Source organism: Melopsittacus undulatus, chromosome 9 (genome assembly GCF_012275295.1).
Source record: "Melopsittacus undulatus isolate bMelUnd1 chromosome 9, bMelUnd1.mat.Z, whole genome shotgun sequence".
Taxonomy (NCBI): domain Eukaryota; kingdom Metazoa; phylum Chordata; class Aves; order Psittaciformes; family Psittaculidae; genus Melopsittacus; species Melopsittacus undulatus.
The window spans coordinates 15,617,946-15,762,124 of record NC_047535.1 but is presented as its reverse complement, the minus strand read 5'-3'; the positions used below and the strand labels follow the sequence as shown (position 1 = coordinate 15,762,124).

Below are 144,179 nucleotides of genomic sequence, written 5' to 3'. Positions count from 1 at the left end.
CTATTCTACTAACAGATACATAGCATACAGCATTTCCACACAATCTGGGAGGAGTTACAGAAACATACTTCAGGGAAGAATCACCAGTCTTGTTTGCCACTTGTCTTCTGCCCTTTAACTCCCCTATTCTACCACAAATAAAGAAATCTAAAAATCAGCTGACCTTCTCTATGTCTGAAATTAAATTTCTGTCTTTTTCTCTACTCATCTAATATTGTTTTGTTCAACATTTCTTTACGCTTCCAAACTGAACCTTCACATCTTTATTATTCTCTACTGCATTTAGTAGTTCACTGCTTTGAAAATGTGCATTTTTTAATTAGCTTTGATGGCTGAAGCACAACACAACAGATCCTATGCGTGACACAGCAAAAGGCAAAAAACTTCCTAAGATTCACCTGTATCTTAGAGCTTTCAAGCAAAACATTGCAATTCTTATTGCAACCAGGGTTCCAGTGAAATTAACACAGTTTATTTCTATAAGGCACAGAATAAGAGTAGCCTTAAATTCATTTTGATTAATAGCATTGCTTCTTGCCAGCATCACAAAACTGCTCTGTCCAACTTACAATTAGCTACATTTCTGTCCTCCTGGAAAGTCAATTTTCAATAGTTGCTTTGCCTTCCTCATGTTTTGCACTGAAATTGATTTGCACATGGTGGAAGGATGCAAGAGGAATTCTTGCAGCAGAGACGCTACCATAAGACAACTGCACCTAGTCCAAAGACCCATGTCACACAACATCCTCCTATTAACAGTAACCAAAAGCAAGTACCTAGAGCAAAGTGTGGAACTGGAATATATGCTGCTTCTTTGGAGTACTCTTACTGCAGCTGAGTTCCCAGCTATCTGCAGGTTGGGTAGCTAGAGTAATTTCTGTAGTTTTAGCATCCTTCTCAGGATTTCTGTTCCACAAACTGGAAGCCGCCTCTATAACAGCTCTGCTGGGCTTGTGGATAAGTGTTTCACAAATGGATACAAAACAATTTTCAAGCCAGAAATCTATGGAAAGAGGGGAGGCATGGCCTCAAGAGTAAACGAGAAAGCTACAGCCTCATCAAGGAACTTGGAGGGAGAAAAGGAATGTTTTTCCTGCTGAAACATCTGAGTGATCAACAGTGACTCTTGAGCAGCCAAGCGGTGAGAGCCCAGTCTTTGGGGTCTGCCAGCCATAAAACCAAAATTGAAAATTATAAGGATGTGTGTAGGGATCACCCTTGGCTATATAGGTTCTCATATGAGATCACAAAGACTGTAGTATCTTATGGTAATAGCACCATTGGGCTACATATTGTTCTAGAAGACATGTATCAATGTGATGTCTAAATTAATCTGCACTTTATGCCAAACTCCTACTGACATTGAAGAGTTCTGCATACACAGGAAGAGTAGATAGAATACAGTACAAAAATAAAGTGGCAGCATCAACTGAAGTTCCTTGTTCTCCTGAGTTTGTCAAGGCTTTGTTACTTGGCACCTTTTCATACAATATTTATTATGGCTGCAATTTTTCCCCATTAACATGTTTTAATCAGGGAAAAATGTCACATTCTTCTCTTTAAAATATACAAAGTTTGACATTTTCTGTGAGCTCATTTTTAGTAGATTGCTTTTTGTTCTAACCTCGGAGGAGTGGAGGAAAGATGCTTCTCCTGTCTTCTTACTTCTTTTTCTTTTGAAGTCTATAGATGTGCTGTGTTTTGGGTTTACACAGAATACAGATTCTCACAATAGAGTGGAAGTCATAGGTAATGTTCAGGCCTTTAAGTTATTAGTGCTCAAACCACAAGTGGATAGAAAACTTCTTTGCTAATATCAAAGCTAGAACAAGTCATATATCAAAGAAATGGGTCAGAGCTGACTCCTTGGGCAGCCTAGATTCTCTCTGGTGCATCAGCATTTCAAATTAGCAGGTGTACATGTGCAGTGTACACAACAAATTGGGCAATCTACTGCTTGATAGCCCAAAAACATTAGCATTCAGTCAGATGGTACTTTATCACTTACTCCACTGTAGATGATGCATGTTGCAAGCAGCATGGGAAAAAACGTAGACATGTCATAAGAATTCTTTTAGAACTCCCTGAAAGGCAGTTTCTCCAAGCTGGGATTTCTTTCATTTTTTTTCCTTAAAATAGACAACTCCTACAATGTCAAATTTGTATCTGCTCATCTAGAGTTTGCGCCATGCAGCAGAAGTGAAAGCGTAATTTCCAACCTTCTACATGAACTGAATTGTTGTTATCCAGTTTTACAGATGTGAAAATCTGTCACCTCTGTCAATGGCTGTGTAACTAAATTTGTATTTCAGCAGTCTGGCTTACAGGCCTGAAATCATGCTGTGCAACTAAAAGGAAAAAGGTAATTTCTTTCCCTCCTACAAGGAATGTCCCATTGTTCCATTCCAATTTTCCTTTGAGAATTTGTCACTATTATTTTTTAATTAGGCATGTAATGCATCCAATATCCTTCTAAGACTTGAATTCCTTATTTAATCTGCATTCTTAAGGTTCAGAAATACCAGTTGTCCATTTAAATAGCTGGGAGATCATTCCTGAGATATTTTTTCTCTATGTAGACAGGCTTGTTTCCCAAATCCCTAAGAGTATTTTAAAGGTAACATTTACATTCACATCAAACATTCCATGTGAGAATCCTGTTATGAATAAATAGCTAATATTGCAATATAAATATGACAAGTTCTGTTTCCAGTGTCTTTAGCATGAAAGATTTTTTTACCTACATTTAATGCCTTGATGAACCTGTAAGACAGGTCTTTTACCATTAGTAGATTGAATTCAACAGTACGTGTGCTGTTTTCAGCATCTTTTCCCCTCCAAATATTGTTTAATCACAGTGAAAATTCATCCACTGAGCTGCTTACCCATGGTATTTACAAAGCAAATTCAACTTGCTATGCATTTTTGAAGCTATATAACTATCTCCATGGCTTAACTAGAGATATGAATAGAAGTGATGCTTTGCTGTCTCATGGAAAGCAGAAGACATCCCTGACAGATTATAGAGTGCCTCACTGGAGAACGCCAGATTACTGCAAAGCATATATCCATAATCTACCCCTAGATCCTGATTATGTTAGAATAAACCAAGCCACTTCCATGCAGCGCATCTTTTCTTGTTAGTGCCCATGGCCTTTTCCAAAGCAGTGTGTCAGCAGCTGCATGAGAAATGGCTGAGAGACTTAATTAAAAATACATTGAAATCTCTGCTGACGCATGGCGAGAATTAGTCAACAATGCTCCTAGTACAAGCTCTGTCTCCTGGTCAGCTGTCAAGCAGAGGTTGAGAAACAAATTTATTCCAGTTCCTGGTAAGAGCCTACACTTCAAAACTGAATGTTGATTTTGAGCATTATGTCTCTTTCGCAAGAAGGATGAGAATTGGCAGAAATTATCACTACTGGGAGTTTATATCTGGAGAATTTACCAGCTACCCATGAATCTCTGCTGAAGTATTTTTAACTGAAGAAATGTTAAACTTAAAACTATACAAAACCTCAGTTATCCACATTCTGGCACATACAGAGCTCTCAGACCATTCACTGCTATCTCTTCAGAAAAATCTGCATATGGTGCTACCTAAAACTGTACTAGATGATATCTGATCATGTACCCAAGCCCTCTTCCCTCATTCAGTGGCTATCATATCACTAAGATCTACATGGTGATGAAAATGAAGTATCAAGATGTATGCAAAATCAAACCCGACACTGCACAAGGAATTCATAGAATCACAGAATCATAGAATAGTTAGGATTGGAAAGGACCTCAAGATCATCTAGTTCCAACCCCCCTGCCATGGGCAGGGACACCTCACACTAAACCATATCACCCAAGGCTTCATCCAACCTGGTCTTGAACACTGCCAGGGATGGAGCATTCACAACCTCCCTGGGCAACCCATTCCAGTGCCTCACTACCCTAACAGTAAAGAATTTCTTCCTTATATCCAATCTAAACTTGCCCTGTTTAAGTTTCAACCCATTACCCCTTGTCCTATCACTACAGTCCCTAATGAAGAGTCCCTCCCCAGCATCCCTGTAGGCCCCCTTCAGATACTGGAAGGCTGCTATGAGGTCTCCACGCAGCCTTCTCTTCTCCAGGCTGAACAGCCCCACCTTTCTCAGCCTGTCTTCATATGGGAGGTGCTCCAGTCCCCTGATCATCCTCGTGGCCTTGTCTTCTGCACTAGATCACCAGACTGCAAATCAGAGCTATTGGACAATTACTGGAGCTGGCAGCTGTGGGAACTGCAGTTCCACTTGACACACAATTTTCATCCAATACGTTATAAATGTTATACATATTCTTACTATATAGGCAACATGAGCCAGCACTACTGGCACTACTTCGCTTTTGCAAGGCTTCTTAGGTCAAGTGTGGGCAGGAATCATACAGATAGTTCTGCAAGCAAAGATGGATCAGGACTTTTTTCATCACAAATAACTGGAGATAGGGGCATACATGTGGACCTGTGCTGAAGGGAAAAGGTGGTCCACAGTGTTCATGATATGAAGAAAAGGCAATTGCAAGGCAACAGCTTTACTGCTCTGCAAACACCAAGTTGTCTTCTTTTTTTGTAGAGACTTGCTCAGTGTCACTAATTTATCTAATTCTTCTCTGGAAGAAGAGGAGACAGAAGATAAGGGGTCACTTGAGACAATAACTCTGTTTATACCTTACCAACTCTTCACATGGCTGGAAAATAAAGAATATTACATTTATTTGGCACTAAATGCAGCCTGTGGATTTGAACAGCACAAAAATAAGGACTCATGGTGTCACAGCTGAAGGACGATGCATTATATAACACTATGCATTCTTCTCCACCCCGGATATTAGATAATCTCAACCCTATTCCAGTGCACTCTTACAGTAGATAGAGTCACACCATCAGATGCTTCACACATACATTTTTAAATAAATGCACGAACAGATGAAATCTGACTGTAACAAGCTACATACATTCAGATATCACATAAATATCAGCTGTTATTTTCTTATAAATGCAATTGCCAACGTGTAATAAATAAAAGAACAAACCAACACTCTACCCTGCCAGGCGAGAAACAGCCAAGACCAGAACTCATCACTACAGTTGTATCCTGCTGCCACTGCTGAGCTTCACTTCAAATTTGCCAGGCAAAAGCTTCAGGTTTAAAACAACAGTGACTGCAAGCTAGAGAAGTTCTTGCAAAGCCAAGAACCTTTCACTCTTGCAAAGTAACTGCACCAAGTTTAAAGTACTCACATAGGGCAAAGATGTGAAAGAGATTTTCAGTTTTCAGCCTAGAAATAAAAGATGAACTTTGGCTTGTTTGGTTTTGTTGTTGTTTTCCTTGGCTACAATCTTTTTCAGCTTTCCTGCTCCTTATGGTTATGTGTACACAACAAACAATTCTCTTAGTGTCCCTTGACGGGAAAAAATATTCCTTACAGTCAAGTACCTAGCTGAGAACCCCAATCCAGGCTCCAAATGGTAGATGCAAATTCCCTAGAAAGGATTCCAGCAGTCAAGGTAACTTGGCTGCTAGTTGGAGGATTAATAGAGGATGGATTCTCTCTTCTGTAAAGCAGAAAGAAGGGGTGGGCTGGGCAAAAGTCTATAAAAAACAGTTGCTGGGTTGTTGTTTTCTAAAAGATCTATCAGAATTCTTAAGCCATTAGTGGCTGATCACTTGAAGAAAGTGTGCAGCTGGTTTGATTAATGATTAAATTTTAAATATTTATGATGGATGAAGTATGTTCCTGGAAATGATTGGGGGTACTGCTGTTTGTCATATGCTTCTCAGCAGGACTCTACTGAAAATGAAATAATGTCACAAGAGATTTTAATGCCAAAGTAAAAGAGTGTAAGAAATTGTAGAGACAGAAATAGTGGGGGGAGGCAGAGGGGAATCTAAGTAGTTAAAAGCTGATTCACAGTTTTCAGAATCTTTGGAAATGAGGCTTGGGTATTTTTCCTGTAAAACAAGTTTTCTGATGATGGTATTTAAAGTACTCTTGAAACACAACCTTTCAAATGCATTTTATCATTCAGGAGGAATTTTCATCCCCTGTGTTTCACCTGAACTATTTCAAGCAAGGATAAACAAAACCTGGGTGATATTCTTCACCACTACAGTATGTGCAAAGAAATGATGGCAAGGTCAGTTGTTAAAGCTGGCCATGGTCTATCCAGACTGATACCACGTATGGACCTTGCTAAAAAGCACAGCTTGGGGAGTTGGAAATTTTAGTCTTCCTTCTACAGCAAGGAGGACAGAGGAGAAGAAGGTCCCAAGCAGACCAACTCCACATTTTCATGTCCATTCCCCTTCCTCCTAAGGAGGGATGGTAGCAGAAGTAAAAATAGTCTTCATCTTCCCACCTTTTGAGCTGCCAAAAGCAAGAACGTGCACTGAAATTCTCCCTTCTGTCCAGTATTTTGGAGAAATTGGTGGAAAACACTGCTGCAACGTTTTTGTATTAGGGCAGTGGATGGCTCAAAGAAGGACCCTTTGGAAGATCCTGTCACCTGGTAGATTTAGGCATGGGAAGAGATCAGAACTTCCCTTGCTGTACAAGGAGACAGGCCCTCATAGTTAACGCATTCAGAGCTCAGTTCAGGCCTCCTGCTAACAGAGAGGTAAGAAGTGTCAGTCTCTGGTTCTAAACATTAACACTAGACAAATGGGAAAACCAAACCAAACCACACCAAACCAAACCCAACAGAAAAAGCCAATGGCTCCCCAAGACCTAGAGCTTCAAACCTGGAAGTGAGAATTAACAGTGATACATCAGCAGTGGGGAACACAGCTGGGTGCTGTGGGATTGTATCCCTGCTTGTTAAAGCACTTCAAATATGCTGCATTTTTTTACATTAAATGATACTGTTGTATCCATAATTATTAGAAGTCTGATTATGCTGATTCATAGCTGAAAGTAAAAAATACAATTAATCAAAAGCTGGCTATGAATGAGATACAATTCATAAAGGATGTAAAAAACCTGTTTTGTTGTATTTGTCCTGGAAAAATCCTACAAATGCACAAGAATGTCACAGAAGATTTGTTGGGTGTTGGTTGATGAGAAAATGAGCATGAGCCAGCAGTGTGTGCTCGCAGCCCAGAAAGCCAACCATATCCAGGGCTGAATCAAAAGAAACGTGACCAGCAGGTAGAAGGAGGTGATCCTGCCCCTCTGCTCTGCTCTCGTGAGACCTCACTTGGAGTATTGTGTGCAGTTCTGGTGTCCTCAACATAAAAAGGACATGGAACTGTTAGAACAAGTCCAGAGGAGGGCCACAAGGATGATCAGGGGACTGGAGCACCTCCCCTATGAAGACAGGCTGAGAAAGGTGGGGCTGTTCAGCCTGGAGAAGAGAAGGCTGCGTGGAGACCTCATAGCAGCCTTCCAGTATCTGAAGGGGGCCTACAGGGATGCTGGGGAGGGACTCTTCATTAGGGACTGTAGTGATAGGACAAGGGGTAATGGGTTGAAACTTAAACAGGGCAAGTTTAGATTGGATATAAGGAAGAAATTCTTTACTGTTAGGGTAGTGAGGCACTGGAATGGGTTACCCAAGGAAGTTGTGAATGCTCCATCTCTGGCAGTGTTCAAGGCCAAGTTGGGCAAAGCTTTGGGTGACATGGCTTAGTGTGAGGTGTCACTGCCCATGGCAGGGGGGTTGGAACTAGATGATCTTAAGGTCCTTTCCAACCCTAACTACTCTATGATTCTAAGATGCTATATGTAACCTACAGGCATTTAACTCTAGCATAATGTGATGAGATCTTAATGACAAAATATAGAAGGCCTAAATAATTATGAAATAACCTAAAGAACTAGTTTTGCTTTCTGCAGTGATATTCACATATAAAATGAGCACATTTTGATTCAGTCTCTAAAGACACACCTCTTGTTGCACTGGTGGGCAAGTCTATTGCTGATTACAGAAACATACATTATTGATCTGTAGCAAAAACTTTGTGAGTGGAATTTCAATTCCAAGAGGGTTTGATCAGCTTTTTTTTAGTTCAGACATCTTCAACACCCTGAAATTGTTTATCATATGCTTCTGCCTAAGGCAAAATTTAGACCTGAGTTAGGATCCATTAAAATACATGCTCACAAGACAGGTCTGGATACAACAAGGAATAATATGCCACCGCAACCGGAGCATTTCTCTATGCACTATGATAACTGCTATAATCCTGCAGATATTTATCAGCTCCTGGTGCTTACATTTTGAAAAGTCTCAATAATTACTGCCTGTACTTGGCAATATTCAGAAATTATTTTCTGCTGCCATAAGAAATATTTAGGATGAAAATATTCTCCCATTGGCACCTTTCTGTGTGGTATGAAGACTGGGAATGTATTTATATTTAGGTTTCACCCAAGAGAAAAAGATTCGTGTATAATTCAGTACTACACTTCGAGAGGAAAAAACCTCTAGGCCACAATATGTAGTTAATATTCAGAATTAAGTCAGTTTATTATGCATCAACTGGTAGGTCAAACTCAGCTTTGTGTGCTGTAATTTACAATACAGCTTTATGCCCAAAGCAATATGGAAGCCCTGAAGCAACACTGTGAATTATTACAACTGAATCTGAACACTACCTACCAAAATGTATAGAATTTCCTATATTGCTATTGCATACAGGCTATAAACATGATGTCAGACACATATATGCTGCAAGGACATCTAAATAAAATATCAGTTTCATGACCTGTCAGCATTTGGCAGTTGTCTTTCTGCAGTTTTAATAAGTGGTAGTCCAGCTGCTTCAGCTGATTAAATTAACTTAGTAAAGTAATATAAGGAGCTAATTTTCTAAGAACTAACACATTTTTCTCTCTTAATGGCACAGCAGATAAAATTGTACAGCAATTTGGTAACATTACAGTTTCGCCCAGGCTCAGTCTTTATATTTACATTCTATATATAGGGATCTACATGGGCAAGGCACAGCAATATGCTCATAGAAATCCTCAGGAGCTCGAACTGAACTACCCTACTGCTTTCAGCTTCCACACCTGTGCTCCTTCCTGCTCCAAAGGGAGCAGCATCCCATTGGTCAGGGCTTCTCGCTCACTGTGTCTACTTTACTGACAGAGCTCTACTCACAAGAGATGCATTAGCAGTCAGTTTGCCAGCTCAGGCTTGGTAGGTACTTTTGTACACTCCTGCTAATACTCTTCCAGTGATGTGTGGTCCTGTGAAGAAATACATTTACAAAAACCCCAAAACACTACAAGCAGAGCGCATTGACACTGGGTAATTAGTTCTGAGTATTTGGATGTTGCTCCTCACCATAGCATAGCAGATCTCTCTGAACTCACAAACAGCCTCATTTATACATTCCTTGGAGCAGTTTTTCACTGGTGCATTCCTGTGACTGTATTATCATGGATTTATACATCCTCCTGACTTACACCTCTTTGAGAGATCAGAACTAGTCCCAAGAGGATTAAACCTCACCTAAATTAGTTCCCAACGTGAAAGAATCTGCAAATAAACTAATTAGAGATTAATTGGCTAATACATATAGATAAGTTAATTAGAGATTAATTAGTGTTTATATAGTATGGTCCTTAGAAGATGCAAATTGCTCTTAAAGTGCTAAATGTTATATGTCAATTCCTATGGCTGGCTGACAGTTCTAGTTGCTGTATGTATATACACAGTATTTGCTGAGGTATCTACCAGCTTACACATCTCCATACAACTCACCTGCAGTTTGTCATTATGTAATTGATCTTCTCATCTTGCAGAAGAAGTAACTATATTGTGAACTTCTTGTATCAAAGTTTTCAGTCTCGAGCATATATATTCCTAGATATTTTCCCCAGTTCTGAACTGGTTATTAGTTCTAAGGTCATCAGGGAATGGGGAGCTATAACTGAGTATTGAGTCAGCCTTAGAGAAAAAGAAATTTGTATTGCAAGTTTTTAATGGTGAAGTTCTCAAGTCCCATATACTAGTTTGTACTCTAAACCTGGTACTTGTTTTATATATCTTAACAATCTATGCTTAACACAGTGCTAGTGAAAACTAACCAACCAATGCAAAAGTCCAAACACAATCGGTATTTAGGATAACTGTTCAATTTTACATATCACTCTGCTGATATGCATACAGGTAGAGCCTCAGTGACAGAACAAAGCCAGAAGTTACAGATCACTAAAACTGAGCAGACTACATACACAAACCCTACAGACACATTCATCAGTGCTGACACTTGAAAAACACAGGGGGCTGAAGCACCTGCCATATGAAAACAGGCTAAGAAAACTGGGGCTCTTCAGCCTGGAGAAGAGAAGGCTGCGTGAAGACCTCAGAGCAGCCTTCCAGTATCTGAAGGGGGCCTATAATGATTCTGGAGAGGGGCTCTTTATCACGGTCTGCAGCAACAGAACAAGGGGTGATGGGTTTAAACAAAACCAAGGGAAATTTAGGTTAGATACAAGGAAGAAGTTCTTTACTGTGAGAGTGGTGAGGCACTGGCACAGGAAGTTGTGAATGCTCCATCCCTGGCAGTGTTCTAGGCCAGGCTGGACAGAGCCTTGAGCAACCTGTGAGGTGTCCCTGCCCATGGCAGGGGGTTGGAAATATATAAGCTTAGGGTCCTTTCCAACCCAAACCATACTATGATTCTGTGACACAATCAGGACTAACCTATGGAGAAAAAAAAAAAAGAAACGTGGTAAATTTGTGTCCTGGGAAGAAAATACTTTAGCATCTTAGTTCGATCAGTACTGGCATAGTCAGGAACCCAAAAAATGAACAGGTCTTCAAAGTGATTATTTGAGCAAAAGGACAATTATTGCAAGACTAAACATTAACCAGGAAAGCTTTCCTGGGACAAGAATCGACATAGCACCAGCTAAATGAGATGTGCACGAAATCCCCTGATGTTTCCAGCATCCCACATGCTAGCAAAGGAATTAGAAAAACCCTCTCATATAACTCACGTAAATTGAGCTCCTCAGTCACGCTTCTATACCTTCTTCTGGCTGTTACAGAGAGCTTCTGCCACAGCGTGCTGCCTGTAAGCACCTCTGGGAATGAGAAATTGGACCAACAATTCTTCTCAGGTAGTTTCAGTTTAGCAGATTTAAATGGAATGTTATTCTCTTGGCAAATAACGGGACTTGTTATGATACTACTCACAAGACAGTTTGAACATCAACAACAATGCAGTTTTCTTTTTCCTTAAGGTTTGACTGCTCAGTCCAAACACTCACATTAGCAGGCAAACCCACAGACTGTGAAGAGGTTTTTCAGTGCAATACACAAAATTCTCAATTTATCTCTGCCTCTGGTCCTTATAAGAAGAGTTCTATCTTGTATTGCCATACCAGGACAGACAACAGACACCTGAACACAAAAATTCTGTAATAACAACATTTAAAGGCCTAGGTTTGCTAGAAAAATTTCTGTTCAGCTGACAAACTGTAAATGTGCACAATAAAGTCAGTTAGCTAAAGAAGTCTGAGTAATCTCCAAAGATGTACTAACAAAAATAAGAGACTTGAGAACAGTCCTGCATTATTTTGGATATTGAGAGTTAACAACCCACACACCATTTAAACCACAGGGGATTACACATACAGAAAGCAACATGAATGAATACTAAGACACTAACACCACCTCTAATGCCACTCACATACATACAGCGTCTACCAGCTGTTTAAGCCTCAAACGTTCTTCAATGATACACAGAATATATAATTCACAAGTTTTAAATTAGTTTAAATTCACCTCCAAGAATTACTTACAAACATCTGAGCTGCTTAAATGTGAAACTCATGTGGCAGAAAATTGGACATAACGTTGAAACACCACTCCACTTACAAATGGCTCGCTAGGTAATATGCAAGCTTCATACTGTCTCCACCGTATTTTTTCTGCCACATTTAAAAAGGAGTTGACATATATTTCAGACCTTCAGCAGTGGTTCAACTATCTATAAAGCCTCAACTCATCATGTCATTCATCACCCATAAGGCTTTTTCTTCTTTTTCTACTTATGCTACTGCCCCTACACTTTGCTGACAAGGGGTATCAGCAATCAGGGGCTGCCTGGCTACAGAACACAATTAGCTTCAAACATAGGTAATGACAAATCATGCTCAGCACTATTTCTGCAACTGGCATTAGTCTTCAGCCCTGTAAACAAGATAACTGCAAGTTCAGGGCAATCTGCATTTGCCTATAAGCATGAAAGAGAATGATGATTATGAACTAGGAACAGTCTAGGTGATGAGAGGTGTGCAGGGTGGTGGACTATGTGTGGAACAGACAGGGTCAGAGTTTACTGGTGGGGTTGACCTTTACTACCTGTGTACATTCAGAGTGGGTCTAATGTCAGGCAGAAGGCGGCACATTGTCAGAAACACTGCCTGGGCACTGAGACTGAAACATTTTGCAAAGGGCAGCAATAACTGAATACAGTATTTTCTCACTACACACTTTGAAGAGCTTGATCTCCTCCTAGCCTGCCTTTGCACCATTCCCTCTTTCTTTCCACACAGAAAACACTGTAGATACACACCGTAAAAAGTCTGGGATATTTCTAGTCAAGGTCAGTAAAATCACTTTTGTATTTCTGTCCCTAAAGGAAAATAATCATTACCACCATAACTCAGATGGTCTTTCTCAACACAAAGCCATCATTCTCAAGTATCTTCCTGTTCAGAGGTGCAACTCTGGCAGCTGAGACAAAAAACGTCTTCCCTATAAAGAATGTATTTCCCTGGTGAGGCTGAGGTTGGTGCATATGCATTAGTGTCACCTTGGCACATGGGAAAATTATTCCTGGATCATCCTGATTCCCCACCCCCCCCCCCCCCCCCCATTATTTCATTTAATTGTAAAATTCTTCAAACCATGTTCCCCATCTGGAGTCTTCCAGGCTTTTTCAGGACGTTTGGAACTGCTTACATTTCCCTTCAGTGAGTACAGTCATCTTTTCAAGTGTAGCCTTTTCCCTGCAAGCAGGCACCACTTGCACAGCTTTCATAGCCAGAGAATGTAGCATGCAGGAGGAAATGTGCAAAGCTAGTGTGAGAGGAGTAAAAGCTCTTAAGTGTGTGTTGCTCATTAATTAGTCAGCAGAGGCTCCAGCTGCCTCTCCCATTCAAGGCTCTTTTGCTTTGCTTTTCTCACCCCTACCCCACCCCCGGGGAAACCAGCTCCAGACATGCAGCTTGCTTCAAAGAGATTTCTCTTGTGTCTCTGACAGCACCTATGTTAAGCGTTCCATATAAAACCAAGGAGCACGTTTAGTAACATTATGCTGACTCCTTTTCCTTGGAATAATTTATAATGGTTTTAGTACTTACACACATACATACTGTTAAATTTACTGGTATCGCACAGGGGTTTACTATAAAATGGACAAAACATTATAAATCCCCTAACAACTGCCTGTGTAAGAAACTGTTATGCACAAAAGCAGAAAATAGAACCAAAGCAGTATATATAATAAAATCATGCTATCTACCTAAAACATGGGGAATGGGTATCTTTGTTTTACAAAAGAGTTCAAAGGCACCAGTGCCCTAGAAGTTCTAGAAACTACGCTAAAAATAGTAATACCTTATGATCCCCAAAACTCCCCATAGGCGCAACCATAGACAAAGTGCGTAAGTGTTGAGAGTGAGCTTGCTGAGCCAGGAAAATACTTGTGATGCAGCTTGGAAAAGGACCTTACATCCCTTGGAATACAGGCTAGGGCTCTTTCTCAGAGCATCAAGGCTTGTATGTTGACATGCACTTGTCCAGATGTATAAATACATACTGCACAGGAAAAGGTTTCCTCCTTGTTTTAAATAAAACTGGGGTTACTTTTACGGTAGCTGGAGGTTGAAACATCTATGGATGATTCCATTTACCTTGTTTCTCAGTTTTAACAATATGTGAGATAGATAGAAAATAATTTAGAAGTTCACAGGGAATGTTTTGCTGGGATATCAGATGTTACAATGTGCGGGATGTTTAATTGCTCTGCTTTTAAACCTAGCTCTAATGAAGGCCTAGCCAGCCTATGAGTGTTCCATTCAGAAATGCTTTTGGATTGTTTATGTCTTCTTTCACCAAATTTGTATGAAGGACAATCTTGAGCCATCTGGTGCCTATTTAATTTTTAACCACCTCTCACTTGGAATATTTCTTTCTTTATACTTATTTTGTCTTGGCCATAAGCTAAACTGCACCATCTGTGACTTCCAGTAAATACAACTGTTGCTAATGAAATTACCCAGCTTCATCATTTTGATTTAAATGCATTGCCTGCTTTTTCTATGACCTTTCATTGCTTGCCATCAAATCACAGCTTTCACACATTTAGATACACACTCATGTAGGTCAGACTTCAGGAATAAATCTTATCTGTGAATCTCAAGAAGCCTGGCCAAGCTTGCTCAGCAGGCTGGCATCAGCTACCCCAGCCAGGGCCATGCTAGGAAATCATTATGGCATTTGTGACCATCCAGCTTAGGGGCTGAACTCAGTGTGTTTCATGCTCCAGGGCAGATCCCCTGCCTTGTAACCAATTGGTCACTGTTTCTTGTTCTCTTACCTCCCATTTGTTTGACTGACTGAATTAATGATTCTGGATGCACTAGCCCAGTCTTTTGGCTACCCTGTATCTTATTCAATCACAGGACAAATATGACCAGATGAACTGGAGGAAGAGTCTGGGACCTTTACCTTAAATTAAAAATAGCGGAAATCTAAGGGAATTGATGAAAGATTAGTGGTACATCCCACCAATTGTTTATGTATCATTTTATGTATAAAATTAACCCAGTGTGATTAACTTGAACCTAAAGGAATCTATTCCCTTGCCCTCATGTTAAACTGGTAGGAGTTAAACTTCAATTTATAGCAGAAGATAGAGGTAAAATTTCCTTAGTCAGAATGTGATTTACTCAAATGGGTATCTTTATATGTTAAGCATCCATTTCACAGGTACAAGCATCTCTCTCAGAGGTCCCTTAGATGCTCTGCTAAATTTTTGCTTCAATACGAATTCCAAAGTACCATCCTGAGATTGTTGTCCTGATGAGACATGGCTAAAGACAGACTTTCCAACCTCCCATCCAGAGATAACAATAGTATTGTTGTATCAGTTACTGTAAACACCAGCTGGCTAAGTATAACAACAGATCTGACTATAGCATACAACTATTGAACCCTTCTCCCTACCTTCTACTCATAGGACCACTAACATATATCTTACAAATAATGTTCCATTGTTTAAAAGTGGGCAAGACCATGAAAGTAAAACATGAGTGCTGGAAGGAGTCAGGAATGAGCAGGCTGTTTCCTAGGTCACATAACCCAGCTTGCTATTCCCACCAGTTTATGGTCCCTCTATCATGAATGAAGAACTTATAACCTGGGTACATTCTGCATTCTAACATGAACCCTTCTCTCCAGTTACCTAGAATTGTGGTGAAGAATAAAGCAAATAGATTTAACAAATCAAAATATGTAATTGAATAGCTCAGATAAACTTTCTTGAAGTAAGAAAGGAAAAGGGAATGCACACTTGCAAAGCTCAAAACAGAGGTCATATTTAATCCTTTCTCAGAAAGCTAATGACTGACCAACATCAGAAACATGATGTGATAAAGACACCAATCTCTCCTGTACATTTATGTTCCTTATAGCAGATGCTACTCAAGATTATCACAATGGACCAACACAGGCATGGGGACAGCTTTGGATATGCAAACCCCTTCCCCCAAACCATCCGCTGCACCCTTTCTAAATGGACATAATTATGTTTGACTGCCACTTAATGCCTACTCAACATGCCCTTCTAGCTGGAGTCATTCATATAGCAAGGTCACAATCCACTCTTGATCAAGCTAATGACAGTTACATCCTAGTGGAAGTGCTGCAATTTAAGAGGCAGGCTAGAGGACAGATGAGTTAGTAGGTGGGTTATGTTTATACAGAGATTTGTTGGTATCCAGATGGAAAAGGCAAACAGAATAAGAGCAGATGGCAATTACACTGGCATTTCGGATAACATTTCAAAAGTTGGTACATTTTGTTAAAAAAAGACAGGCTCTTGTAAATATGTTTGATACTTTCTTCCTGTCAAGGAAGGGGAATCACCTTTGGAAATAAGCTTACTGGCTTTATTTAACCTTCCAAGAAGCCTGGCAGTGTCAGCCAGTCTTTGCTGCTCCTTTTTCCTGTTTTCAGCACAAAATACGTAGTTCTATTGCTCCCAGAACAGCTGTCTGTGCAAACTACAGGTGAACACTGTTTATTTGCTTACTCCACTAGCACAGTCCCAATAAATGCTCATGAAAAGTTAGAAAGCTCAATAATTCATTAACCAAGATTGGTGTGGGTTTGATACAGTACATTAAGGAAACTAGCAAAGGCAAGGCGTTCATACTTTTGTAATTTGTGCCTTATATAACTAGCAGAAGCACTGGAAAGAAAGGGTTATTTTTACTATGCTTTGAAGGAAGTCTATGTCTGGAATTAGGTGTTTTGGCAGTGCAATAATCTTCGTGATGTCTGGCAACATGAAAGTTTCTGCAGTATCAAGCTGATACACAGGAACAAGACTACAAGGAAGCAATATGAATGGCATTGTTCACTGGGGAAGAGTTCCAGAAGCTGGCAGAAACTTTAGTGTACAGCTCACATAGACTGTTAAAATGTCCAAAACACAAGATGCTATACAGCTACCAGTAGATAAGCTTCCTTCCTATAGAAAAGTGTAAACTCCAGCCAAAACCCCACACAAAAGCTTAGTACACTAAGAAAAATAGTTCCTCCCTCAAGCTTCCTTCTGCATCTCTCTCCTGCATGTGGGTGCAGTACACAAGAGATAATCACCAAAAGTAAAGCCAGGATTAGAAAACAAGACTTTACAAAGGGACATGGTACATTTTAGATGGGAATAAATACAGTGAAAGCAATGTAGTGCCTCAGTTGACATGCTATGAACAGACACAAGGGAAACTTAAACCTTTAACAGTGTGGCTTACACATATTGTAATGTCTGTCAGCACATCAACCACTGAAGACAGACAATCACAATGTAATTCAGTATTTATTTTATGGGACTGGGCTTAATGTAAGAGACAAGGTTCTGCAATCCCCAGGCCAAAGTCAAAGCATACTTGCAGTTAAACGTGCCTGAAACTAATTTTCCTGCACTCAGGTATGTTTCACAATGGGGTCACAATATAGCTAGAAATGGTTGACATTTAAACTCACACAGCTCATGCCTATTACATCTGCATGGATTTCTTCAGTAATTCCTTAAGAGAAAGTCATCTGGTCCTGCAGCCACAACAGTGATATGCATCCAGCTGAACAAGAAAATACTGTATATTGTGTATTGTCCTTTATCTGCACATTTAAATTTCAAACCATTTGTTGTCATGCCCAAAGGGGGGGGGGGGGGGAGGAGTGGGAAAGCTCTCCGAAAATCTCATTCAAATAACTAGAATGATCCAAGAAGAATCAGACACTGAAATAGCCCCAAAGCAATAATGAACAGCTATTTTTACGTTCAAAGTTATTTGATGAAATTCATTATTCAACTGTTATCACAGTTTATCAGCCTCTGATGTTGTGTGCCTTTTTATGTTCAGACAAGGAAAGACAACAGCCAGGCTCATTGGAGAAAGTCAGATCCAGAAATGTTTTGTGTGTTCTGTTACCCACACTTCTCTGCTGTCAACAGCATCATTTCATGCACACCAGGGTAACAGGGTAACCAGGCTATCCACCAGCCGGCACAGCTTCTTGGAGAACAGTAACTCATTCTACAGATGCAGTCAAGATAGAGCTGTGAACATGTTTTATTGCAAGCAGGAGTATCATAGAATGACAATCAGGGGACCTTAAAGCTCATCAAGATCCAATCCCCTGCCATGAGCAGGGACACCTTTCACTAGAGCAGCTTGCTCCAAGCCCCATCCAACCTGGCCTTGAACACTGCCAGGGATAGGGCAGCCACAGCTTCTCTGTGCCAGCGCCTCACCACACTCAGGGAAGAAGTTCTGCCTAATCTCTAATCCAAGTCTTCCCTCTGTCAGTTTAAAGCCATTCCCCTTTGTCCTGTCACTATGAGCCCTTCAAAGAAGTCCCTCTCCAGATTTCTTCTAGGTCTCTTCAGTATCTGAAGTATATCATAAAGGATATACACATACATGCATACACTTTGCCACCAAACACACTGATCGTACACATGAGCCTTAAAAATACCTAAGAGGTGATACCAAATTGTACTGAATAAATAGCCCTATCATCTACTAAAACACTTCAGAAACATTAAGGTTACTTCTTTTCCTTACACAGTTACTTTTCAAAGTTTAGGGGTATTTTTTATTATTACTTTTATACCTCATTTTATGGTCATGATTTACAACTCCTGCATTTATGACTCTGCAGTGTAACAGTACAGAGAAAATTAACTTTGTCTTCCTAGAAAAAATAGCAGAGCCCAAATAACATAAAAGATGTTCTCTCATGTCCATAGGTCTACAACAGATGCCTTCCACTTCTAAGTACTCTTTGTAAGAGTTAACAGGTACTTGCACATGTAAGATGGGCACATCAGTATCCAGGACATTAAACCCAGGTCTTTACAGGAAACATAAGAAACTTATATTTCTGACAACAGAGCTTCAAGAAGACAGAAGGAATATACAACATTGCCTAACAGAATCACTAACATACGTCTACCATCCTTGTGTAACATCTTTAACTTTGCAATTTAACATGTTCACTGAAATCAAGCAATTTTTTTCCTACTAACTTTCATGTATATGTATCATTAATCACCTTCTTCACTATACGTCTTCCAGAGATTCACAAATATTGAATAATTTCCAGATCTGTTACTTAGAACTTAAATTAAAATTAATAATTTCTTATCCAGTTCTCTGCAAAAGATTTTGTTTGGGGTTTTTTCTCCATCAAAATTAATCACAAATTGCAGTTATATCACAATTAAATTTGCATCAACCCCTTCAGTTTCACAACTGTTCCACTTTCTGGTGAATATTTCTGCCTTCAAGGAAAAGGAGGCCTGGAGACAAAATATACCTGTAGCTATCTATTTATTAAAGTGGCTGATCTTTAGAGTCTTCTTCAGAAACAGCTTTTCCTTCTCTGAAGCCAGTGTCTTTTAGATCTTCAAATTGCTGTACAATATTATTATTTGGGGAAAATGTATTTTTACTTGTGATAGAGAATTAGATTTAGCAGAACACTATTTCTACTTTTAAAAATCACAGAACAATCAGAAATGTGTATGGTGATGCTTTTTTGGAGCCTCATTTACTCATTATCTTGTGTAGAACATGCTGGGAGACAGTTTCATGTCTAAGTGGGACTTGACTCAGCTTTCAGAAAAATAAGCTTGCAGCACTTCATCAAGTCCTTTTATGGATTAGCTTGTATCAAATATACCCTTATTTGCATTTCTAGTTTCCTAAAAGGAACTGCCTTTCAAAGTGGATAAAGCCAGACATTTGGTTCTGAATCGAGGCATTTGATTGAGGGGAATAAAATATCCATGTAATAAAGGAAAGACAGTCACAACAACAGAAATTTTCTGTACTACAAGTCATTATCTTACACCACAGCAAGATTCTTCTTACCTACTGAGGGAGATGGTAACAGAGAAGCCTCCATGGGACTGAAATGTAAAAAATGAAATCAAAAGAGCATCAGGTCAACAAAATAAAGTGTTTGAAGTGAACAAATGCTAAAAATTGGAATGTCTGTGCAACTTCAGCATTTTTGCTTTGTGAGTGTGCATCACCTGGCAGTCATTTTGTCACAGGGGCCCTGTCTCACTTCAGGGAGTGAAAGTACACTGCCCAGGAAATATAGTGAAGAACAGGAAGAAGAAAGCTGGTGCCTGCAGTGTTCCTTTGGCCTGTCTTCCTTTCTGAAAGAATCCGGAAAGCTTGAGGAAAAAGAGATCATAAGCAAAAGGACAGACTTCATGTCATGCATTCTACTGTGGATTCTGCTCCTGGCTCTGTCCCCAGGAATTCACAATGTTGTGCAAATTACATAAGGCAGAAGCTCTGTAGTTTGTTTATTCTTCATTTTATGGGGATCCAGCTTGAGCATTTTGATTTGCAGAACCTGAGCATTGTTAATCACTGCTGGAGTTGTCCCCATGGTTAAAAAATGTGTGAACAACAGCTACTGGAAATGTCATTGTTCAGTAGATTCTATTCAGACTTTCATCTGCCCCAGCAGTCCAGTAAACTGGAAGGAATGCTTCTTCCTTGTCTACAAGTGGCATTCTGAAAATAAATTCTTAAATGAGAATGATGAGTGTCCTCATGGAAATCTGTATTTCCATATTCAGCACAGTGTGAGAATTGCACAGTAAATAGGCCACAAGCCGTAACGTGTGCAATAAGGGCAAAAAGAAACACTGGAAAACTGCTCATTTGTTGAGTACTCATATGTTGGGTACCCTGCATAGTGAATGAAATGAGGTCCTGCAGAAAATTACCTCATAAGTGCATTTGCACATCAGGAGGCCAAATTGAAGTTGCATTGGAACATCTTAACTTTGACACTTCACAACTGGAACATTTGCCTTTGGAAGACTAGAGATGAATTTAACTTTCTGGTTAACATGAAGTGCTTTGCACAGCCAAAAACCTGCAAGTTGCAGAATATGGGCCCACTCTCTGGTTAACACCAACAGCCTGACACCACTCAATCATTGGGCTGAGTCCACCAAAACAGAGCAAGCTGCCTAAATCCACACCCACCAAGCACTCAAGAAGTGAGCAGCTAAGAAGTGAATGGACCATTTCTATCTATCCAGCACTGCTGCAAAAAACCCACAAAAGTTTAGTTTGGAAAGTATTTATCTAAAAAAAGGGAAGTGGATCTGGCAAGAGCTTGACATTGCTTAAGGCATGCACAGGTGGATAGAACTGCAGGCCAGGTCAAAGGAAAGAGAAGATTTATGTTATGTGCAGAGAAAAGGGCAGAAGAAAAATAGCCACTCGGGCTGGGCTGCACTGAAGTGAATGAAACAGCTGTTCATACAGGGAAGGAATGGTCAGGTAAGACAGGTTGGAAATAATAATCATAGGGCCATCTGCTGCCCTGGGACTTTGCACCCTCCGGGTATGAAACAAATTTTGTCTTCTAGGAGCTCAAGCAGTGTAGCTGTTGCAAGCCTGTCAGTAAACCATGCCTGAACAGGGCATGAAAGTTATAGGAGTTTAATGCTAAAGTTGTTCAACAAGTTTAAATCGCAATAGTAAGTCAAGAGAAAACAGAGAGCTTTTAACTAGATTTTCTATTTTAAACAAATGCTCTGTGAACACCAAAGAAATGCACTGAGTGCAGTGCCACTACCACTTCCAGCTGACGTGGAAGAATTAACAGCCATTTATTTGGTCATTTCCTGAGACAGATCAGCTCTCATACTGATGCTAACTTCCCATTTTCACCAGGACTTGTTTTTCTATAATTTCAACAAAAAGTCTGAAATAGCAGGAATGCCTGGCACATGTATTTCCTTTACCTCCATCACTTGGCTTCAGAATGAAGTACAGAAGCTATGCAACAAAATAAAAACATCTTCTGGATGAATTATTGCTTCCATCCAAATTTTACCGTATTTGCTACAGCCTTGAGAAGAATAAGAATGCATCCTTCCAACTTCAGAAAGCCAGGTTGAGACCACTGTTTCCTAGTCACTTCACTGGGAAGCCTGTAGTCCACTCCAAGAAACAGAGGAGACTCCAGACCTGTCTTGGTATCTCAGATAGGTCACAACCTGGCCAAGTGGTACTCGGCAATAAAGTGTCTCCTAAGTTGAATGCCACAGAAGCCTGTTTGAGTCCCCTCTCTTACTTAAGTGAGAAGCATCAGGAGGCTGAATAGCAGTCGACAGCCCAAATGTCACAGTTCCTATTTTTATCTTTCTCATACTCTAATCAACTGGAGAAGTGAAGAGCATAAAGAATCATAGAATCATTTAGGTTGGAAAAAGCCTCTAAGAGTCCAACTACTAACCCAGCACTGCAAGTCCACCACTGAACCATGTCCTGAGTTCCACATTTTAATACCTTTTAAATACCTCTTTTAAATACCTCCAGGCATGGTGTCTTTGCCACTTCCCTGGGCAGCCTGTTGCAGTGTCTACAATCCTTTTGGTGAAGAAATGTTTCCTAATATCCAGTCTTAACCTCCCCTGGTGCTACTTAAGGCCATTTCCTCTTGTCCTGTTGCTTGTTACTTGGGAGAAGAGACCAGGTACCTCACTACAACCTTTCAGGTAGAGAGCACATGTGGCCTCACCAGGCCCAACTACAAAGGGACAATGACTTCTCTGGTCCTGCTGGCCACACTGTTCCAGATACAAGCTAGGATGCCTCTGGCCTTCTTGGCTACCTGGGCACACTGCTGGATCTTATTCAGCCAGCTGTCAACCAACATCCCCCAGTCCTTTTCCACTGGGCAGGTTTCCAGCCACTCTTCCCCAAGCCTGTAGCATTACATGGTGTTATTGTGACCCAAGTGTAGGACCCAGCACTTTGCCTTGTTGAATCTCATGCAATTGGCCACAGCTCATCAATCTAGCCTGTCCGGATCCCTCTGCAGAGCCTTGCTACCTTCCAGCAGATCAACATTCCCACCCAAACTGGTGTAATCTGCAAGCTGAATGAGGGTGCCCTTGAACCTCTCATCCCACCACTAGGCTTTGGGTCAGTGGGCAGTGGGTCAGTATGCAGTCTACCTTCCAAGGATCAAATCCTGTAGCACACAGTACGCTCCAGCTCCAAAACCTGCCTGCAAGGATGCCACACATCCTAGCCCAGTTGGATGGTACTGAAGGACAAATCATCCTTGAGGAACAGCTGTTTTCCTTCTATGCATCACTATCAGCTGGATCTCTTCATCAGCTATAAAAGAAACTTAAGGAGACAGCGTCTCAAACCTAAAGAGTGAATACCTCCATAAATATCTTTGATTTAGTTCAATGGAAACCATATCTGTTAGTCTGAAACACACACCCATTCTCCAGCTTCACTGGGAAGGAGCCTTTGGCTGTATGCTCCAAAAGAACAGACTCCAAGATAGGGGCTTTCAGAAGGCATGTAGACAGAGATGCCTTTGCATTTGGATTCCCTACCCTTTGCAGCCATCACTTAGAAATGGCACTTAAAAAATGATGTAGCCTCATAGCACATTAAGTGTAGCTGAAAGTGAAATTTAGCTTATTTATTTAAGTTGACCTGCTGTGGAATGCAGTGGGACAGGGAGAAACGAAATAAGGAAATGGCAATGCCCTTGTGTTAATGAAGATGACATTCTACTGGAAAAGCAGCCAACATTAGTAGGGACTGCTGTAGGAAACCTGCAGCTGCTCAGTCTCACCAATACTAATGACTATCATTATGTCCATTTGTGAAAATAAGCCAACTTTTATCCCAATGAAAGTAGTTGGGTCAGAGAGATTTTTGATGAAATCATAATATGCCAAAGATAAGATGAAATGTCACCTCAGTACCTGAGGTAGCAACTACCACTAACATTGTGTGAAACAGTTCAGAGAAGTTCCTCAATTATTGTGATTAACAGGCAGGTATCAGGTGACAGAGCACAGCAGAATTCAACACAATGGCTCAGGTTAGGAAATCAGAGTTGGGTTGGGGAGGGGTAGGTGAGTTTGGGCTTTTTTTTGGTCAACACCACTGGACAGTACCTGCTAATCGAGCTTTCCAGACAGGAAACTCCCACTCGGATGATCTATGCCAGTCAACTGACACAGAGGTAGATAAAACATCCTAAGAGTCAGAAATAACTATGCAAATGACACCAGCCAGGCTGTGCATCACTTAAAGTAGGTGCACAGCCTCATTCCTAAGGAAATCTATTTCGGCATTACTAGGAAAATTCACTGTTTCTGATAGTCACAAACAATTCAAGTTTATAATAAGCCCAAATACAGTGTATATAATAATATTTTCACATTAATATGGCAAAACCCTTGGAAACCATGCTCCTAGAGTTACATCCAATCTGGGACAGTCTTCGGGCTAGAGGCTAAGCCAAAGGCAAATAATTTTGCTGTGGGCATTTAATACAGATTTACAGCTTTTCTTGAAACCAGAATATAGCAGATGTTTAATTTATTGGATCTGAAAAGTCAGAATCTATCATCTGTGGAATAATGATTACAAAATAGTGCCTGAAATCACCAGGACTATTTTTAACTTAGACTCTCAATCATGAAGGCTTGGGTAAGCTGTTTCCCTTTCTCATGTTGCTTAATCTACTGCCATCATACAGCAGAGAAAAGTTTTCTGAGCATTCTATAGGAAGAGAGAACTGTCGAGATAAGAAAACTTTTAAAACTCCTCATATATCCTGTATATTTCCACTTGTTAACAGTATTCCTGGCGACAAATCAATGCTAACTGTTTCTCACAACGTTAAGTTACTGCAAGTCAGAAATTCAAAGCCACAAAGACAATTACACTTTTTGGTTTTGACTCTGTTTTTACAGCACCGATTCCTCGTACTAAAGATAAGCGATTCATATCTAAGATATGAATCCACTTTGAATCCAAGCTAAATCAATGTTTTTAAGAGCTGTGATTATTAGAATTATAAAAAATAATTGTTCAAGTAAGAACTGCAGCTTCTTCAGGTTTGATATGTAATAAGGTTTTCATTCACTTTTAAAATATAAACATAGATTTATACAGAGAACTGTTGGTTTAACAAACACCCCAGAATTCCAAGAAATACATTGCTAGATGGTAACAATATTCATCTTGTAAACCGGCTTTTACATCTCAGTCTGAGAGCTCTTCACAATAAACCATCCTACAGATAGTTTGCCCCTAAAGAGCTTCCTGTAAGGCTAATAGTAGTTCAGGCACCTTGCAATTTCATGTATGTAACCAATATGCCATTTGCACCTTTTAACTACAAGCAGAGATGCATTTTAAGTCACTGTTGAACTTTTAAAGCAGAAAGTCTGTGTGACACTGCTACTCTTATGGATTTTATGATTCACATCAGCTCTGAAATAGTATTCTGGACTAGAGGCTATCCCCAAAAGTGATGTTCAAGGACTTCTAAAAACTACTTTCTTGGTTAATTCACATCTTTTGCAAATACAATCGTGGCAACATTTGACATATCTTACAAATCCTTCTGAGCTCTCAGGCACAGACCACCTCCTAATTTGTTACTCCATTGTACCAAACATTCCCCCCCATCAGTGTGCTTGCAAGTACACAGGAACCTCTCCCTGGGACAGTGTTTCTGTCAGCAGGACAACAGGGCTTCTAGGAACATCTCCTCTGTCAGTTGTATTACTGCAGAGAATGCATCCTTGCAGCTGTCTGCCATAAGACAGAAATAGTAAAGAACAACTCTGACAGTTCAGAAAATACATGTCTCAATTTCGAGCAGCAAAGGGTAAGAATTTCAGATGACAGTCTATTGCTGCCATGCGATTTTGCAGTGCAGGTTAATTCTAATAGACAGCAAGCAGGATCGCCTGGTACTTCAGCTTTTAGTTTAATTGAGAACCACTGCTTCATCTGTGTGCGAATGGTAACATCCCTCATGGACAGCCAAACCCACTGCAATATCCTTAACAGACCAGCACAGTTCCTCAGAAACTTTGCTTCTTTGCTTCTGACAACACTAAACTGGGAGGAGTGGCTGACACACCAGAAGCCTGGACAGGCTGGAGAGTTGGGCAGGGAGAAACTTGATGAAATTCAACAAGAGCAAGTGTAGAGTCTTGCATCTGGGGAAGAACAACCCCATGTACCAGTACAGGTTGGGGGTTGACCTGCTGGAAAGGAGTGAAGGGGAAAGGGACCTGGGGGTCCTGGTGGATAGGAGGATGACCATGAGCCAGCAATGTGCCCTTGTGGCCAAGAAGGCAAATGGCATCCTACAGTGCATTAGAAAGGGTGTGGTTAGTAGGGTAAGAGAAGTTCTCCTCCCCCTCTACTCTGCCTTGGTGAGGCCGCATCTGGAATATTGCATCCAGTTCTGGGCCCCTCAGTTCAAGAAGGACAGGGAATTGCTTGAAAGAGTCCAGCGCAGAGCCACAAAGATGATTAAAGGAGTGGAACACCTCCCTTATGAGGAGAGGCTGAGGGAGCTGGGTCTCTTTAGCTTGGAGGAGACTGAGGGGTGACCTCATCAGTGTTTACAAATATGTAAAGGGTGGGTGTCAGGATGATGGAGCTAGGCTTTTTTCAGTGATATCCAGTGGCAGGACAAGGGGCAATGGGTGTAAACTGGAGCATAGGAGGTTCCACGTTAACATCAGGAAGAACTTCTTTACTGTAAGAGTGACAGAGCACTGGAACAGGTTGCCCAGGGAGGTTGTGGAGTCTCCTGCGTTGGAGATATTCAAGGCCTGCCTGGACAAGTTCCTGTGTGATGTACTCTAGGTTACCCTGCTCTTGCAGGGGGGTTGGACTAGATGATCTTTCAAGGTCCCTTTCAACCCTTGGGATTCTGTGATTCTGAGATGGCACAACCATAAGGAAATTCAGGCTCTAGGAAACAGCTCTCTTTCCTCATCCTCTTCTAGAAGCAATTTTTCCCTCTGGTTTTGCAAAGTAGGAGATGCCTTGCAAGTAGTGTTTGAAAGAAACCTGTAATAACAATCACTACTAAATACTTTATTTACAGCATCTTACTGTCTTCAAACATAGTCTGGTCATCACATTGAGCATATTTTCATGTAAAGAAAATTGTTTGTACCTAACCCTTACTGAACTGGTTTCCTTTGCTCAAGGAAGGAGGATCATCTGCATGAGTTGTAAACAAGTAAGGCCATATCAAAGAAATGCCTGACAGCATTGCTCATTTGTCTTGTTCATCAGAAACATAAAGAGAGATTCTGCACTTTGCTTAAATCCCCATCTGGGGAGAGAAAGAAGGGAAAGCCTCAGAACGCATTCTTCAGAACTGCTCAAAGCAGCCTTCCCCTGTGTTCTATGCCCCTGTTTCTTTTCAGAAAATGGAACATTTTGAAAAGCTACATGGAGTGTGAATGCAAGGACGTGTCTATTCCTGACACTGACCTCTCTATATATGCAAGCCTGCTTCCTTCATATACTTTCAGAGACACAGAATTGAGTTTAGGCTCCGAACTAGATTTAAAAGATTAGCTTGTGTGTGAGCACAGGCACAAGGACACCTATTTTGTCCAGCCTTCCTTGATTTTTCATGTAACTCCTATTAGCAGTAATTGAGAGTGCATGCAGACACGTGGACAAGATGCTAAACCACTGTGTGGCTAGTTAAAGTTTAACCTTGGAGTTGTCTGGTGAATAAAATGGTATCACTTATTTGCAGTAAGACAATAAACAGATCACCAGCTCTGTGCCACAGTAGTGTATTTGGTCTCACATTTTTAATGCCCATTTTCTTTTATTTTCTCATAGGTGTCCTCTTCATGGAGCTCTGCATAAGGCTTTGCATGCCCTAATGTACAGGATATTAGCTGTGAAACAAGTCAATCCCTTCTGGTAAGGGTTGTTCTTTGTTCTTGTGTGTAACTGTCTGTAGTCATCATGACAAATTCATAGCATTCAATATCCCTATGGGTAACAACTTCCACTGGGGGTGGACTGAGGTAGAGTGACTGAAAGAGTAGCTCAGCCACAGGTTCCTGTCTCCGTAACAGGAACAAAATCAATTCTCATTGAACAAGTAGTGCTTACCACATCTTCCCACTAGTACAGGAAAACAAGTTGTGTCAGTTTGCTTGCTTTCCCAATAGCATCTAAACTACAGGCACCATGAGGACAGCTGAGAATAGCTCTTGTCAGCTTAACAGATAATTAGCATCTGATGTATTACTATAAAGCTTTACTAATGAAATAGCTTTTAAACAGAGAAGGTAGAAGAGTGGTTACACATCTTCAGTAGCCTTTTTGGGTACATGTTGTAACCAGCAAAAAAGGGACAGAGAGGATGACTGATGACAATAACTGCTAAAGCCACCTCAGTTTGGTTTGCTGCTGAACCTTGACTTTCCAGACATTTTTTGGCTCATTTCTCTGTCTTCTTGCTTTAATTGATTTTGGGGGTGTTGCAGTCTGCTCCCTCTAGGACAGAATGAGGACAAATCTGGTATTTCTCCGATATATGAAATCACTTACAAAGAATATCTACAGTTTCTGTGTTGCTAATCATGGCTGGTTAGGGAACACATACCAGAGAACACCTTTGCTCAAGTCCCAAAATACTTAACCCATCTTGCTTAGGATATGCTTCTAAATACCACCTTCATCACCACACTAGCTGAAGGGATTCCAGCTGGATGTTTGCTCTTGCCTTCAGGTTGCCTATTTGGTTGAGCTGATACAACTGCCTACAAGGCCAGGCTGTGACTTGGATAAAAAAAAATGATCCAAGTTAAAAAGTACTTTTTTATTTTTAACACTTATTTGCTTTGCTTACCATTCTAGCTGCATAAACAGTGGTGCTGCCACAACCAGATGAATAATGTGGGAAAGTGTTCAGCTAGCATCAGCAGCAGGATGATTACTTACTGAAGCAATCACAGTGTTTACTCACATGACATAGTAGTGACTGGCACATTTGGTAATTGCCAGGTATCTGCTATCAATTCAAACTTCACTGCAGTGTTGCTGGGTGTTTTTAGTATATCACTGCCTCTGACAACTAGCAAATTAGCTAGAAGATACAGGTGAAGCTGAGAATGAAGCAATGTTCAAGGAGAAGAATACAAAGCAGAGAAGCAGTAGTTTTTTTAAGCTATCAGTATATCTCCATCACCAGAAACAGAGCAATTATTCCTGAAAAAAGGTGTTTTTAAAGTTCACCTCCATTTAAAGCACTGAAATATCTAAACCAGTGCAGTGCTCCTCCTATACAAAATTAAGTTGCCACCAATATAACAAATACTGGTTTACAAGCTATTCTCTTGGACTAGGAAAATTCTCTCTGGGTTTTCAAAAGCTCGTATTCCTACAAGCCCAGTGAGTATGTAGTCCTGCTTTCACAGGTCAGGTATAAATTAACTATTTATCTTGCTGAAGTCAAACTGTTACAGTTTACTAATTGGGATTCATGAAGTAAAAATGAACATTCAAAAATACCCCAACCAAACCCACCAAATCAACCCAGAACTTCATTCCTTAATTCCTGGAAATGGCACCTTATTGCTAACTTCCTCCTGAAGATTCAGAATGGACAATATCTGCTACAAACAGAACATTCCATGTAGAACATTGTCTCCCTAAGACAGCTTGCACTCTCACTACTTATGTGCAACCCAAATACAGACCTTTACAAATAGCCCTACATTTCACACCACTTCACATACAATGACCACAAGATATTTCTTAAATGAGCTATGCAGTGCTTTGCCTAAATGCAAAGTATCATGCACCTGCACCATACTCACAGAATAATAGAGGACAGGGGATTTGGCTGTACCAAACTCAGTATAAACCATTCTACTCAACATATCTGTGTTGTGCACAGACCTCAACATTTTCACCCAATGAACTTCCACGAAAGCTCTTGCTTCTGCTAGAGCAGAAGGATGAATTAAGAATTCTGTGATGTAAGAGGCTCTATTTTTCCTAGAGAACTTTGCTATAAATTCATGAATGGATAAAGAAAGTGAGGAAGAAAAAAAAGCAGCACTCAACTTAAAAAAAAAAAGTCTCTTCAATAAAGCTAAATTTCTATAAGAAGCTCAGTTGTGTTGCTCATCTTGAAAGCTACTGGGCATCCCTCCCTCTGACATTACTACTGGACACCAAACTGCAGAAGTTATTTACTGGGCTAATAAGGAATAATAAAATCAACTTCAGAGTCAAAAAGAGAGACATTTAAATACGCTTTACCCTATATTTGCCAAGCCAAGAAATGCATTCACTATGCCACTGCATTTACTGTTAACTCTTTGAGACCATGCAGACTCAACTGTTTTTGCACACACCGTATTACTAACAGGTCTGTACATTACACAAACGTGTGTTGTGTCCTTTGAAACTGCAGCACGCAACCTCTCCCTTCCTGAGACTCTGACTTCCTTTGCACTCAAACTGGTCATTGGGTTTAGCCCCTATGTTAAACACCTAATATAAATCCCTTGTGGAGGAAAATTATCTTAACTCTTCAAAATATTCATTTTGTCAGGCCAAAACTATAAAATCACCCAACTGTGTGCTAATACCCCTAATAATCACAGAAACTGTAGGATTCAACTAGATGTTTAGGGAATAGCGCAGGAAGTAACAGCTTATAACAGTAAGACAGGGCTGTTACCAAAGTCTGTAGATATTGTCATAGCAAGACCAATAGAAGATCCACTTCATCCTTTTCCACTATCAGAGAGTTTATTTAATGACAGATAAATGAGGGGAAGCAAAGAAAAGCAGCTAAGATGGGGCTACTGCAAACAACCTTAAAGAACAGTCTCCATTTTTCATTAGAATCTGTAACCAATGTTTTCTGTGAAAAGCAACAGCTGCATGTTAAATATATTCCTTATCCATCTCTTCCTACTTCAGGCTAGGCAGTGGGGGGTTTTTGTTGGGGGGCAGGGGAGTATGCTTTGTATTCCTTTTTTTTCTTTCTGAAAAACCACATCATATGGGTTCCAAGGATCTTGATCTAATTATTGGCAAGAAAAAAAGTGAGCAAAACTCAAAATGAGAAGGCCAAACCCACATATAATTAAAGGAGACAGATAAATTAAGGGTTTATGAAATAAGTAGTGAACATTCTTTTCAGATGAGAAACGGAAACTTCCAGGTATTGGCACAGGCCTCTTATTCAGTTCTATAGACTTAGAAACCTGGTGTTTAGAAACCTTAGATAACATTTGATCTCAAACAGTGATGTGAAACAACCAGTGTTTGTAGATCTACTTACATGTTTGTTCCTCTGCTTTGTTGCTTCCTTCAACTATACAGAGTTTTCATTCTGAAAGAGCATATTTTCTCATCAGAATCACTATGGCAAAAATAACCCCTCTGTAGTTGCTCCTCTATGGGACTTAAATTTGAAATAAAGATAGACCAGAAGGAAATACAAATGTGCGCTTGCTCAGGGTTTCTGGAATTCCTTAAATGAGCCACTGACAAGACATTGCGGTCTAGCATAGAATACTGTCGTGGTTTAAACCAAGTCCACACACAGCTCGTTCACTCACTCCCCCCCTCGCTCCCCCAACTCCCAGAGAGTTAGGAAGGAGAATCCAAAGAATGTAGCCCCCATGGGTTGAGATAAGCACAGTTTAATAGCTAAGGTATAACACAAATCACTCATGCTATTACTACTACTAACAAAAATTATAAAGCCAATAACAAGTGAAGAGAATACAAGACGTCACCAGCCACCGACCCATAACTTACCCCACCCAGCCCGACCGAGCACCGACCGATACCTCCTCCACCCCCCAGAGCTCCAGTCCTTCTGGGTCTCTCCCGGTTACATCCTGGGTATGACGTGCTATGGTATGGAATACCTCATTGGCTAGCCTGCGTCAGGTGTCCTGTCTCTCCTTCCTCCCGGCTTCCCCTCCTCCCTGGCAGAGCATGAGCTCAGAAAAAGGCCTTGAACAAACCAAACACCCGAGCAGTAACTCAAAACATACTTGCTATCAGTAACTGTTCCCAGCCCAAAAGTCAAAACACAGCACTGCACCAGCTACCAAGAAGGAGAAAAATGACTGCTACTGCTGAACCCAGGACAAATACAAATAGAATGCAAGGATCCTGTGTGTAGGAATTTACCACCAAACCAAGGAGAACTTGTTTGTAAAGTAATTCTATCACCAGGTATCATTAACAGTATCAGCCCCTGCATAGGGGGGTTTAATTTCTTGCAAGGTAGTTACAACTTTAAATCACAACTTTCTCCTTTGAACTGCCAGTGTTGATACTTCCTAGATTCTAAACCACTGAAAAACACCTTCCTGTGTAGTCGACCAAACCCCAAACACTGTGTACAAAATTAACTTCAGCCGGAAGGACAATTAAACCCAGGACCAATTGTTCAGACTTCCCTGCCCATAACAACCTGCTTGCAGAAACAAACAATGGCAACTGTCAGCTATCATTGATCATTTACTTTATGTTTAGAGTGAATCTTAAATCATTGTCTCTTAGGAAAGAAATAAAATTGAGATAGGTATTGAACTGTCAAAAGCAGAAAGCTCTGTAATTGAAGTTCTTTCATGAAAACTTTAGAGCTGAGCCCAACCAGTGGCTATGCAAGCTATTGAGCTTCTAAACATCACAATGACTCACTAGTGTGTGCAATCTGTAGAAACCCTACCCCAGACAAATGCTGTAAGCTTCATCAGGAACTAGAAATGGGAGTCTTGGGAAGTATATGGATAATCAGGGCAAAAGCCAATTCTCTTATAGCATATATGAAAAATGCCTTAGTGAATTTCAGCAAGTAGAATCAGTTTAGAAGTATTGTAAACAGTGCTTACTGGTTCAGCACTGATAATAGTGAAGACAGAAGCAAGTAAAAGACACAAGGCAACTAATTTTTGGTTTTCAAATTTTAAGGCTTTTTTAAACTCTGTGGAAAATCTTTTAAGGATTTTACTTACTGTAGAGCTATGATTTTTAACTAACTCAATGTAGGCTTCAGAACACACAAAGTAAATAATTCTGAATTTAAAAATAACCTAGAAATGTTCACTGCTTTTATTTCCAATCCTTCTAAAGTTCTTAGAAAATCTCTCCAGATAATCACATCTTTTTGTAAAGAGGAATGGATAGCCATCTGAATTCCCTCTGTAGATTAGAACTCTGGTTTAACTCTCACACTGTTAGAGAAATAGCTCACAAAGAAGGATCCAAAGTCTGAGCAGTTTGCTATCCCTAGAGATGGCCAATTCAAATGCTCAAAACACCGACACAGGAGAACCATAGCACCAACCTCTCTAGAATACTGATACCTTGATGAGAATTCAGCATTGTCTTGTACTCTCCATCCCACAGTATCTTGAGAAGACTGATGTACTCAGCAGACGACTTTTTTTCTGCGTAACAGGAATTCAAGTTGAATTTCAAATCCAGCTTTGATTCACAGCTATAAGAAAATCTGATTTCCTGTTCCACTAAGACCTTTTTCACCTTTTTTTTTCATCACTTCATTAAGGAAAGCTGCTAGGTTTTGAAGGTTTCATGATGCAATCAAAGAAATAAGAGTTTCATTCGCATACGGTTACCTGGAACATGGAAGACTGGTGCTCTACACATCATGCAGAGGGAAGAAGTCGCTTGTTTTGATTTCAGTTTTTAACTGAAAGCCAACTTGTGTCAACATGCTTATGTTTTTAAGAAATCTGCTTTCCTTCCCATGAACAAAAGGTTCTATTTATGGAATCATAAATGATTCCATAATGATAACTCCCATTCTCAAACTTATCCCCATAACATTATCTGGAAGGCTAACAAGCCGGTCTGTAATTTGTGTGCTCTCTCAGATAGTTTGGGCTCAATGCATTCATTCAGCTTTGCAAAAAAATTCTCAAGTTTTAAACATTTGTTTTCACTAGGATTGAAAATGTGCACATTGCAAAAAAAAGCATTTCCAAGATTGGAATGCTGCCGTAATAGGGAACTGGATTTCATCAAGCAGTAAGTAGGAAGTCTGGATAGCAAAGGACCGGTCTGTCATCAAACCCATTTCTTGTAAAACAGAAAAATCACTCTTTTGACAGAACCCAACAATTTTTTTAGATTTCAGTGAATGCACAGATTTGGATTAAAGTATTTTACAGCAATTACTATTATATTTTCTGGTGCCCCACAGGAATACCCAAGTAATTGTTAGAGAAGTGAAAGGCAAGGTATGCAAAGAGATAGACAAAATTTGTTTGGCATGCTTTAGTTTACAAGTGTTAGCCTAAATGGATGTATGCAAAGGGACTGATATTTTCTGAAGTTCATAAAACGAAGGACCACCAAACATTTATCATACTTTGTTACTGACATACTTGCACTGGCAATGGATACGGTCACCTGAACAGAGATTTAACTTCAGTTAACAGCATTTACATGATTATATTTGATTAACTTGACAATTTTAAACATCAAATATCAGTCAGTTACAAAAGTTCTGCAATCCTATTTGCCAGATGAGAAACTGGAGTGTTTAAGGATGAGGCTTTAAAAAGCATCTAAGAACTCTGCTGCAAGAAGTCTGGGCAGTGTTAGTAACTGCACAACAATCCCAAACTAGCATTGCAATTCCCAGCTCATCAATTCACAGTGAAAAGCAAACACCTCAGTGAACCAGCTGCGAAAGAAAAATAATTTTCTGATCAGTAGCTATAGTATTGCTTATCGGGAGGCTAAGATACCTTTAAATGACTATTACTTCCATATGTTTTGTTGTAGAAGTCTGCTACTCTCACAGCATTCTCATGTTCCAAGCTGAAAGTGGTTTTTATGCTCCATAATAGACTATTCTTGTCAGCACTTCCTTGGAGATCTCAGCTACCTCATCTGGTATGTTGCTTAGCTTGTACAAGCTGATAGGATTGTGAAAGACATAATTAATTTCATATTCTAACACTATCACTATATTCTAATACAGACGAGACAACAGAGTAGTTGCTAGCATACAGCACCATCACCACTCACAAACTACCTTCTAACATTCACAAGTTTCAACATAAAACTGACTTCCCCCATGATCCACCCTTACATAATTTACTGTAACTGGAACTGAAGAAATGCAACACTATAGTGGGCCTTTTTTCCCCCTCCCACCTGAGTTTTAGTTGTAGTCCAGAGTGAATGATAAAAGCAGGGTTTTAACTGTCTTAGTTACAGAAGTTTTTCCAAAATGGAAATGCATTCCCCACAAGACTTAATTTCCTAGCCTTTATCACCTGTAATAGATCAGACCTGGTGGAACATCTGAATAACATAATATGCATGCATTCACTTATGCTATGATCTCCACCTGGATGCTTAAAAAGCAGCAAGTTTTCTTAGGAAAAATTGATAGTAGGAACATTCACCTGTTGAAAGGGCAATGCTGCTATTCTTCCCTGTATTAACTTGTATCTCACAAACTGAATCTACTTCAGGTTCCACTGAAAATGCACAGTAAGTCTCTTCAGTGAACTGCTATATATTCAGATGGCCCCAGCTGAGACACATGTGCTCTCACACTGTTTGCCTTATAAGTTTATAAACTTAAAATACTAAAGAGGTGTTTTTTCCTAAACCTCCTTGGAAAGCACTATAAGCTTACAGCAAGTGCATAGGTGCCCTGATGTCAAATGTATAGGTATGCTCACATCTTTGATGGACTTGAGCCTGCTAAGCTTTTATTTACCTTCACTAGGTATGCTGGTTGCTGGGTCCTAAATCAGGCCCTATTTATTGCACACTGACATCTGCCTGACTGATGTCATTGGAAGGATTTGGAGGTTTAACTGCCTACTTTTTGTTCATCTGGCGTAGGCATTTGGAAATGTCACACACTTGTGCATCTGTTCGATTCATCAACTGCCCCTGGTTTTGGGGTGTTTGGGGGCATTTTTGGCTTCAGTCTGCCAGTGCAAACATTACTCACCTGCTCCAGAACCAACCAGTCACAGACCTCAGCAAATGGAAATGAACAGAGGCAATGAAGCCATTCGCACAGGAACACCTTGTATCTGACACTGTAACAGTTCAAAACCAGAGTATTTCAGCTTCCATGCAATTTTTATTTTCTAATTTTATTTTACAGTAGTCAATTCTTCAGCGACAACAAGAATGGAAACACTGCAGAAAGCTGTCAGTTTCCAATGAAAAGCTAAGTTTAAATGAAACAACACATCTTTAGCGTTCAGCTTCAGCCCTGCTAACTTCTGGCATGAAACTGAGCCAGCCTAAAAGCTTGCCATCATCCAAAGGGAATGTTGACTCCCTTTTCTTCCCCCCTCTAGGTACTCAGCTGACTCTTAACTGGGCAGACAATTAATCCAGCAAAGGAAAAGCGAAATAATAAACTAATCTGCTACAGATAAATTTGTTTAGGTGTTGGTATCACAGTACTCAATGTATAGGCAGGGAATAATATTTAACACTTACAGTTCCCACCCTTCCATTGATTCTTTGATCTCAAAGGTAAGGCAGCTGGTATCGCTGTCTTATATCTCTCTGAATTGACCAGATACAGAGCAGAAAAACAGGATGTACTTTACAGAACACTGTCTGTTACACAGCCAGCCTCAGATCAATTCTGCAATTCAACAGTAGCATTAGCAAAATGAACACTTAAGTACAGACCATACAGAAAGGCTTTTACTCCTTATCTCTTTTACTAAACAAATTTGCACACATGGAAATCTGTACCAAATCCTCGAACACCATGTACAAGTAAAGAATAACATGTGAACGATCACTGTAGCATTTTTTTTAACACTTCTAAAACTCCAGGCTTGGATCTACAGTTTGTAAACCTTCTGACAGCTCTGATTTATAGCTCTGTGCTCTGCCTTGACCACATGAACTAGATGTTTTTAACAGTATGGCATCCAGGCAGTAGGAGGGCGTGCAGGAAAGCTGTAAGACAACAGCAGTAAAATGCAGAAGATTCATTCCCCCACCTTGTGGGTAACTACTGAAACAACAATTTATAGTAGCATCTCATCATGTGCAACTTAAGAGACAGATTCATCTATTCAATTTCATACAGATTTTTGATATACCACTGGGAATCAAACTTAAAAAAAAAATCTTTGCAATTAACTCAAATTTCTGTATTATGCTCCCTTATATTTTTTTAATTCCACAAAAACTTAAGAGAATGGCCACTCTTTTCATACTTACCAGAGCAGTAATCAAGTGCTCAAGACCGGTGCACTCCGTTAAAGTGCAGAGATTGTCTTAACAGCGTGCAGAAGTGCTAGCTAACCAGGGTTTACATTTAAAAGTTTCTCCAGTACTGTCCCTGGGACAAGACTACTGATACTGTTCTCATTTCAAAATAATTGTACAATTGCTCCCCAATATGTTTGTCAGAATATATATAAACTCCCATTTTCTCTTGAATTTGATTATACACATTTGAAGCCAGGATGAGATACAATGCTGGATTACTTAAGTATAAGTTACTGACTTTGAGATACTTTCTGTACTGCTTTTACTGACAATCTGCAAAAATCCTATGGGATCAGCTGCAGAAGTCCTTTTACACTCCTTCAGAACATCTTAGTCCAAGCTCTTTAAAAGTCAATGGCAAATTTCTTTCCTGCAGGGGAAAGAAAATACAGCCAGAGGTGAAGACAACAATAAACACAAGAGGAAGCTTTAGAAGCACAATACAGTCCTCATACATCAACTAAGTCAAGGGCAGGCAGATTCAGGGCCAGACTCATCAGAGCAGAGACTAGTACCTGCACAGCTCAGTGATTTACCTATAAAAGCTTTGACTACCTATGAGAGAATTTACGTCTTACGTGATGGGGAAAGCTTTTAAACCCCAGAAGTAACTACACTGTACAGCATACAAGCAGCTTCCCTATTTTTCATCTTGGACAAGCATTTTTCAGAATTATGCATCTTTGCTGTGCTTACCTTTGAGAAACAGCAGAGTCCAAAAACAATGTGGACATGCACACAAGATGAACCCTGGAATTTGGGTACTGTCATATCAGCAATACAAAGAATTGTTAGTGTTGGACAAATTCATTGTTTTCACATGGCACAGTCTGTCTTCATAACTAGATAAGGTGTTTTTCCATTTACTGGTATAAAAGGAATTTGTAGCAAGATTTCAATGCATCAGATTAGCTTTTTAGCAATTTTTAACCTCTAAAGAGTTTGCCATTTTACAGATTTCTCACTATCCTCCTTCCACTTGCCTTCATTCCCAACCCACCAAACTTCTGGGGTTTCTCCTGCCTCCCTCGCCCCCCTCTGCCAATGCAATCTGAAGACTAGATCAGGAGAGACAATGCACATTCTCATTCTAAAATAAATAAAAGAATATAAAATAATTTCAAAGTAGGCGCTTACTTGTTGACCCATAGGAAAGGCATGGATACAATTAACCAAGTTTTAAATTCATACCTTCTTCTTTAATAGGTCACCTCTTTCCTTTCTAGAGTTATTTCTCTTTTTATACTTGGAACTTTTCTCCTTCAGACAAGTCAGGTGACTAGGTTTAGCTACACCATCTTAGTTCCTGATAAACACCTTGAAAACTCCAAACCAGGAGCAAATTACAGCAGAGAGATAATAATACTCAAGTCAGATGATCTGTGTATTTGCATCACTGTTATTCAGTGACTGCAAATGAGATCCATAATCCAAGCAAGGGAATCACATCAGGATCAGTAAACTGAACAATATTCATATGCTTGGAACAAATTTTATTTTACAGCTAGATGTCTAATAACCTTTTTTTCCATTCAATCTGTCCTTCATGTGCTCTGTGGCATCATACATTTAACTGGTAACTGCCCTCCTCCTCAAAAGCATACCTCTGTCCAGGAACTTTTAATGAAGACACTAAAGCTTTGACCTCTCCAGTGGAACCTGAAGTTGTTGATGCTCAAAATCCCTCCACTTGTTTCTTATATTAAGATTTCTCCTGAAGTGCTCAGTCCACTGATGTCTATTCCAAATTAAGTCTTCACACTCAGGCTTGACTAAATGTGACTTTATAAGCTGTTGAAAGAATTATTTTGTCAAACAGAGGGTAGCTGACTTCAAAAGGTTACACAAGTCAGTTTTCACATTTGAAATTAAATCATTTTCAATGGATTTTTCAATACGCTGAATGACCCAAGATCCCGTTATATAAATACCAAAAACTGAGATTAGGATATACCAAGTGTAATGAGTATGTTACTCTACTACAACAGAGGTATATTTACTGCAAGGAAATAAAAGTATTGGTACCTTAACTGTAAGACTATACTACTTAATTTGACCCAGCCTTCAACTTCACAATTACTTCCCTCTAACACTAATCTCTCACTACTAAAACATTATTATGGTAACAAACCAAACATTCTTCCAGGTTCTGCAAGTGGTGAGGAAATAGTTAAACATAATGGTGAAAGGCATGAAGTTGTTTTGATGATGGATTTTGTTTCTTTTTAAAGTCTACTTCAACAGTTTTAAGTGGTTGTCTTATTGTAATTCTGCAGAGAATGACTGGTAGTAGTAACCTTAAGAGGCAACAGTGAATATCAAATTCCCATTGAAAGAGATCCTACAAATCCCTCTGAAGAGTTAACAGCAAAATGGACCAAGCTCATGTAATAAATTAAAGAGGCTGATGGCATTTTCAAAATATAATGTTTCAGCATGTGAAGATTTACCAGTCTCCAGATAGGACAGAAATTCCATGAAAAATATCCAAGTAAGATACTCCATAAAGTAAGTCCACAGTTAAGTGCAATCGATAGCACCACCCTTTGAGAACCACAAATAATATCCATTATCTAGCCCGTGTCTTTCTCTTCTATTTTTCTTTTTTAAGCACTATACAGTTATAATAATATAAGCAAAAGCATATTAAAATATTTTTACATTGAACAGTTTGATTATACCATCATTTTCTGCCTCTGTCCTTTAAATTGGTTATTAGGTTAAGGAAGATCTACACCGAGGAAGGAGACACTGTTCTCTACCTAGCAAGCAACTGAGCTTGCTGTCAAGGAAGTGCATGGAAAAGGGCTGAGAAGGTTTCAGAAAGGAGGCCACAGCTCAAGCAGGAGACTGAGAAAATAGTTGCAAGGACCAAACACCCATCCAGACCTTGGAAAAGAAAACAAAAAGTAATTCTTAAAAGCTGGAGGAACATATGATGAGGTGGACAGCAATTGCGTAACTGAAGCCAGTCAAGGACCTAGATCCAATCTAACTGCTTGAAGTTCTAATTAACAAGTATTCCATGTCTTAGATTCAGTAAAATTTGGCTTTTAAGACAGCAAAAACTTACAGGAGCTCACTGTAAGGAAAGGTCTAGAAAGATCTCAATAGTCTGGCCAACTTGTGCTCTGAATTAATGTTACTAATACTGAAACCCTAGAGCTTCATTGAAACATGTAAAAGGTATGGGAAGTTACTCTATTGCCAGATAGTAAAAAGAAACAAAACCAAACAAATCCAAACCACAAAAAAAGCCCCAAACTTGAGAAAATCTCTTTCACTTCACATTGCAGCACCTAGCTGAAATTCATCACTACAGGTCATCAACATCTCATTCCTACTGATGATCTGAACAAGATCTAATTCTGCAGTTGTTCTTGTGCTGGATATATACTTAGGGACTAGACAAGAGACCCTCCTTGTCCCTAAACAGCCTGATCACTTCAAGAAGATGCACTTAGTTAAGGAAAAGAGCAGAAAGGGAAGAGGAAAAGCATGTTGCCAAAATCAAGAGAGCAAAGCTCAGGAATAGCCAGCAGCACAGGAAGTTGGAGAGAAAACAGCAATGAAAAAGCCTGGATGAAAAACAAGAGTAAAGAAAGAAGGATGCATGGTAAAATGGAATGGAACACTTGAGGAAAGCACAGGAAAAGCAGTGGAAACTTCTTGGTCTCAACATTCATCTTCATTTAACCAAGAATGGGAATTCCTTATCAAACAATCTTTCTTGTGTCTTCTTGAGTGCTTGATCCAAGTGGTAAAGAAAGTTGTTCTTTATCTCAGCTGGAATTTGTAGTGCCATCCATGAGTTCAAATTCAGCTAGCAACCCAAACCACAAAGACATGCATTTCCAAACACAAAATCGTTCTATAGAATCCTACTGCTTCTTCAGACTATTTTAAATAGCAATCCACTTCATTGTACCTAATCACATATAAAGTGAGAAAGTAAAGTAGTTACTGTTCACAGTTCAAGCTGGAAGTTTATAAATAACAATGAGGAAGTACAGAACCGAATCAAGCAGAAGACTGGAGCCAGAAACGTCATCAGAATGAGCTCCAATTCTCCAATGTCTCCAAATAGGCACATGATACCATCTAAACACACACTGAGAGTAGACTAACAGGGAATCTCATTTCAACTATGACTTAAGAGGCAAGACACATACAACTATCCCTTACATGCCAGAAACCAAGCTGGAAAAACGATCTTCTGTAGTACTCCAATACTTCCATAGTTTTTTTCACACAGTGCCAGTGACACATGGCAAACCAACAACATATGAAGTATTTTAGAAGCAACAACATTTAAAATCAGAGCACAAATAACTGCATATAAAAATTTATTTTCTTTTTTAAAAAAAAACACGGGCTTGAAATACATACATCCCAGGCAGCTAATTTAGTTAATGTCTGAGCAGAGCTTTCTAGAAAATAGATAATATCACAGAGTTAAAGCTTGTACCACATTTGTTCCACCACAGCAGACCAGATTAACAGCCATGTGCATACAACAGCAATAAAATCATATCGCAGATGCTCTCTGAAGATTCTCTGTTCTGCAGCCTACTTTTAAACATCTTAAGCTTTCTAGTTTTGACGAGCTCATAGGTACAGGTTAAGGGTACATTTATAGAATTCACCAGCCTTTCAGCAGAAAGAGTTTCAAAATCAAGGCCTGGTTCTCATGATTGCTCCACTTACTGAGTAGATCTATGCAAGAATATTGCCACTTTTAGTCTTCAAGTTTGTATTTATAGCTCTTCTCTAGTACAAAATTAAGTAAAGAAAACCACCAAAATCCCAGAACAGAAACCATTCTTTCCAAGTAAAATTGGAAAGAGCAAGTTTTCATGAGTATTTTTAAAGACACTTCATATCTTACTTGAGAGCCATAGACTGTCAGCAAGAGCTCTCAGTTCACTCATCAATGAGCTCAAATGTGTTTGCTCATAAAATCTTTGAGCCAGACAGTTACTGATGTATGTGTCTACTGTTAAGAATGGAACCTTTCTCAATGAAGTTCATGGCATTATTCCTACCATTAAGAACTAGGCACGTACTTTAAGTGTGCATAAATGTCTTGCTAAACTGAATACTAATAGTCTTCAGGAAGAGAAACTGCAGCAAAAGTATTATACCAGAAGTGACTTTGAACTTAATGAGATGGCACTTTTCCAGTGGTGTAACTATACATTGAAATATGGAAAGTTAATTACTTTGATTTAAGCTTTTCATACACAATTCTGTCTAAAACCCCCGTGCTGCTCCTCCTGAAGAAGTCTGTAAGCTACAGTGATACAACCAAAGCCATACAGATGCATGTGACAGGTGAATAATATTTTCCATTTTTTAAGTGCAGATTTTCATTTATAGTCTAAGTGACAACATTATAAATTCCAAGCATTTCCTGACAACAAATACCCTATTCTTTCCTACATACTCATTCTTAGGTTGCTCTAGTGCAATATTTTACAATAGTAAACGGACAGGGAAGAAATTATAGTAGCTAAATTATGTACATGTGTGTCTCAATTTTAAGAGAAAGCTGCCTAAAATAAAGGGGTTTTAATTAGTTTCAATCAGTAACCTAAGTATTTTATTTTGCAAAATACTAGAACCACAATTATTACAACCTCTCTGTAAACCATAAATTTACAGTGCAAATCAGATAACCACTTTATTTTAGAATCCATTTACAAGAATGTCTGACATGAAAGAAGGCAGAAAATAAAATTCAGAGTGTGATTTTTAAATTTAAATGTGTATTTTAGGATAATGAAATCCATAGTTTTAGAAAGAGGCATAGCTTCTTAAAATAAAGTGTTTATGGCTATTACCTTCCAAGGAAGACTCCAAATATTTTATCTTTACTTTCTACACTATGCTTCCATGTTGTTTCTAATTAACTTTAGGTATAAAACTGCATACCAAAGGTCAAACCCAACAAATCCTCTCATTATTAAGATAGCATTTGTGGTTTCTTCAATCGCAACGATGCCTGCTTCACCAACTTCTGTTGCTTTCTTGTTGCCTGGGCTTCCTGAATGGCACAACAAATCCTCTGTAAAGCAACATATTGACAGAAAGGAAATTAAACCACACAGTTTTCTTCCATAGGATATGACTAAGAGAAGCTAATTCAACAAACGTTAAAACCTACATACTCACTGTCTAGTTTAAGTTAGATACACAGCTTCTGATTCACATGCATAATATTCAACCCAGAAAAAGTTTCAGTGTTACTGTCAATACTTCAGCTATTTGAATTATTTTCCTTTAATAAGCTTTACTATACAAAACTTAAGACACTGCAATTTCAACCTTAAATTATTATTGCATATAGTCTCTGGAATGCTCTAAACTATCTTATCTCATTATTTTCCTTGTTAACTCATTCTTCAACATGAAAGCAGTGAATGGTCCTCAGGGAGAGCAGCCTATTCTATAACGGGTCTCTGAACATTACCATCTCTTTCACATACTGAATTGCAAGAACTGTTAACAATATCAAAAGGAAAGAAGATAAAAAAAGAAAGATACCCTTGCTGTAGTTTCATCCTGAAGCTGAACTGCCTTTACACATTCCTGACCTGTACCGTCCTTCCTCTGGAACATCTTTTGATCCTGTTGCAGAGGGGAACAAAAATGTACTTCAGGTGACTCACAAAACAAGAATGCAGAATATGATACCTAAATGGCTTGAATGTCAACTTCAGGTTACATTTCCATGTGGCCTCTGTCCAACCCAACATACACTTTCAAGAAAACTTAGTAAATCCTGTCTCATAGTCCCACAGTTAGCAGTTAGAACCATAAAATAAGTCAAGAGCATGTTTAGACCTTGTCCTGGTTTTGGCTGGGATAGAGTTAATTTTCTTCCTAGCAGTTAGTACAGAGCTGTGTTTTGGCTTTAGTCTGAGAACAATGCTGATAAACACACCCGTGTTATAGCTGTTCCTCAATAGCACTTACTCTGATCAACACTTTTCAGTCTCTCATGCTCTGCCAGTGAGGAAGGGCTTGTGAAGCTGGCAGCAGGCAGAGACAGGACACCTGATCCACACTAGGCAAAGAGGTATTCCATACCACAGCACATCATGCCCAGTATATAAACTGGGGGGAGTCACCCAGAAGGGATCAATCACTGCCCAGGGCTGGGTATCAGTTGGCAAGTGGTGAGCAGCTGTATTGGGCATCACTTGTGTTTTCTGAATTTGAATTTCTCTTTTCATTGTTGATCCCTATTATTAGCAGTAGTATTGTTGGTATTATTTCTATTATCACTGTATTTTACTTTACTTCAATTATTAAACTGTTCTTAACTCAATATATGGGGTTTATATTCTTACCATTCTCCTCCCCATCCCACCTGGGAGATCCATAACAGATCTCTAAATAATGTTAAATTAAAAATGTTTATATGTTTTTCTTACCAGAACAGTTATTTTTAAAACATTTGCTTCATAACAGGGACAGCGTGTGAAGTCTTCAAATAAGTAATCCCACTCTGTTGTTAAATGGCCTAAGATTTCAATTTCTTTTACATATATCAATCTCCTGTTTGGAAGAAAGCAGTTAATATTCAATTTCTCCCTGGGTTTAGAACTTTGCCAGAAAAAATAAAACAAAATTAAGAAATTTCTTTGAGAAGGTATTTTCTATCTGGACTAAAAGTACCCACTCAGTCACTGCAGAACTGTATTTCCTTAATATATGTTCTGAGATAATAACTTTGTTCTTAAGACTCACAGATGATCTATGGTATTGCAAAGTATGTGCAGCCAACTTAATCAAAATGCACCCAGCCCTCCAAATCCAAACATTTTGCTAAAATTGAATACTAAGCATTCATCAGTTAATTCAAACCAGTACCTCAAACTCAGCCTCTACCAGATGAAAGTAGTCAAACAGCTACATGCTAGCTCCACAGTGACACAACTACTACTAGATTGACAGAAGATCAGTTGCTACAGCGTACAGTTGCTAGCTCCATGCCTTTCAATTACTCCGAAGCAACAACGTCAGCCTGTGCACTAAGACAAAAATAGGTGGCAGTTTTGATGAGTTTAATATTAATTTTCAGACGTGTACAAAAACGTAAGTCTCAGTTTACAGTATCCTTTTAATTAATAAGATTGTGAACACGCATTATAAAAATGTTGGTTTGACTGTAAAAACTTCCTACAAGCTAATGTGAAAAGCTAGAAACAATGATATCCATGATATGATAAAGGGTCAATGATATCCATGATATGATAAAGGGTCATTGACCTCAGAGTAAACTGTCTTCCTGAATTAATATCTAATATTGACAACATTACCGTATTACATTTTCCATACAGGAAACAAAATAAACTTTAAAAAAGAAAAAAACAAGAGAAAATAGATAAGGAAAGTAAATATACAGAGAATAGCAATCGGTTTAGACCTGGCAGATGTCTAATCCCCAAGCTGAAACGCAGACAAGCCCTTACGAGAAAGCCTTCAAGACTTAATACCTATTGGTAACAATAAGGCTTGCTCTTCTGCCTCTTGGAAGTGCACAGTGGTATTGATAGCTCTCATTTTCCAGCTTTCTGATGTGCAATTTCTGAAACAGAAATAGAAATTAATTTTTGGCCTGGAAAAAGAAAACTCAAAGCAGGGTTTTCAATTCAAAAACCTTTTTGAAAAGTTACCTCACTGAAAAGCTTCTCTGAATGCAGTCTCTCAAAGTGTTCTCACTCATGAAGCTGAGTCACTGAAAGGTCTGATCTGCCCTACTCAAAAGGTGGAACATGGACACTGCAGGATCAGACCATTTTTTCAGCTTTAATTTCCTTTCTGTGCTAATAGTTTAGTAATGTTCATTCTGTTACACCCCATGCTGCGAACTTGCCTCAAGAGTGAAAATCCTACAACAGCACCTTTAAAAGGAGGCAGCACATGATCCAGATCCTTAGAAATAGTCTATCAAGTTACCAATACTCAATTTACCTCCAGATCAGGCTTCTGAAGCACTGTATGGACAAGTCTATTCAACATGCAAAATAAGAAGGCATATGAAAGTATAGATCAAATTACCCAGCACGTTTCTGTTAGACAATGACAACTCAAGTGACGAACTATGAATACAGACCACTGGAAAGAAGATGTGCACACCAGGACTTTGCCTCATCCAGCCAGTAAAAGCATCTGGATTCCATGTATATTCAAGACGTTTTGAACAAACACGGGGCTCCAGCACAGTAGTCGCAAAAGCCACGTCAGGGTCACTAACGTAGTTGCATTCTTTGACCACCATGAGCAAAACAAAACTTACCATCTAGTGCTAAAATAAAGAGCTTTCAGCTTTCACCACAGAGCAATCAACTGAGATGCTGAACTTTAACCTATGGTCCATGCATCTCAGACACATGATCTACCATCTACCAATAAATTTCTCATGTTGTTTCTGATAAACGAGTGAGTACCAACTGAGGAGGAAGGGCTGAAAATTCAGTATCTTTTTAGTTATTCCTTATAAAGATGCATTTGCTTCTGTATTTCAGAGCTAGATCAATAAAACTGTCAAGAAGCACAACTTGACTCCAGTTATCTATGACCAACCTATCATATAGAGTGTAAGAACTGTACACAGTTTAAGTAACCCAAATTATGAGACCTTTTATCAACTCAGCTTACAACAGAATTAAAAGATGCTCCAACATCTATTTATGTTTGCATTTTATTTTCATATATTTAAAAGTTCAACAGCTGTCTCAAAGCATCACCATACATTGCAACCAACCCCAAAAGTCCTTTAAGCTCAAAAGTGGAGTTATATTCACGAGTTTTAATCAACAGCATACTGCTTTCCTGGGTTTGTTCCTTAGTGATGCAGTGATTGAGAAACATTTTAATTCAGCATTGTACAGCAACCAAAAATAGAAGGTCCACATCTTCTATAAAAAATATCACTTTGACCATCTTAAAAATTCCGAAACTGTTAAATGTATGTGAAAGGGAAAAAAAAACCCCAAACACCAGAAAGACTGCTTATCTTAAATTCTCTTCTAAACATCAGAAGAAAGATGGCAGCACGCGACTAAAATCAAAGTATGAATTCATGCTTTATACCTGAACATTAGCTGGTTTAAAATCAAGTACAAATTAAAGAAATACAAAACCCACCAACATGTAAGACTGGAATTCAAAGGCTGCAATCCATGTTCTGAATCCTTTTGTTGGCTATGCAGTAATGAGATGTGCCTCATATTAAAACAGATTTATTCATAAGCATGATCCTCTATTTCAACTCAAAGCTTGGTTAGAAAGCCTGTTTCTCATAACTCAGTAACAATCCTGATCATATTTTTAGACTTTACATACAATATGTTGCTGGAGTAAGAGTTCCCACAGAGCTCTGTGCCTGAGACGCAATACTTCTCAGTGTTATTCTCAATACACCTCACAGACATCAGCACAATAACACTATGTAAAAAGGGGATTGCTCTTGATGCAAATTACTCCATGATCTGCACACTCTTAAAATTCAAGCATCTTTATCAAAAGCTTTTATTTTTATATGAATACTAGAGCACTTGAGAGAAGTTCAGCTCACTCTTATTTTACGTGGAAGTGAAAGAACCAGTGCTAATTTACACAGCAGAAAGCTACCCAACCAGAAACAGAATCTGCAGTTTCTAGCATAGTATTCTGTTCTGCCACATCACACTGTCTCACCACCACGTCTCAATTATTCATGAAGTGTTCTGCATTCTTTATAAAGCTCCATGCTTTAACTGGGAAATGAAGCAAAGCAATGCCATAGACATTGAATAATGTATGAACTGCATCATGTCAGACTCTAAGTGCTGGGCTTAGAAGACAGTCTCCTCACCAGAGCAGGCATCAATACCTGTGTATTAAAAGGCAAAGACTAACAAAGCCAAAGGTGTTCATTACAGTTCCAGCAAATCTCATCACTCCTCATATAAAGATTAAGACTTATGAGAACATACTCCCTGAAAAACTGTTCTCCTCGAGGTGCCCTTGTATGTTCTTTGTTTCTCCAGCTATACGTACTGTGCATTTATGTATCACAAACTACATTCTGTACTACAAAGCCTCATTGCATGAGCTAGAGACAGGGCCTGAAAGACCTGACTTTCCAGATGTTGAATTGACTGAACAGACCCCTGTGTATAATCCCATATATATTAGATCCAGCACTTATGGGAAAATGCGCTGCATAAACAAGCTTACAAGACCTACTCCATCTGGCTACTGTCCTCATCCTGCACACAAAACACCTTCTGAGTGGAAAGAAGCAAGTTGGGTTTGAAAACCTGTGCATATGCTCCTCCTAAGATGAGCTGTAATGTCTGTCAATGTCTGCACTGCACATACAAGTGAGTATTTAAGTGAAACTTTTGTTTAGCCACCCATTCCTTAAGGAAACCTTACAAGGTTTTACCCTTGTAAGCATGTATCTTATAGGGACATATGTGTTAAAGTTGGTTAAGAAAGAGATGAGATGGTGGAGATTCTGGTTAAGCTACTCCTAACATTAGGTCAAAACTGGATCAAAAAAATCAACACCACTAGAACCTATAAGCTGACTTGTCTTCCTTTTTAAATATACTATTTCCTGTAAAGACACTGTGCCTCTCTTGCTGTAATTTACTTCAGAAAACAAAACCTTTCCAACACTAACCTCTTGCATAATAATCAAAATTAGTTTGTTTAAAAAAAAACCACCACCCAAACAAACCTGTATTCAATTAACTGACTTTTGAAAAGAAACTGTATGTAGTGAAATATAAAGAGGGTTCATTATTGGTTAGTATACAATTCCAATCTATACCATTCAGATCTAAGAAAAATACAAGTATTAAACATGCAGGTAATGACATAATATCTATTTCTGAGTGTTACTTGGGATAACTGTTCCTTTTTGACAGATGCAAAAAATACAGTGCAAAGAACAAAAGTATCTCATTACAAGAAGAACTTTGGTCAGCTCAGTATGTCACAATGACTTCATTTCATCTAGTCAACTGAAATACAAATTCACTAAATGATTTATTTTCTTAAACAATTTTAAATTATATAAGCTGAGTATTCATATTAGGCATTAGCAGAGAGATGTCTCTGCTCAACTACTTTTTTGTGTATCACAGGCAACCAATTTGCTGAGAACAGCCTGTTAATTTATAAGATGGGGTATTAGAAACCATATTTATGTCAGCACTTAATTTAGAAACAGATATTTATATATCTGTTATATATAACAGCTGAAAATTTACATTTCAGTATATTGAACAAGAAAGCTTCAGAAGACTCAGTGAATGAAGCCAGAGTCAACTGAGCTGGCTGCATCTTTTAATTGACAAAATTTCATAACAAAGTAGTAATAGTAGCTTGAAGTCTTGAAGTGATAGTGGATCATCACACATATAAATGGCAGGCCTATGGCGTATTACAGAAAATACAAATCCAAATTTTCTTAGCATTTAGATGGAAACAGTATTTCTATATCATGAAATTATAAGCATTTTCACAGACAAGAATGCTATTCAATATCACTATTTGAAGCTTTACCCAAGTATCAAAATGTTGCTTCCTCCCTTCATCCACAGCCCTAGCTGTAGGAGAACACTAACAAATGAATGAACAGCATCTACCCTACCATGGTTTGTTTTTTTTTCCCAAGTGCTTTTTGCTGCTGCCATTCATAAGGAGCTACAAGTCCTTAGAAAAACAAATATCTAGTCTTAATTGAAGATGGTTAGTTCAAGTTTATTTGTTTTTCTTAGGCTGGAGAACATGAAACTCTGTTTTATTCAACTGCTACACAGAAAAGATAGGAATGAACTAGCGAGGACATGATAAATGCAATCTAAATACTTAAGGCAGAGAAAAGCCCATGACAAAAATAAAGAAGAAATATGGTAAAGGTTTACGCCATTATTCCAGTTCTTGCTGCGTATGCCAGGAAAGAAAGAAAGAAGAGTAACATTAGAAACAGAATAGGAAACAAGGATTAAAAACATCTAGAAAGAAGTAGCAAATATGCACGTTTTGGTCTTCAATTGTTGGTGTAGACAGTTCTTTCACTTTTTAGCAACAAAACAAGCATTTTAAGATAAGTTTTGAGAATATGATAGCTGAAATATAGATTAACTGGATTACCATTAAGACTTGGAAAGAACTATTATTCATCCTCTAAATGTTAGCTAGATCCAGATGTAAAAGCAAGTGCAACATCCACACAATGCATATAGCTATGACATGTTGCTATTAAGAACGTAAGGCAACACAAAAGGTGGTATTTTGAGAATACATGTAGTTTTTTTCAACTGCTGATACCACCAAAAAAAACAACCAAAAGCCAAAACCAAAAACAACCAAGCCAAATTTCAGTAGTTTTATATAAGCTCTTTATGTCCCATTTAAAAGTTGTTTAGTTTATAAACCAACCTCAGATTTGTTATAAAGCAAAACATTAGAACTGAGTACCAAAATATTTTTGTTGCCACATACTCAAATCGTAATCTTAGTAATTCTTAATAGCACTGCCTCTTTCCAGAGAATGAGATATGCTATTTCCGAACATAATAAACAGAAGATCATTTAACAGCAAAACCATAGGTTTTGTTGCAGGGGCAAATTTTCACTACAGGTAACAACTGACACAGGTTCCTGGCAGCTTTATTTTTTGTAACATAATCCTTATGGAACCCTATGGTTAGAGAATTTTAACTGTATTTACAATGCACATCATACCTCAAATAAATCATAACCCTCAGCTTCCACCCTATCGTACGGACGGATGATGCCATCTTCACGAATGAAACGTGGAGGACGGAGGTTGGATACTTCTTCAGTTGATTCTGCCACCCTGCCATAGACAGTAATTCTGAGTTTCAACAATTCATCTTTAGAAAGTCCCCCTTTCACTTGTCACATAACCCTCTTGCACTTCCTAAGTACTCTACAGGTATAGATAGTAAAAACACACTGCTACTAATAAATCCAAAATAACATTGGTCAACCAGACAGTTAAAGAATAATTTGTAGAAGTTTGCTCCCAACCATGGATAATTTACTAAGGGTTCTCATGTTTATTAACACATGCTTAAGTTCCCTTTAAAACACAAGAAGCCCACAATGCACACTGCTAACCAAATTCCAAACTAGCGGACAACTGCAGTGGTTGATTTTGTTAGAGCAAGTGCCATCTAGCTATCTGCAATCAGCACTACACAAACCTAACCTCAAAAGTAAAGTTTACACAAGATCTTTCAGTTACTTTCTCATCAGGGGAGGGAATGACAAGAGAAAATTACCTGCACTCCAACACTGCAAGATGTATTTTGAAGCAGCAATTTCCAATCATCATAAAATACATTCGTTAGAGGCTACTTCACATCTCTCAACCACATCTATCCTAGTGCATATTGTACTTACTACAGTTGTGTGTTACTACTGGACCACTTTACCACCTGATAACCCAGTATATGCAGATTAAGTACTTCGGAAGTTCGTCCTGACATTTTACCTTTGAATTCCCTGGAAGGTACTGCTTGCCATATCTACAATGCCTCCTGTTGGGCGGGCTACCACCCCTACAAGCCCCTTTCCAATGCCTTTAAAGAATCCAGCTGCACCTTCTTTTTTAGCTCCTTAAAAAAAAAAAGAAAAAAAAACAGAACATAAATAGTTTCAAAAACATAAAACATGGAATAAAACCATTACTGCTCCAGACTGCACTAGAACTGGTCTGTATTGGAAACAACCCACGGCAATTCATTATGTATGATCCACTTACAAAAAAACCCTTCCCCATGAGAAGTCACACATAGCTTCCTTGTCTGTTCAAACACACTGCTATTCACTTAACACCTTACCAGCCTCTATAACCAGCATAACTAAGATGTTAACTCCTTCCCATGCTTTCATTCTGGACTGTAGGCCAAAATACTATTTTTTATAGGTGGAAAATAACAACAAAATAATCTAAAGACTCTAAGAATGCACAGGTACAATGGAAGTCAGCTATTTCTATCTCAAAATTATATCTTTCTGCTAATACACAACTATGGAAAAGCCAAGAAAATGTTTAGAAAGCATGTGTGTTCATCCACCAGTGAGAGAAGGCCTACACCTCAAAGTATCTGTCAAAAAAGCATAAAATACAATATAGTTACAAATAACTTCTAACATTTAACTCACTTTGGCATGAGTTTTAATAAGAGGCATTTTATCTTGGATTTCTTCATCATCTGTCATACTGATAAAGTGACTGTGTTCACAAAAACATATACTGATCTCAGACATAAAATCAAATATGCATTTATAGGTTGATGAGAAAATGAACATGAACCGGCTGCGTGTGCGCTTACAGCCCCGAAGGTCAACCGTATTCTGAGCTGCACCAAAAGGAGCGTGACCAGCAGGTCGAAGGAGGTGATCCTGTCTCTCTACTCTGCTCTCGTGAGACCTCATTTGGAGCTTGTGTGCAGTTCTGGTGTCCTCAACATAAAAAGGACATGGAACTGTTGAAACAAGTCCAGAGGAGGGCCACGAGGATGATCAGGGGACTGAAGCACCTCCCATATGAAGACAGGCTGAGAAAGTTGGGACTGTTCAGCCTGGAGAAGAGAAGGCTGCATGGAGACCTCATAGCAGCCTTCCAGTATCTGAACGGGGCCTATAGGGATGCCACGGAGGCACTCTTCATTAGGGACTGTAGTGACAGGACAAGGGGTAATGGGTTCAAACTTAAACAGGGGAGGTTTAGATTGGATATAAGAAAGAAATTCTTTACTGTTAGGGTGCTGAGGCACTGGAATGGGCTGCCCAAGGAAGCTGTGAATGCTCCATCCCTGGCAATGTTCAAGGCCGGGCTGGACAAAGCCTTGCATGGCATGCTTTAGTGTGAGGTGTCCCTGCCCATGGCAGGGGGTTGGAACTAGATGATCTTAAGGTCCTTTCCAACCCTAACTATTCTTTGACTCTATGATTGCTCCAATCTTTGGAGTCTCCAAAAACCTTCTCACTTGTTGCTTTTTAGTCTATTATTTTTAGTGGCTTTTTCTGTCTTCAAACAGTAAATTAGGTACTACAGCAGGCCTAACAAAATATACCATGAAGATACATTCACCTTTCCTTAATTCATACCAAGGCTGAAAAGGTAGTAAGCCAATAACAGCTAGGAATAGATTTGAGTAAATCATCACATAGGGTCACATTTAAATTGGAAATACAAAGATGATCTCACTATGCCTTACCTACACTTGGTGTAATATTTCTTAAAATTACAAAGTAAATTATAATGTATTGGGCAACCATTCAAGCAGTGCTGTACAGTCTTAGTACTTACCTTCTACAGGTTTCGTGATTATGCCAGTCACACCTCCAACAACACCCTAAAATGAAGGAGATAATTATGCTCCTACACAGAAACAGAAATGTTCTAAATCCAACTAGGCAACCAGTTGTCTCTCATCTTTCATTTTAGAACTTTATGATGAAGTTCAACATCAGAAACATTGTTTGGCTGGGGTTTTGCTTTTGCTCTTTTTTACATTAACATCTTAAGAAAATTATAACTGAGGGAAAGAAGAGAGGGAGAAAACCTAAAATGGGTGAATCACCATTTATGCTAGCAAGAAAGACCAACAGATGTTTTGTACAGCAATCAGTCTTGCAATAATTAAGAAAGTCACTATTTCACTTTCAGAACTAACAGGAAGCTACAAGAATTCCGGTCATGAATGAGTGATACCACATATTCAACAAAAATTAAGATCAAATAACTTCTGGATTACTTTAAAGTTCAAGTATTTTAACGACACTAAGGCAGAAGACTAAAACTCCACTGAGGTAACTTCCAACTTTACAGTAAACAGTATCAGAAACAACTTCACAACGTCTATTACTTATAACTATTTAGAAATATGTTGACTGCTTTGATTTTAAATGGAAAGTAACAGAATTTATTAGAAGACTTAAATGGCATTCAGGTAATACAGATATCTCAGTAACGGTTTACATGATTAGATACTAAGTAGCTCTTCCCTGAGAGGGTGCTGAGGCACTGGCACAGGGTGCACAGAGAAGCTGTGGCTGCCCCATCCCTGGCAGTGTTCAAGGCCAGGTTGCACAGGGTTTGGAGCAAGCTGCTCTAGTGGAAAGTGTCCCTGTCTGTGGCAGGGGGTTGGGACTGGATGAGCTTTAAGGTCCTTTCCAATCCAAACCATTCTATGATTCATGATCCTACTTAACACTTTAACTAGAAATAGATGTGACCTTTCAGCAACCTGAACAGGCTCCTGATTTTAGGTCAAAAAAAACCCAAAAACCAGGAGTTGAACAGCTTCTATTTCAGAAAAATCTCTCCAACCAAACGCAGTATTTACTTTTATACGTGTTCCACTTGCTTCATGTTTACTTTTTCTGGTCAAGAAAATCTAGCAGTTTTTATAAGACCTCAGCATAGAGAAAGCCATTCCCAGTGTGCAGCACATGCCCAGAGCTCCTAATTCCAATTGATTTTAATAACAGAACTGACTGCAAAGTAAAATAAGTGCCCAGCTACTTTAGTTAGACAAAACATTCACTGAAGATGAAAAACTACTTGTTTATTTATATGTTGCTGGAAAAATTAGTAACGTTTCCTACACTTTTCCTTTCTGAGACCCTACCTTCAATTCTCTCAGGTTTGCTAAAAACACAACCTTAGACACTGAAGCTGATAGACTATTCTCAGTCTCCTATAAATCAACTGCCTGTTTGTCTCCTATATTTAGTTCATGAACTGATAAAGAAAACTTTCTTGCTTGTAATTTTCAAGCATGAGTTAAGGGCTGGCACATCATTATCTCAACTCCAAATTCCTACCCGTAACAAGCCTTTTCCTCCTTTTGCCAAGCTGTCACCGAAGTCTTTCGGCTGCCGACCCATTTCTTCTCTTCGTTTCTGCTGAAACTCTTTATCCATAGTAATAGCAGCCAAACCTTTTCCAACAGAACCTGTGATCCTAGACACCACTCCTGCTGCACCACCTGATGGAACAAGTCAGAAATCAAAAGTCACTGTTTTTTCACAATTTAACAGCAAGCAACACGCAAGAAACTGCAGAGCTCAGTGGTTTCCTTCCATACTCAGTTTAGATATTCCCAATTACACTGTGTAACTACCAGATGCTGTCCCTGTGAAAACTCCAGAATCTAGCCTGAAATCCATAAACGCCACAAAAGGTAACTCTTTGGATCACTTCAGTACATGCTATACAGCATGCTGGATGGAACAATATTTTCCATCATTACTGTAAGCACATAGCTAAATAAAAATCTAAGGCAACTGTAACAGCAGCTGCTCTTAAGAACAATTCTTGGGCTTCTCCAGATATGTTAGGACCATTAGAATTATTTTCCTTATTCATCCACAGCATATTACAAATGTCTCCCAGTTTGCTTGCTCAGTCTGCAAGACGGACATTTATACGGTCTCAAGTAAGACAGGTTTGAATGATATATCATGACTACTGGCAATCGTAACTGACAAACACTCATCAAAAAACTATCACGTGGATATTCTAAAAATATAACTTTGCTTCAAAATAAGAAAAAATAAAAGAAAGCAATCCATGAGTTAACCTAATTTGTTAAGGCAGTAACAATGGGATACTTACCCACTGTGTGCCCAAGAAGACTTCTAACACCAATTACAAAGCCTTCAGCAAATTCTTCAGGTCCTTGAACAGCACCCTAAAAATTAAGTTTATTAGTAATAGCAGAAAACCATACACTTATGAATCTGTTTCAAAAAAAAAACCCAGCAGTTCTTTTACATGGACGAAAATAAGGCCATTTGAATACATTAATCAAGTTAACACAGAGAATTACTGTTTTCCTAGCTGTTGAAGGTGTAGAGTACAGTGGCAACAAAACCACAACCCTACCAGTATATTCAATCAGCCTACTATTCATACATAGTTGAAGAATCAGGAAGTTATACCTGGAATGGCTCATAGAAGAAAGCTTCAACTCCCTCAGACAAGCCTCTGATTAAGCCGAATGGATTTCCAAGAACATCTAACCCAAGTACAAGAACATACATCTGTTTCAGGAACTAAAGAAAGAAAAAAAGAAGGGAAAAACAAAAGCAGTGTTGCTATTTAGTGTTACACACAGTTCCATGCTAGAACCCATGGTATATTTTTCACTTTACTACCCAAATAAGGCGTTAGAGTACTCAGCTAAGTATTCCTACTAGAATGAAAACAAGCTTGGGCAAAAGATGCAATATATGTGTGGATGATATTAGAACACTTTGGTGAACAGAGACATAAAAAGAACAGAAGCAATCACTTAGCATTCTTAACACACATTGCCAGGACACTTTTGTATTTACATTTTCATAATGTGCCACCAGATTCCTACTTCAGCACCACGAACTACAAAATCAGCATCTTTACACGTATTCACCTTTTCTTTCTTATTTTCTGCATTCTGTAAGGCACCTAAAATCTTATGCAAAAGCTTGATAAAATAAGCTTACTTGCTCACTATAATGTCTAGCAACTCTCTTCATCAGCTGGTCTCTCTTGTAGAACTGATACTTAATTTCAAAGAAAGCAAGTCTGAAAGACAAGTAATCACATGTTAGTTACAGATACCCTTCCTCCTTCTAAACAGTTCTCTTTTCCTTCAGATAATCCTGAAGGCCTATTCTCTTTAAAAATGAGCCCAAGCCCTATCTTCCCTCCACTTCTCCCTTTTCCCAATGGCTGTATACATTTATACTAGAGTCAGTTTAGCATTGACCCACTTATTAAATGTATAGTAGGTTTTTAAAAACCAAACAAACGTCATTAGCTTACTTGAAAATAAGATCATCCACATCTGTTAGAGTAGCTCCAATACTTTTCAACAGCAAATTCAGAGAATGGATGGCTATCATCTCTTCTTCTTTATCTGAATCTTCTCCACCAGAAGCCAGAGAGAGACTCAAATGCAGCTGTCATGGCAGAATTAGTAAAACAAGACAAGTGAAGACAAAAGGATACATGCCAGACAGGCTGTGTGGTGCATATGCAGCGGTAAAACTACTTGCTCTGAGGAAACATACAGTTTCAACAAACATGTTTGAACTGACAGTGGTATAACTTCCATAACATATGTACTTATTACAATTGCCATACAGAAGTGTCAGACTGCCCTAGCTTTTCTCACGTTTGCATCTGTAAACTTTGTGTAAACACTGAGAGAAATGACATGTTAAATAGGTGGAGCCTAATTTCAAATACAAGTTAAATTTTGAGTTCTGATTTATTTAACTCGCTTGTGTGTATTTTTTCAAATAGCCATGCTTTTGGGGAAATACATGAACTTTAACACTGCAAAGTGAGATTCCTTAGTGTAGATAAGACACTCACTTTTCTTAGGGATGGAGAGGGCATTACCCAATGGTTTAAAATATTAAGATGAGTCACTGAAGTAAGGTGAAAAAAAAACAGAAGGAAAAGAAGCCCAAGCCCCTTCCTGTACTTAACAGGCAGTAAGTACGTCTAGACATTTCACATAAAGATACAAAAGAGACTTAAAATTATAACCATTTCTTCAACAGCTTCAACCAGACTAGCTAGATAATATTAAAATATCACAACAGTGTCTTGTTCCTCTAGTGTTTTCCCTGGTTTCACATTCCTAAGTTTATAACCACAATCCTATAGGGAAAAAAAAGCCATAATGGGGAAATCTAAGGGAATCCTAACAGATATCAAGTTAAATAACTAAAAAGTTGAAAAAAGTGCTGGAATTTCATCATCTGTATTGGGGTCTATGCCTGTCTTGCACATCTTCAATGAAAAGTAAGCAATTTTTTTCCCTTCAAATTCTTATTCAAGCTGATAGGGGAGCATCATGTTGATTCAGAACAATGAATAGTTACTGATGATTGACCTTTCTTGCTCTGAAAAATCTAACTGGTTCAAGAGAGACATGAAGACAAGCCCAGGAAAGTGTATTTTATTACACTTTACCACATATCACCTTCAGGTCAGCATTTTATCTCACTTTCCTCATTATTATACCCATTAACTCTTCCCACTTAGTGGTGGTTAAGGGTGTATTGGCATTGATGGGCAACTAAAAGTTTTCCAGCAAAGTATTAAGGTCAAGAGAATGTAAATGTAGCTAGCATGAAGACCTCAATTACCCAAAGACTGATCTGAGGATGTATTTAAGAAATTGAGAGACAATTGCTATAAAGTATTTTATTAATCAAAAGTACCTCTACTACATACCTTAACCGGAGAAATGTGGAAATGCTCAAAGAAGCTGAGCATTGACAGGTCTGTTAGGGAAGACTCCATCAGTTCAGTGTTAAGAGCATCCACATCTTGCTGAATTAATTTAGACTTTTATTAAAAAAAGAAGAAAAAAACAGAAGTTTATATCATCAAAATACATTTACATAGAATTGTATTAATTATATTACATTTATATAAAATATACTACTATAAGTAAACAGTAGAAACAATAATCATAGTCAAATGTAATAAGAAACTTACCTAACTAGTTAAATAGCCAACATCTCAAACTAGAAACAGACTAACTGCTTCTGTACACTTGATTATAACTGTACTAATACATTTTTTTAATTCAGGGGAAAAACAAACCAACCAACAACCCCACAAAACAAAGCCCCACAGGGGCCACACACAACAATTTCTGCATGACTTTCCATTTTATGCTTTATGACTTAATATTCCCTTAAATTGCTCAATCATGCCAGGTCTCTCTTCTAAATTAATTTAGAAATATTGGTAAAATAACTCAATTCTTGAGTTTTTTTTCATTTTTGTATTTCCTTACAAAATTAGAATTTTTATACTGTACATCCAAAGATAGAACTTCAAATGAAAAGAAACTTGCATGAGTGACTCTCCTACACACACTAGAAACAACTGTGATCTTTCCGAATACTATCCACATATATAAGAACTAATTTAGAGTCATGGAAATCTGTTCCTTCTGCTCTCCAGACAAAAAACACTGCAGACTGACATTTGAAAGTACATTCTATAAACCCCTGGGTTATTTCATGTCACCTGTAACACGTTGTAGCCACAGCTGAAACAACTGTCTCAATCAATGAAACATTAAAAAAAAACAGAAAACAGTTACACATACCCAAGTAGAACAGTTACTCAAACTTGCCACTTGGTAATGTTCACAGCCAATCTAACAGAAATAACCAAAGCTTCACTGACACAATAACCTCACCATGTCCCATTAGTCACTGTCGTCAAATGCAACATTCACTCATTTAAACCTAATTTTCAGAAAATTACAACACTGCTACTATAAAGGCCCTGTTCTGCAAGAATCAGTTTCTCTCATACATTACCCTCTGTCTTTCAGCTTCTGGATCTGTAGGTGGGGTGAAAAATTCACTAAGTGCTCCTAAAAATCCTTGATCAATTTTCAGTGCCATTTCCTGGATGAGAACCATGAAGTACCTAAAATGGGAAAAACAAAATGGTATATAATAATAGAAGTTTAACCTAGATATCACATGTTTACCCTACGTAACTCAAGTTTTGTTATGCAGTGTTGCATATTAAGACATACAATCTACAATATCAACTATTTACAGTTAGAAGGGCTTACCAGCCTCACAAAGCTATATATTACTGTAGCTTATTCATATCCTAACACTATCAAAATTATCCTAAAAAATACTAACCATCTTATGTTCATACATTATGATTTCATATGCCCCATGAATAATATTCATGGCTTGACTTCACGAAAAAAGATTTGGGAAGGGCTTTACCCATGCTTACTACAGGCACGCTGATGACTAAAAAGGCCAATGTGGGATTACCTAAACAGCATATTACTTCTTATCCAACTGCCTCTCTCCAAAAATCATGTTATAGAATATTTCTTTTATTAAAATTCACCATCCTCAAATCTCTTATCCCTAATAGTTGGATATAGATACTTGTATTAGAAACAATCAGCATAATGTTTTGAATTCATTCTTGGTACAAAAACTCCAGACACAACTATATTAAATAAAGAACATACATTTCGCAATAGAACACACTGTACTAATGTAATGGGCTTCATTAGAGACTCTATGAGCTGCCTGTTGTTAGAGCACCCCATAAACCCAGCACTGTATGGCAAACAGGTAGACATGCATCTTGTAGCACAAGAGGGTAATTGCCCTGATTACTACGTAATTTGCATAACAGCTCACTTCATGTGGTTGGTCCTGACTTTCTACAAGTGAATTTCTTTTTAGAATGATGTTTTTATTCACTGGAGATGTTTAAAAATTCAATCCAGAGACAAGAATTGCTTGGATATGAGAATGTGAACTTTAAAACAAGGTTCACTTCAAAAATGCATTAAGTCTCTCAAACTGTACTTAGAACACACTGTTCAACTCACTTGAATTGCAGTACTTTGCTGTATTCATTGAATCTAGTGATGACACTGATGTCAATGAAAGGTTTTGGTTCTAAACAGGAAAAAAAAAAAGAATTTAAGTATATACAAAAATTATATTGCCATGTTACTACTTTCAATGCTGAATAAACCTCATTCTCTTACCTGAATCCAAAGCAATCGACTTGGGAGGGGCTACAGGGTGAAATACAACAGGAAACATCGATCCTGGTAACTGGTTATCAACCTAAAAAATTATTACATAATTACAGTAATATTTTAATGACACCATAATAAAAGACCATTTCCACCTTAGAAGGCTTCAGGCTATATGGATTGTATTCAAGAGCCACCTCATTCTTATTTAGTGGGAAATAAACAAGAGGAAGAGTACTACTCTCATTATTTTGGAATGTTACCTATTCAATTATAAAAGGTCAGATGGTTCAAAGTGTTGCACAAGGGATGCTTTCACAAGCTCACACAAAGATTCATTTAGAGGGTCTGCAGCTGATGGCATACATTGGCTAGAAGAGTGAAAATTACCTTAAGGAAAAAATTAATGTGCAAAAGATAGAAGGAAAGAGGAAGCTCTTCCCCACCAGCAAATAAGGAAAAGGCTCAATGGCTGCCCTCCCTTAGGAAACTGAAGTGCAGCAAATGGAGCTGACAATGAGAACGATGATGATTTCTCACCATTATTTTCTTCTAGTACCAAAAACTCCTCACTAGTACCTCCTCAAGCACTTTACTGGTTAATTTAGCAACACCATTAGTACTGACTGGAGTATGCTAATCACTGCAAGTGTTGCAGATTAAGTCACTGGTAATATTACATGCAGATATATTATTACATGCTATTTTTGAGTATTTAAATCTCTATTTTCCATCAGACAGGTAGCTTTTTTTTCCTGAACTTCTAGATACACTCTCTAGAATAATGGTACACAACTATGTACAAGATTGAGCTTTTGGTTTGGTTTAAAACACTAGAACATTCTCTTTTGAAATAAATTTTGATCATAGCACCCTGCTTTATATTTATATATATATATATTATATACCCAGTTTTGTGTATTTCTTTTTCCCATACTATTCACAAAATCCTGGGATGGCAGTTCTTTGGTACTTCATAAATTTCTAGCTCTTCCGCTACTCTGACGCAGTGAGCAGAGCACCACATATGTACAATTTAGGGATACTTCTTCACAGAAATCAAAAGCCTTAAAGTGCCTTTTTAGTTTAGAGAACATGATGGAAGACAGTACCTGCAGCCAATACAATTGCGCCCTTAAGCTCCTTTGGTGAGGCGACTGCTTGAATTCAACCTTAATTCCTGGCAAGAAGTTGCGTCGGATGCTGCACCTGACTGGGAGACGCATTTCCATTGGAACCTTACTAAAATTCACCTAAAATATAAGAAGGCAGAGCTAACACAGCTTAATAAAAGAAATAATAAAATGTTATGTTACTAGTGAACAGATTAGCAAATAAAACCTGTATTTTTCCTTATTTCATGATCACATGGCTACTGAATTACTCAATCCAATTATCTTCATGGAAAGGAACAAGAACCACAAGTTACTCTGATAAACACATTACACTACAACTTTATGTGCCCCAAGCAGGAACCTCTGTGTCATCTTAGTGACTATTTCCTAATGAGCTACATATTACACTGGCATAATAAATAGGTATTTACATGCAGCTGTGTACTTTCCCAACTGATGCTTTTACCCTGATCCTGAAACATTTAAGTTATGAGAAGCAAGAGGAAAAACCACTCATTTATTCCGAGTCAAATGTAATGACTTATATATACAAAGTTTCGATACGACATGGTTCAACTGCACTACTGCAATGCACAAAACTTCAGTATTCATATAACTGAGAGCACCCATGTTTTTCAAATGAAAGGATGATACTAAAAAAAGGCTGATTACAGTGCTTTGAAATGCCTGTACATTACTTAGCCATTTGACCATGTTACATTTTGCATGGACTACAGGCATGTATAATTAATATCTGAAAAATTTCAACTAAGTGTATTAATTTCCAGAGTCTTTGAGCACTATAGACCCCTTCATCATACCAAGTCATGGGAACTGCAGCTTACTAAGAAGCTAAAATCAAGATCTGCAAAGAATTTAAGTTACATCCCTGAGAACATAGGTTCATTACTAACATGCACACACCAAGCAATCTTTTCTACCACACAAAAGCTAAACTCTTTGAGATTCTTTCTTCATAATACAAGTCTCCAAAACACCTCAATACTGCCTCTGCATTGCCTCCATACCAAAATATTCTCCTGTGTACAATATGAAACCATTCCAAAAAAGAGCTTGCTCTTTTCCACATTTCTGTTAGAGCAGCATCTATCCTTAGCATCACAGAAATCTGTTTTAACAGTTACACATATTCTGCAATCATCCTGACTCTGAAACCTCAGAACATACCTCAACATTGCTGTCTAGTTTAAGCCAACCTGGAGCTTGGGAAGCAGTCTTACAAAGATACTTCTGATAGGCTTGTTCCAACAGATTTATTTGCTTTTGATTAAATGGTTTCCACTTGTGCTTCTGTTTCTGTTCCCAAACAACACCAGAACTGCAAAACAAATAATAAGGTTAATACCTTAAAAGTAGTGAAACCTTTCCTATGCAAAACTATTGTTTACTATTTTTTTAATGGAATCTAAGACAGAAGGCAGTTAAATCCTATATACTCATATTGCATAACAGGAATAAAGGCAGAACTTTATTTTATTTTAAAAGGATTCATTTATATTAATTTCATTTGAAAGATATTGCCTTCAACTCAACTGTACTGCTAACACTACTATATGCTGTCAAATTTTGGTTATTCAAAGGAATAGTTAGGCCTTCATGTGCAGTACCTAGTAATTCCTATATAGGAGATTTCTTTTTTATTTTCATTGTTAACAAGAGAAAGTCCAAGACTGTGGATTGACAAGTTTATTTCTTGATCAGGTTGCTCCAGCTCCTCTGCTTGTCGTGCTTTAGAAACTAATGCAACATCATCTGTGAAAAGTAGCACTCGTTGGCGACCATCCAGGAAGGACACCCAGTGTATTTGAGTATTTGCATTGTAAGGGAATTGGCCACATTCATCCTGTATTAGGAGGGAGAGAAAAAGAAGTATGTGTGTGTGTGTATATATATATACATATATATATATATAGTATATCATAGGAGTAAATCCATGAAGTACTGAACTCCAGGGAGTTCAGCTGTGAGAAACCAAATCCATTCCCAGTATAACTAAAATACAAACTTGCTTTCCTGTCCCTACTTTTAACTACCAATATTCTCAGTTTTCTTAACTCTGTGCCTAGTCAATGGAAAAAGCAAGCCACCTCTGAATGCAGAGTTTGGTAGAAGGTGCCAGAGAGCAGCTAATTAGAGACACAGGACTTTATTTAGCCTACTGACCAGCTAAGTGAGAAAAAGAAAAATATCTGTCTGCATCAATACTTGCTTCTCCATTCTTTAACCAATACTTGTGCCCAGTCTTACCCTCGATTTACTTCTTATTCTAGCTATAGTTTCCCTCTTTCCCCCACTCATTTTCTATCTAGATCACTGTAATTTTACCCCCACTTCATATTCACACATAATATCGCACAAGTTAGAAACACCAAAATAGCTCTTAGCAACTCCACGCAAGCATTCCCCGTAAGAACAGAGAGTCACAGTCAGGGGTTTTCTCCATATTCAGGGAAATTCTTTAGCCAAATGTAGCACTGCCGGCCAACTGGTGAATTACTCATCCTCTTTACTACTTAGATACATCCACAGCTCATACACTTTTTCCTTCTTCTTTCATATACAAGAAAGCCACAGAGAAAATGCAGGCTACAGTTTGTGTCCAGTCTTCCAATTACATTAATCTAAGCATCTAAAATCTTGCTACTTGAGAATAGGTTCAGACATTTCTCACAGGACAAGTGAGAAGCAAAGTTACTCAAGAAGCTTTCTCCCAGCTAATTTTAACCTTGTTATAGTCCTAGATTGGTTCAGCATTTACTTCTCCCCTTCTAAAATTTACCTTAAGCAGGTCATGTTCACCAAAATTTTGGGAGTAACCCCAAATCAGTTTTCTTGTTTTAGTCAGATCTGTCCATGCAAACAGGCACACTTGCTTTGGTTTCAACTCCATTTCTTCTTGTAATCCACTGCAAGTTCAAAGAAAATGAGTAAAATGACAGCATTCCTTGGTTAAGACCACTGATTGAAGTGGTGCAAGGAGATCACAGCACTCTACCCCTCCAGCCTTCCGGGGTGAGGCCTGAACAGCTGAGAGTATCCACTCCAAGCAAATGAACTACAATCTCTACTCGCCCTTTATTTCTCTGCAAAACTATGAGACTTCTTAAAAGTAGACAAAATTATTCTCTAAAATGATACAATAAAGAAAAGGACTTTTTCTATTTTTCAAGGTACCATAAAGGTAGGGAATCACTTTCTTCACAAAGGATGCCCCCTGGGTAAACAACCAAAGGTGAATTGTTTATTTCACGTACCTCTGTTTGTATCTGAGAGAGTCCCATGAAGTATGGTTAACAATAAGAGCTGGAGCAGCTCCCTCATGGTAATCTGAGAAGCTTATGACAGTAGAATGCTCAGAAACATTCACATCTACCAGCAAGCCCCCATTCTGGAGAGAAAGTTAGAAAAAAAGTTCAGTATTTGTTCTAGACATAAACTGAAGAAGGAACAGACTAAACTTATTTTTACATCAGTCTTACAGTGGTCTTTTACAAATCAAAAAAGGAAATGTACTCTACATTATCCAGTAACAGTAAGCTCAAACACACTGGACACTATCTTAAGACAGACAACAGGAACATCCACATAATATTTATTGATTTAGTTTCATTGAAAAATTATATTCTAATTATATCATTTTTAAGAATTACTTTATTTGCCTAAGTTCAGTAACAAGTAGAGGCAAATATACCCTTCGGTTTCTGTTACAAAACTTAACATGCTATTTAAAACCTGCAGTTTCCTGCATGGTCCTTAAAAATCTGAAAGACTGCTCTACACAAACATATTAAAGTCTTTAAAGGTACAATAAACATAACAATAACTGATCACTGAGCAGAAAAGTTCTGTTGATTAAAACCCTAAACAATTAATTCTTAAGTCTTTCTTCTAATGGCTTTCAAGATCGTGCTTTCTTCCAATATATTTGCATGATATTTCCAAGATACATATAGCACAATTTTTCTCATTTGCTTATACAAAGGAGGTACCTCATGCTTTCGCTTTTGAATACTCTCTTCAGATGTCTTTATCAAGTGCTTGTATAAGCAAGTTAAATTGACATTTTTGTTGGTAAGATCTGGAGAAGAGGTGGAAGGGGACACATCTACTTTTGAACAAGATGATTTTACAGATTGTTCAGCTCACATCAGAGAGATTTGAGAAATTATATTTAGTACTTTACATAGTAGTAGTAAAACCTCACTATATACAGGACTAGAAAGGATTCTCTTGCAGGGCTGAGCTATTTGCTATTACAGTCACAGAACGGTTTGGGTTGGAAGGGACCTTTAAAAACCTCATCTAGTTCCATGGGAAGGGACACCTTCCACTAGATCAGGCTGCTCAGAGCCCCATCCAGCCTGGCCTTGAACACTAAACACTTGAAGACTATTGTGAAACAGTGAAGAATACCCCCCCTCTCATCGCTGGTCTAATGAAGTGTAGCAGCAACAGATTACCAAATCACTGATGACATCTTGTTCCAAAAACATTTTTCCTAACTGTTTCAGCAAAAGTGGAGAGCTCAACTATCCTCATAGTCACCGGTATTTCAGCTAGTTATGATAAGCATCATCTCCAAAAACTTGTCTGATCATGCTGCATTTATATACATACTCCTTAATGCTAGGCTAGGGTAAGTTTTGAAATTATTAAAATTGAATCATAAATTATTTTAGCCATGAACTGTGTCTCCATGTATTAGCTTATCAAGAAACCAAGAAATACATTCTATTTTAGGATCTTTACACCAACTGAAGACATCTAAGAAATGCCCTACGCAAAGTAACACATAAGAGGTGGAGTATTCCATTTTTAGTTCAATAGCAATAGAGCTGTTCAGCTTCCTATAAGCTTGTCAAAACAAAATCAGTACTTCCCACAGCTATGAAAACATTAACAACATTGATTCCAACATTTTTTATGCAACAGAACTGAAGTGCACTGCACCAACAGCTTAAGGCACAAGGCTGCAATCTTGATCACTGTGGTGAGTCAAGCTTTCCTAAGTTCAATACCACAGGGCTAAAATCAAGTATTAAAACCAGATCCCAGAAAGCCAGTCTCACCAATTCTTCCAGCCTCAGCAGAGTACCATTATCCTGGGCTTTAAACAAGAATGGTCTGGATGTGATTTCATAGCCAACTACTCGTACACAAAGTTCACCAGATGAGTTTTCAGGCCAAAATGGAAGACACTGTAAAACATGAAACATGCATGACTTGATAGTTCATATATGTTCAATATAATAAGCCAGCAGTAAACCAAAGTCTTGTGGGACTAAACCTATTTCAAATGCCTTAGTTCTTACCACAGTACCTACTGATTAACAGCTCATCCACTGTTAGTAAGTTATCTAAAATGAAAGACTTGATGAATTTACTAACAAATGCAACCTGTGCTATTTAATTTACTCTGAGATGTAAAGTATCCATATCCTGCCATCAGAAATGACAGCTAGAGACCATTCATTTTTCTACAATAACTTCCAAAGGAAAAAACTGGAAACATTACCTCTGAAGCTGAGATATAATTCCATTTATTAGTTGGAAAAGAGCCATTAGGACCAATTTCTCCAACTTCTAGTTCCAGTGAGGATTTGTTTGCTATTGTGTAGAATGGAGTGAAGGTAACTACCCTGGTAAGGTTAAAAGTACTCATCTTGATGCTAACCCCCACCTGTTGAACAAGAACAAATTGAGCAAACAATCAACAAGCTTAAGAGAAAAGCCAGGATGGAAAACAAGAAAAGCCAACATTTCCTGCAAGTACAGACTAACATACAACACTCCTGTTCTGAACACCTACAACAGAAGAACCAAACAACACGCAGTAAAATGAGCAAACTATGCAACACAGTTAATGCAGTGGCAGAGAAACAGCTTTAGCTGTAGCATTTTCTAGCTGTAGCATTTTTTAGGGAGAATCCAACAGGAATGCCTCTACAGTAAATCAAGACAACCTAAAATGATCATATCATGAGAGATCAGTTACAGAGTACAGGGAAACACAACATCCCACATTACCTGCATAATATTATAAAGTAGGTCCTTTACTGTGCTTAATTGTGGAAATGTGGTCTTAAACAAGGCTGTTGAGTGGAGACCTAAACACTTGCAAACAATTTCTAATTTTGGATATGAACTCTCACATCCACTACACGAGTTCTCCTCTGTCTAATAGTATATACATTTGGGGTATAAGCCACATGTTTAGGAATTACACTGGAATGTCTACTGGTGAAACTACTTGTCACCTCATGCAGACCTGAATGGCTGGGGCATAAAACTTATTACCTTAGATGTTAAATACGATCATGATTTAAAAGCACTGCAAGTAGTGAAACAAAGGCCTTAAGAAGAAAAAGAAGACAAGCCAAAAGAACCCCACAAGAGCTCCACAAAACACAGAAAACTATCTTACCAGAAAGTCCATGTTATTAGCTGGACACCTGACACATCCATAGCTTCCTACAGTATCAAGGGAAAAGCTACTGGACCACGTGCTGGTTGAAACACATAACTGGATCTACACACAAAAAAAAACCATGGAAAGTACTTCAATAAATTAATTTTAATTTACAAAGAAGAAAGCAGCAGCCAAATAGAAGTCTACAGATTTAAATACTACCTAAAAATCCCCTTAAGCCAAATGTGTGTTTCCCCCCTCAGAGCAGGATTTTACACCACCACCACCACAACCAACACCTAAAATAAGCATACCTTATTTTTACTAAAAATATTTTTCTTTTTAAAGGAGAACAAAACAATATCTCTGTAGTCTGCTGGATGCTTCACATGAGTGTCTTCAGCTCGATACTGGAGAACACGGGAAGTCTTGTTGATTATCCAGTAAGGACTGAACACAGACAAGATCACGCGGCTTCCAATTCGCCTTGTATGTATGTAAATATCCACGGTCATCACTGTTGCAGAATGGGATGTGAAACACACAGAAAAAAATTCAGGCATCCCACTGTGGATTTTAAGATGCCCATGCCAGTCTTGTCCTTGATATTTCATCAATACAAGCTCCATTATTTCTCCATTGATTCTGGAATGAAAAACATCTGCAGCACTCCCTTCCATCAATTCATGAGCTTCTGCTGTTCCCTGTATCCAAATTAAAAGAGGCGGATGAAGTTTCTAATCTACAAAATTTAGGTATTCAGAAAACAGCATTTTATTCTTTTCTTGCAAGATGCATGTTTTGGATACCTTGGTAACAATCTAAATAAATGCCACAGCCAGCCACAGGAGTAGGACAAAACAGAAAAAATAGGATGATAGTTATAAATCATCACACCTTTTCTGTTTGCTAAAATCACTTAGCTGGCTTAAAAAAAAATTACTAGATACTGGAAATACTGGAAGACAAGGAAAAATAGTCTGTGTAACATCCCACAAAGAAATGTTCCCATTTGTGCAAGGGAGACCTTACAATAGTCCTTGGTAAAGAATCAGTACCAGAATGGAGAGAAGTTGTGTTTTCTACAGAGAAGAAAAGCTCCAGAGAAGAGAAGCATAAGCCTTTTCTTATGCCTCAACCTGTGAAACCAAAGTTATCTTACAAACCACAAACAGGATCTCAGGAAAACATAAAGGAGAAAAACCAATCCAGTGCAGAAGTCACATTTAAGAAGCAAGACAGTACTGGCCAGGTACACTGAAATTGAAAAGAACTAATCCCCAAAACTCCCAGAATCAATCCATCAGCTGACTCATTTACAATAGAAAATACAAAACCCAACATGCAGTATCTTCCACATGACATTCACTTCCACTTGTAAGTAGATAAAGCCTTATTTAAAATCAAATAAAGGATTTACAAATAAAACCATTAAATAACTTACCTCAAGTAAATACCTCAAGGAGTAAGGTAATAGATTCCTCATAGTCAGTGTAGGGTGAAGGTGGATAATGTAGGCAGGATCCCACTCCTCTCCGTAAGTTGAAATGAAGTTTAGGTCATCAGGTACAGCAGTTGAGCTGATGATTAGAGGCAAGAAGTTTGTCTCGGTGGCTGGGCACTGTAACAAGCACTTTACTTCATTGCTCCTATGTAGCTCTTCCCTCCAAGCAATGTAAGTTGTGGACTCTTTAAACTGACCCTCTAAGATTCCTGTTGGTTGAATGTATAGATGACACCTATGGGAAGAATCACAGAATAAGTAACATTACACAACAGCTTTGCATTGACAACTAACTTTATCCATTCTAGGACCCATTCAGAAAGGTTCTTGCAGCACACTAATTGCCTAGTAAAGGTAGCATTTTGGGGGTTTTTAGCCTAGTCCAGAAGAGTTTCAAGTGCAAATTTAAGCTTCCACACGCCGTATTTGTGCAGTCTCGCAAAGCTTAGCCCTCCAGAACAGAAAAAAATGTACCTGTATGAATGTAAAGGAACATGAAATTCCTCTTCTGGCTTGGATATGCCAATAGGCTCCAATGACATGGAGTCTCTAGCCAATTTATAGATCATAAATGGGATGGAGAAATGGTTCTTAATCTAGGATCAAAAAGCATAATTCTCATTACATTTCTATGATGCAAATTTCTAAAGGCAAAAGTATAAGTAACAACAAGGAAGAAAAAACGTTGGTAGATTTAAACAAACTCCTTTGGAAAAAAGGCTTCTGTGAATCTTAGTAAGAAATACAATTCTGAAGGAGAATGATATGCAAGTACATGAGAAAAATGCTACTTTAAAGTTAAATGAATTTAACTTAATTGTAATTGAAGACATGCTTAAAATGTCAAGTCACATAAGTAGCACATATTCCAACCTCAATGTTGAGGATATGGCAAAACCAAAAGTTTAAAGTAAAAACCAAACTTTTCATTTACCAGGAAGACACACACAAACAGAATACAGATAAAAAATCTTGTAACAGTGTGAATCACTTCTTAATAATTTGCCTTTAGGCAACTTTTTGATGTCAAAATAAAATGCATTAAGGAGGAAAAGCAAAGTTGCTCTGAGAGAGAAGCATTGATTTCAGCCTTTTGGTTTCTTTGGTTGTTTTTTTTTACCTGCAGAGGAGATCGTACAGTAATAACCTTATTTCCTTCCGTAGCATCTATCTGTACAATGATTGAGTCTGAATGATTAACAAGGTTTCTGACGTTGTACAGTCGTCGACCTGGTTTGGCTATGGGAATGTTTACCCCTTCTTTATATCCGTGAAGTCCTAATCCATAAAAATATATAAAAGTCTTATTAATTAAGCAAAACGCATCACATTACCATTTTCCAGTTGAACAAACTTATCTTCTCTAAACTCTACAACAACCAAGATCAAAGCACTTCCTGGCAAAAATACCTTGAAATGGGATTTGAGCACTCCTTCTGCATGCCTGCAGTACTTCTGAATCACATGGAATTTAAGCAAATTGACTCCCCCATCTTCCCATTCTTAACATGTCAAAACACACAGTGTTCCCTAGCATAATACCTAAAGTCAAGGAGAAGACAGAGCTTTCTTGTCGGTGTAATGCAGATAACTTTCCTCGTTGGGGCACTTCAAAACCAGAGTATTCCAGTTCCATGTTCTGACCAATTTCTATATCAGTCATGGTTTCTTTTCCAGCTGAACCAACTATCCGTATACCCGAGCTGGGAAGCACTTTGAGAGGAACACCTAGGGCATTTTTCACTACAAAAGGTGCTGTGTCTTTAAAGGAATAGTCAAACGTGGATGCTGTCCCTTCTGAAAATGCCTGTAATTAACAACATATATAAGGTGTCATACACAAATAGCCACATCAACATATATATAAAGGCTTTTAAAGACCATTCCCAGGAACCACCATCTTAAAGAAAAAAAAAATTATACATATATTATTACCTATGCTTTGTATAGCACTATTCAGGGAAGTAAAGTTTACTTCCCAAAAATATCATTACTATTCTGTGACTTGCAGCACATGTTGATGCTACAACAAGCATTCACACTCCCCATAGGGAATTTGCTTTAAGTTGTTGGATATTAAGAGAAAAATCAGATCTAGAGCACATAAGTCCCAAGTACATTTACCACATACATTCTTCATATTCAACCACAACTTACGCTTACAAACATTTGCTTGAATACACAGAAGCCATGGAAACTGACTGCCAATAGAGACTTACAGTGTAAGCAAGTACTAACTTAAAGAACTGTTACTCATTTAGAACTAAGAACTGAATAGCAATAACTCACATTCAGTAAAAATAACCTGCTTTAGTAGCCAAAATTTTTTCCCTCCCCCAAAAAAAGGGGTAAGAAAAGGAGCACAGGACATTCATAAGCACACCTACTATCACAAGAAAAAATAAAAAAATAGGAAAAAAATATATTTAACATACTAAACATTCTACTTCTATGATTTGAAGGCAAATACTGAAATTAATGCTTTTCTTAGTATTCTTTTAAGGAGAAAAGATGGAAGTAAATTTCTAACACAGAAACTTCTTTCAAAAGCTAGCATGAACCTTTTTGTTAACCCTAAAGGACTAATTAGAGCGAAAAAAACTTCCTACAGAACCACATAATTTGACACCTTCTGCCTGCTGGGACTACCTTAGCTAAATTACTGAATACAGCAAGACAACATTTGGATATCGTTATATTCATTGTATCCTTCGAAGATATGTTAACTGCAGTTTGTGGCTCAGGAAGAACAATGAAGTCATCTCCAGGCATCAAACTCCTCTCTTGGACAGGGTTAGTCTTCATCTAAAACAAAAATTGCATTAGGAAATTATGAGCACATACATTACTTCTCCTCTGTTGAAACAAAAAAATAAATGGACCTACGCTTCATAATTTCACCAAGCCAAAGAAAACCTGCTTTCCCACAGCATCCCTAACACCTTACACAAACAGAAATCATATACCACTTGCTTTCTTCTCTGGATGTGTGGTAACACATTACATTTTGCCCATGCATTAGCTTTATTCAGAAAAACCTTAAGATGTCTAAAGATTGACTTTTTATAATTTAAAATAGCCTGGCTCTGAAAGCAACAGCAATCAAGAGGTTCGTGTTCTGCCACATCAAACATTTTTAGTAAGAGCTGTCTGTTAAAACTTCTTCACAAAGTTTCAAGTCTGTTTACATACTTCCAGCTTTAAACTCCATTGCTTCTTTCCTCCTTCAATTTGTTCAATAAGCGGCTCCCACACTGCATAGGTTTCATTGTAATAATGTATCTAAAGAAAGAAACAAAATTAAATAAGACATAAAAATAAAGGACTGAGTTCCTTCCACTAACAGTATAAAAAAATATAGTGCTAAGAAAACAATCCATGTTCATTTCACATTTTGGAGGTCCATCTAGCATTAATTTTTAATAGCTTCAAAAATTAATACACAAATATGTAATGTATGATACATATTGCATAAGTGACATCATTTTTGAAGAACTGACAACCTGGCTTGCCTAAAGCAACCAGACAGCATGGTAACACCTCCAATTAAATACAATTAAGTCTCTACCCTTTCCGACACTGAGAGAATGACTTTGCAATCAGAAATCTCAGCACTAAAAGTAGTTTATTGTACTATGAAATAAAACCTAGTTTGAGAAAGCTTTAGTCTGAACCTGGTCCACTGGAACAATCATCTAACTCATAGCCTATACCTTCTTCTGGAAGCAGAGAGTGACTTCCCCCAGTTGTATGTGGTTAGGCATGTACTTTCCACAGCTTATTATGACAGGCACATCTAGCAGTGAAAGAAGGCTACTGGTACACCCAGTATAAAACAGAATATGAGGCACATTCCACAAACTGACAAAATACAAGATTTAGTTAATCTATCACACAGAGAAGCTGCAAACCTGGATGTATGAAATTTTAACATGCTGCCTCTCTGTAAAAGATTTATATCATCTTCAAATTACCATATCTTGGGGAAAAGAGTTTCAATAGCTGGCAAAACAAGTAAGATGTGATTATAATCGAAGCTGTAGAGAAGATTTTGAGCATAGAGTGGAAATTCTATCTTACCAATATACACAATGATACAGAAACGAAAGAGTGGTCAATAAGAGATAAATAAGAATAGTCAACTAAGCCAAGTTCACTGGTGTTACAGCAAGAAGTGAACATGCAAATACAATAGACAAAAAGGGAAGACTAGGCTATCCCACAGTAGTAATTGCCATTAAAATCTGCCACTGATTGCAAAGATTCTCTAAAAAACACATTATGCATAGGGGTTGGACTAGATGATCTTTCGAGGTCCCTTCCAACCCTTGGGATCCTGTGGGATTCTGTGACTACTAACAAACTCCAAAGAGCATTACAATTTAAACCTATTATCAATTTAGCACATAGAAAGTGTACTGAACAGCTAGTTGAATGTCATGAAACATGCAGAAGTGTTTTAAACTGCTAACAAGTTGATTCTACATACCTCCAGTGACATATCAGCAGTGACTGCCATCATTGAGGACCAGTTTTTAAGGACACCTGAAAACACAGATTCAACTAACAATAAAGGGACAGTACGATGACCCAGACCACATTCCAAGGTAATCTGAACAGATTTCACTACAATGTCAAATTTCTCCTGTTTCAAAATATGTTCACGGTCTGTAAAAGTTTCCGTTGCTTCCGTGGCTACATCAACACCAAGAAACCAAGCATTGCACTCATCTATAGGCTTCACTTGCCACAAGTTCTCAGGAACTTCAGTCACTCCTCTAGAATCCTCCTCTGTTGGTTTGGGCTTTATGGCAGCCATAATGGTCATTACAGTGTTCAGAATTATTGGTGAGATCTTGAACAAAGAAAACAAAAAAAAAAATCCCCTACAGCTCAAAACATTTTAAAACTGATTAGCATATAAAAGATACCATCAATGGAAACTACAAAGATCATTCAAGTTCTTTATACAGGTAGGCAGCATTAAAGGCCCTTATAAAAGATGCAACTTAATCATGCAAATCATGTTAACAGCCTTAATTGTATATGCACTTGTGTGCATACTTCTGCTTATAAATCTTTCTGAAGAGAAAAGCAGTGGTAGAGGCAGCAGTGGGAAAGGGTTGTTTCATAAATTTGAAAGAAACTGGTAGCAGGAAGCCCAGTATCTGAAGTTTTTAGATTAGTCCTTTTTTTTGGCAAGAATTTGTCAAAATAAGGAACATGTAATGATTGCTTTCTAACCCAGAGCAGCATTAAAAAGGATAAACAGCTAATTCTGGCATTCAACTCATAGGGAAAACGGAAATTTTAAATAGCAATATATAAAGTTAAAAAAAAACAACAAACAACCAAGCTACAGCTTGAGAAACACCCAGTCCTCCAAAGACAGTTTCAATCATCTTACCTTTACAGTAAATTCTTCTATTGTTACTACCACGGTTTGCATCCCTGAGGCATGCATCATATTTTCCATGACCAAAGAACATGGCCGTAACACCTGAGCAAAAAATTAATTTGATTATTAATATAGCTCCCGTTCTTGTAATTTTTATTCCCATAATAGAACAAAGGGATGCTGCTTCCATAAAACACCACATTTCAGAGTAACAACATTCTTTCTCACCGTAGTAACGCCATTATCTTGTTTTGGTTTGAGAAAAGCACAGGCCAACACTTTGAAGCCCTTCACTTGAGCAGTCATCCTTTGTGCAAGCTTTCCAGATGTCAGAGAAAAATCACATTGGAAGGAAACTTTTAAGGCAGGGGCATCAGCATTGGTCAAATTAGCAACAAACACAATTTCTGGATCTAGGATCACAGCTTTTATTGACATATTTGGCCGTGTAGATATTTCTGCGAAGTAAAAAAACCCATTGAATATAAGATGTTTGAAAGCATTATCATGCACATAATACCTGAACCATGAATAAAAATTGCTACATAATTCAGAGGTACAAATTTAACAAATAATGTTTCAATTTTTACAGGAATACACTGCTGAAACTGAACAGGACACGATGTTCAGAAATGAGCAGCTAACTGGTCACAAGTTTTGTTTTGAAGAAGCTCTTTGTTTCAACATTATAAAAGAACAGTATTAGCTCTATACACTGTAGTCAACCTAAGCCAAGTTAGAAATAGTTATCTTGTGGCTCAATTCCTAAAGTAACTAACTTCTTTAGAGTGAAGATTTACTAACTGAAACCAAATCAGCAATATACAATTCCTTGTCTGAACACTCAGTCTCCAAATAAAAGGAGAGAATCTTAACATATTTATCCAAGTTAAAAGCAAGACAGTCTAACCTAGTGATGGATTCAAGTCACTTTGGTTCTGAGTGATAGGCATTATGGTGGTGTGTGACGCTCCTGCACACTAGGGCTCACTGTAAGGGTTACTCACATCTAGCAATTGCTGGCAATATCAGATTATCACATCTATTCAATGGAACTGGTGCCAAATCGAGGTTAGGTGCACTAAAGGAAAAGCAAAGCAAGCTACTTGCAGCCACTAACAGAGTTGGGTAGTCCTGAGAGTAAGTTGTTCTTTCTAAATCCTTAACTACTTTATACGTGGCACTTTTTATCTTAAAGATGTTTCCTTTGCAATATTACATTGCAAAGGAATGAAATAAATCCTATTTAGCATGAGTGATTTTTTGTATTTAGCTCTGCTGAAGAGCACAACTCTACTGATCAGTCTTACAACTACTATGGCTTAAAACAATGGTATAAGTGGGCAATTTGCACATTGTGAAGAATAAACTTCTTAAGTCTGACATCAAGATTACATTTTAAATACTTAAGGATGATTTATTTTCAGGATGAAGTTTGTAAAGGCGGGGAGTTGAGGTGGGAAATGGAAATAAGTTTTACAGACCTGTTTCTGGCTTGGATTTCCCAGGAGCAATATGCTTTAATTGCAACTGTGCAGATCTTTCAGTTGAGGATGCTGGCAGTGAGTTAATGAAAAAATCTGCTACTGTCAACAAAAACTCCATACTGGCACATATGTAGAGCTTGTCAAGGACAGCAACGACTTCAGTTCCATTTTTATCCTGCTTGTAGTTTATATCTATCATAGATGTGTCACTTGTGTCATCTTTCTTGTCTATCATTCTAGAAAACAAGTTTAATCAGAAAAATTTCAAACACCAGAGCACACAAATCTAGAAAAACAAGGATGTGTTAGTGCAATTTTTTCCTTCTCATGCCATTTGTAAATAAGAATTACAATAAGCGATCTATGTTTCCTCCAGGAATAATAAGGCATACACTTCCTCAGCAATTTCAATTTAAAATCCATGTGCTACAGTTCTGCACCAGCATATGTGGCATGTACCAATCAGACTGAAGTTTCAGTGCACAGATACCTCTTAGCTGAGACTGGTTCCTCTCTACTCAGCTGTTCTACATGGCTTACTGTAATATTTCCATGCAGGGGTTGGAACTATATAATCTTTAAGGTCCCTTCCAACCAAAACCATAATATGATTCAATCCTCCCAGACATTTGTATACTTTGGCCTCTTCAGGAACCTGCTTAGCAAGGTTCCATGGGATATACCCCTAGAGGGCAGGGGCGCCCAAGACTCTTGGTTAATATTCAAGGATCACCTGCTACAAGCTCAGGAGTGTTGCATCCCGACTAGAAGGAAGTGCAGCAGAAGGGCCAGGAGACCCCCTTGGATGGATAAGGAGCTACTGAGAAAAATTCACAGGAAAATAGAGCCTTATAAAAGGTGGAAACAAGGACAGGTGGCCTGGGATGAATACAGGGATGTTGTCAGGGAAGTTAGGGACCGTGTTAGGAAAGCTAAGGCCCACTTAGAGCTAAACTTGGCAAGGGATGTTAAAGATAACAGGAAGGGATTATATAGGTATGTAGTGGCTAAAAAACAGATTAGGGACAACGTAGGCCCCCTCTGGAAACTTTCGGGAGAACTGGCTACACAGGATTTGGAGAAGGCTGAGGTTCTGAATTACTTCATTGCCTCAGTCTTCACTGGCAAAGGCTCTGACCACACCACCCAAGTCTTGGAAGGCGGACGCAGGGACTGTGAAAATCTACACCTTGGGCCCACTGTACAAGAGGATCTGGTTCAAGACCATCTTAAGAACCTGAATGTACACAAGTCCATGGGACCTGATGAAATCCATCCGCGGGTCCTGAAGGAGCTGGCAAATGAAGTTGCAAAGCCACTGGGCCATCATATTTGAAAAATCATGGCAGTCAGGTGAAGTTCCCGATGACTGGAAAGAGGGAAATATAACCCCCATCTTCAAGAAGGGGAAAATGGATGACCCGGGGAATTACAGACCAGTCAGTCTCACCTCTGTGCCTGGCAAAATCTGAAAGCAGATTCTCCTGGAAGGCATGCGAGGGCACATGAAAAACAACAAGGTGCTTAGTGACAGCCAGCATGGCTTCACTAGGGGAAAATCCTGCCTGACCAATTTGGTGGCCTTCTATGACGGGGCTACAAAAGTGATGGACAGGGGTGGAGCAGTTGACGTCATCTGCCTGCACTTGTGCAAAGCATTCGACACTGTCCCACATGACATCCTTGTCTCTACATTGGAGAGACATCAATTTGATAGGTGGAGCACTCAGTGGATAAAGAACTGGCTGGATGGTCGCACTCAAAGAGTTGTGGTCAACGGTTCAATGTCCAGCTGGAGACCAGTAACGAGTGGTGTCCCTCAGGGATCGGTGTTGGGACTGGTCTTGTTTAATATCTTTGTTGCTGACACGGACAGTGGAATTGAGTGTGCCCTCAGCAAGTTTGCCGATGACACCAAGCTGTGTGGTTCGGTTGATATGCTAGAGGGAAGAAATGCCATTCAGAGGGACCTTGACACACTTGTGAGGTGGGCTGATGCCAACCTCATGAAGTTTAACCATGACAAGTGCAAGGTCCTACACTTGGGTCGGAGCAATCCCAGGCACAGCTACAGGCTGGGCAGAGAAGAGATTTAGAGCAGCCCTGCGGAGAAGGACTTGGGGGTGTTAGTCAATGAGAAAATGAACATGAGCCAGCTTCAGTGTGCGCTTACAGCCCAGAAAGCCAACTGTATCCTGGGCTGCATCAAAAGGAGTGTGTCCAGCAGGTCGAAGGAGGTGATCTTGCCCCTCTACTCTGCTCTTGTGAGACCTCACCTGGAGTATTGTGTGCAGTTCTGGTGTCCTCAACATAAAAAGGACATGGAACTGTTAGAACAAGTCCAGAGGAGGGCCACAAGGATGATCAGGGGACTGGAGCACCTCCCCTATGAAGACAGGCTGAGAAAGTTGGGGCTGTTCAGCCTGGAGAAGAGAAGGCTGCGTGGAGACCTCATAGCAGCCTTCCAGTATCTGAAGGGGGCCTACAGGGATGCTGGGGAGGGACTATTCATTAGGGACTGCAGTGATAGGACAAGGGATAATGGGTTGAAACTTAAACAGCAGAGGTTTAGACTGGATATAAGGAAGAAATTCTTTACTGTTAGGGTGGTGAGGTACTGGAATGGGTTGCTCAGGGAGGTTGTGAATGCTCCTTTCCTGGCAGTGTTCAAGGCCAGGTTGGATGAAGCCTTGGGTGATATGGTTTAGTGTGAGGTGTCCCTGCCCATGGCAGGGGGGTTGGAACTAGATGATCTTAAGGTCCTTTTCAACCCTAACTATTCTATGATTCTATAACCTGGTTTCAATGTATAAAATAAGAAACTTTCTCAATGTTATTAAAATGACATCATTCACAGAATCGTTTTATCCCCAATGTTTTTCTTCATTGCTACATTCACTGCTTTAGTGCACAGTACGACAAGCAACAACCAACAGCCTTATTCCACTAAACAGTCTAAATTGAAGTTTTATCCATCCCATGTGAAGCAAATGACAGAACAAGGAAACAGTCTTCCTAACAAACTGCATGAAGTATTTTCATTTCGTGTGCACTCAAACTTACCTTGCAGTCACATTCTGAATCCCTTCTCTGAGATCATCCAGGGTACATGCCTTGAGTTTAACAGTTATATCCATTGACCCATCTGAAAACATCTTCCCTGACGATGCCATGAGATGCAGTCGAAGTTCACCAAGGCGTAATTTGTCACTATGCAGCGAAAGCAGAGACTTCTAAATAATGAGAAACAGTAGGACCAGTTATTACAGTACTAAGTAATAACCATGCTTCCCTTGCGGCTAGCCACATGCATTTTGATCCATGAATTTAAGGATCTGATTAGGACTGTTGCTCTCTTCAGCCCTCCATTCATATAAATTAAAGTACCTCAGGGAGAAAACAGAAAATACAAGTTGGGCTGTAGTACCAAGACTCAAAAAGCAAGCACCTTCCCATCAGGACAAAGCATATGAAGTCATAAAAGTAAGACAACATTGCACATCTTTCTCTACTCTTTTCAGCACAGGAAAGATTCTCACTATTGCTCACAGTCAGAGATATGCAGAAGAGAAGCCTGGGACATGTATACCTTGGATCTTTGTTTTTGATAACTGGAATGACTGAATCAAATCCTGAGTGGTTTTTCTAGGTTGGCTTATTGCCTTTATTCAGTGAGATCCTTAGAAATGCACTTACATCCTTCAAATTAATGACATTCTCTGCCCATAAACCCACAAAATTCCAGGATAAATTGCATAAGCTCCATAAAGCAGGCATTCCAAAGCCAACACAACAAACAAAACTCTGGTTTACTATCCTGAGTTCCATCCATGGAAGAAGCCAAAATTCTCCACCCCACTAACATGATAAAAGCTTTGTCACAAACCTGATTCATATCACTGTTGTAGAGAGTTACTGAAAGTGACTCAAAAGTAAAGTCAAATGTAAGTGTCGTGTAACATTCCACAGAAGACTGAACTGCAGAAACACTTTTTTGTCCAGATGCAAGAAGAGGACCTGCGAGTGAAAAGAAAATAGCTTTACATTTCGCTACTACAGCAAGTTTGGGGTATTTTTCTTGGTGGTTTTCCTTGTGTTTTGCATTTTGTTCATTTGGGCTTTGTTGTTGTTGGTTTGTTTCTTTTTCAATGAAGATCAGAAAGTCACAAAAGGAGGAAAAGCCCCAAATCTGTGAGACTACTCAGAACATGCCACACTTTCATTTACTCAACATCCCTTTGTTCTATTCAATGCATGTAAAGTTTCCCACCACAGAGTGGCTTAAGAACCTTGAAAGAAAACTGTCACTAATTTACTGTAGTTCTTGATTTGCTTTAATGTACATTACAGAAAGCACCACGACTGCTCAAGGAGTATGCACTACTGTTCCTTCCAGTTTCGTCTCATACTATATTAAAACAAGTATAAGTTGAACAGTAATTTTTTACATTGAGAGTGTTAAGTTTTGAACACAAATAAAAACATTTTTACAAAGTGTTAACAGTACTTCATCCAGAGGTATATACTGCTCACATTAACACACTATTTGAATAATAATAACATCCTCAATTGATGTAGGTGTGCATAAACATAATCGGTTTGGCTTTCTTTTTCAAACCACATGCAGCTTATAAGAGTCACTGCTATACTGAAGAATTATCATATTACAAAAGATGAATCGCAAAAAACACACTACAAAAGCTACAAACATACCCTCACAGAAATCTGATTCACTTGGAACTTTCCCTTTTTTAATTATCTGTGTATCTTCGATGTTTTCTTGCACAGTGTTTTGCCGGGAAGCAGCTCCTCCAAGGTTTTCAAGTAAAATTTTCATTACAACAGTTAGATCTTCTTCACTAAGCGCAATCTATAAAGTGATAAACCCACAAATTCAGTTTTAGTGACAGTATTTCTTTCCAACACAGTACACAAATATTGAGAAGAAGCAACATGCTGCTTCCACCATACACAAGCTGTCTAGTCAAAATGATCCTGGCCAAATAACCCTAAATAATTTGCCCATTTTTCCTAAAATATCATTTGTTACTTGTTATGAACAGGAGTTACAACAAGCACTAACACTCCACATGAGAAACACTTTCCAGTCTTGCAAAAGCTCTTTGCCTGCTAAATATGATTGATTTAGAATCATAAGCACATTAAGCAATCCAGAAACATTACCAGATAACATTAATGTTGAGATTTACATTGTATATGCTAAAGAAACCATCATTCAGCAGGCTTTTAAAGAGTTAACGGATCTGAATCCAATTATAACACGAGCATGAAAAAAAAATAAGCAGTATCAAGTCACAAGATGCATTCACTAAACCCATATTACAGTGTTCAAATACTTTTTCTACATTTTCACAGTGCCACATTTGGCCACAACACAGATGTAGCAGCGAATTAGGACTCATGAACAAGTAAAAGCCTCCCCAGTCCATTTTTACCCACTTAATCCATACGGTTAATGTAGAAAAAAAGTAAAACCCTCCCTCTGCAAACATACCAACCATAATTTTTACCTGTTGTATATCAAAGATCCACATCTATCCTTCCCATTTCTAATAAATCTAAACACTCAACCTGAACATTACATAAAAAACAATTTAGTATCTGAAATCTAGATTTTAAATGCTAACTCAACAGATAGCCACAAGGAATTTACTAACTGTTGAGTCAAAGGATAGCTGCAACAGACCCTCAGAAAAATTACAATAGGTTTTATTCCATTTGTATGAAATGCTTGCTGCTACACCACAGCTATTCATCATGCAGTGTCAGAAGTCTAACAGATCTAGAAATGAGACAGTCAAGCTGGAAGTCTTTTAACACTGTAATAATTACAAATCGCTGTGAGTTCACAAGCTCCTTCACTAGGCTAAATACTATTCTGAGAATACATGTAACTTTTGATGCACCTCTGCTTTGCCATGGTATTACCTGCATTGGTTTCAAGTCTCCTTTGATTCCAATTGTTGGTGCTTCATGATACCAACTTGCTGCTAAGTTTCTCTGGACCAGTAAAGTCAAACTCACAGGACGCAGAATTTCAGAATCTGGTTGAGAATCCGTGGATATAATGCACCTACAAAAGACAGTGGAAGCAGCAGAGGAAACATTTAGTAGCTACAGAATCCCAAATACACTGATCTAGAAGAATTAAGGGTATACTTACTTTCATAATTAATAATAATGTGCACTTACATGCACTTATGTCCAGGTATGCACTTAAGATGAACTCAATTACTGTCTTACTATTCCTTTCTTCCCATGAAGCTTTAGACACTGTGGACACATGCTACTATCTAAAAGCGTTCCTAAACTTAGTTGTGGGGTGATCAAGATATGTGTTTGAGTTTAATATGTTTTTATCACCTATCATCTTCAAATAATAGAACAATTCTGCACATCAAACATGAGCCTGTTTTCCATATGAACACTTTTCTACTCAGAAGAAAAGCCTGTGTATACCTTGATAACTTCAAATGAGTTAGCTGCACGTCCATGCTGTCAATGACTGGAGGAAGCGAAGACTGATCTGAAGACACCAGCTTGAATTCATTCTGAACTCTGATTAAGCCAAGATCAGCTACCAAAGCATTAGATGAAGTTGAGGATTCGGGAACAACTATAACTGGAGCTTTCAGGTTGACATCCATTAAGAGGCGGAAGCTCTTTTTAGCAAAGTCTTTCATGCTGGAAGCAGCCATTTCTGCTGCCTGGACAGTGACTGTCATCAGGGCTTCTTGTGCCATTTGGAAATTGTTTAGGAAGTTCTGTTGGTAGACAGTGAAAAAAGTAAGAGTTCTGTGAGAGAAAAAAAGCCCTGGAAAAAAAGCCAGGACCCAGGCAAAACAAAAACTTAAGAAAAGTAATATAACTCTCGCAGAAATATTAGCTTTCCAATTCAGCCTGGCAAGTTTCAAACCAGAAAAAAGGCTAAAATCATGCACAAGCTAAGACACTGCTTGCTTATTTAGGCTTTAAGATATTATTAAAGCTATCAACTTTAGTTCAGTACTTGTCACCCTTTTCCTTATTTGTCATTCTTGCATAAAGCAGTACAACTTAAGTGACACCTCTTCAGCAAAATAATTCTATAAGCTTGAGAGATATAATAAGAGATAATAAATAAGAGAGCTCAGGTTACAAAGAGCTGACTGCATTTTATTTTCTTAATAAAACTTCTAATGTCAAGAAAAGAACTGAAACTAATGACTTACCAAGAGAGACATAAAGAACTTATGTAGGTAAATTATTTGGATGCAGCCCACTTTCAGAGACATTTTACCATCCACCTTTGACATATCACTGTAGGCTTCCCCTGCAGTAGCATCTGGATAAAGTGACATGTGAAATCTAAACACTTCCTCTCCCATTATGGAGACAGCCTAGAAGATTAAGTGCATATAGTTAATGCTGGCAGACAGTAATCTGTGATAGAATTACTGCTTAGGTTATCAAACAAGAAATATTTCTACATAAAGATTAATTGCAACTTATGAGCAATACTTGGACATACATATGTTAGGCACAAAAGGTTTGTCTCTTTGCACTTGGTTATCTGTAGCCCATTTTATATTTAACCCATGCTACACAATTAAACACACCAATGCAAACATGATTAGAAAGAAGAATGGAAACATGTTTTGCTACCCTAAGATAAAGGAAATTACCAATGAAACTTTGCTTAATATTGTGTACGTTACATTGTACTTAGTATTATACAACATCGCAAACCAACTACAGAGCTGTCATTAAACAAAGAACCAGGTAATTTTGTTTAAAATCCGCACATCACCTCACCTTTTTATGGATTGTTTTTGGATCAACGTTTGTAATTACAATGTCCTCAAGTCTGGAGAATACTTTAATCTTTTTAGGTTTCATAACTACAGATGCATCCATTCCTGATTTGAGACAAAAGGAAGAAGATAACAACTTGATGAAGTGCATTTGTAAAGTCAACAGCTTTTTTAAATAGAAGCATTATTTATTACTGACTATGAAGAACAAGAACAGCTTAGAAACAAGCATTCCACCATGTAGCAACCAATGCTAACCTTATTACACATGACAAACTTGCCAGCATAAATTGACTCTAAGAGTGGAGTAAAAATTCCCAACAGTATCTAGTATCTAGCTAGTGAAAAATGGAAATTTGTGTTATTTATTACATAGTGCCTTCATTTCTTTTAAGTTTGCTCCACTTAGAAATTGTCTTCTTTTTCCATGTCAAGTGTTTTCTTCCCTTGCAGGATTTTTATTTATTAAAATATTTAATTGCACTCATATCATACAATGAAAATACATTCAAACATATGCTAAACATGTTTACGATGCACACATGCTAACCTTTCAGAAGTGAATGAATGGAGGGAAACAATGTAACTTTTGCTACAATCAAATAAACTGATACCCTTACCTTGTATTCTAATGTCTGCAATGCTACAGGTCTGATCACACACTGTAATACGAAATGCATTCAGCTTTGCAACGAGTTTTAGTTCACAGATATCATCATGGGCTGCATTACCAGACACTGGACAGGGAACACAAGAGTCATGTAAGAACTTCAGAAGAATGTTAAATAATTTGTTTTGTACATATACGAACTATTCCAAAAGCAACCTGGAGTTATTCCCTAAAAATTACTCTATTTTTCAGTTGAGACATAAAACAATTCTTCTATTAACACAATTTTCTTCTGGCACAATGATATTCACCAACTAACCCAGGCAAAGAGCAATCAAGATGATTTTTTTTGCTCCTTTTTTATACATAGTTTTCATGCAGAATACAGTGTGCATTTCATTATTTCAAACACTATAACACATGAGGAATGTTCCTTGAATTTCCCAAACAATGCTACGAACACAAGAATCAATCACACAGTACCTGAGAAAACATTCTGAAGTAGATTCCATACAAAAACCTCACACTATTTCAAGGTTACAGTACCAATCTTTAAAAGAAGCACAACAGCCTTGAGTTCAGAACTTCTCTTTGCTTCCCCTAGAGTTAAGAATGTTCATTTTCAGCTATGAAAGCACTCTTTCGAGCCTTTTTCAATTGGAAAGCAACATGGTTGTGACACTGAGGCTCTGGAAAGGCTTTAGTACTGGTCACTGTAATATCATTTATTAAACTTCTATAATAAAGTCACGCCACTACCTAGGAAAGTTATATTGAGTGAGGACAATCTGTCAAATAAGCAACAGAAAAAAAAAGCCTTTCCTTAACGAGATTATTTTCTCACAAACTGTACTGCAACCACCCAACTGGTATTCTGAAACCAAAGGCTAGATGCTGTTGAGCAACAAAAGCATGGCCTAATGCCACATTACCTGGTTTAACTGTACTTCCTTTTTCTTGTTCTTTTATTTGAGGCTTGTGGTATGATGCTTTATCAGTACTGGAAAGACCACCTGATGGAATACTGAACGTGAGAAAACTCATGATGGAAAGCAAAGCCTCTGTGTGAAGCACTATATCCAAACATGAAAAGGTGACCTAAAATGAGGGCAAGACAGAGTGATACTGTTATTTAGTAGCAGTCTGTTGCATAGTAACTCAGGTTTACTGTCAAAGAATTAAGCTTATATTTTCTCCAAGTTAACACTACACAAGCCTCAGAACAGATGAGGGAGCTACAGAATGGAAGCTTAATACAGCTATAGAGGAACAGTGTCAACCTAAAAATGGATGCTTTGTGTGGTTATGCGTTTTTGGTAAGCTTAGTTCTGCTGCATTTCATTGTGGACTATTGAGCACTTCGGTTGACATCTCCAGAACCAACCACATTTAGAGATATCTTAGTACGTATGACAGAATGAAACAACAAGAATCAAAATCTGCTATCAGAACAGCAATTATGGGAGTCACAACTACTTCAGACAGTACTACTGAGTCAGCCGAAAGTCTGCTAGCTGACTTCTGGCTCAAAGCAATTCTTGGTAAATGCTGGGTTTACTGGTAACATTAAGGATGCTCTCTCTTGACTCTGATGTTGTTCAGCCACTTCAAACTCCACATACGGCTGTTAAGAAGTGAACTTCATCCACCACTACTACTTTAAAGGAAAGAGTTTAAAAGCAAAATGACCTGAAAACACTTGTTCAACCTGTCACCGCACATCACAATTTCAGTGTTACAAACTTTCAAGCTCTGGAACACAAAGCTTTCGCTACACACAGTACCAAGTGTATCACTGTAGAAATAAAACATATCCTACAGGTCTCAGTTAGAAATATGTCCTTATAAATTCTAACTAACTTAAAATGCAAAGCTTCTAGTTTAAAAAATTAATACAACTACATACTTCTGTAAAATAATAATAATCCTTTTTTCCTCCTGGATTCCTCTTTGAAGTAGTTAAATATAAAGCAGTAAGCTCTCATAATGAGAGAGTTAGGAGACTGGGGTTTGGGTTGGGTTTTTGTTTGTTTCCTGGGGCTTTTTTTCCCCTTAAATGAGAAAACAAGTGAGTAACCGATTCACACAACTGTTGTTATTTGAGAAGCTTAAAGCAAATTACACACATCCAGTACTCACATTGATGTTTTGCTTGGTGCTTCCGTAAGTAGTAACAAAATCTGGTCCATCAGCATCTGCCTAAGGGAAGAAATAAGAAAACCCAAGCACACAGTCAGTCTCTATTGAATTTACTGAATTTATTAACTGAATTTGCCACACACACACAGGTATAAGGATTATTCCCATTGCAAAAGAAAACAAAGGGAATTGATGCATAAACAAGTTCTCTAAATATAGTACATGATCAATGCAAACAGAACAGGGTACTTGCAAATGTTCAGTGACATTTTTTAACATATATGTTATAAAAGTTCAACTGGCCAGTTACAATATTTTCTCTTACCTAGGATGTATTTAAACTGGACCAATTGATGCTTAGTACTCTGTCAGAACGAATCCACTTGTTTATGCCATTATAGATATGAAAACCACTAGCCCACTGGTTCTATGACCTATCAGCTTCCCAAGTTTTTGTGCAGTTTTTGGAGGTTGCTTACCACCTGTAGAGAGCCACCTATCACTTACATAGGCAAAGGCACTTTCAACCTGTTAAATTTCACAAAGGCCCTAACCTGTGTTGTTCACAGAGAACACATACAAACATTTGGCTTCACCAGTGATTTCAGTAATTGTGTTGACTTATGAAGCAAGCACTGTATGGAAGCAGTGGAGAGTGTGGAAGTTAAACAACAGGCATTTGGAAGAAGACCTACATAAGCTTTAGATACAAATCCTACAGGTTTTAAAACCAGAAAAAAAAAGAAACCCAAACAGGCCAAGTATGGAAGCCTTATTTTACTTCCCATATAATCTTAATTAAAAGGTATTGAAACCTTAATGTATTCCATCTTCAGAAGATGTTCATCTGTCTCACTTGAAGAATTAATAATGCAAAGGGGATCTCCTTTTGAGTCTGAAAATAAAGAAATAAAACCATAAATTATTTCCACTCACAAGCTTTACTCCACCTATGGAATACTCCCATGCTAATTCTCAATAATATACTATTGTTGCTGAAATAGTTAACATAAGCATCTCTTTTCACTGAGAAGCTGCAGATTAAGCATTACCTTATGAAATGTTGTACTGATTTGATTTTATTTTTAATTAAGATAGAAAAACTAACTTTCTTGGTCCTAGAAGAATATTAAAAACTGGAAAGTTGTTTGCATTCCTTTAATTAGTTTTTCATTCCTGTATTTACATTTTTCTATTTCTATAAAAATATACATTATATATTATAAAATGTATATATTTTTATACTCTATACTTTTCTACTTTGAATACTGGCTATTTTAGTAATTACTTCAATATCACTTTGAATTGCTACTTGACCCATCAAGGAAGCAGGCTGGATCTCCAGTGTTGTCAGAACTGGTCAAAAAGTACAGCTTCAGAAGTTCCATAAAGACCCCCCAGAGAGATGAAATACTTCTCAGGAATGACCCTTTCTACTCAAAGCACGCAACTAACTCAGATTAACTCAAGATACTCTAGCAATAGGAGTAAAACAGATTAACTCAATCTAAATGACACACGACATTTCATTAAGTTAAATCAGAACATAGCTTTTTGCCCTTTCTTCTCCCCAAATTATTATTTATGACTATGCTATCCTCTTACTACACAAGCTGCCTGCACACACTGTACTGACTACATTTCAGCTTTCGATATGACTTACCATTAATTTCAGTGCATCTCATCATCATTTTTTTCAGATATGCTGCTGCTGTCAACTCATGATTTCTAATTTTGGTTTCAGTTCCAAGCTGTAGCACAGTCAGAATATGTAATGGATGTCTCTCTTTCTGAACCTGCTTCATCAAGGTTATTGTAACCTGGAATATGGAAAGGGAAACAAGTTTGCTATCTAAGTAAAGATGTCCAGATACTATGGCATGCAGTTGTACCTATGCTTCAAAAGCAGTATTAATCTAGAATAAATCTGGCTAGAATTTACTTTTGGTGTTCTGGTAGTACATCCTGATCTTATCAAGCTATATGTCAGTTTTGTAATCAGACACTACACAGTGCTACATACAAAGTTTGATTATGGAAATAAGGATTACTACAAATCATACTGGTCTGGAGGGAAGGACAGCATAAAACAGCAACACGAATCTATCTTTGAATATCTGTTACTATGAAAATAATAATTAAGGCCACAAATGTTTCAACATTACAATTCTTAATTTATAGAAGGTTGTAAGCATTACATGATGAGAACTTTGGAAATGAGAAAAAACTTGTGTTTCTAAATGTAGCCGAAAACTAAAGTGGAAGTAGATATAGCCATTAATGAATTATGTTCATTTCAATGCAATTATTTCATAAGGCAATCATCTTCCATTGTTGCAAACTAAGAATTGCCTCACCTAACAGTTTACCACGTGAGGAATTGAAAAAAATCAGGTTTGTCGATACTTTGTCTGCATTATCAGGTGGTAAACACTTTGTATATTAACAAATCAGCATTTTAACAGTAAACACCTAACATAGAGTCCACAGACAACACTGACATTGGTAAAAAATTCCATGTGAAGCCTGTGTAAAACCATATTAAGGAAGACAGAATTGTTCATAAGATACATTAAATGAGACAACACAAAGCACCACAGGTTAGCCTGTAATATGCCTCAGTCCTAGCATAAAAATAAAATTCTTCACAGCCAAAACAGCAATTCTCAAAGCTAGAAGCTGCCAAGAGTAATAAGGATCCCCACTGGATAACTACCTGCTCTTTGCTGACAGGTACCTCATCACCCAATTGCAACTGTAATTCTGCAAAACCAGAAAAAAAACCAAAACCTGGGATGCTATCAACTTGCTACCTGTTTACACTCCAGTTATGGAACAAGTAGTTCTAGTGCCCTTAAAACTTAGTTTTTTTACATGATCTCCTACCACTCACATAGAATATGTTTCCCTGCTGGCCCTGCCTGCCTGGATGATTTCTTATGCATAAGGTATCTTTGTTAATTGATTGCATTTAGCCAGTCCTTCAGCTACAACCTAACCTTCAGACTTAATATCCCTAAAGGAAAAATACTAGTTCTAGCTTATTTCCACTAGTTTGTTAGTAAGAGAACCACATACAGCATAATGAAGGATTAAGGCTAGAAGAGTGCAGAACATCTAAAATAAGTCTGGTTTTCCCCATTATTTGTATTGTCTAGGTTAAATATTCTATAATTATAATCTCAATACAGACAAAGAAGACAGCTCAAGAAAAAGCTGAAGAATCTGGGTTCTGGGTTTTTGTTTTCTTGTGGTTGCTGTGTACCATCTTCTTCAAGCAGTTAAAATGGACATGGTAGCCCACTACTTATGAGAAATAGACTTGATTCACTTACTGAAATTGTAACAATACAGTTCACAGATGGATACATACCTCTTTGATCTCAAAATTAAGTAGCATATTGACTACATCTTCATTTAATGTTCTTTTTGTCTTTTCAGGCAGCATTCCTTCTGGAACACTCTTATCCTGTGTCAAAACAGATTTCTCCACTTCTCTGGTTTTACCTGAAACATTCACTGAATTGGTTAACTTATGAAATTGCCACCATTTGTTTAGCTCAAGAAACACGCACAATTCTTCTATTCATTTAGATGGTTTATGTTCACCTAAAATAAGGTAGCAATATTGCCACAAGCACAGCCTTTAACTTCAGAGCAAGCAAACAAAACAGGAACATGTTCTGCAACAAGAAGATTCTGACGTCTCAATGCCTTGCTAGTTCTGAGACAATTTAGCTAACATGACTACCAACTTTTATCTTGTAATGCTTTCACTTTTTTCAAGTATTAAAGTATAAACACTGTCCTTGCAAAATTATAACACATTTATCACTCTCACATGATGCTCTCAGATCTAAGCTTGCTTTCCAGATAATAAAAACTTTCCCTTATTTCTGAAAGCTAACATACTTAATATTCATGACAACAAAATCCCATTTCTGACCTTCCGTTTGCAGTACTGATTTTGCAGGAGTTAGTTTTTCTTCTGCTTCACCAAGGTTTTCAGTCAACACTTTGAGAAAGACATTCAAATCCTCTTGACTCAATACAACCTACAAAATTGCAGACCACAGTTTGCAAGAAAAAAATACTGTTCTTGAATATACCACTAGCTAGCAAAGCAGAGCAATGTTTCCAGGCAAGCAGAGTTCTTATTTACAGATCTATAGTCAGCTGCATCACCCCTTAAATAACACAGGGAAATTCTTTTAACCCTTTATTGTTGAAGGATTAGGACATTAAGGAGGTTCTAAACTTACACCAATATATATCACAGCCTTTATTTAGTGTTTCTGTGCTTTTAGTATTTTTGTATAAATGACATGCTGCTTCATGTTGATTAAACTCCAGTTTCAACTAAGATGTATCTGGTATTTTCTTTCATAGTATATAAATTGCCAGAAAAAAATATTTTGAGGTCATTCAAGGGAGACAGTAAGTAACAAAGCTGGAGTCACTAAGGCAAATATTTGCATTCATTTCAACTCCTCTCAAGAAGATTCCATTTAAAACAAAAAAGGTACTGAAAAAGAGACTTGCTCAGAGAACAGGACAAAAAAACATTTGATTTAAATTGGTCCTGCCTTCTGGCAGGGGATTACCCGGACTCCTTGACACCCCTTTCAGTTTTCTTAATAGAGTTTTCCCTTTTCTTTCTCTCAGTTCCACAAATGCACACAGAAGTTTGGGTACTTTATATAACACTTCCAAACCTCCACATTCATACAGGTAGGTTAAACCTTATCAACACCCCTAAAATGCAACTTTTGCACCTTTGTGCCCAGAAATAACAAAGTTTAGTCTTGTGTTAAGAATTTTCACGAGGTTCTCACCACGTTCTTTTCATAAAACTTACATTCAGTGTATCCAGATACCCTGTGACCTCCAGTACTGGTAATTCATGAAACCAAGCTGCAGATAGATTTCGTTTCACCGACAAGCTTAAATTAATAGGGTGAAGTATCTCAATGTCCTGATGCAATAAACCTGTCTCCATAGTAGTCCTTAAAATAAAATGGGGGGAACAAAAACAAAACACATGTTGGACAAGTTAGAAGTTGAGTCATACGCTCCATTTTCAAAACAACATCTTAAAATCTCAAATCCAGTATCTCTATAGGCTTCCACAGCTGCCTATGCAGAACAGTATTTTGTTCTACTACTGATATATTTGACTTAACAGGTTAGCATTTTAAATTTGCGAATTTTTTAATACTCCCACCAACCATGGTTTTTAAGCAAGCAGATTAATATCTTACAGAGTATTAATATTACTAGTTAGCTATGGTGTTACCTAGCAAAGCGCACTTTACCTAGACAGTTTCAGCTGTGTCAGCTGCACATCCATTTTGTCAATGACTGGAGGGAGTGAACTGCCTGCTGGAGACACCAAGCTAAACTGGTTCTGAACTTTAATCAAGCCAAGATCTACTACTATAGCATTGGGGGAAACTGAGGACTGAGGAATGACTATAACTGGTGCTTTCAAGTGAATGTCCATAGCAAGTCGAAAACTCCTTTGAGCCAAGTCTTTTACACTTGTAGCAGCCTTCTCTGCAGCTTGGACTGTAGCAGCAGTCAGTGTCTCCTTAGCTGTCTGAAAGTTGTTCAAGAAGGTCTAGAATAAGCAGTTGAAAAGAAAGGAAAAATGTCTAAGTTTTTTTTAACCTAGATTACTTTCATTTTACATGATCAACATAACCAACATCAACAACCAATTACACTGCCTAGTGTGTTAAATTCCATCCTGGGGAAAGACAACCTAGTGCTTTCTGTCATGACCTCCAACTAAGGGTCAAAAACATACTAACCAATAAAATCACTAAGTTTAAATCCATTTCTACATATTATTTTTAGACCCCCTCTTTGCCCCCAGTGAATACTAATTCCTTTCAAAGCCAGTACTGAATGACAGAAAGCTCACTAGTGCTGTAAAAAGCTAACATTAGGATAATAGATGAAGGTACAAAACAAATCTTTACATTACTTTGTAGTCCTCACAGCATCTAACCTTGCAGAAAATTTTCTCTCTAATGTTAGTTCAGATATGTCTGCAATCAACAGACTTTTGCCAAGGCAGAAAGGGTAGCAAACACAAAACCTCCAAATTACCTTAGTAGCACCAGGCTTTTATGTTTCCAAAGCAGAGTGTGGCAAGTGGCTTACTTGCACTATGTTAGTTTTTGAATTTCAAACCAGTTAGAACTTCAAGTTTTTTCATAGTATAAACAAAAATTAAGCCCATACTTTTCTTCCAGAAACTTCAGTTACCGCTTGCACTGAGACACAAACAGGGAAGACTAACAACCTGGGTCTGCACCAGCTACTGAGGAGAAAAATGACTGCTACTGCTGAACCCAGGACAAATAATTTGAGCAGGAACGTATGAAGGAAAAAAAACTTACCAAAAGAGACATGAGAAATTTGTGAAGGAACACTATCTGAATACAGCCCACTTTCAAAGATACGGTACCATCCACTTTTGACATGTCAGTGTAAGCTTCTCCCTCTGTGGCATATGGATCTAATGTCAAATTGAAACTGAAAACTTCATCTCCTACTATCGACACAGCCTAGAAAGAGAGAAACAGTACCTACTAGCCATCAGCAGCTTCTGAAATGGGACTTAACATAAGAGCTAAAGATATCATCAGCCTAACAGATGCATATTAGATCCATTTTTTTTAATCTTTTGGGGCACCCATTCTTGTGATATGAAAACCTATGCTTTACCATCTATTTGATTTGAAAAGAGGTATTCACAACAAATCAATGTTTCAAAAAGAGTGGAATAAGAATATACATTACATTTCACTTTTATACACACAAAACTAACCAAGAATCAAGTAAAACTTAATATCTTGTAGTTGAGTACTTTTTTATGAAGAGTCCTTGAATCAACATCCGTGACAATTATGTCCTTTAGTCGGGCAAAGAATACAGTGTGACTTGACTGAAGGAGGAGAGACGAATCAAGACCTGTAAAGCATCAAGAGAGAAACAGTAGTATCCCATAACAGAAGTAACCCTCATTTTCAGACTGGGGACACACACCACACCAGTAGTGGAGGTGAAAAAACTTATAGAAATTAGACATTGCAATAAACTAAAACTTTTTTTAATAGTTAGCTAAATTCAAGAAATATTTTTTTTAAAATAAATCACATTTTTAAAAATAAAATCACAACAAATACCTAAACACACTTGATTCTTTTCTCAGTTATCAAATTAAGTCAGTTACCACAAGACTTGCTGAAGAGACTGTAAATAAAAGGGCCCTATAGGATTCAAGGCATTTTAGTCTCTCTGTATCAAAGTCAGAATAATCACAAGTAATTCCCCAACTACCAAAATAAAGTATTCTAAGTTAAGTTCTGGAAATAGAGACTTTCTGCATTTTATCACTTAGACACAGAAAACATGTATATTGTCTAGAGTTGAAACCCAAGTGCATCCACTATGGTGTCATTAAGGTTTGAAAATGCAGCCACACCATAGCTGGGAACAAAACAAAATAGAAATATTTCAAATACAGATACTGGCTCAGTATCAATCATATCTGGAAAGAAATGAGCTGCTATTCGCAGAAAAATATTCAAACAATAGTTCATCTCTTAAAAACCAGGCTACTGAGTTAATTACTGAGATTATTTTAATAAGATGGTACTGTAATGTATTTGAATACAACCCTTCTGCATACAAAATCTTGTGTGCATACATCATATAAATTAAAGATGAGCACAAGCAAAAAACTTTAAATGAACTGGATTACTGGATATACATTCTTGTATATCACACATTTGTTAATATTTATACTCCATTGAGGGGTAAAAAAAAAAAAAAAAGAAACAAAACCAGAACAAGAAACCCAAACAAGCCCTAGGACTACAAAACCAAAGTAAGCAGTTTTAAGGGGTTTCTTACCCTAAATAATTCAGGCATAGTAGAAAAATACCCAAAGCTCAGTACAATATGAAAAGTCACTCATACTCCAACTCCTTCAAAACATGAAGGAGATTACCTGAAGGATAATTCATCATGCTTTTCTAGCTGGAAGCCAAACCATTATGACACACTAGGGAAATGATTTTGAAAGCAATACCATAAGCCATGTTTGTACAACAACTAAATGTTAATTGTACAGAGTTATATGCTGAAAATTTATACCTTAAATATTTTCAGTCTAATTATTATCAGTTACTTTGAAACTAAACTACCAAATCTGTTACTACTAAAAATTCAATACCTTGTATCTTGATTTCTGCAATGTTCTTTTTTTCATCACAAATATTTAAACAGAATGCATCCAGCTCGGCAAAAAGCTTGAAGTCAAAGACATCTTTATCCTTGGAAGGTCTAGCCACTAGAAATAAGAGAGGGGGGATTTTCAGTGTACATAGAATGAATATTTTCACTTAAATTTTAAATTCCTAAGGGTATGTGAGGGATGTTTTGGTTTAGGGTTTTTGGGGGGTAATCCAGATGACTAGTTTTGTGTCCTATAGTTTCTTTCATCACCATTACCATGACTAACTCTGTAAGATCCCATCTTAGAGCAACAACTCTTCCTCTGAAGGCAACTCTATTGATAAAAGTACAGTATGTCAGCACTTGCTTGTAATTCTATATCTGGTATGATTCCCATCTAGCTCTCTACTGGAACAATTCCACTCCTTATAAATTCAGGGTAATTGCTGGGTTAAGAGGAATTAAGTAGCACAGTATAATTATTTTAAACATTAGATTAGTAACTCAATAGTTTCACAGTAGTGGGGTTTTTTTACGTTATCTATATCTACCCAGTAGCTAGCTATACTCCAGCCTGGCAAGCCACATTAACATGAGCTTTGATCTTCAACCTACACTACAAAACTAATCAGGTTTCTCGGGATTTGATCATTTTGATAGCATACAACAAATATATATCCTTTCAGAACCACCATTTTGACAAACATAACTACCTTTCTTCAATCTTGTGTCGTCTTGCTTTTTGTCTTTAGTTGGTGTGTCTCTGGTGCTTCCACTGCCTGACGGACTAACAGCTGTTAGAAAACTGACAGCAGACATAAGAGCCTCTGTATGCAGTAGAAGGTTCAATGATGAAAAAGCTACCTGTTGAAAACATGAGACTCCATGTGACAAAAAAATGTAACTTTAACGTATACGAGTTCAACTTAGGCAACAGAGTGCTGATTATGTGGAACTCACAATACAAACAGGTTTGACAGTATAGGGAAAGACTTCTGGACCCCTGTTCATTTTCCTATACTCAGCACTTGAACTTTATATCATATGCATGAGAAGATGCATTCTTACATTAGTTCGAATTTTAATTACATGAACTAGCTAAACAGTTCTTACCATAGTTAAGAAACCAACTAACATACCGCTTTAATATTAAGTTATATAAAAACTTTCAAGTATTTTTTAACTCTTTAAATATCCCTGCTGCAAAGCCAGGGGAACAGGAAAGCCAAAAAACCATTCTTGATCCCTCCTTTGCAAGCAAGCAAACAAAAAGAAAATAGGCAGTAAAATCTGAAGGCACTCACTCGAATCATCTGTTCAGTGTTGTCAAAAGTAGACTGAAAATGTGGCCCATTTCTGTCAGCCTGTGAAAATAGTAATTTGCATGAAGGTTAATATTAATTCCAACCAGTCATGCTGCTCTTCAGAAGATTCAAAACAACCCACTAGCTCTGAATCGTAGGTTTAAGACTTTATAATATATGTAAATGCTTTACAAATATATGTAAGAAGCTGTACATATACCTTGATATATTCCACTTTCAGGAGGTCTAAGCCAGCTTTATCTGAGGAGCTAATTAGATGAATGGGTGCTTTTTTACCTGTAACATACCACACAAAATACACAAGAATTAGGGTAATTCCCGTTCTTTCAGAGAACCAAAAAATTTGTGCCTTTAAGATAGGGATTAAGTTTCAATACCATTTCTTAAAATGCACTGCACCACCAAATACAAATACCTGTTTCTCTTTAAGTCCAAAACGGCAAGTCTGTACCCCTTCTCCATCTAAAAATTGAGCAATTTGGATAGAGTGCTATTTATTTAAAATTAAGCTATTTATCTAATAAGTATCATGTCAAGATTCCAGAGCCAATCATGAGCTGTGTACCAATAGGAAAAGCACTGCCAACGGACAGTATTGTCACTGGAAAACCAGAACCACATTTAGATTTCAGTGAGCACAAGAGACAGAAGAGCCAGTTTCAGACTGATACACACACACAAGTACACTTCTCTCCCATTGCTTAGTACCTCCAATTTCATAGTAATCCAAGCTTATTTTCTTTAAATACGATACAGCTGCTAAATTATAAGTTTTGACAGTAGCTTCTGTCCCAAGGTGCATTACATCAAATACAAGTACTGTTTCCTCAGTTTTCTTCTGCCTGGTGAGTTCTACTAAAACCTGATGAGCAAGGAACACACAGTTAATACCATCTTATCATATGCAGTTCAACAGTAAAAAAAAAGGAAAAAAATATTGCCTTGCCTGCTTTACTGGAAACTCTTATTTTTATTATAGAGTTAAAGGGTAAATATAGGAAAAAAAAGTGATTGATGGTGAAAGATAGAAACATCATAGAAATATTTGAGGATTTGCTCTTTGCAAGTGATCTGCCTGGGTATCTACTTTGTTCTTTCAGTGCAAATTTCCCACCACCCACCCCCAAATTACAACTCAGAACTATTATTTTCTACCAAGAATTCTTCAGTAAAGGGTTTTGAGCTTTTTTCATGCATACATCCAGATGAACTAGGTATATGTTTATTTATATACATGCCAGATATAAAAAATAAGTCATATGCATACCACATATAAATAACCCACAGAAGTACATCTGTACAAACATGTGGGAGGATTTTGTTTAGTGGCTATGTTTTCGCATCCACTACATCTGAAGAACACTGGCAACAGAAATCAGGGTGTGGGATTTTTTTTTAAGTATTCTTATGGAGAAGGCAATAGTAGAATTCAAGAGACATACCTCTTTAATTTCAAACTTCAACTGAAGATCTATCAGTTCCTCTGGAGCAGTCTCCTCATTTTTTATCTCTTCTCCTTTACGTAGTGACTTGTCAGTTGGTTCAGAACTTCCCTCAAAATCAAAATATTCTTCTTCAGAGTCTAGAAAAAAGAAGCGATTTCCTCCTTAGTAAACTTTATGTCCATAAACGCGAGTAAATATCCCACCTTCTCTTTCCTACTCTAGTGGGATTTTAAACTGTATGAGCATTGTAAACCTAATACAGTTTAGATCTATACCACTTTCTTACCCACTGGATGAAAAGTGAAGAAAATTAAAACCCTATTAAGAAAAGAAAGGAGTATAGCTGTATCATCAGAAATGCAACAACACAGATAAGGAAAACCAATTATAAAGTAAGCCCCAAGAAACAGGTTTCCCCAGACTCCACTACAGGAAAGTTCTCTCAAACGGGCACAGAAATAAATGCTCACATCCACAATACACTTCCAGAAAAAAAGAAAGCTTTGCTATTGCAAAACACTCAGGACAGGACACATAGTATTTGTAACAGACTATTTCTGCCACATCTTAGCTGCTTAATGCAAGTGCACACACCCCTTTAAACATGTTATTCACCTTTTTTATGTGCCCAACCCAAACTGTGTGCCCTGGAGTGGTAGCAGCAGATTAGTATTTGATTAAGTTCATTCTTGGATTTAAATCAATTTTGAAAAAACAGGTTTCTCAATACGCTCTGCTAAAAAGATGCCTCATGATAACTGAATAATTAAATTGGTTTGCTAATGACATCCTAATACAGTTACTAATATCTCACATTTGTAGAGGTTGGTTATGCATAATACTAATTAATCCCAAAAGGGGTTGGTTCTTTTGCTTTTTAAAAAGCAACTTCATTATTCAGAGGTAACATCAGCATCTTAATCGAATCTTCTTACACACTTGAAATGAGAGGTGATGAATCATGCTCATCTCTCCTGTCCTTGCAACATGCTATAAGATCAATAGCAGCCTGAAAATGTTAGCTACTCCATAATTTATGGCCTTCTACTTCTACAAAGACATACTGGTAGCTTCTTACCTGACACCATTTCTGCTAACAACTGGGGTGTATGAAGTAAACCTTTACCAACAGAAATTGTGGGAATAGCCGGTACCTAGAGAGAGAGGGAAAATAAGAATAAAAAAAATCACTATTTTACACTCTGGATAACTTGGTATGTGCAGTCATATTTTTCACCAATGATGTATCTTTAATCTTGCCTTCCCATATTACTTAGAAAGGTCAGTTTTGCCAATACTTTTATTGAAACCAGCATGACAATGACAAAGGCTAAGCTACACTTGTTTGAATAAGCCCAGCACCTAGACTGTGAGCCATAATGAAGACACTTTGCCTAATTCAGCTGGGCAACAGATCTCTTATTTCACTTGACAAAGACCACAGCCATTAGCAGCAATTCACGTTTACAATGAGCACTTTAGTGATGTCTTTTTTTTTTCAGTTTTCTTAGTTACAGCCAGCTTACTTTTGTGCTTGGAATTGACACAGATGATTTCTGAGGCAATGGAATGCTATCAATCAGATCAAAAATTGCCTTGATTTTCTGGTCAGAGAGCCTGACATGCACCAAAGGAAGTCCTCCTGATACTTTAAACCTTTAAAAACAAAAAACCAAAATCAAACAACTGATTCAACACCAAAACAAATATGAATTATTGATGCAAATCTTAACAATATCTATACTCATCATATAGAATCCTAGAATGGTTTGGGTTGGAAGGTACCTTAAAACGCACCCAGTTGCAAACCCCTGCCATGGGCAGGAACACCTTCCACTAGATCAGGTTGCTCAAAGCCCGATTCAACCTGGCCTTGAACACTGCCAGGGATGGGGCAGCCACAGCTTCTCTGGGCAACCTGTGCCAGGGGCTCACCACTCTCACAGGGAAGAAATTCTTCCAAAGATCTCATCTAAATCTCCCCTCTGTCAGGTTAAAGCCATTCCCCTTTGTCCTGTCCCTACAGGCTGTTGTGAAAAGCCCCTCTCCAGTATACAGTAATTAAAGAGAAAACATTTCAACATTAATATATTACCTTGCCATCCTGGTATCTCTTTCCACCATTGATTTTGCCAACTGTACATGGATATCCATAGGCTGTAATATGTGCAAAGTTGATGGATGTTGAAAACGAGCCTTCTTCCAGTCTTCACCTGCAAATGTTCAGTAAATTTAGACAAATAAAATATTGCTTGCTAATTGCTGTAATAAAAGTATAATTAACGTAATCAAATGGCATCACTAAAAAAGGATAAAGAACCCACTCACCAACTAGAGAAACCTAGAACAACTGGGGTAAAGTATTACAATAACTTCTGAATTCCACTTCCAGTAGTTCTTAACACTCTATTGCCTTAGCGCCCTTAAGGCCAATTCTACATTAAAAGATGTATTTTAACATAGAACCCTAAAAAAAATTGATATACGTTATCTAAATACAAATCAGTAACCTAGCATTTTGTTGACTCCACAAACTGAAGTTCAAATGAAGTGTTAAGGACAATCTTAGCTGTATTGTGGTTAGGACTGAAAATATAGTAGCTCAATCCATTTATGATGCTTGGTAGCATCAAAGTAAAGAGGTGATACTCAAGTCCAAACAAAAAGCAAGCTGCTGTCCGAAAATAAATCAATGATTTTTCACAGTTGAATGCAGGCATGTGTATTACAATCTATCTTTTAGTTAAGTACTAGCTCTAGTTTGACCTTTTCTTTAAAAAACATACTTATTACAAGCAGGTTGGCTTCCCCCACCTCTTGACTAAACAGCAACTACGTTATTTGTTACCTGTTCTTCCAAAAAGAAGTTGCACATTTTTGATTTCCACATCAAACTTGTCATAAGCTTTGTCCATAATCTCCTCTAAAGATGAAAAGGTAGAAGCTTGGCTATTGCCTTGATTTATGCTGTTCAGCTAAACACACAGAAGACAAGATAATGTTAAGTCTAAAATCATGCTATTAATTCTAGTGAAGATGAAAAAGGTGATTCATAGGAGTTCATGACAGACATTTGGATTACTACAGAGAAGCAATCATGGTTCATCTCACATGTCACTAATCAAGATTTTTTTTGTTACTTTTATCAATCAACTTAATTCAAGTTACACAAAAGTACTTTTTTTTTGTTCACAAGCTTACTGCTGGAGTACAACTAAAATAAATATTTAATCAGTCCCCTAAAGTCAAGCTAAATTATTGACATTTTTCAATTTTTCAACTTTAAAACTCCAAGGGAAACATTCTGTTCTCTTTTCTTGATATAAGGCTTGCATTTTACAATAAAGAAAACAAATGTTCATGTGTTTAGCTGAATAAATAGAAGATATTCAATGATAAGCTATTACAATCATGATTATGAAATGAAAATGTTTCCTAGGGAGATTTACTAGTACATGTATGTCAAAGACAAGCATTTGATCAATGCTCTGAACACTGATCAAATTGCTGACCCAAATTTATTTGGTAAGAAATATACAGTAAGTTAAAACCACATTCACACAGTTTATCATCTTTGCCTTCTGAAAACAAGATAGCTTCAGATGACAGCTATGTTAAGAGAAAATACTATATGCTTCCTGTAAACTTTCAAGAGATGAAATTTAGATACCTGAAATGTACCAAAGTCCAAAATCAGCAAATCTGATTTTTCATAGTAGAAGCCCGTCTGTGGAACCACAAGGTAGGAAGGTTTCAGATTAATCTTCAATTCAAGGACTTTCCGCATTTCAATAATATGAACTAGTCCTTAAATATAAAAAGGAAAGGACATTAAAATTGAAATGCTCTTCTCAAGTGAAGCATTTGTGTCAGTCAACATATAAAGAGATGCTATCTGAAAGATAACAATCTTGAGGAGACTTACTCCTGTAAGTCTACTGATTTCTCACTGAACTCAAAAACATCCACTAACACTCCAACTGAAATGTTTTAAGACATTCAAGGGTTTATCTCTGGTGAGGTTTGTTATTATCTTACCTGTAGCAGTTCTTTCCTTTATTTCTTCCAGTTTCATTAATGTGGCTGATGTTAATCTTTCAAGATCCATTCCCTTACTTGTCTGAAAGAATTCTACCATTGCATTTATTGTTTTCTTTCAACAAAAAGGAGGAAAAAAAATAAAGAGAAGAATTATCAATATACACGGATGTCACATGGTAAACATTCAAAACCAGATTGTAATAGAGTATGAATGAGAAAAAGAGGTAAGAGTCTTGGTTTCTACTCACTGCATCATATTTTATTTCCACAGCCTGTGATTCAATAGTAAGCCTCTGGTCAGCAGTACTATCTTCAGGGTTAACATCAAACTCTATCTTAAGCAAAGAAGACTTGCTATCCCCTATGGAAGCCACAAGAGATGGTACAATGTTTTCTTGTCTCAGGCCTGTAACATACCAGTTTTCCAGCTTTGCTTCAACCCTACAGAAGACAAATAAATAGTTAAATACAGTTTATGAGAATACAGAACACAGTTCCATCTAGGAAAGACAAGTAAGATGAGAAAAGCTTTGATAAAGCCAAACATGAGTAGCTTCACAGGACTAATCACACAGTTCAGAAACTGGATAAATAAATGTAAGGCAAGAATATTTCAAGAGTAGGCAGCTGAACTGGTGACCTTATGCAAAAAGCCGGAAGATGAAGGAACTGCAAATAAAAGCAGGAAAACTGCACAAGCTTATTTTCCAGACACTGAAAAATCTTGATCATTGACTGCATAATCCAGTAATTTGTGTTCAATATTTCTGGTGTGCCTGCTCTCAAACCCAGGAAGGACTCCTACGTATTGGTTTATCTCCTACTCACAACACACAGACATAGCTTTTCACTTCTGCAGGAAGTAAGCAACACATTCAGCAGCTTGGCTGGAGTCTGTTAGCCAGACCATTTCACACTGCATAGGTATCACTTCCCAAAGGTAATATGCAGCACTTCAACATCAGGATTCAAGAACAGCTTATTATTGTTTATGAAGACTAACAAGTAGTATTCCTTTCTTCATTCCATTCTGTTACTCACCAAATTATGTGACTGTAACTTTGCAGAGTGCAACTGCTGAATGCCCATAAATTTAAAAAAATCAATACAGTACAAAAAGCACTACCCAAGAAAAGATTTTAGAAGTCAGGAGTGGAGGAAGGAGATGTTTCTACAAAAAAGAAAATTCCAATCCAATTACTTAATGGCTTGTGCTCCTGGGCGCTGTGATATTTTGGTACTCAGATCAATTATCTGGACTTTCAGAGTTTCTGCCACATTCTTGTCTTCTTTAATTGTAAGAGAAGTGCTTAGCAGCTTCAATGTCACAACATGGGCAACATACTAGTGAGAAGGACAGAGAAAAGTGAAGTTAGACATCCCGATATGAATAACTTTCTGAACTTCTAATTTCAACAAGTCTAACAAAATGTGGTATTTAAAGCTATTCCAGTTGACAATGCTAAGAAACATACCTTTATGTAGGAAACGAAGTATAGAGTCTTGACTTTCTTTCAAACCTTACCAATAATTTCTTTAACATAAAACAGAGTATTTCAACAAATGCATACCAAATCTAGTCTGTATCTCTTCAGGATTCAGGGAAGTTTCTTTTTTAAACCACCAAAGCAGGCACAGCTAAACTACACTTAGTAAAGAATTTGAAGATCAACAAAGTCATCATAATCCCATCAAATAAATACATTTGAGAAGACACTGAATATATGTCTTTGTTGTTCTTGCTCCTGAATGTCATATTTTAACCTTTTCAAGAAAGGATTTTGGCTTCCTGACACATGTAGCGTTTTGTAACTGTCAATCAGCAGCTTCCTATCTGCCTTTGAAGCCTGCATCTTTCTTCAGGGTACTGAGAGAGATGAAGGCACTTTTACACTTAATTTATCCAAATTAAAATTGATTTTTTTTCTAAACAGGAATGCAAGGGAAGTGTGAAATAGAATTTAAAAAGAAAGGTATCAGTACTGAGCCCTGTTCAGGTTGTCTCTCTTCTTTGTTAGCAAGAGATGATGCTGCTGCTCTGCTCTTTTGTAACTGACAGGAATACACGATAGCACACAGGGCTCCTTGTTGCCACACACACAATTCTGAACTTCCCTATTTAAGGCACACATAAGCCCTTAACAATTAAATTTAACAAAAATATGTAAGACTGGAAAGTTGGAGGGTTGGGTTAGGGGGTACGGAGAAAACATCCTCCTTGAAGGAAATGGTCTTAATGTATAAAGTGCTTCTGTAAGTGGTGACCAACTTGAAGCAGAACCACTAGTTGTGTTAAGATTTAAGACATGTAATAGTGCCCACAGAAAATAAGTCTATTGAGAGAAACCTTACCATTTCACATTTTCTTAGCTGTCCTATAAGCCCTCTTAAGAACACTATACTTGTAAAGCTTTATATTTTATTCCTTTGCTTAACAAGCAAAAAAACTATCTGTCTCAAATATGCTTTTTTCATTCTATGCTTTCCTTTGTGTAGCAGAAAAAAAGTACTACTGAAATCTCCTCATACTTTTCATTAGAAAAAACATTTAAAGAGAAGCATAACATGATCTTTCTAAAAAAAGCAACCCTTAAAGTACAAACATTGGGTTAAATACAAGCTTACACATGCTGGTGTTCACCTTCATATGAACCATGACTATTCACTTATTAAAATCAAAATACAGACTAATTTAGTTTTCACCACAACATGTAGCAAGAAATAGATACAATGAAAAAGATACCATGGAACCTTTATTTCATTTACAGTTATCTTTTCTTATTTTCTTCCAAGTTGCAAATAGGTATCTCATTCAGTTTGTTACTTCTAAAGCACTATAGATCAGGGTTGTGCACCAGGCAGAACACCACAAAGAAAATGTCTGCCATTCTTTTTGTTTTCGGAGTAACTGTTACCTTCTTTGTGCATTCACCAGATGTGACTTGCACTGACACACATTCTACTGCTTATCTTAAGGTACTGGAAGGTGTTTATGTTTTTTTGTTGTTTTTTTTTAGTTTGGAAGCATATGAAGCATGGGGTTGGTTTTTTAGCTGGGGGGGGGGGGTTAAACCGTTCCTATAAGAAGTTGCTTACCTGCTTTGGTAAGGAAAGGTGATAGGAGCTGTCACTATATCCAATGGCAGTGAAAAGCTTCGCTTTCTCTTCTGGTGTCATTAGCTCATCAATAGCTAAAACAAAACAAAAAAAGACACAAAAATTTGCCCTTTAATGTATAATAATAAGGATTTTTCCTCCCATTTGTTTTCTACTGCTGACACAATTCTTTGATTTTTCACATTGCACTAAGATCCATATTGTGAAACAATTTACACAGAAGTCTTTGTATATGACATTACATACAGAGCACAGATATCAACATAATTTAGATTACAAAAGGTACCCATAACTCCTAGTGATGAAAATAGCTTTGAGGAGTACTATTAGAACAAATCTCTTGTCTATACAGCAAATCAGCAGAATACAGTATTCCAGACATTGCTTGTGACACTACAGCCATACTCTTCTCCTTACCAAGGTTTTGAAAAATTAATGGCTGTTTCAGAAGTATGTCTTATTTGCCAGCTCAGTATTCATTAACAGTAAGTAAAACTATAAAATAGATCAATACTGCATTGCCATACTCTCTCCTTCTGCACAAAACATACTATAACTTTCTTCTTTATATATGTATATATAAAAACTTCATATCTCTATAGAATGCATTATAGTCTACACCTACTTTCAGGAACAGGTGATTCTTCATCTTCCTTTTTCCTAGATTCTTTTTTACTCCAGAAACCACTAAACCATCCTCCACCTTTTTTTTCTGCTTCAGCGGTTTTCTTCTTCAGCAGTTTTTGTCCTGATCTTATTGTCTACAAATCAGACATTAGATTAGATAATTAATTATTAGATATTTTGGTTTGCTTTAAATAATGTGCGTATTTACACACACTGAACAGCCATTTAACCGATGGACAGCACCATCACCCTGTAAGAGATTAAAAGCACTATAACACACCAGACAGAAGCAAAAGGAAGATCAGGGATGGAGGCATGTACATGCATACATGTGTGGAAGCATTATGTGTGGAAACAAGTGTTACTGTAACTTCGGATGATCTTTTTTTCTACTAATTTCACTAGCACTTAGACTACAAAAAAGGCAGTAACAACATGAAAAGACAGCATTTAAGAAGCAATTAAATCTTGTAGTAACAAACCTGAAGACTGATCCTGTACCATTGCATGTGTTTAGAACTTTCAATTAGTAGGCAGGCATTTGCTTTGCATTTTAAAAATCAAGGTATGACCAAAAACATCTCAAAAATAAGAAAAATCATTGTTATGTTTTCCTTTCACGTACTTTCCGGATGTGTAGACAAATATGGAGGCTACACTGGTGTGAAGACTAATTATATGATGCAACTACAGAGGTTAATTTTCATGTTAGGAAAGTAGCTACCAGTAGCCATGCTTCTCACAAGCTGGTTATTCTGAGCTTGCCTTCAGTATGCTACATGGTTTTAATCTCAACTGCAGATACAACACTTTTCATGATGTTATAACATGCAATCCCCTGTTAAGTGCCACAAAATTATTTCCAGAATAGAATGCAGCTAGAGATTTGATCTGCTTTTTAACAGTTCCCACAGAGTTGTCTTTTAATTAGATTGGCTGCCCCCTAAAAAGAGTATCTAAAGGTGTAGGTAGGATGGGAACAGCTCTACATATGCTTGATCTTGAACAGCTGTAGAACCAGTACTGAAATAACAGAAGTCAAAGAAAGAAAATAATCCTTAAATCATCACCCTTCAACAATTACCTGACACTACAAAGTGGGTAGCAGTAACACTGCGCACACACTGGTAGGTTTTTAGAACTGGTTTTCAGTTTGAAAAATTATTTCTTCTTATGCTGAAAGGACAGGAAACTTGCCTTCCCACCTCTCTATTATACTCATCGGCACAAATATTTCATGACAAAAGCATACTATTTGAAGTGTTATAGTATTATTGAGCAAAAATTATTTCTTACCTCAACTTGTGCTTGTTGTCTTGCTAAGATTATATTGAAGACATCAAGCTTTCTTTCTAGGTCCTGTAAAAATGACAAAATCATTTGCCTCAAACACATTTAAGAAAGGCTCACTGTTGCAAATTCTCTAGTAGCTCCTTTGTATTTACACTCCAGTTTCTTTCTAGACCTGCTCCTTTCCTTCAAGGGTATAGTCCCCTCTCAGCAGTTCACTAGAAGATGAAACCTGATGTTAGGCAGTCTAATCTACCTTTTTTTAAAACAGTTTAATCTTGCACTTCATTAAATGTGTTTGTGTTCATTAATCCACAAACAAAAGAGCATTTAAATGATACCTTATCGATGTTTTCATTCTGAGCTACACTCAGCTTCAGATTAAAATGGTAATTCCTCAGAATTCTTGTTATTGTAAAACAACCAACCTTGATTACTGTCATGTATATTTAAATAATTATTTTATAGAGGGATCAAAACATATTTTCTTCAGATGTCCTGGTTTCAGCCATAACAGTTAGTTTTTCTTCTAGTAGCTGCTGAAGTGACACCAATAGGAAAACACATACCTGAATTTGCCTCTGTGTTTCTTCTGACAGTTTATTCTGCGTCAGCTTGTTCTTGTATATATTTTTGTAACTCTTCAGAAGCTGCCTATGCTGTTTTATGTTACTCCATGACCACATTCGAGTATGTCTTCTGATGTGAACTTCAAGAACACTGTTGCCTGCATATTTCCACCTACAACAATTCCACACTTGTAAGCAACTTAGCATTTCATTGTGGATTACAACTTGAAGCATGGCAGAAACAGCTTTTTAATAGGCCAACACTTTATCACTTGTCATTTGAGGAAGACAAATGGTTTAATGATTTCAACATCACTTTTGAACAGCGGACTGAGTGCCTATATTGAGCTCATGAAGCACTATAAATCTGCATTCTCTTTTAACTTCTGCATGTTTACAAACCTGGGCTGTAACAACATTAAGAACACTTAGAGACTTTAACAACCAGCATCAGTAAACACTTAGGGAAAAAAAAATCCATGACAATGTGTATCAGCCCAAAACTTTAAAAATTACAGTTGGCATACATGTTCCAAGTCAGATTTTCATCACTTGGTTCTTTAACATGTTTTCATCCACAAGCCTTTTGTGGAAGAGAACATTTTTGGCTAAGCAAAGCTCTGTGAAAATCATAATGCTATACAGAATCTCATTTTAAAACTACATTTAACCACAAAGGAGAATGAAGAGACTGCAGAGAACTCCAGCACAATGCATGAACATACACAGCTTACCATTCTCTGGCATTTTTATGTAGACATACATTCGGCCTAAATCTTCTGTACGGTGCATTGCGAACCATGTAATCTATGGACTCCAGAAGGTCTATCATGCTGAGATACTGAGCACAGAAAAACAAGTTTCTCAGCAGAGGTTTGGACTTTGTTGCATGTAGTGCTTAAAGTACATGTATACCATGGTCTTCAATAGCCCCCAAGCAACACAGTAATTCAAGCCTATGCATTTTCATTAGTACGCAAAAGTGGACCAATTATACTCATTGCTCTCAAAGGACACCACTGCCAGAACTTCTGGCTTCCCTGAATAACAAAACTAATTTTATTTCTGTTAGGCTGCTGAGTGCAAATTCTCAGGCTTTCTCAAACCAATCCTATTCTCTTTATTTGTCAATACACAGTTTCCCCAGTTTCAGAATTGCCTTTGCATTAGGTAAATTTGTTGGTACTGTTCTGAACTCATATTACATTCCAACATCAATAAGGGCTAAAAAGCTATCTCACAAATTAACTGTAATTTATTACTAAATAAATTAAATCACTAACACTGTTGGGGAGCTATCGAAATGAGTACATTCATACTTTAGCAGACTTTGTTACCAAAGCCAATATACTCCATTAATTCCACCCTTGCTTGTATCTTGGCATCTCTGCAGTTCTAATGGTGTAGTTCCATAAGCTAAGGGCTACTCAGAAGAATGATCCTGATCTCTATGTGAAAGGAATGGTATTGGAAGAGCTGAGTACAGATCAGGTGGTCCCCAGAGGATCCACATATAACAGGGTCAGAGCATCAGGATCTAGCACCATGAAGTGATTGTTACACAAAGGGGAAATGAACCTACACTTTTCCCCATAGTTATTGATAAATAGTTCAGACATTCTACCCACACATAAGCAGAAAATTCTCAAAGAAGGTGGCTTTCCAACAAAAAAAGTCCTACACCTTATCACAGACTCTGATACAAAGATACAAAGTAAGCCACAACTTACCTGTGGCTTTGTGAATTCAATGACAATTCTCTGTACTTCTACATTACAATCAAGTTTTGGAGTTTTCAGTTCTACTTCTGCATATGGATTGATATACAGTCTAGCAGATGCTGATATTGGCCTAAAAACTTGAAGACAAAAAAAAAGATTCATTTTCTGCTTACAATAAAGCAGGGAAGCAATCTTCAAGTACTTATTTCCACTGATGTATCAACCACTTTGTACTGATAATGTGTATGCTCAAGACCCACAGAATCAGGATGCAACTTTTACTAAAACTTAAGATAGCAGCAGTCAGAGAGCAGACAAGCTCTAATGCATTCTGTTATGCTTAGGCTTTTGTAAAATAAAGTTAGTATGGGCATGCCTGCCTGATCAGGTCAGGCTGTTAGTACACTAACATGCTCAGAACAGTTTATACTCACTCATATTCTTAGTTTACTTACTATACTGGTAGTCTTGAGGCTGGTTACCACTACTTGGAATTCCTCTTTTCAGCTGATCCTGTAAAGGAATGTGATACTGTCTAGCAATTGCTAAAAAGCATCACTCATTTACAGTTCTCTAAGCTTTGAGCAGACCAGCTTAAGTTCACATGTATTTTGCAAGGGCCTCTTGCCTGTAAGTGTAAAAACTTTAATAGAACAAGCACTTAAAAGTCAAGGGTTTTAAATATACCTGATTAAAAAGAACTCTCACTTTCTCCTATTAAGCAGACGGTCCGTATTCAACTTCTAAATTTTGACATAACAACGAATATATGTTCATTTAGAAAAGTAGCTCACATGTACATAATAGAGCAAACGTTTGCTTTTAAGCTCCTTGAGGGTACCAGGACTATCTAATCACATTCTACCCTTCCTCATTTTAAACACGTAAGGAGGCCACTTGAGCCTTCTGGTATCTGCAGGTACAAGAGAAAATATTGACAAAAAGTAGTCAGGAAAATATCAGAACAGTCCAAGAGACCTGACAAATGTCATGCTAGACCTGAGTCTTAATTCAGAATGAGGTCTCTCTGAAACTATAACTCTTCAGAATTTATTGGGAATGCTGTATTCATGCCCCAACATTTTATCTAGTTTCAGAATTGCAATGGCAAAATCACTTAGAACAGGATGCCTGCTTTTACGAAAACACAGAATCATAGAACAGTTAGGGTTGGAAAGGACCTTAAGATCATCCACTTCCAAATCCCTTGCAATGGGCAGGGATGCCTCACATTAAACCATGCCACCCAAGGCTTTGTCCAGCCTGGCCTTGGCCACATTACCTATTACATAAAGGCAGATGAAGTGCTTGTTCCCATTCCATTTTATAAAGACTATTAATATTAAGGTTGCTTTTACAAGGAAACTATTTTCTAACTACAAATTTCTTTGACCTAGTCCTTTCCCCATTTCCTTATTTAAAATCTGGCTTGTCTTTTATAAAAAGGTACACTTTCTCATTCAAAATACTGGCATTTCAACCTATGTCCTGTTTGCTGATCTATATTAATAAGACCTAAATTCCAATGAGATTAATATAAAAGAGCTATTCTCAAAACCAGCCATATACTCATGTTATTTAAATATGAAGACTGTTGCATGAAAATAACAGATGCTACGGATTCCACAGTTTATTCTTACTGTAATGTAGTCCAGTTAGCTACTACAAAAAAACTGACTTCCTGATAATGCTGCTTAAAATTATTCAGTGTATTCAAGCATTTAATAGACATTACTAAATGAGACATGTTATTTGTCATCTGTTCAGTTCCTGTACTGGTTTTAAAGTTCTGAAGCAGCAAAGACTTAACAAGTGGCACAGAAGATGTACACAAGTAATCTTATGCTTATGACAAACTCCATTCTTTCCCTGTGCCTCTTTAAATCTTCTCAGATGTTTTCTGAGCTTATTCCTGCTCTCCCTCTCTTCCTCTTTTAGGCACAAGGACACAAATATGACTAATCACAACTGAAAAAAATTAACTAACAGTCATGAAACAGTCAAAAGATGAAAAAAAAAAACCAAACCAAACAATGGAGGTGATGCCAGTATGCAAAGTGATACTCGTATACAGCACCAAAATTGCTAAGGATTTCAAGAACTAGAAAAACTGTAAGTGGTGAGATGCTTTAAGTCAATAAGTAGTCAGAATTGCCTCAGCACTCAAAAAAAAGTTCACATGCAGGACAAGCCACAAGCTTTGGAAACAGGCAATTGCATTTTACAGTTCTGGAGGGCAAAATTCCCAATTCTTTCAGGAAGAACTTGTTAAAAACTTGCTCAATGATGGACTAGGAAGTGGTACTTCCTGACACATAAAATAAGTCCAACAAAACTCCACCAACATTCTTCACTTGCAGCTTATTCAATAGCAAATTGAAGTGTCTATGAAAAGTGCTGAGATCTAATGTGTCAGACAACACCAGGGAAGCCCACAGAGCCATCTGTGCACAAGCACATCAAGGACTGATTCACAAAGGATCTTTCTGACAGTGCTGGAATGACATTTGAAAGACGAAGATTTTTACTGTCAATTCAAAATGCGCATTGGCTTGTGTTTACACTTCACTTCAGACTGAGATGCAACAGAGAAAACATCCACAGACAGGTAACTCTGAAGGCTTCTGTAGCTGAAGTAGCTTGGCTATTATTAAAAACAAGTAAGTATTTCTGCTAAAATAAAAAGAAGTGAAAGTCCTCTGAAGATTTAAAGAGCAAACCAAGAGACTGCAGACAGGAAGAAGAAACAACATATTCATAGTTATCTTCTACATACAGTGAATAAAAAGCCCCAATTTTGAGACAGTAAGTAGTGCCCTAAAAGGGGAACCAGAACAAAAATAAAATTACTTCAGTTTCATGTTCCACTTAACAGATAAGATTCTGGCCGATTTTAAGCATTTCACAGTTTTGATTCAACCCTCCCCAGTATGAAGCTCACCAGGTTACATGTATATTTTTTAAGCAGGGAATAAAACAAAAATGAAAGATATCTGTAAAAATGAGCACAACAGAAAAAAGGAAACAAGCAGTGTTGTACAAGAACACACAGAACATCTATATAACCTTTACAAACACAAAGGGTCAAAGGTGTGGCATTTTTGCAGAGAGCACTTATTCACACCAGAAATAGAATGCAGATAATAGATTTAGACAAACTAACAGCAGTAATCAGATGTCTGCTATTCCAAGCAAATGACTTTTCTAATTCATTCTAAGGTTTTCTTTCAGAACCTAAGATATTCAGTAGTGCACTGCCCAAAAGCTCACTACAATAATCACATTTCGCACTACCTAACTTCTCTAACCAAATGAATGAAGTAGCCATCTGAAATAAAGTTTTTAACAGTAATGGTGCTTTTGCAATTCACAAGTTCTCAGCTGTTGTACAGAATGTGTGCTCTCAGCCACAATTTATGCCTATATAATTGTCCTATTCATACTGCCCTGATCACAGTTTCTTTTCTGGGAAAGTAAGACTTCACAAATAACACACAAATGAAACAAAAGCAAAACAAGTACTCCACACACTTGAATTATTACAAGTTGCAGTATTCCACTACTCATCTAGCCAACAGCAACTCAAAACATGAATGAATGAACATGAACAAAAAAAACATGAAGAAACATGAAAACATGAACAAAACTTTTGTTTCAAAGTAGACATAACCCCTAGAAAGCCCCCACCCACAAACCTGATTTTACTCTTTCCCTGTAATTCCCATTTTAAGATATTCACCTCTCATTCTGTCTTATTTACCCCCCATTCCCCTTATGCTGCCTCTTCTTCATCATAAGTATGGTGTAGTTGTGATACTACAACAACTACAGAATATAGTACTGTTCAGTGCATTTTCTTCTACATTACCAGTATTTCTTCGCGGGAGCCATGATAATACATTCTGCTCTGTATGTTCCAGTAAGCACTGAGGCTGTCCAGGCACAAAAGCTGTGCAGGAAAGAAAACATGCAACACTTAGCATTCAACCCATTCTAGGAAATCAGCTTTCCATTTGTGAAAACAGAAATCAAATGAAAGCAGACTAGACAACAAATCCACCATTAGCATTTAACCTTATAATACTACTTTTAAAGTGAAAATTGAATTGCTAAAAATCAAGTTCTTAATGCACATAAGTTCATGCACATCTCATAAATACAACTTGGGATTACAGAGGCAAGGGTGCACAAACCCAACATTAGCCTAGCAAAGAAGACCAAAAAAACAAGACTATTAAACCTTTCTTATAGCATTCCAATAATTTCTTAGATCTTTGCATACTCCTTCAAATTTGGGGGGGCAGCAAGAACAGAGACTGCTTAGATACAAGAATCCCAATTACATTAGGCATACAAACTAGAGGAGAAAATGGCAACTTGCCAACCTATTTGAAATCACAGTTACCATGCAGACTTGCTGTATAAGACATTTAATAAGGGGATCAATATCTGCATTTAAGAGAAATTATTTAAACCATGGACTTGAAAGTTATGCGTTACAAAAAGCCAGTTATTTATGCTCTACTTCTGTTTGAAAACACAGCAAAATTAGAAAAACAGGAAAATTCACAAAGCAAACTACTTTTCCAATTGTTATGTAGAACCCCAGATTACTGCTCTCCAAGACCAGCTGCACTTGTGTAGGAAAAAAACCCAATATCAAACAACATTACCTTGTATATTATTTTTGCAGCTTCATTCAGAATAGAAGGTGTCCAGTTCTCATTTGTTGTCTAAAAGTTCAAAGTGATAAAAGTCATGCTTTGCATCTTATTTAACGTATGTGTGGTTTTATTCTATGCTTTCAGGCACAGAATGCATTACTTTGGTTTCTCTAGACTGTATACACTTAAGTGAAAATCCAGTATAAAATCTGACCATTTATTTTGATTTTCAATTCCTTATCCTACCCATAGCATCCTCAACATCTAAGAAAAAGAGGAGTTAGCTGAAATTTTCTTCCCCCATTTCTCAAGAGACCTGGCAAAATACCTTATTCTTTATCATCATGATGTAATGTTTTCTCCAACATATTTATTAGGCCTGGAAATAACCTGCCTTATGAAATAAACATACTAAATCTTACAGAGAATTTTACGGATTATAAGAACAAATCACTAGTCTCAGGAAGTGTAATGTTCTTCAATCATCATCTCTTCTGCTAGCACAAACTTCAAGTACTACTGGCATGAATAAAGGACTGTCTCTTCTTCCAGATGTATGCATACTTTCATTGTATCATCATCTTTATATGTTCCTTTTTTTTGTGCTACTCCAAAGTAAATCCAAACCAGCAGAACATGCATGCACACAGACGTTACCAATAAACTAAGCTCGCCCAATGTCATTCCCAAGGAAATTGGACACTGTGGATCCGTGATCTACAAAAATAGAAAAACAACAGCTATGTATTTCGCCCGCTGCAAACAAAGATATATCACTTAATTCAAGTTGACTGAAATCCTGAGCTGTTCTGAGAATCCTCCTTTGCTTAATTATTCTAGATGAAGCATTCGTGGAATACCTCAAGTTGGGCCAAAACTAATATGGCTGTAGCGTAAAGACTTAGGACTTCAATTGAAGCTGACAATTTCCTTTTGGCTTCTAAAATCTTCATTACAAAAGAATTAAAGAACTACAGAGTACCACATCTCAGTCAACTACACCATTTTGACTTCCCCCTTTATAAACCTGGAAGCTGGAAGGAGGCTAGAATAATACCAGTTTGGTTCACATAACTGTTCATATTTATGAGCTAAGAGGTTCCAACAACTCACCTCCTTTCTAACCTGTAACCCCATCAGTTTCTGTCACTCCAAACCTTACCCAGGACATTGAAAAATTCTGTACATCATCTGTACACAGTAACATATGAAGAACAGCCACTATCTACAGATAATGAGCAAGGCAATACTGGACAAGGCAAAAAGAGAGAATATATATTTCAAAGATCCAAAATATTTAATTGTCAGTCATATCTGAGGTACTTTATCTGAAGAGGTGCAGAACAAATCACAGCAACTTTCTCAAGATGGCAGAAAACCATTTCTCACTATGGATTAAACAATCATGACTGCAACATAAAATGAGTGCGTTCCAGATACTTACATCATCTTCGTATTTCACATGAATGCCTGTGATTTTGACTTGCACATTTTTGATAACTTGAGTTGCAAGCTTTTCTAAGAAAGTATCTTTCTTCTCCACCTTTGGCTTGTCTAAAACAGTAAGTTTTAAACAGTCAGATTTCAATGCAGTTGTTGTATCTGTTGCAGGTGTTGTATCACACCAACCAGGTACACTCATGTACATTTAAAGTTTACTCTAAGGTGAATACTTATTTTTTTAACAAGTTTTTATTTAGGTTAAATATTTTAATTTTTTCTTTTCCTGTACATCTATATCCTGAAGACATGATGGTAGCTCTGAGTACACAACACAACCATAAGAAAATTTATCTCTAAGTTTCAGTCAAAGCAGTTTAGCAGCAAGTTCTTGTTTAATATACTTCTCCCCACTCCTTCCAAGGTAAAATGTTCTCTCAAGAGTCCCTCAGCAATTAACTATGAGTTCCAACAAGCAAATCAATAAATTAGCGTACTTTAGGGAAACATACTCATGAATAACCAGGGGAAGGTAATACTTGCACAACAAAAGACCAGTCCATTACAGGCTTTTATACAACATTGTTTAAGAAAGTTAAAAAGCTGGAATAACAGAAGTGAAAAGAAAGGTACTCTGAAATATTCCATTTCTTCCACGCACTTATACTGTGACCATCTAAGCTAGGTCCATATCATATCAGACTTTGCTATGCCATGCAGTGATACTTGAACTTATGCTGAACAAGAGAAGGTAGCAGAAGTTAAATACTCACAGAAGTTCAGCATTCCACCCACAACAAATGTGCACATGCTGAGATAGTGAGAATTTATAATCCTTCATTACTTAATGCCATAACTCCAAAAATATTATCTAAGGCTGAGCATCTTGACATTTTACTAAAATACGTCTAGATGAGCTGTTTGTTCTCTGTCTTCACAGGCTCCCTTGTCTTGTTCAGTATTCACCTTCCAAAGTGGCTATCCCAGAGAATTACACTAATCAGCCTGCCAAGCTTGTACATCTTTGTTGGAAATGCTACACATAGCTCAAGCTACACACAGCTTAAGTTGAAGAAACAATACAACTTTGTACATCTTGCTATAAACATAGGGATTTTACTTTTTTTTCCTAAGCTCTAAGGGAGGTTCAGGAGATGCCTTTAAGAACTAAAAGACTTCACTACTGAACACTGGTAGAATATTATTTTAGTCAAGAGAGTATTTTATATCTGCCCATGGCAGGGGGTTGGAACTAGATAATCTTAAGGCCCTTTCCAACCCTAATGATTCTGTGATTCTATAGTAAAGTAGTCAGAAGCTCAGAAGAAACCAAAACATGACACCACTTTTACATGCAACTCACATTTCCTATCTATCTTTATTTCACAACTCCCACTCTCTAGTGACAGAAGCCAACACAATAATGATGAAGGGGATGGAGGGATAAAAAAAAAAAAGGCAGAAGTGCTTATCAAAGATTCATAACTTTCAAGTGCAAGCAGGAAACCCATCAACATTTTTCCAGCCAGATGCAGCTACCAACACCAATAAAAGTTGATACCTTCAAAAGTTTATGTAGGAACCCCACAAAGTTCTTACTCCAATTACAAGCCTATGCTGCAGCTTCCTCCAAGATCAAATACTTAACAATACAACCATATGAGATACGGCAAACCAGTATTAGCATGTGACTAGGAATGAAGACCTGCACAGTTTGGTACTTATAGACAATGATTATGCTCTTGGGAAAAAAACATTGATTTCATTGTGCTTGAAGTATCAGTCATCACACACCGTTAGCTATTTAGAACAGAAGTTAAAAGGTGCTGAAAAAACTTTACTGCTGTCCCATCAGTATCGCATCAGATTTACTTTACATAGGTGTTACTGAAATATTACAAAGAACTGGACAAATATATCTTTCCACATGCAGTTTTTTCAGCAGTCACAGAAAAGTGCCACTAATCAGCCTACCAAATGTGTACATTTCTGTTGGTAATGTTAGATATAGCTCAAGTTGGAGAAACAAGCACAGCTAGCTAAGCAGAGAGAAACACGGATCCAGAAAACAGATAAACAGCAAAAGAGCTCTCTCCAATTTATACCCTCTTTCAAACAGGAGGAAAACAAAATGTATCACTGGATATATATCCAAGCCTAAGAAAAACTAATCCAAACATAAAGAGAAAAAGGCCTTTTAAAAAGTTAAACGCCATAATTTTTACCCACCTTTTGAGTGATCACGACCTTTAAAGGGTCTCTTAAAATGCTTTTTATACTTTTTACGCTTACGTCCTGTTTCAGTGCAAGCAATTTTTTGGGAAAAGGATAAAACTCAAGTTAGTAAAGCAGAAGTGTAAGAAAAGATGGAAGAAAGTTTAGCTGTTTTAAAGCAGAATGCCTTAGTGAGGTCTCATTAAAAGCTTTTAAAGACATTCAGATCTGTTAAGGAAGTAATCAGATACTTCCCATAGCACAGAGCCAATTTTTCCTAATTCATGTATACCTACATTCCCTTTCAGGCAAGCAATTGGAGACTTGTTTCTTCCCCCCCTGCTTTTTTTCTTTCCAAGTCACTGAAGTTCAAAGCCCAGGTAAACTAAGTGACCAGTAAAAACTCTAAGTATCCAGATTTCTACAGGATCAATCATCCTGTCAATTATAAGGTCAAGACATTTAAATGTAATGTCTCAAGGGTTCAACGAATTACAAATAATCACCAGGCTTCTCAGCAAATACATACCCAGACTTCTTCATGAGTGCATTGCTTAACACAATTCCAGATCATATACGGTCAAGAGAGATAAAAACAGAGCCATGACTGCTTATTAGAAAGCCTGGGGAAGAAGTTTTCAGTGATTTAAGTGTTTGTTTTTTTATTTAATGCCCTCAGGCAAACAAGTAATTACCATAACTGAACAGTTAATAATATACCCATGGGGTGGGGGGGGGGGGGGGGACACGAAACAAAGCATGGAAGTTTACATCCAGAAGAGGCCTCTACCATACAAGGGCACAACCTCCAAGTTAAAATATTTGAGATGTACATGGAAACTCAACAAGCACTCTTCAATATGACTCTCACGCAAATCACCAATGTGGTATCAAAGCAATATGAAAGAACAGTACAGTAACTGCAGAAAAGGCATACAAAAAATCTGGCTCTTTAAAAGCTTTTTATGAAACCAAATACATTATTTACACACAAATTACAACCCACACAGTCACAACCATTTAATGAATTAATGTTCATATATCTGCACATTTCTAAGTTTGGTGAGTTGCATTGTTTCTTTCCCCTCTCTGGCCATGTAGGGGTAAAAGAACTGGGCAATAGGGCTGCTAGCGCTTAACTTCAAAAGGTTGTAGCATGATAAGGGTGTATCCTACTCAAACAAGAAGGAAGCAAGTGCAGTAGTCTATGTCTGGGAAACAGCTTTATCTTTATGTAATTTGCACGCCTGTTCAAACTAAGGAGAACAAAGTGCCTGCCAACATTTCAACCTGTCTTGCAAGTAAGGTGATCACCCTATAAAGAGAAACTATGCCAAAGAGAAACAACATTTTCTTCTGCATAGCTCCTTTTAACACTACACGTAATCCTCTATAAATCATATTTGTCAAAGACTGCTTCCTACACTTACTATTGATTTTGTATTTCTAAGACCTTCACTCCCATGTATGACAAAACTAAGGCACCGTGATTTTCCTCTTGACTACCCTAAGCCATTACTATAGAGAAACTAAATGCATGAGTTTACATGTGTTCTAAACCTGCACTCAGACAGAAGCCCACTTGTGGAGACAGTGTTCTCACAGGAGAATGAACATTTGGTACATGAGCTCTGAATAACTCTGAAAGATACAGCAAGGCCGTGAGAGACCCGAGGAAGCTTAAGCAAGCAAGATAAGAAGCAGCTGGAATTCACTGATTTATGAGAACTGTGGACTGTTGGCAAGCTTTCCAGGTCAAGTTCTCACACCCGTGCTTAACCAATTACATGTTAGTCACTAAGGGTCTTCAAGACAAGTATCCAATCATGATATGCCAACTTGCTGTAGGTGTGTGTAAGCAACAGTATATAAGGAGTTAATGCTTTGCAATAAATGGCTTTTTGTCTGATCATATCGATCTCTGACTGAGTCCATTCCACGGCACCCACTAAGTAACATGGGCTAAGAACAAATTTATGAAAACCTATCTCAAGACAGAAGTACAGCAGACACAACACAGTAACAGTTCCTCTGAATTTCAATGGAAAATCTTTACTTGCCTAACTTCAGAGCAATCCAAATAAACAGAACCAGGGAAAAGCATGCTAAATGCCCTCAATCTGCTATGGTTCATTTTGCCTGTCCATGGCTTCAAGACAGACTGAACTTCCAATGTTTTAAGCCCAGACACTGCAAGGGTTAATTACCCTCTATACTCACAACACCTCAAGATAGTGTTCTAAAACTACAGTAGAATGTTGTTAGCCTTTTATAACATTCTTGACCTAGATGTGGCTCATGGAAGTCTTTCTAAATGCCCTCTGAGTCTTTTTCAACAGCCATTCAATTAAGACAGGACTTGTCATTGCAAGTTTCCTCTTGAATACACAGTCATTAAAATCTTATTACTAGAACCACCAATATGTGGATGATGACCAAATAAGTATCATTTCCTCATTTCAATGCCTGTGTGCTTTGGGAGGGGTTGTTTTTATGTGCAAAATGTAACTAACCATGCATACCCACCAGGCTTGGTGTCCTTGTAAATCAGACTCTCCAACCCATACAAGGAATCTTGTGAATGAGTGCCTTGGTCCACATGGCAGCAAATAACCAAGAAAATGCATTTTGTTTAAAAGAAGGAAAGCAGTTCCCAATTTAATATTAAGTTTTTAAAACTCGTATAACACGTTAGTATTTCCAGTACAGTACCTGACAGCCAGTCACTTCAGGATATCAAGTCTCACACATTATCTACATAGACAAATTATGCAATTTTCATTTTACTCATAACCAGCAAAAGGAAACTGCTGCAAGCTTTGGTCTACGTAATATGACTTTACATCCTGACAGATTTTAATAACTTAGAAAACAAAAAATAATGTTTTGCCAGCTCAAGTCAGCAGAGCTTGTTATCCTTTCCCTATCACACTACACTAAACACACAGTGACATGACTATTTTGCTCAATATTTGAACAGCGTGTCTAAAGAAAATATCCCCAGGACTGTTTATGCAAGGAAACTCAAATAAATGCAGGTGCTGAAACAAGGTTCTAAACACGCTAAGGTTAGCTGAGTACTAATCAGAAAAGCAAATACTGCTGAGAATTCATGGACACTGACAACTTTCTATTAAATATATTTCCTAGGTTTTCACCAACTATTATGTTCTTAAAAGTGTACAGGAAGAGCTGAATCTCTTAATTTATGGTGCAGCAGAGCAACTTGGGTCCTAAGACTTCTGCAAAAGTAAGGTATCTGCTCATGCAAGAACTATACAAGTACTCCTAAGTACAATATTCTAGTACACCAGAAACACAAATATCTACCACTGAGGTATCACAGAATATCTCAAGTTGGGAAGGACCCATAAGGATCTTGCTTGCAGCGTGACTGAGAGGATAACTAGAGTTCAGAAGAATTCAATTTGAATGTTCCTCTAACTTTTCCTTCACGAGGCTGAAAGTTTAAAACTGCAAAACGTGACTGAATCTAATTCTAGTTCTTTACATGAGGAGTTGAGCTCCTGAGGTATCATTTTATATGATTTCCCCCGCAGTAAAAAAAAAAATAATTTAAAAGCCTTACGAATGCAGAATGCAGTAAGTTTCTTTCAAAAAAGATGATAGTCACAGGTGCACAGACTCACTCTTAACTTTATGAAATTCCAGAACTGGAATTCCTCAAGCAGTACTCATTAGGCTAAACTTTCCTCATTATATTATCTCTTCATGCCATTGCTACTAGTGCAAACAATAATGGCTGAAGCACTGGTACTTTACAGCATCCATGTCCTACATAACCAAGGTTAAACTTCTATGAACACTCCTTTGCCCCAGTATAAAGTGTGGCTGTAAAATTCATCGATTTAAGTTGTCTTAGTTCTCATACAGTTTCTGGCACATTAAAGACAAGATATAAAGCACGGATTCTGTAAGCAGATTGCCACACTGCTATTTGAAGTAAACTGCAAATGTAAATAAACTAGCAAAGAAGAAACAAGGCAGTAAATAAATGAAGAGATTACAATCAAACTATCTTTTTCAAGTATTCTGAGCTTCATTTCATCTTCAGTAACTTTTCCAAGGCAAATAATTTGCAGCATTACATGAATCGTAAAGAAGCATCTTAAGAACCATTATACCACCCAACAGATCTCACTTCAGACAAAAGCTCCAGTAATAACTTTTACCTCTATCATATGCAGTTACCTGTCATTGGTTTTGAGCTTGGTTTCTGTCCAAAGAAGCCTGTTATATACCATAATTGTTACAGATATTTGTTACGACAAAGAATAACCTTACCACAAATCAGGTTAACTGGAATGAAATTATCAATTATTTTAACTTATAATTGAAAGTTTTAATTTGTTTAATGACTTAAGTAAAAATTTTCTTATACTCATGTTGTGTTCTTGCGTCATGAATTATCTCCTGCTCAAGAGAGTCTCATTTCTCAAACCAGTCAAAATACAGTATATCATAAAAGGACAGCAGAAACTGATATGAAAGTAGTATTCTTGCAAACTTTACCACTATCCTTAGATTTTTCTTTAAGCCAAGAACACCTCTAGAAGACATTATTAAACATCTATTACCAAAGCTCTAAAGCAATATAACAACATCAGCCTCATGTAATGCAATTTCCATCTTTGATCCTGTTTCCCTATAGCTTTAAGAAAAAAAGGAAAAGAAAAAACAAAGACATACCAGACTATCACATTCCCATTTCCAATGGAAGCTGACTGGATAAATGAGTGGTAAAAGTAAATAAATAACACTTCTTTCAAGCCTTACAGGAAAAAAAGTTTTTCAAAGCACTCCAGTAAGATTAGCCAGACACTTGAAAAAACAAAATTCATTATGTCAATCACAAAAAAGAACTTTTCCTTTCATAGCACATTAAGCCCTCAAATACCAGTGGATATTTGTATTAGTAACTCAGTACCTTTCTCTGCCGCTTTCTGCAAGGCTTCCTCAATTCTTGCCAGTTCCTTTTGTTTATTATCCTGTAAGTATTTTTCTTCCTTCTCTGCATCATATTTAATGCCTGTAAGACAAGTTGTGACAGCTTTAATCCTAAATTTCAAGTTACATAAATGTATAAACAAGAAATGCAAGCCATATATTCAACATGATGTTGTAAAAAACCTTGAGATAAAGGCTATTCTAGGTTTAATTGCTGAAAGCTTCATCTGGCCTCTAAAATAGTTAATTTTTACACAGTAAAATTCAGAAGGATCATACCAACAGTCCAACATTAATTCATAAGAGAATCTTTCCTTGGAAATTCAGGCCCTCCAGTGTGATCTGTGCAATATCCCACAGGTTTGTAAATTCTACTACATGTATATTTAACACCCTAGAAACTTGCAAGTTATCTTAATACACCAGAGGTTCTGATTTCAGAGAAAACTAATCTAGCTCTCTGATCCTGTTCCCTCTCCCTAAAAACAGCTCTAATGGAATTACTACTTTCAGCTGCTCTCAGTTAGAAGCAGATGAACTGTACCATGCAACAGCTAAAAGATCCAAGCCATGCCAGAAAAGTGGATTCAAAATAAGCACACTTCAGAGGAAACCTGGCTGTTGTCTTAAACTTGGAATGGATACAACCAAGGATTTACATAAAAGCAATAGATTCTGTTTTCTCCCACCCCTCTTCCACTAACTTTTGCATAGAAAAAGCATTTGTATATACATTTCTCTGAGGGAACAAAACATATAAATGACATCTTACATGAACTACTTGCTATTATGTATATGCATCTACAGGGTACCCTTAGATATTTTTCTTTTCCATTAAATCATGCTGTTAAAGAATATACATACTTGCTCCAGGAACTATTAGAAGATACAAGCCTTCCAGAGTTGCAACAACTGCCTCACCATAGAGATTTTTCCAAGGAATCTTCAGAGTAAGTTTATCTAAACAAAGCAGATACAGTTAATCGAAACAAAAATCTACACTGTGCTTAGTCCAAACAACACTTCAGGCATCAAAGGGCATTAGCCCTGTATCTTGAGGTCCTAGACTGGAAGCAAGCAGAAACCATATGGGCCTAAACATTTTATAAAGTCCTTGAAGTGATAAAAAACATGCAGAGAAAATATAAGCCACAGCTATAAGCAAGAAAATACAGTTTGAATCAGAAGACTTCAGCTCAAAACCTGAGATCATGACTAGAGTTCAATTCACTGGGATGAATGTGATTTTCCCAGGGAAGTAGAAATACAACACACATTTATCTCCAACAAATATTTCATGTGAAAAAGCAATACAGGGAAAGAATTAAAAAAAAAATACATCTTGAGAGTCCCTAAACACTTGACATGTTTGCCAGTCTCAGAACTCTTAAATTCTTCGTATTTTTTATCTGTCCTTTGAAGACCCACATGCATTCTGCCCATGCTGAACAGCTCTCTTGATCAACCATGTACCTGGAAAAAACCTCTCAGACAGGTTTTTCATAGCAGCTGGTAAAGTTACACAAACAGGGTTTGCCAGATAACATTTTATGATTTATCCAGGGCAGTTACATTGGACTTCAGCATGTTTCAACAGCACATACGAGATCATTTAAGAAAGCTTAATGAAAGAAGCAGGACTCAAGTCAGAGGCAGGACTGACCTTTAGGCCTATACTAATGTTTCCATTTCAATAATTCCATTGAAGCAAAAACTTACCTATCTGACCAACTTTTATTCTAAAAGGTATATCCAGTTCACTCTGTACAGAAAAAAGAAAAAAAAAAGAAAAAGAAACACTGAAGAGATACATGTATTTTAAAGATAAGCTGGTTTATACAGCAAAATTACTGTTTGTAATTACTATCAATTACCATCAATTTAAATCTCACAAAGTATCTCTCCTTTCAGCAAAAGCAAGAATGTAACCATGGGAATATCAAGAACATAAAAAGAGGGGCAAAGTAAAGAGGGAGCAGGTGAAAATAAGTGGAAAGATAAAGAGGTAAGTGAAAGCATTAAGCTTCCAGAAATGTCTACCACTTCAGTATTCTTTTCAAACAAGTTAACCACAGTTTAAAGACCTGAGGATAAATTTTAACCTCAAAGATTATGAAAAGCAAGCCCATTTTCCCAAAAGAGATGGATACTAACTACTCCTCCCTTCCCTTGTACTAGAAAACAACGTTGACCACTTTTCCAACAACTTAAAATGATTTTACACACCTGCTCCAAAAAAGAAATTAACATTTCTGCCAGATTTTCAAAGTTTTTAAAAAGCATTCTAAGCTGCACTTAGGAGCCTCTCATCAACCTTTTCAATTAAAAGTGATTAAATGTGTGAAATTTCCATAGATTATTCTTTTTTGGTACCTTGAAGAAATAACTGAAAAGGAAGAGCAATGGAATATTTTAACCATGTTCTGCTTATAACTGCATAGTACTAGAAACTTTCATAAAGCTTTAGATTTCTCATGGTGACAACTACTTTTCGATACCTCCCAAATATTTCTGCCTGCAGGCTGTTACATGTTAAAAATCTGGTCAATAAACTTAGCTGGAAGCTTTTTTCTCAGTTTTTTATTTTTATTGAAATATATCAGAAGAGAAAGAGCAAATATACTCATTTAAAACAGTTTGATCTCCAAACTTTCTTTTTAGTGGTAAGAACAGACATTAAGAAGAGGTTGAAACAAATTGTGAGAGCAAAGAAAGATCTCTGCTTTCAATAAAGTCAGAAGCAGAAGACTGCTCCAACCAAATCTACTTCATTTAATACTGTATTAATGGCCCATAAATTAAAAACCATGGGAGCACTGGGGGTTGATGTTAACACAACAAAAAGATGATTTACTGAAAATAGTTCAAGACTATAACTAAGAAGAAACATGCAATATTAGCTTTGAAGATTTTAAAAGCTGGGACCAACTGGATAATGGATATAAATTGACAAATAAAGAAGCTCAGATTTTAAGCTTTTTGATGGTAATGACTAACAATATAAGCTCAGAAATATGTAACAAGTTTCCAAAGAGTCTAGATCATAGTCTGCCATCAGCCATTTTAACAAAGTAAAAAAGGAACATTAATAGCAACTACCCCATTATACTCCTGCATTTTTGTAAATGAAGTCACACAAAACAGAACAAAAGCCTCAAAAGAGAGAAGTACATGTTTCACAGAATGACAATTCAGCAATGTGTCAGCAAACTCTTTTTCTAATATGTTTTGGGCAAAAAAATTGTTAAATGGTTACTTTTTCAAGATTAATAAGAATTCATTTGTAAAATAATTTTGTACAATTTTACTTTAGAAATCTTATACTAATCTTGTTGACTTGACTTTGCATGAGCTGAAGGCTAAATTATGAGAAAGGTCTGACAAACTTCTATTTTAATTAAATGCTCTATTATTATGACCAAGGAAAAAAAGCCACTTTCAGCGAGCATAACACTAAAACTAACATTTTGGTCATCTCCATTTTCCTTAAGAAATTCTTCTGTCACATTTGTAAAGTCCAGTATCTACACACAAAAATTAAAAGTTAATAATTTTCTAAGGGAAAACCTCAAAAGGAAAACAAAACCAGTTCAGACAGCAGCAGACAGGCAAACTAGGACAGAAAAAGTTGCACCATATCATATTGCTTTAATCTCTTCTTTTTCAGGAAGGTATAGGTACTTCTCTAAAAATGGTGATCAACATCAATGTTCCCTTAACTACTTTTGCATAGAAATCTAATAGATAGCTACTGGAAAGCAGTCAGAAATGTCCCTTAGTTTTAGCTCTTGAATTTGCCTCAGCTCTTTCTCAGCTCTGGTCAGTCACAGATGACTGCATTTTTGTAAGTCAGAACTCCTAGAAGCATAATCAACAATCACAAGACGAAAAGACGCGTACAAAGCAGATAACACTTTCTTCCTTCCTTTTTTTAACTACCAGATTATGAAGATACTTGTGTCAAAACTTTTCAAATACAACGACATTATCTGGAATGGATGAAAAGGGCAGGTAAAATACAGAACTTCAGAACAATGAAGAGAAAACAGTGGCTAGGCTATACAAAGATCCAACAGGTTTTCAGTTACATAAGAGTAGTACTTCTCTTCATTGAAATCTGAAGCACACTGAAAACTCCAGTGAGATTCTCTCAGTCATAAAGGTGTTTATTAGCTCAATTAAAGAACATTAACATCAGTCAAGTTCTTTTTTCAGGCAAGAATACGAGTACTTAATGCAATATATTTCTTGTTTTTCCTTCACTCCATCACTCCTATTTTGAATGGAGCACTCGAATAACCATACTTACTTTCACACAGTACATATCTTACTGCCTGCCAGTTTTAATATGCATCAATTTACATGGAACATCATAAACAGAAGCTTCAATCCCATCAATTGATGTAGAAGAATTAACGCTTTCTCCCTTCATTACTACACCAGTAACTGAGACAGAAAACACTGTCTTTCAGAAGACTTAAGTTTTCAGAAGATCAATCAATTTGTACAAGTTGTGCCTTGAAAATCCATTTATTCAAGCAAAGCTGGGGAGAAAAAAAAAAAAAGCATACATAGGCCTATGCCAGCCCATTAGATCTAGTAAATCATTCAGAAACATACAAACATCTATTGTGTGGACGTAAAAGTGAGGAAAAAAGGTCTCCTCAAGAGCCTTCTCTTCTCCAAGCTGAACCAGCCCAGATCTCCTAGCCTGTCTCCAGAGCACAGTTGCTCTAGCCCTCGCAGCATCTTAGTGGCCTCCTGTGGACTCTCTCCAACAGCTCTCTTGTGTTGTTGCCTCAGAGCTAGACACAGGACTGCAGAGGAGTCCTCATGAGAGCCAAGGAGGAGAGCCCCCTCTCTCAACCATGCTCCTTTTGATGCATGCTTTTAAATATCATTTCAAGCCTCAAATACTAGAACAGGTTCAATGTGCATGCATGCATAACATGGGAAAACTTCAAAATCCTATTGCTAACTTCTGTTCTAAAGGAATACAGTTATCCTTTTAACCATAGCTTCTTTTCTTTCCCTGTTCAAGTAATGACGAAAATTAGAAGCAGTTAGGAAGGACTTACTTCCAAAGACCAGTAAAGAATGCATACTGTGTAACATGAGACTACAGTAATATTTTATCCTATGTCTTCACCTTTAGACCCAAAAAGCAATTTTAAAATTATTAGAATACTTACTAGTGCATTCTCCTTTATCTGTAAATTGTCAAGTGCCACATTACCTGTTTAGGAGAAAAAGTACAGAACAAGTGACTTCAACTATTACGTAAATCGGAACAAGAAACACGACTACAACCCTTGCAAGTACACGTTCTAAAATCTGAAAATCTTGGTCAAGATACAGAATAGCACAGTAAATATCTAATTTGTTAGAGTTATTAAACACTGATTATTCAGACAAAATTCCATGGAGGAAGCAATTACAGATGCCTTAGATGTCTGCATGTTTCTATTCCATTAAATACACCTAAAATAATAGGAAAACCTTCTTAGTATTCATTGTGAATGTTCTACCAAGGTAGTGTAGACTAGGAAAACTGTATCTTGTTTTTGATTTTACACTAAAAAAATCATGAATCATAGAGCCACAAAAAACACACTCCTATTTCCACAAACACATTAACTGTCATTGGCAGCATAATAGGATTTCCAAAGGGAATGCTGGCACATAGAATTGTACTTGAGAAAAGCACATATACCTCTTACGGCTCTAATGCCAGATTCCTCAGAGCTATATTCCATAATAGAGATATTATTATTTTATAAATGTTAAAATACTTACTACCATAGGAAAATCAAAAATTACAAGAAAAGTCTTTAAGTATGGAAGGCATCTAAAATAATCCAAAATACCCAGACTTATCTAGACAGTATAGAATCATAGAATCAGCTGGGTTGGAAAAGCCCTTTAAGATCATCAAGTCCAATCTCTACCCCAGGACTGCTCAGTCCAGTCACTAAACCATGTCAAACTTTATCAGTACTTCAACTGCTTCTTTGCATGCCTGCAGGGCATCAAACTGACCTGTGGGTGCGCTCACTGAGCATTGCTACTCCACACTATTGCACCATCACATCTGTTTAATGCACATTATTGTAGCAGGTGAGACACACAGCTTGGCAGGCACCACAACCAAGACCTGCCCTCCTCCTGAGGCCGCCATGTACAGTCCACCCCATGCTCCAGCACGCCACCGGCAGACCCCAGAGCACACTTGTGATTCCACCCAGTGTATTCTCAAGAAAGAGAAAAGAAAAAACGGCTTTTTTCTCCTTGCCGACAGATTCCTGCCGAAGAGCACTCGGAGGGCAGCGATGTCCACCCACACCTTGCCTCAGCGACAGCCACAGCTGGGAGCCCAACTTCGCTCTTTTTCCCCCTACAAGCTGGAGCCCTGTCACTGTGCTTGGCTCTCTCCTGCAGCTTTCCTCGAAGCAGTAGCCGGACCCTCCGGCCGCCCCTAGGCAGAGATCGCGGCTGGAGGAAGGGGGGAGCAGCCACAGACCGACCTGACCTATCGACCCTCACGATGAGGGAGGGCGGGAAAGAGACAAGGTGCAGAGGCCACGGGCACAGAGGGACCGACTGTCTGCCACAGTGAGGCGAGCCTGCGGCCACACGCTCGCCTCCCGCCGCTCACGAGGGGCCGCGGCTCCACAGCTCGTCCCCTCCTCACAGAGGGAGGCAAAGTACAGACCGACCGCCCCTCAGAGGGGACGGCGGTACCTCAGCCCGCCAACCCCTCACGGGGGGACCGCAGCCAACGAAATCCGCTTCCCTCCCACCACCCTCCTCAGTGACAGCAGCGGCCCAGCAGCACCATGGAAGCTACGGGCGGGAGAGCGAAGGGGCTCCTTACCCCCCCAAATGCCCAGCTTGAGCTGAGACTTGTTCAGGTTCTCCACATAGTCGCCCAGGAAGCGGTTCAGCAGATCCGCCACCACCGACTCCAGCACCATGTTGGAGGCAGGCTCTGCTGCGTGCGCACAGCGGCCCACCGGTACCGGAGAGCGGCGAGAGGAGGGGGCGGCGTGAACAGCGCCGGGCGCGGCCCCGGCAGTCAGCTGACGGGGCGGGGGCAGCCCGGCTCCTCACGGGGGGCGGAGCCGCGCGCAAGGGGCGAATGGAGGGTGGGGAGCGGCTGTGTGGCGGTGCTCGGTCGCGGGCTGAACCCTCGGGTTATCGCCGAGGCGAAAGGCCGGAGCGTGGCAGCCAGCCCCGGGCTGGCAGAGCCGCGGTGTCGAGCAAGCGCGCTGCGGTGGGCAGCGCCCCCGCGCGGTGAGGTGCGGTATCGCCCGCCGGAGCGTGGCCGCAGCCCCTGGTTCCCCCGGTCCTCTTGGGCGGAAAAGCAGCGTGCGCTGAGCGCGGCCACGGAAACCTTCGTGTGTCACCGGAACCCTCTTCCCGCCTCCTTTGCAGCCCGCGCGGTGACTGGAGGCTGATGGGCCTGGCTCCCCTGGGGCGATTCCTATCCAAAGCTGTGTACACCGAAGGGATAGCGAGCTCCCTCTGCTGCAGGTGAGGTAAATCCACAGTGCGCTGCTTGGATCTTGGAAATAGCGGGCGGATGCACAGTATCATCCTCCTTCGAGTAACGATGTCGAATGCATCTTCAGTTTGTTGAATATGGAATACACCATAGGATCCAGTCCAGAGACATAAGCAGCACAAGATTATTTAGCACCTTTTGCAGATTTTAAGGGACAATTACCACACCTTTACCCTATTACAGTGCATATATATGCCTACCTTTCCAGCAAGCATTTTTAAAATTAAGGGTTCACTGGATAAGTCAGATTTATGCCACAAAGACCAGAGTTCGGGCCTGCACTGGCTGTTAAACACAATGGCCCAGATGCAGGTTTGGCTGGGAAAGTAGTACTGCTGAATGCTAGAGAAGCATGGAAATGATAGGGAGGTCCATCAGGCCTTTGTAAGAGTCCGTGCCCTGTGTAAGAGTAAAGGTTACGATGCATCAACACAAAAGTGTGAAATGATGTTACAAAGCCACACATAGTTTAAGGAAAATAAGCTTTTCTCCTCCCACTTATTATGGAAGTTCTTACCCAAGCACTGAGAGGTGCTTTATTAATGCTCAAAATCATCTGAGCATGGTTAATTCTAGTCCTTTTGCAAAACTGGGCTGTGCATGAAAGGAGATAAATCGGTTTATGTTGGCTTGTTAGTGCTGGCTTTGTTCTTTATGAGAAATGCAGCTGTGGTGGCAACCCCAGAGGTGATTTCAGGGACCCTAAGTCTGTCTCTGTACCTTCAAACTGAGCACGTGGTGATTCTGACAGGATTACTTTAACAGTGTGATCTCAACACTACAGGATTTTTTTATATGTGGATGGCATTAAAATTGTCTAAAACTGTGGAGGAATAAGGCATGCTGTGAATTATTGTAAATAAAGCTATCTTAAAAAAAAAAAAAACAGCATTGACTACAGCCTCTCTAGTAGGTTACTAAGTTATGGAGGGAATGGGGTACAAGGGAGTTGTGAATGCAAGGCACCAACCCACACCATTTGCATGTGACCACAGACTGCAGTATACTAAGAAGTAATGCTAGTCTGTTCCCTGGAAGACATGAGCTGTTTATTGACAATTGAGCACACTTTTGCCCAGTAAATGGGAGTTATGTAACAAGAAGAAGCCAGCTATTAGGGAAAGGGAGCTGAGAACCAAAATATCAAGCCAAAACTCTTTTTTTCTCATCTTGCAATAATAACTGTCAGCCTCCAAAGACTACCACAATTATGTGTATCTCTACAGCTAAGGGCTGGACATATATAAAGCTAATTCTATATATGTATATATAAATTTATATTCTAGCTAATGACTTAGCAGTAATGTTTGTCACAGAGACAAACTACATTTGGAAGGTTTATTTCTTTCCATCATAAGAGGTTACACTGATTTCTAGAATAAAGCTTCTCTTACAGAAGTGTTCCCTGAAATTTCTGAGCAACATGACATTAATTTTATTGAACAAGTGCTCTCATGCCAGTTTCTCTGGTTTTCCAAAGTCAAACTCATTCCTGACAATTTTTTTAACCTTAAGTAACATGTTAATACAACTTACCTTCTATACTGTCTTAAAAGTTCTTCACCACTTAATTGATTTCTGCATACCCTAGTGTTGAAGTAGAGTTTTAGTCAAAAATTCCTGAATTCTCATTTTATGGTCTATCTAGTTTCAGATAGGAAGACAAATTGCTAATTAGGGAAAACTATAGAAACTGGCAATTTATGTTTTATTTGTTTCATTCTTTTGTGCAGTGTTGGCTGTTCAAAGTCATTTGTACTGCAGGAGAGTGGCAATGCAAGAAAACACAACAAGGAGTTGTGAATAGAGCTCCTGCTGCTCTTCTGATAGGTAACAAACTTTCATTTGTGCTTTTTGTTTTATGAAACTTTCAAAGATTTTTATCTTATATACAAGCCACAGGTGAATAACTAAGGTTTGAGCAAAAGTACCCACTAATCAGTGGCAGCTCATGCTCTTAATGTATGTAAACATAAGAACAGTTGTGCAAATTACAGCATTGCATGTTCTGTATAACAATTATACAATGCAGCCAGCATGATATATCCATTTTCTACTTCACATTTCATAACAGTCATAATTTGTGCACAGCGAAACAGAAAGTTAATCACAACTAAAAAGGGTGTTGAAAAAACATAATAAAATAGCTTCTATGTGGTTAAATACTTTCGTAATTGACTCAAATGTCTGCCTAAAGAACTCCATGGATTTTTAAAATCATCTTGTTATAGAATATATTTGAGTAAATTAAATTTCTGCTGCTCTTTACAAACATATTTTCCTGCTGAACATGGATATACGACCAAGTGGATCAAAGAATTACTCCTGAAGTAATGTGATTTCACCTGGAAAAAAACCCAGCAAGCCATGTCTGCATCGTACAGCCTGCCTCAGTAAAACCTACTAGATTTTTCTTTAAATTAAAGAAAAACAGTATGGAATTAAGACTGTAAAACCTGTGAAGGTGGCAGTTTTAGTAGATGTCATATCAACTGTATGTGTGGTTACTTAAGTACTGAGATCTTACTTGAAAACAAAGATGCATATTTTTGCACCTCCATTATCAACCAATCCCTTGTTAGTGTTTCTGAACCTCCCTTAAAGATAGGATGCTACTTATGACACTAACACAGCTCCCTTTGTTGATAGGTACTATTCCTTATGTTCTTAATGAAAAAGAAAATCCAAAAAGGGGGGGAGGGAGGGGGAAACAAACAAAAACAACCCCTGGAAAGCCTCATACACAGTTACATGATGTAGGAGTTCTGTATTTAGAAGAATAGATACAGGTCAAACAGAAATTTTGGTATTTACTTACCACTGTCTGAATACACAGATAATGTTCATTTGCCTCAGGGAAAAAACCATGCACTCTGCCCATTTTTTCTAAATACCAGTATTGAATAGCCATGACTAGTTTGCTAAATATCAATGGAATCAGTACTTTCACTCAGCTTAAAGTCACCAAAAACAACATGTCCTGATTGATTTGTAGACACTCATTGTGTATTATTGCAGCACTTCATTAAATAAGAGCAGTTGGTGACTCCATCACTGCATAATAATTTACTAAAAAGAAGACATAAATGCAACACTAACACTTGACTTTGTGGTTTTGCTATTTATGTGGCCTTTCAGGGAAGCCTTTACAAAAAAATGAAGCCTAAAAACACCAAGAAATCTGTATTGAAAGTATCAGTTAAAGCTTTAGTTTTATGAATAGAAATACACATTGCAACAACAAATACTTGTTTAGTGTTGCCTGTTACACAATCTTGCATGCATAAATAAATAATAGCAATTCTCATGCTAATCTGAGGTGGCTTGATAGCTCAATAGCCAAGCTATCTTCTCCTATTTTACTGCATTAATATTACAAAATCTCTAGCTCCTACCATCTGACTGTTGGCCAGTGAACAGGTGGCAAATTTTACCCACTATACCTCACTAAACAGAGTGCATGCCTATTAGCAGTTGGGAAATCAGCCAGCTAATGGGGCATCAACTCTCATCACAAAGCCTTACAGAGAGAAAAGGACTTTGTGATGAGTTAGATCAGGTTGCCAAGAGCTATGTTTGGACAAGTTCTGAAAATCTCCAAAAGATGGTTAAGCCACAGCCTCTCTGGGCAACCTGTTCCTTATTCACCCTGATTATAGAATCATAGAATAGTTAGGGTTGAAAAGGACCTCAAGATCATCCTGCCATGGGCAGGGACACCTCACAATAAATCATATCACCCAAGGCTTCATCCAACCTGGTCTTGAACACTGCCAGGGATGGAGCATTCACTACCTCCCTGCCAACTCATTCCAATACCTCACCACCCTAACAGTAAAGAATTTCTTCCTTATATCCAGTCTAAACCTCTGCTGTTTAAGTTTCAACCCATTACCCCTTGTCCTATCACTACAGTCCCTAATGAATAGTCCCTCCCCAGCATCCCTGTAGGCCCCCTTCAGATACTGGAAGGCTGCTGTGAGGTCTCCACGCAGCCTTCTCTTCTCCAGGCTGAACAGCCCCAACTTTCTCAGCCTGTCTTCATATGGGAGGTGCTCCAGTCCCCTGATCATCCTCATGGCCCTCCTCTGGACTTGTTCTAACAGTTCCATGTCCTTTTTATGTTGAGGGCACCAGAACTGCACACAATACTCCAAGTGAGGTCTCACGAGAGCAGAGTAGAGGGGCAGGATCACCTCCTTTGACCTGCTGGTCACACTCCTTTTGATGCAGCCCAGGATACAGTTGGTTTTCTGGGCTGTAAGCACACACTGCTGGCTCATGTTCATTTTCTCATTGACTAACACCCCCAAGTCCTTCTCCGCAGGGCTGCTCTGAATCTCTTCTCTGCCCAACCTGTAGCTGTGCCTGGGATTGCTCCGACCCAGGTGTAGGATCTTGCACTTGGCATGGTTAAACTTCATGATGTTGGCATCAGCCCACCTCACAAGTGTGTCAAGGTCCCTCTGAATGGCATTCCTTCCCTCCAGCGTATCACCCGAACCACACAGCTTGGTGTCATCGGCAAACCTGCTGAGGGCACACTCAATCCCACTGTCCGTGTCAGCAACAAAGATATTAAACAAGACTGGTCCCAACACCGATCCCTGAGGGACACCACTTGTTACTGATCTCCAGCCGGACATTGAACCGTTGACCACAACTTTTTGAGTGCGACCATCCAGCCAGTTCTTTATCATGTTTCATTCCTTTTAGCTAATGAGAATTTCCCTTGCTGCCATTTTTGATTGTTACAGTCGCAGAAGTAATTAAGGCACATATTTTTGGACTTAACAGATGAAAGAGATCAGTATTGATGATTTTGCCATATTGCCTTTTCTAAAGAAAAGTTCAGTATTCTGTGGAAATAACAGTATTTGATAGTGGTTTTAATTTTATTTAGGTTTTTATTTAAAATTTTTACAGTAACTCTATCTTTCACTGTTTTTTAGCTTGTTTCTAAGTAGTGCACAGGGGATTTCAATAATGCTGAATGCATTTGCAGAAAATAAGGGGGGAAAAAAGGTGTCTCAGCAATTCTATCAAACACCCAAATAATATTACAAGAACTAGAACAGCAGAATAGAATAACTTCTATTACTTAGCAAAACTGGAATATTTTGCAACACTTATCTCAGTTACATTAGCAGTAAGTAAAACCAACAGATCAACATAGGCTGATATATCTGAAGTACTAACAAGATGCTGACACATAGCTATCTGCTTTCCCTTTTCCTCTGTGACAGCTGGAGACTCAGTTCTCAGTGGAGAGCCTTGAAGAACTCACATCTGCAAAAGGCTATGATGCTTTTCAATGTGCCCTCTCTGCATGATGGAACAATAAAATATGAAAGTTTTGCCAGGCATTTATATGTAAGAACTAAGTAATACACAAATGGAAGCGTGCCAGTATATGAAACCAATGTTAACTTCAGCTACTAACATCAGGGTACAGCCATTTTACAAAGGGACAAAGTTGATCTTTATTGATAAAAATAACCTCAGTCATCTGGAGAAACCTGGGGTTTGTTTCTCAGGATAACTTAAACCTAGATACTTTGCCTAAATTCTGACACAATGATTGCATTTTTCCCCTATTAAAAATGCCACATCTTTTTCTACATAAGTAAAGGTGCATCTTTTCTCACTGTCACCCCGAGACAAACCTTGCATTAAACTCTCCTCACTGGCTACTGTGAATAAGTTTTCAGAGAAATCTAGGTTAAAAAAATGGCATTCCCACTGCCTGTTGTTAAAAGCCTAGACTCAAAGCTTTTCATAGCTTTCATGTGATGATGAACAAGGACAGCGTAGTGTAGATACCTCATGGTAAGAAATAATGTTGTATCCACAAATAAGGATAGCTCCATAAACAGTCTATGACAGATGGTTTTCAAGGAAGTTTGAAGAATCATTTCCTTTATCTACTGCACCTTATCTGCATCTAAGAGATTTATTAATTAGACTCCACATTTCTGCACAAAATTTCTTAGCCAAGAGGCTTAGTCTGTTGTCTTACCAATATTGATGCATGTCATACTAAGATTTGAAATAGAAATTACATTGCTATCTTTTATCCTGTGCCAGGAAATCTTCAAAAAACAGCTAACTTCTATCATAAGAAGGATCTAACTTCATTTTTCATGAGGGCTTTATTCAACAGTATTTCTAAGAATTGGCTGTTTTCAGTGATGTGCTGTAAAGATGAAAAATCCAGTAGCTATGTAAGAAAATTGATTGAAAAGAATCTACTTGTTTTGATTAATATGTTGTCTTTGAATGGGAAGGAAGTAATAACAGCCTAGTATGGACTAAACATATTTGCTTTTAAATTATAAGTGTAACTTAATTCACTTGATAAGTACTTGCACTTTTAATTGTAAAAGCACATGCAAATATCTGTTAATCCAAAGACAAGCCATTTCACTTACCAAAAATTTCAGTCCTTTTCACATTTGGATATTGGAACAGTCTCCAGCATAACCCACTAAGTCATAAATGGGAGATTTGTTCCAGCTAAATTTTCTGAGTGGCTTTTCTGGAAAAGTGCTGACTGATATTGAATGAGATGCTGAGAGGTAGCACAATCACTTATTTATTATCAGCCAAAGTTTGATTTGGAAATGGTAAGGAAAGGTAGGATGTTGCACAGTTTCTGTTTAGTAACAGAGTTCATGAATTCCCAGCTGTGGTGGTAAGTCTTTAAATAATACAGTAAAGAAAAATTCCAGATATCCCACTTACTATGAACTAAAAAAAGTCAAAAGTAAGAGTTTCTTTTCACAGGAATCCCTCTTACTCCAGGCATTGCTGAACTACATAGTGTTGCATTTATTAAAAGAAAACACCATTATCTAAGGAACAGGAAATGCAAAATGCTTGCTGTCACCTACTTTTTACAGTCTCTATTCATAAGATGTCCTACAATTTTCAAGATCTTAGTGGAGGCTGAAAACATGAACATATGTTACCTTATTTGGTAAAGCATTACTCAAACTGCACAGTCAGCCAGGAGGTCACTGAGCAAAGCCACTTCTTGAGTCACAGAAAAAAATCTAAGTTAAAAAAACACTCTCTGAATAAAGCTTGTCTGCTTCCAAAATAAACCTTAAACAGCAGGAATTAATCCAAATAGCTATTGTCTTCATATGTTTCTTATTGGCAGTATTTATCTTTCATGGCAATGCATGTACATTACATAACAAAAGAAACACCATGTGTGATTCTTTTGTCTGTTCTGTAAATCTAAACCTGTATGAACACTTAGAACCAATATAGGTGCAATAAACAAAGTCAACATGTGTTGAGTTATTGCCAGCATTTTGTGTGTCACAGTATTCTTCTCAGCAATTTGTGGCTCAGACCTCTTCATGTTACCTTCATTCAAGAACTAGATGACAACGTAGGTTAGGCAGACAGGTGTCCTGTCTGTACAGAATCTAATTGACAAATCCACTGGTGTTGACCTCAGTGCTTATCGCTGATCCCAGTGGCTGTTGTAAGAGCATACCAAATGACATCGTGTCCCTAAGCTCTGCCTCAGTGGTCCCAAAAAGATAATGCACACAACAGCCTCCCCTTCATTAACTTCTGCAGTCAGGCCCCTGGTGTGGGGCAAAGTTAGCTGTCACACTCCCTTGTCTTATGTGTATTCAGCATCAAACTATATCTACCTGGCCAGAGAAAAGCCAGGGAAGTGATCCCTACTGCTCTGTTCCCACCTTCCTCCTTCTCAGCAGAGAAGCTCCTTATTTATTATAGCTTTCCTACAAGTAAGTGCTGCTTTCTTTTCCTTATCCTTTGCTACAATATGAATAAAATGCCTTCCAGTAAAAATGAAACAGAAAAGCACCCTGCTTGGGAAGCAGTAAAGGCAACCTGGCCTGGACTACAGATTTATTTAACTATTTGTAGAAAATATTGGGAAATAAAAATCCTTCATTTTTACCATATTCCACAGCCCAAAACACCAGCATTCAATAACAAATGTTCATTTCATAAAGCCTCATATCATAATCTTGCCTTTCTCATGAAACAGTCAGCACACATGACTTAGAAAGGCTGAAGCTTATGAATAGAAATTGTATTTTTAAGTTGTTGTACATATTGTAAGCTGTCCCTTATCAGAAGGAAGTAAAAGCTATTTAGTAGTATCTAATAAAAATAACAGCATAGCAACTACCTTTTACAGTTGATGAGGGGTGTTGTAGGTGAAAGGTTTTAGCTGGCAGATGAGAAAGAAATTAAGAGTCTCTGCTTACTGTGCTTCTATATCTTTATTTTTGACAGCAGTGAATCATACGTACCTTTTTCCCTGTTGTTACTATAACAAAGCAGCGCTCTGTTAAATATTAAACATGAGCATGAATTAAGCACTCACATGCTGTGCTGCAGGAGTCTGTGTAAATCAAACTATTTTAATGAGAAACCTCTTGGTTTATGCATTTTAAGAAATCAAAGTAGCGGTCCTTAATTACAAACACACATCAAGAGACTGGTACCTTACCTATACCAAATCCTGTTCACATAAATGGGATATCTGCATGGGCACAGGGATCCATCTGAATTCAACTGCTAGATCTAAAATCTCTCACTGTAAAACATTATCTTAATCGCAGTTTATAAATCAATTAAAACACTAAACTAAATGCTTCTGTTCCAGCTGAAACCCCTAAATGTTAATCTCCAAAACATCTTGTAGCCAGCCTCCTCATGCTGTCCTTATTCAACTCAGTCACCTTTATGTAATACCAAATTCTGTCCTAGTTAGATACCTAGGAGTTTTGTCCCAGCAATATATATTTCTCCTGCAACTCTTGAGAAGGAAAGAGTCCTTGTCATTTCAATTTATTTCTTTTTCCTCTTCTCTAAAATGCGCAGGATGAGATCTACCCTGGGTTTTAAGTTTGTTTCAAGAGCATATTTCCTGTCATATGGGAAGCAGTTAGTATGTACCAAACAGTCAGTCCTCACTTTAAAAATCAAGGACTGACAAATATGGAAGATATCTCCTGACCCTCTGAAGAAAAATGTTTTGTGTTCTCTCATAGAGAAGCTGGAGTCAGCATGGAAATGCACAGCCTCACAGCACAATACAACTTGTGAGCTGGCAAACTTCCTGGTGAGATAGTGCTCTCCAAGGATCAAGGCAGCTGAGCACACGTAAGTAGGGTACAACTGCCCACATAACACACATTCTCTGTAGTTTGTCCTTTTTAAGAGAAGAGATATGATACAAGCACAACAAAGTCTTGCCATTGCAGCAATTAGCAGACCAGGTGCTGTATTCAGCATTTTAGTATGACAACACAGAGTAACATTCAAATCACGATGCTGAAATTGTCTGATCTGCAATGAGATTTCTACCCAGTAGAGGCTGTGAGGCATCTGAAACTGGTAGCTGTTATCAGAAAATTGCATGGGGGAAAAAAGGAAGCTTGAGATTTTTTATAAAGTACAGAGCCAGTGAGTATACGTAGATTTGAAGAGCTGAATTTTGCTAGCATCCTACTTCTAAAACTAGTCAGCTGCATGAAAGGAAAGCAACTCAAAAAAAAAATCATTCCACTATCCTAAACTTCCTATGAACAATCGCTATGCCTCTGCCATTGAAATGGTCAAACCTGAAGATGACACTACTGTTGAGACCAAGAAAAGTATTTGAAAGCAGTGGAGTCACAATGATTTCCATGACAGCTCTTTGGCCCATAACCACATCTCATTTTATGTGCTCTGAGAATACACAATTTTGAGAAAAGCTGTTTTAAATTGAAACATTCTCCAAAGTAGAAGCTGTCCAGAAAAGACCAAAACTGTTCCCTGCCACTTAGGTACTTAAGGCAGTAGTAACTGAAGCTTCCTGTCACGCACATCCTCACACTCTAGCTGGCATTTGTCAGCATAGGTATTGTCTGATATCACCTGATTTTCAATTTCATTGTAACAAGACAATCGGTCAGCTGCTTTTACCACTGAGGTAAAAATTATGCAGGAAGGAAAACACTGAGCAGATGGGTATGTTTACTGGGGAGTTAAACTGTGTGCAGAAGCGCCACTTACAATATTTCTGGGAATAGATATGGTCACAAAAGGATGAAAGCACAGGATAATTAATAATGGCATCAGGCAGCTCAGTGAGAAATGAGATTGTCAGGAAAAACCCTTTCAATTTTTTTCTTTTATAGTAAATGCTAATAAGCTACATAAAAATACGCAGTTTTCACTTAGTAAATATTGTGAAAAACACTTCTCTTTACTGAATATTTAAGAAGCACTAAGAAAGTATAACCATACAATGTTACAATAGGATAGAAAATAGATCCAACTCCAAAATGCAATCCATTCACATGAAGACAAGAGATGGCAGCTCAGAAAGATGCACTTCCAACATTTTAGGTTTTTTATTTTTAATGAAAGAATGTAAGTGTTCAGGTTACCCAGAAATTGGAAAACTTCAGTGAATGTAGAAGAATCACCTTGAAAAATCCATTTGGCACATTTGGTTTTATGCTTATTTGGGTAAAGGCAAGTGATAACTAAGGAGGATAAACCATAGCGCTGTAACTGCAATGAAATTTCCAGAAGAAAACATTGAAGCAGAAAATATCAAAGGGCCTGCTTAGATCTCTGTAGTTCCTTAAGATTAGGAAAATAGGCTTTATCCTTTCCTCCAGGCAATGTCCTTCTGTGAACCCTGGCACCAGCAATCCCCAGGATGCTAAAGTCCTTTGTTACAGATAGGCATTTACTAAAAGGAAACAACTCCTCTTTGAAACACCTGATGCAAAATTAACAACTAGCAATTCTTTGTTGGGCATGCACTGATTACACACTGTACTAACTTTATGACTTCATAAACTGGTGATCCAAGGCACATAATTGGTAACACATGATCTAATCTCAACTGTCATCTTGGTTTGGTTATAATATTGTCCATTTTAAGTTTACAGTAGCAGAGCCTCTGTGATGTGCATCTATGATGTTAATATTTACTTTTCTTTTAAAATAATAAAATAACAAAGAGCACACAGGATGAGATTGTGCCTTCGTGTTTAATAGTGCCTGTGGGCCACTCATGTAACACAAGTTAGGACTTTTAAAATGAAAATGTAAAGTTCATGTTTACTACAGTATATTCACTGAAATGAAAGCCCATAGACTTTAAATGGAAACAGAGTTGTCCTATTTATTCTTGTTGTGTAAATTCTGTTAAAACTAGTCAAAAACTTGTCTCACAAGTTGTGAGGAAGAGCTGTGAGGCAGTATGTCAGCTAAAGCCAGACAAAATAAGACAGATAAAACTCACAGGCAAGGCTGTCAAAATGGGAAAGGTCACTTCCTGGAAAGGCATAAAGCCCTAAGGAAAAAAAAAAACACAGAATCAAGGATGGCAACTCAGCAGCTCTGAGGGTGAGCCTGTCCTAGGGAACAAAGGAGGCACACAGTTGTACCCCATTCACTGCCAGGTCCCTGCCAGCTCTCTTAGCCTGGGAACTTGTGAGTCTCACCTATTAACTGTGTGCATAAGGCAACAATCAATTGCTTTGTACCTTGAAGCCATTCAAGGTACAAATCCTAATCCTGCTTTCAGTGTCTCTTTTATGCACATAAGAGTTGCCTAAGCCAAATGACAGAGAAAAAACATGCACTTCCAGTATGCCAAAACTGCCAGCATGGAGAGGCTGCCTGATGAAATACCTTTTTCTTAATGATGGTTCATACTCTGCACATAAGCAAGGGAAAACTAACCTGTTAGTGCTCGGTTACATGCAGACAGGGTGACATTAGATGGAAAAAGCAAAATCTATTCACTCATAGCAAATGTTGAGGGTAACAAAAAAACAGAACCAAACAAAACAAACATCTGACCACCATTAACATCTACTTTTACCTGAGTATCAAGATTCATGGTCTACCAGTTTATTAGTGCCACTGCCAGGGAGACACACCATCCTGACAGCTGGCAGCACAGGACATGGAAGCACAGCCCAGGAATCTTATGGATGCTCAGCAGTCACAAAGTTAGACTGATAGCTGCTGTTTTGAAGCATGATAGAATTTTTTAAGAGAGAAGCACTCGTTCGCTTTACCTGTAGGGTTCCTTAATTTACCTGTGTAGCTGTGCAAGGTCTGTCACATTTATCCACAAACCAAAAGGAAGTAAAGATTGATCTTTAATGTCAGACAGAATCTGAATCACTACCTAAGCTAACGTAAACCGACTCCTCTATAATCTCTGGGTAAATTAGTTTTACCTTTGCATAGCATGAGGAAATGCCAATAAGCTTAGAAACAGGAAGCTGAAAATAAGGCACTAGCAAAATTACATCATTTGTTTGACATGGTAGGGGGTAAAATTGAAGAAATACTGGCAGCTATAATGTACTCATTTTTCATTCACTTTCTTACATAATTTGGATCTGAAAAATTCTTAAATGAGTGCATGTTACCTGCAGGTTTCTATGGCTACAAGCAACAGTCATCAGATAATCTCTGACTTTAAGTCAGAGCTGGGCTGCCTCAACCTTCCCACCTGTGACCAATCATTTCCCTCTCCCAGTATCCTTCAGAAATAACTCAGGGAAATTCTGCTCCAGGAAAGACCTGGATGCTTCCTGCTAAGGTACCAATCACACAATGGTTAATATTAACCTTCCAAAATAGCTTGGTTTAGAAGTTAGCTTTCAGAAAGCACAATTAGAAAACAAACAAAAACATCTATTGACCTGGGATATCTTATCCTCAAACCTAATAAACTGGTTTTGCTGCTTAAGACACTGCTGCTATTGTGTGTTTCCTTACTTTGACCTGTGCAGCTATGGTAACTGCCACATCTCCATAGCTTTGCCTCTTCTCCTAGTTTGACTCTCTTCCCTGCTCTTTTCTGTTGCCTTCTCAGAGAACCAGTTCTTTCAGCTCTTTCCTGCTGACTCTTTTGCTAGCTGGGCTGGTCCCCTCGAGCCACTACCATTACCCATTGCTCCAGAGGGCTGCCATCTCCTTTGGTCTTCACTCATCCTTCTTCTCATACATTCATCAAGTTTAGTTGGAGGATCAGTGTAAGTGTAAAAGAAGACAAGCTCTGTGGTGAGGCCAGAGCAGTTTTGGTAAGGAAAGTCTGACTCTACTTGTATGTGTGGGCTGAATCAGGTTTAATGATTCTTTAGAGTTCATGCACACACAGCTTGAGCAGAAACAAGACAAAATCATTTTATCAGACATGCACAAAACAGATAAGACAGACCAAGATTTTAGCAACTAAGATCTAAGCCTACATAGAGCATGTACAAATTACTACTCATCAAAACTTTATAGCTTGCATGAGAACATCAAGAGTTCTCTCCCTGCTGCAAGAGCCATGCTAGTCCTGTATTTGAATCATTTTTCCAAGCCTTTGGAGACAAGAACTAAAAGCCAAGATTTTATTCCTAAACATGATCCTTAGAGAAGGCTGTGCCTTTTGACCAATGTTTCCCACTAAAATGCAGCTTGAGGTTAACATTCAGGCTAGAAAACATGAGAACACAATTAGACAAGGTTACAGATGACTGAGATCCAGCTCCAACAAGTGTCATACAACCTGAATAACCAGCATTATGAGCTACAACTGTAATCAGCTTCCTCATGTTTCTGGTACCTGTGCATTTTCTATGCTGCTCTGGAGCCATTTATCAAGGAAACCTATAAAAAGAATGTGTTTTCAGAGGTTATTTTTACACAGCTGTTTACAGCATTATACGTTCACTTGGTAAAAGGATGTTAAATCTGCTTCACAAATATTTAACCAAGCTGCAGCATGACTTAAGTTTACTTCTCTTTCTGTAGAGAGGTAATAGCCATGCCTGGTGGTTGCCAGGTGGTTTACCCCTTACTGGAAAAGCATCCAGGCTGTTCACAGAATCACAGAATCCCAGAATCCCAAGG

General features: G+C 38.0%; 1 protein-coding gene across 1 annotated transcript; it reads right to left on the bottom strand.

Moving 5' to 3' along the window:
- Positions 1–41,256: 41,256 nt before the first annotated feature.
- On the bottom strand, positions 41,257–129,666 carry VPS13C (vacuolar protein sorting 13 homolog C). The gene is made up of 85 exons (XM_005145751.3): positions 129,567–129,666; positions 127,885–127,928; positions 124,412–124,454; positions 123,557–123,652; positions 122,673–122,774; positions 120,251–120,313; positions 117,740–117,805; positions 115,515–115,624; positions 114,728–114,787; positions 114,080–114,139; positions 113,275–113,355; positions 109,862–109,919; positions 109,416–109,543; positions 108,420–108,526; positions 107,686–107,857; positions 107,123–107,185; positions 105,825–105,960; positions 105,179–105,273; positions 103,284–103,426; positions 102,331–102,523; positions 102,080–102,194; positions 101,712–101,848; positions 100,890–101,016; positions 100,137–100,254; positions 99,568–99,697; positions 99,120–99,195; positions 98,039–98,178; positions 97,284–97,458; positions 96,796–96,863; positions 96,576–96,635; positions 95,985–96,135; positions 95,270–95,386; positions 93,899–94,002; positions 93,429–93,596; positions 92,337–92,641; positions 91,880–92,027; positions 90,968–91,076; positions 90,395–90,528; positions 88,685–88,841; positions 87,837–87,916; positions 87,022–87,081; positions 85,815–85,980; positions 84,893–85,009; positions 84,274–84,377; positions 83,691–83,858; positions 82,939–83,243; positions 82,408–82,552; positions 81,172–81,328; positions 80,345–80,475; positions 79,522–79,691; positions 76,456–76,694; positions 75,200–75,429; positions 74,981–75,073; positions 74,063–74,428; positions 72,766–72,855; positions 72,223–72,378; positions 71,116–71,380; positions 70,694–70,851; positions 70,048–70,169; positions 69,514–69,808; positions 68,384–68,773; positions 68,085–68,189; positions 67,176–67,340; positions 66,730–66,858; positions 64,915–65,048; positions 64,440–64,566; positions 63,268–63,503; positions 62,828–62,978; positions 61,637–61,777; positions 60,534–60,615; positions 60,372–60,441; positions 59,317–59,428; positions 58,211–58,324; positions 56,786–56,922; positions 56,464–56,545; positions 55,921–56,034; positions 55,595–55,670; positions 54,802–54,965; positions 53,282–53,327; positions 51,458–51,581; positions 50,683–50,797; positions 45,432–45,523; positions 44,367–44,490; positions 43,474–43,557; positions 41,257–42,994 (listed from the first exon to the last, which is right to left on the bottom strand). The coding sequence occupies exons 1-85, from the start codon at positions 129,664–129,666 to the stop codon at positions 42,893–42,895; spliced, it is 11,292 nt and encodes a 3,763-aa protein (XP_005145808.2). The 3' UTR covers positions 41,257–42,892.
- Positions 129,667–144,179: the final 14,513 nt, after the last annotated feature.

Excerpts from the sequence above, each read along its gene's own strand:
- VPS13C (XM_005145751.3), bottom strand. The coding sequence starts at position 129,666 with ATGGTGCTGGAGTCGGTGGTGGCGGATCTGCTGAACCGCTTCCTGGGC. Across the intron at positions 69,809-70,047 it reads GTTCCTTTACATTCATACAG|GTGTCATCTATACATTCAAC; the intron begins GTACATTTTTTT and ends TTCTTCCCATAG. Across the intron at positions 43,558-44,366 it reads TTTTAAAAATAACTGTTCTG|GATCAAAAGATGTTCCAGAG; the intron begins GTAAGAAAAACA and ends CCTCTGCAACAG.